General features: G+C 31.8%; 1 protein-coding gene and 1 long non-coding RNA gene across 2 annotated transcripts; both read right to left on the bottom strand.

The window, feature by feature from the left end:
• Positions 1-68,539: 68,539 nt before the first annotated feature.
• Positions 68,540-119,400, bottom strand: LOC127729547 (uncharacterized). The gene is made up of 3 exons (XR_007994694.1): positions 119,041-119,400; positions 118,528-118,601; positions 68,540-69,555 (listed from the first exon to the last, which is right to left on the bottom strand). It is a non-coding gene; the product is annotated as an uncharacterized LOC127729547 (long non-coding RNA).
• LOC127729523 (homeobox protein Hox-A7-like) lies at positions 81,799-98,698 on the bottom strand. The gene is made up of 2 exons (XM_052237360.1): positions 98,050-98,698; positions 81,799-84,648 (listed from the first exon to the last, which is right to left on the bottom strand). The coding sequence occupies exons 1-2, from the start codon at positions 98,573-98,575 to the stop codon at positions 84,359-84,361; spliced, it is 816 nt and encodes a 271-aa protein (XP_052093320.1). The 5' UTR covers positions 98,576-98,698; the 3' UTR covers positions 81,799-84,358.
• Positions 119,401-144,179: the final 24,779 nt, after the last annotated feature.

The raw sequence follows: 144,179 nt of genomic DNA, 5'->3' as shown, positions 1-144,179 counted from the left end.
GCCCCGACATAAAAAATATGAAACCATTCAATTTAGAAAAAAACTATGGTCATTTTTGGTCATCTAACAACGTGAAGAAAGGAGCAATATCTGCAAGATTATAGAGGCAATTCATTTCTTCTGATACATTCACAGGGCCACAAATCAAAAGTTCATACGAACAATACAAGATCAGGACCCCTGAAAACAAACAGACTGCAATGAAAGTAAAGCTCAGATCATAAAAAAATCAATAATAATTATATCTCTACCGGGAGCTGCTAAAGAGTAAAAATGTATGTACATCAGAATCAGAATGCACAGTATTGTATAACACTATTCTAAGACACCCACAATAAATCATATTTGCTTTTTATTACTACAATTATGCCAATACCATTATTGGTGTAATGTTCGTTCCTGATGGAAGCATTATTCCAGCATTCAAGCTGAATGATATTGCTGTGAAAACATACTTATAATTTATCCGTCTTATGCTGTTTATTAAATTGGTTTCAAGCAGTAAGTGTAAAGTACCTTGTTCGTTTAAACATTAAGAATAACGATAAAACAACTTCTAGGAATGAACAGATGCAATCGTATGAGCACCAAATGGAGTTGAGACACGGGATATAGAATGAACAGCAAACTCTTTTGGATAGACTTGAGTTTTACTTGTATCGCTTATCATTTATGGAACCATGATAACATAATGTAATATCAAAATGGTTGCCTTGGAGAGCATACAAATTTGTCTAAAAAGCTATAATGGTAACTATTTGTATTTGGTAAAAGTATGAGTTCTTTTAATCAAGTTAAGAGTGTTTTGTGGTAGACCTTTTGAATATTCTTAATATCATGCGTGTATCTATACATGTATATTGTGTGTGAAATTATCGAATGAAGTAGTTTAACATATCATTGACATTGTCTGGTTAAGAAGTAATTTATTGCAAATGACACAATTCATGTCATGTATAACCTTGCGTATATGATAAATAACAAATTTGATAAATTTTGACATTTATTGCACTACGCACTTTGCATATTAATTAGGAAAAAATATAAAACTTAAAAGGAGCTAAACATTCAACGATTTCAATCTACATATTTAAGCCAAATATAAACTAATTCATCATATTCTTTAAGACATCTGCTTATCACCGTTTGTCAAAATGTTTGATAGCTGTCAAAATATACATCATCTGCATATGTATATGAATCCACAAATTTGCATAATTTGTATTATGCAGCAGGAAATATGGAAAAAATCAAGTGTCCTTCACCTACTTAAAACTAATGAATCATCGTTTTTGGGTCAAAATCCGAAATTCCAATCGTCTTAATAGTTATAAGACATCTTATAATTATTTTGTTCTCGAAACGTTGCCCTTATTAATTGACATTTTACATATATGCTTGAAAATTGATTGTTTACTAATGTGTACTAGTTAATAGACATTGTATGTTCACTGCTTATGTAATGTAATAGAGAAAAATGAAAAAAAGTTTGATAGAAGACTAAAACATAAAAACATCAAAGTTACTACAAACTACTTTTTGTTTTGTTATGCCAAACATAGCATACACCAAAACAGAAATAAATAGGTGGTTAGACTGGGTAAACGGTTCTTGCGTCGTCTATATAAACCTTCATTTGATCTGAAAAGAACTGTCACAATGAAACTTAAAAAATATAAGTCTGAAATACGAATGCAACTCGTATAACCAACAATACAAAAGAGCAACAACAACAACAAATAACAAAACAAAAACATTTCATCACATACATTTATAACTAAAGATATAACATGCGTATAAAACGTTTACTTTTTTTCATAGTATCTTAGGAAGAGAAATCGATTGCAAATCCGTTTTCAAACGTTTTTATGATTTTAATCAAAATTTCCTATGCTGTCTATGAAACTGACGGCATTTAGTCTCAGTTTGAAAATGTATAAATCAAAATTAAAAAAAAACAATAATTCTTTAGATTTAAAGTGTTTTATCGGGTTCGTGTTCGTCTTAGTTTTGTTGACTGTTTTTAATCGAGTTCGTTTTGCCCAGTCTTAGTTTGTATAGTGTTTGTTTTTTCTTTTATCTCCTGGTAATGCTGCTGATATTTCGTCAACTTACATATTTGCCTTTAGCTATTTTTTTCATTAACATTTTCAAAGAACACCTACAACTAACATTTTCAAAAAGGTATGTAATCAATACGGAATGGAGTCCTTAAAGATTTAAATGCAATTTAAACATCGGATTGGTTTTTTATACCGTATATCAAAAAATAACGAACGACAGAAGAAACAAAAAATTAAGGAAATACTCAAATATGATCCTGAAGATGAAAACAATTAGAAAGAATACTATACATAATCCACGCCGATGACGTGGTAAAGTTCAATCTCATTAGTGCCTTGGTGAACAATACTACGTGCCTCGAATAAAAAGAAGGAAAACTCTGAAAAATTTCATATATATTGTGAATGCAAAAAAAAAATTTTCATACCACCGGTCATTCAAAAATAGTTTACCGATGTTCAAATCTCAATAATCCATAACATATATATCAAATAAAGATAGGGGAAAAAAGGAAAACAATAAAAAGAGCGATTCCGGGTGTGTAGACAGGGAAAACATCCCTTGTTATGCATGTATCATCCGTCATGCCAATCCACAATCAGTTAAAATACCACAAACATTAATATGACATAATCGGTTCGTTCAGATTAGACGACTACTCTGATATCTAAAAGTCTAAGACCACCAAATCATTAGTTTATTGATCGGAGACACACATACACATTGTACCAGTCTACCAATTCACGATGGTAACCGTAACAACTGTGTAGTGTCGATTTCGGTCGGTTTTATTCATAACTCTGTTAGAGCAGTTTTTGTGCCAGGAGCACACCACTGGTTTTAGAAGTACGTATAGTGTGGACATGTACGAGCGTAACTTATTAATCGAGACATATAAACGCCATACGATGAGACAGAAGGTAAATTATTACTGAAAACCCCTCTGTTAAAATCATGCAGTATTGTCATGGTGAATTTGAGTCAACATTGGCGTTTAGGTTAGAATGATATATACTTATAATGATAAAATATCCTTCTTATAGTTCAAACAAATGCTAAAACATTGATTAACAAACTAAATATATGTTACCCTATCATGTTGCAGTTCACATTAACCATTATTCGTAAATTTTCCTACAGCAAAAATACAGGGATCTTATATCGAATGATTTTCCTAATGTCAGCTGTTGCTATATAAAAAATAGCAAAATATCGAACTCCAAGGAAAATTCAAAACGGAAAGTCCTTTATCAAATGGCGAAATCAAAAGTTCAAACACATCAAACAAATGGAAAACAACTGTCATATTCCTGACTTGGTACAGTCATTTCCTTATGTAGAAAATTTTGGATTAAACCTGGTTTTATAGCTAGCTAAACTACTCACTTGTATGACAGTTGCATAGAATACCATTACATTGACAACAATGAGTGAGCAAAACAAACAGACATAATAGGTAAAAATGTCAAAAATTGGAGTACAGCAGTAAACATTGTGTTATAATTTCCACAAAGAAAATCAAAATGGCATATAGACACTCTATTGACAAAGTACATGAGCAAAAATGAAAGACAAGAATACAAAAATGACCATAGCACATAAAACACAATGGCGGGATGTATAAATACCGAGCCACGCCAAAAGTATATTACCACACATGGACTAAACAGTACAGGTTAAAAATATACATAGACAAATAAAAAGAACCCTATAACACGTAATTCAGATGATAAACAACATCATTACCTATAATCTATACTTCAAGACCATCATGTATTATTTGTGAATTTGATACGGAATATTTATCAACAGGTCTTGGTATCTTCAAGTCTCAGTCAAGTGGTTAAAATAATCTAAAACCAATCTGGGCTAAATATTCAGGCGCACCAAATAAAAATTTAAAGATCTGTGGTTGACAAAAACTCATTATGACCTCTTAGTGGTGGTAGCGTCGCTGGCAACAAAACCAATGTTGTCCTGTCAAAGGTTTAATACAAAAACAATAAAAAATGTGACAGAAACACATTCTACTTCTGCTTGCTTAAGCCCGTTGAAATTCTAAAATTTATCTATCTTATTTGCATTAATATCGTAACATAAACGAAACAGATGGAGAATATTTATCATACAATTATCAATTTACAAAAAAAAATATTTCAATTTTATATTGTGAACCCCATTTCTATGAAACACAATTCGAGCAGAACCTGAATATGGAGTTGATACGACATTCATAGGCTTACGATTCCTATTATACATTCTATTGAAACAGAAAGCTATTGAACAAATACATCTTAACAGTAACGTTTATGTTTATCTCTACGAAACTTTTTTAGATGTCACCATGATTTGGTTGACCGTTATAAAATAGCTGTATAATAGATGACTTAGGATATCGTTAAGTAGTCATAACCACAATCCCGTCAGTTTTTCCTCGATCGATACATCATCAAATGCGACTAATCACCAGAACTTTACTAGCCATGAGCAACACCACGGGTCCCACTAGTGGAGCAGGAAATGTTTCACCTCATAGGGCACACGAGTTAACTTCCGGGGTTTTGTTTGTTTCGTGTTTCAGCAAATGACAGAAGAGACGAAAGGGGTAGTAAAAATTAGAAGGAAAAGAAAAAGTAACAAAGCTATGGCCAAAAAAATCGAAACACTGTTTTTCATCCCAGATGCTACGGAAGGGTAACCAGGGAGTATATCCTGCTTAACATGTGGCACCCGTTGTGTTAAAATGGCAAATACATATTCAATGAAACGTCTTTCTTTCGGTGATGTCACATCGAGTAAAAGAGGACCGGCTAATGGCTATGTCAATGTTTGGCATATCCGTGGTCATCTGTGGCACAAATATTTTATAACAGTCAACCAAATTATCATGGCGTCCGTAAAACTTTCAAAGGGTAAACTTCAATTTGACCATTAGGACACTTAGGTCAATAAATAAAGGCAACAGTAGTATACCGGTGTTCAAAAGTCATAAATTGATTGAGAGAAAATAAATCCGGGTTACAAACTAAAACCGAGGGAAACACATATAATAGCTTCCATATCAGCAGCAACTCTAATTAAGGAATGCATGATATATAGAAAACGAAAGCTCTGGAATATTGTATCACCTGGGAAATAGGTACCCCATATGAAGATGGAATGTTTCTACATATAAATGGAAAGTTCACGATATAAGAAATCTGATATCATTCTTTTTTCCTCAAACGTCATTGTCAATTTCTAGCTGAAATCTAAGATATGAGAAGACTTAACTGTGTATCTTTTAATTTATGGGATGTATCAAACAACTTTGAATAATTTTGCAATAAGATATTATCCAATGTGAATGATAGCTTCTTTTAACTTTTCACGAGAAGCTCATAAAATTCATGTGTAGTTCATTCGAAATTACTATTGATTTACTTTAAAACGAAACGAACACTGAAAACATAATAGATTATGAATTAGCCAAAAGTTGAAAGTAAACTTACGTTTTACTCCTATCAAACCTATTCGACAAAACTACACCAAAGGACTTTAAAAAGCAACACTAGAATCTTTTTTTTTTATTTTCAATTATGCAGTACCAGTAAAATACATACATAAGTATACATTTCATTCAGTACTTCATCGTCTGAATAAAGTTTGCAGTTCGAAAGTTGAAGCGATAACATCCCGTTTAATGTTCAATTCATTTAGACGGAACTGAAAAGCTTATGTTTAACTTATTTATGGACGTGTCACCGTCGAAGGTAATGACTGCTTTTAAACAAAGTCTAAATGATTGACAAGAAGTCGACCAGTTCTGTCGGGGATTTGTTTTTAGTTCAGTCTTGTTCAAGCTGATAAGGTCAATAAGATCCGTTTTGGCAATTATACGGTTTAAATTGTAAACCATAAAATTGTTTTCTGCAGTGGATTCTATGGCATTCAGTATACAGGGGGAAACTTGGCGCGAATCTGTCTGCCACGACATCCAACGACTTGTTTGCAGTTGACGTTGCAGTCGTTAATCTGTCTCGCAAATGGCGTTGCGTTATGAACTTTTATTGACATGGCGTTGTCACTACATGATGACCTGGTCAGGGGTTGTCATTTACAAATTCCGTCTGCCTGTACTATTGTTGTTGGGACTGAAAAGGAAATTTCTGACGTGAAATTGTCTAGCAGTAATATATTGACTTAAGTCCGCCTGCAACATCCCTATCGTCTGAATCGTGGTTTTCATTGCTCAGTCACATCATTATGTAAATGCAATAATGTTTTCCTGATTTAAGTGTGGGAAGGGATTCAAAGAAATGTTTCACGAAAAAAAATTAAAAATGTTATGCGGTGCTATACATTGACAGTGAAGACGATTGTGAAATACAGAAATACAATTACAAATCTTGGATCGAAACAAACAATTGGAACCAAATGATTAGTGTATATTTGAAAGGGACTTCATAGATTTACATCTGATAGAATTTTAGTTTCGTATGAAACGTCTTTATGAATTTTTATCAATACACAAACTTGGCCAATTGCAATCAAAATTTTTCCTTTGAGACTATTCTAAGCATTTACAAATTGAACATATAAATATCGTATACCCATGTTCAGTTATTTAAACCAGGTTTAATCCACCATGTTCTACATTAGGAAATGCCTGTACCAAGTCATGAATATGACAGTTGTTTTCCATTCGTTTGATGTGTTTCAGCTTTTGATTTTGCCATTTGATAAAGGACTTTACGTTTTGAATTTCCCTTGAAGTTCGGTATTTTGTTGATTTTACTTTTTATTCGTATGTAAAAAATTAGATACAGAAACATAAACTGGAATGTAAACACTAAATATTGCTTATACTAATATGCTCTTTCATCCATCTGATATAATGCTGTTTCATTTAATTCATGTCCGTATTTTAGGTCGTACTGGATTGTCTGGAGAATCTCAAATGATCTCTTAATAACAAAAATAGATATCTACATACACAATTTCAACAAAAAAGCAATCAGATAAAGTAGGATTGAAAGTTCGTGCTGACTGGCCATGTGGTCAGTGAATGTCTACTCTTTTCAGTTTTCTCCGTGATCAAACTGGAAAAAAGCCAACAAAAATGAAACAGAGATTAATGGTTTCTTTGATCCATATCGAACTACGGACCAGCAAATGGCAAATCTTCAAGTTGAATAAAAAGAAGAATGTTCTAAAGAAGTCTGTTTCGACGGAAAGTATTCTCTCAGTCAGTTTGTTTAATGAGAATAACTGCGGCAACGTAATCCGACATAAGATAATGTAAATCTTGAATTATAAAGAAACATTTAAATATAATTAGTTGTCATCCAGCAAGACTTTTTGGTCATGTAGATCCTCGTGTGTTTCGATATTTATACAGTCAATTCAGAAAAACGTGTCGGAACACCAAATTATGAAGTTTCATTTTCGTTTTAATTAGATAAGTGTGGGTAAATTATATACAGCATCGAAATATTGTTTGCAATATTCCGTTCGAATGCACATTATACAATAGAAATTAACAATATAACTTTGAAAAGGATATCCGATATTCATTCTGATATAAAATATATATAGATAGATTAATAACGCTACGCGCAAACCTAAACGTGATATGAAGCAACTCTGTCTGGAATATCGTTCAATAAAACCTTGAAATTATGTTCTTCTCAAATTTTCTCTCAAATAGAAATGGCAAATTATTGTTATAATATCAATAACCTCAAAATAGATTTAACTAATATCAAATAATAACTAAACAATTGGACTTGTAACATACAAGGCAAATCTGTCCTATTCCCATGAACGCTGTTAAATTTTGCATTGCAACAAATTACTGCATGTAAAAATGACGAAGTCACTGTTATCCCGATGGTTCCATCTTATTTTCCTTCTGAACAAAACAAATTAAAAGTACATGACTTCATATATTGTGAAATAATATGACCAAAATCTTATAAAATCTTATGTTAACTGTAGGTTATTTCACGTTCACAAACATTTCAATTGTTCAAGACAGACAAACTATCGAACCTACCACATGTCAAAGCAGACAAACAGACGCTCGACGGATGTCAATGCAGATAAAAGATCGAACTGAGAGAATATATATATTGTTGAAATCCGGATATGGTGTACCAATTTTTGCACCTCATGTTTGCGGTATACCATCTTTTCCGCAAGTTTATTGTTTTCTGTTTGGTATTAAATAAATAATTAAGATCCATTTTGTTACATCTGGAAATCCGTTTATTTGGCAATCGCCATGGTAGTCAGCAGTGTTTAAGAACATCCGTTGTTCGACCAGCTAGTCAAATGCGTTTTGTTAAAATATACTTTTTCACTTTTTTGGTCTTTTGGAAATGTTGTTTGTGCTGTATTTAGACCCCTCTACCAAGTAATTTGTTTTGCATGCACACGTATAAAAATTGCGGTTTTAATCCAACGCAATCATAGGTTTGATCGTTGTTTTCAATTTAGACTTGTCTATCTATATATATATATATATAAGTACGTCTAACCAAGGGACAACTTTATGACAGACCCATCCATTGGATCACCAGTGAAGGTGATACACGACTGAAAACACATATTATATTCATAATTATTCTAAATATCAGCACAACAATGTTAAATCTGCAAATTTGAGGAAGCAAATTTTTGTTCTTCCCTCGCCGGGATTCGAACTCATGCTATTGGGATATCGAGACAACACCGCCTGCACTGTTTCTAGCGCTCTGGACCACTTGGCCACCTAGACTGAACTCAAAATTCAGCTTTTGGTGGCCTAGTGTTACCTTTTCTCGTCAGTAGAATCTAGAGTTGTAACACAGTACATGATATATTAGGCACAAAGATGGAATTGATTGAAGATTAGCTAAATTATCTGTTGTAAAGGATCGTAAGATGCAGGCACAGAAATAATTATTTGATAAGAACGTCTAAACAAGTGACAACTCTACGACAGATCCATCCATTAGATCACCAGTGAAGTTGATACACGGCTGAAAACACATATTATATTCCTAATTACTCTAAATATCAGCACAACAATGTTAAATCCGCAAATTTGCGGATGCAAATTTTTGTTCTTCCCTCGCCGGAATTCGAACTCATGCTATTGGGATATCGAGACAACACCGCTTGCACTATGTCCAGCGCTCTGCTTGCACTATGTCCAGCGCTCTAGACCACTCGGCCACCTAGAATGAACTAAAAATTCGGCTTTCGGTGGTCTAGAGCGCTGGACACAGTGCAGGCGGTGCTGTCTCGATATCCCAATAGCATTCCGAGAGTTCGAATCCCGGTGAGAGAGGAACAAAAATTTGCTTCCACAAATTTGCAGAATTATCATTGTTGTGTTGATATTTAGAGTAATTATATATATTTTATGGTGTTAAACCTGTATAACCACGGGTTATCCGATGGAAAATCTCTGTCATAAAGTATAGACTTATATACATAAATATTATGATTATAAAAATAAAATTATAATTTGATGTGACGGCATTGTAATTACATTATCATCCTTTTCATAAAAAGATATACCATCCTACTTGCCATTATACATCATGCACTGTGTTACAGCCCTAGATAAAGTCGACTAGGAAAGGCATTACTCGACTAACGAAAGCTATATTTTTATAGCCTAGTTGGTCGAATGGTGTAGGGCGATGGACACAGTACAGGCGGAGTTGCCATGATATCACAGAAGCAAGGATTCAAATCCAGCTGAGGGAAGAACAAAATATGCGAACGCAAATTTACAGATCTTACATTGTTGGAATAAATTCGAGACAAATTATATATGTATGTATTAGTACAATTGTTTTGACTTTTGTGGTGAAATACTTACAGAGGGAAGTCAATTCAGATTCCGGAAACATTCATTGTACATACCTTTCACTATTTTTTATGCAAATGGCACGGTAATAGGAACTACATATACTTGAATATTTTATACCACGTTATTTTCTGGAATTTTTGTTTAAGAGTCATTTACGATTTTGAAGATTAACGTAGAAATTACCGAAATTAACGCGAAAATTTCAAGTATATTTTGACTGATGTAGACATATGCGATAGTTCTGTTTTGAATTTTTTTAGACATAACAGTTTACCAGTAGAAAATTAAAGCTAAATTCTAAAAATTGTGAATATATTTCAATGCAACTGAACAAATAAATTACTTAAGGACAGAACAAAGACCGTCATTTCCCTTATTTCTAATGTTTTGGTAAGTTTGAGTTATTTGAGTATCCTAAACAATAACTCGAAAACGCTAGAAAGTTTAGTTTATTCATTGAAATGACTGCAAGACTTCTTATTTTGGTTTTGTTTTCTTAACATTTCGATCTGCTTTGAAAGTGTACTTACGTGACTTTTTAAAGCAAAAATACATTCATAGCACGGACCTGTCAGCCAAGACTTAATGTAGACACTAAAAGATCATAAAAACGTTATTGTAAATATTTTGTCTGTACTGTCTTCCTGGTCAACAGGTGTACATGGTACTGACCATTTGACCCTCAAATATATACTAGTCAACAAAAGAAACGATACAAGGCAATGTATTTCCATATATAATGAAATTGGATACACTGTACCAAGGTAAGTAATTGCCCAATTGGCCTAATATTTACAGAGTGTTGTATTGTTGTATACCATTGATTTAAGGCAAATACGTGTTTTTTTTGTTTTTTTTTTTTGCAATTTTTGTTATTTAAAAAAAACGTATTTTCACCCAAAAATTCAAAAATCGATATTAGAACTTAAAACTTTAAACCTAAGCACGGTCTGCTTAAAATTTTGAATGCCTTTGCAGATATAAAAATACTTGATTCTCATCTTCGAAATTAAGTGCCGACTTTCATCATCATTTTCCGCAAAATAAATTTGACCCCTATGTTCAATAATACGGTATTTTCTCACTTTTCAATTTAGTCAGATTCTTTTAATCATATGCATTTGCTTTGCAAATGAATGTTTTTCATTGGATAATTTAACAATTTTCCTATTTATTATATTGTATGATAAATTGGAGTTCAAACTTGTGTATCGTTATTTTTGTTGACTAGTATAGGTTCAAGTACTAGTTCGTCTCTTATTTTTTCTAAACGTATGATACGATTTTCAGAACGCGGGACAAGTGTTTCTTAAACAATTTTTTTTATTTGCAAGACAGCAGCCTTGAAAATCTTGACAGCAGACTTGTAGAACCAAGTACTTACAAGGTTGCAACCAAAATGACTATGAGTTACTGACAGTCGAATTTTCATACCTTTTTCTGCTGGATACTTCAAGTAATAAGGGCAATTCATCACGACTTTCATCGTCTGTTGTTTATTGTGTCTAAGAAGAGGCAGGAGATATCAAGGGACATTTAAGAGCCATTAGTCGAAGAAACACTGACAATCCCATGGCAAAGTACGAAAAGACGAACATGTTCACAAACACTACGTATAAAACTAAAGATTGAGCAACACAAACCCAACCAAAAACCTTCAATTTAACAAAAGTGATCAAGAAGTGTGAGGTCGATAGTGATTTATCCTTTTTACCTTTTCACTGTACTGACACTTTTATTCACACAGCACACACTAAAAAAAAAGGCGAAAGACACCAAGTGAAAACAAAATCTCATAAGTTGAAGAGAGGTCAAAGCAATCATGGCAAAAAGCGAAAAACCACGAAAAGGCAAACAAAACTCATCATAAAAAACCAGAGACTGAGCAACAGTTCTTTATAGCAGTTCCCGAAAGCAGGTGAACAATGTGTAAATCCCTTTCACTGATTACCCAATTAAAAATTCCAAACTGTTCAGATCACCATCAGCAGTTGGAAAAAATACATGAACAGACAATTGTCATTTTATTTGTAATCACCAGTAAAAGGACCTAACACAAGAGCAATAATACTTATTATATTCAGCAGTTTTTCAGAAGGTTAAGGGATTTGATTGTATTTGTTTGTTGTTGTTTTTGTTTTTGTTTTTGTTTTTGGAAAACCAGTTTATGCACAAAAGCCAAAGAAGTTAGAATATAACCATTTATTATAATCGAATTAATGCTCAAAGATACCGGTGTAATATTCCTTTGTCTGAATAAATAAACAAAAACATTGACTAGCGCATGGATTGGTGTCAAATGATCACACAGTTTTCACAGTCGAAATCAAATATATTGAAAATGCTTATTTTGAATTTATAAAGCAAATAAACATTGCTCTTACTATTTTTTAATGATTTTTATTCTTTGTTATTTTAATATTAGTATGGTTTTTAAGCCATTATTTGTGATATTTATGCTGTAATTGTATAAAGTGTTGAAATTGAAATAATATTTTATCCAAATAACTAGATGAGTGATTAATGAAAGGGGAAACAAACAAGCAACGTAAGTTCTATAGAAAATATCGAACTTCGAGGTAAATTCAAAAGGGAGAGTCTATAGAAACTGACAAAACCAAAAGCTCTACTTCATCAACCAACGGAAAACAACTGTCATATTCCTGACTTATTACAGGTATTTTGGGTAAATCCTGATTTTATAGCTAGCTAATAGATATAAGAAGATGTGGTATGAGTGCCAATGATACAACTCTCCATCCAAGTCAAAATTTATAAAAGTAAACCATTATAGGTCACAGTACGGTCTTCAACACGGAGCCTTGGCTCACACCGAACAGTAAGCTATAAAGGGTCCCAAAAAATTACTAGTGTAAAACCATTCAAACGGGAAAACCAACGGTCTATTCTATATAAAAAACGAGAAACGAGAAACACTTATGAACCACATCAACAAACGACAACTACTGAACATCAGATTCCTGACTTAGGACAGGTGCAAACAAATGCAGCGGGTTTAAACGTTTTAATGGTACCAAACCTTCACCCTTTTTTTGAAACAATAGTGTAACATCACAACATAGAAAGACACACTATAAAATATCAACTGAAATAGCTTAACTCAATCAAAGGACATATTAACACCATTGAACATACACTGAACAAATAAATTTGACCTATGACACAATGTAAATACAAAGTAAATAAACTAAGGGAAGAATAATAAAAGTAACATGTTATATCGGTAAGAAATGTTAAACAATTAAAGAAAAACAATATGCCCGAACAAAAATATCAGCCATTTGCAATAACTTTAAACACAGGTAAATGAAAATAATTTTGTTGTTAGGTATACGTGTACAGTACCAATAGAGAAAGGAAATATTTTTACAAAATAAATAATTTTGATGTTCATAGTACGAAGTGAAAATTTATAGTTATACCAAACACTTATCAAAACTGGTATATAGACCAGATATAACCCTGAAGTACATTAAATAACAAAAAAGCAATACAATTAGTATCAACAGGTCAAATAAACAAGAAAGTACGATTTGAGAGTACTCGCAGTTACTGACAGCTAGTTAAAAGCCAAAACAATTAATAATAAAAAATCATGCATCAGAGACTAAAATCAACTAAAACACATCCCAGGGATTTAGTATTTTAACGTCATGGACAGTCAAAGAAGACATGACTAGTGCAATGCCAAAAATAAATGTATCGACAGACAGTAGGATAGTTAGGAGTTTAACCTCTTTATAGATCTAAACGAACGTGGGTGTGTCTTTATACATCCCACTTAAAAAAAATACAAATTTAGTTATGTTTTAATTTGCTGATGACAAAATCGATATTAGTGCCAATGTAAACTATATTCAAAGATCTAATTACAACATTGGTAAGATAACCTTTACTAATAAGTTTGTTTAAAGGTTCGATGAGTTTACACGGATCACATAGTGATTTCCGCTCTTTAAGTACAATATTACCGTAAAATTTAGGATGTGAAATACCGTTTTCAATCAGTTTTCTACAAGTACAGCCAAATTTACTAATCAAATCTTTGTATCTATGAAAGAACTTAGCAAAAGTTTTACGTAATTTATGGTAACGAAATCCTTGATTTAATAATTTACCAGTGATGCATTGATTACGTTCGTTAAAATCTATGACATCACTACACACACGGGCATAACGAACGAGTTGGGATATATATATACACCGTATGATAGAGCCAAAGGAACATCGCCGTCTAAAAAAGGAAAATTAACAACAGGGAATGAAAAATCGTCTCTTTTGTCATAAATTTTCGTATGGAGTTTTCCTTTAGAGATTGAAATGTCCAAATCCAGAAAAGGACAACTACTGCTGTTTATGTTAGATTTAGTTAAAGTAAGTTCTATTGGGTAAATTTCGGTAGTATATTTAGAGAACTCTGGATTATTTAACGAAAAAATATCATCTAGATAACGGAAGGTATTGTTGAATGTATCAACCAAATGTAACAATGACGTGTCTTTACTGAGTTTGGTCATAAACTGAGATTCCTAGCAATACAGGAATAAATCTGCTATTAAAGGGGCGCAGTTAGTGCCCATAGGAATACCTACTACTTGTCGATACACTCTATCGCCGAAACGTACATATATGTTGTCCAGGAGAAAATTTAAAGCTTCAAACATATCTTTACATTTCCAGTAAGTGTATCTAGCATACTTTCCTTTTTCGTTACAGAAAAAGGCTTTAAACGAGTTACAGCAAATAAATTTGTAATGAGATTTTTCAAAAGACCATTTAATTAAATATGAAAACTTTTTCTTGATAAGATTGTGTGGAAGTGTAATATAGAGAGTAGAAAAAAACATAACTGTCAACAGAATTAAAAGGACCACCAAAAGCATGTATTTTATCTAAAACCTCTAAAGAGTTTTTAACACTCCAAAAATAATTAATACCATTATTTTCATACGCTTTATTACAAAAGTTAATAACAATTTCTTTGATAGTAGTAAGGGAGGTAGTTAGAAGCACTGATAGATTAGTAGTAGAACACTTACTAGATGCGGAGATGAAACGGAATTTAAATGTTTTTTTGTGCAATTTAGGTAACCAGTACATAGTAGGGACTTTCAAATGTTCGGAAGAGGCCTTAAGCTGGGTAGTGGCAGTGATATGCTTGTTTACAATTTGACTCTCTGTGGAGCGTACGGACCTGAATTAGATGAATTTGTAATTTCGTTTCGGAGAACTTCCGTGTAGTATATGCGTCACACCACCACTACATTATTGGCTGCTTTGTCTGCCGGTACGAACACAAACCGCTTTGCGAGTACTTGGAGTTTATTTTTTATTCTGGAAATGGGAATATCATGGACCCTATTACTAATTTCAGAATTGTTTTCAAAATGAGATATACGAATATTAACAGTATTCATAATTTTTTTCAAATAACTGTCTAGAGATTTTTTAATGATCTGACGACACTGTTTCCAATCTATTTTAGATGGAGGACGATATTTAAGAAAAGTTATGACCCCAAGGTCTTCAGACGATGTTGAGGTCTCCTGTAAGGACATGACCATAGGGAACATATCTAAAACTAGATGTTTCACAATCTCAAGTGGAAGGAACATTATTTTCTATATTGACGTCTGATGTAACTGACGTATAATTAAAAATCAAACTTCTGCTGGTTTTTTTTATAAGAATACGAAATAATAGGTGGTTCTATATAACTTTTCTTAAGAAAGGACCGAAATATCGTCCTCCATCTAAAATAGATTGGAAACAGTGTCGTCAGATCATTAAAGACGCTCTGTCTGTCTACTGTAAAAATTGGTGTAAACGTGAAAAATCTGATAAAAAATCTCTAGACAGTTATTTGAATAAAATTATGAATATATAAGCCTACCACTTGAACACATCAAATATTTTCTCAGACTTAAAAACAGTTTTTGAAATCATTCTTATTTAACAAGAAATTAAGTTTTTCATACAAATAATATGTGACAAATCGCTTTAACTATAAGATACTCAAACTTTCTTTTTTAATACATTCGGTCATTGTTACTAAAATTATCATAAAAACAAGTCAGTGTGATGTACAAACGGGCCTACAGACACACGAAAAAACATACAGGCGAAAGACATTGCTATATTTACTCACTATACTTTAATGTAGATTGACAAACATAAACTGCACTGAGCTCAGTTCATCCTAAAGGGGAAAACAGTGCCTCTATTCGATAAAGAATTAAAAAATAACGATTTATGAAAAAATCAGAAAGACTTCACTTATAGTTTAAACGTATGTCTCAAAAAGAGACAGAAACTGGACTTAAGTTTATCAAATGAGTTACTTTCATCGTTCCTGAACTTGTGCCGAAAAATCCGATTTCAACTATTTTTTCCGCTCCGTTTCGTTGGGGGCACTGTCTCTTGTGTATTGTCATCCTTTTCGTATATATTCATCGCCAAAGGCTCAGCTTATTAATTAAGGTCATTGGTTAAACGTTTCTTATTGTTTCATTTTATGGGAACTTTGTAAATGCAATTTAATTGGTTATTTTCTTGTTTTATTTGTTTATCATCTCTTTAATTGGAGAAAACATCGATTTAAAATTTGCACTTAGATAAAGGTTAATATATTTTGTTTTCATTGGACGCAAAAATCGATCACTCATTTTTGTAATTGGACAAAAAAGCTTTTACAACGTAAAGATCAAACGTGATATTCCGTTTTACGTTACTATTATATGTTAAGACAAACATTTCCCATTTTTCATTTTTCCTGATGCGTTTAAAAAGTATGCCTTACTACCAATAAACACGTCCACAATACAATAACAACATCAATATAACGCGTTTTTATAATGATAAAAATATAAAATAAATCATTTTTCTTTAATTTATGTTATGATATGATATGACAAGTAATATTTGTAAATTCGTGTATTTGTAATATATAAAAGCAATTTGTAAATATGTCAAAAGGTTGACAGGTTTAAATGGCGGTCACTTTGATCTGCCCCGTGATCCCCGTATCGCTTTGTGATTCAGCACAATATTGGACATTATGATGTGAAAATGTGATAAGCAGTATGTAAAAGTCAATGAGTACACAAATCTCTTTTCTTTCCACAAATATCTTTAAAGACCAAACTATGAACTTAGTATACATGTACCAGGCATTTTATACGTGTAATTTTTTTTGTAGGTACTAGTACATAGAACTTGTTTAAACTCTCCATATGTTGTGCCTGTCCTAAGTCAGCCTGTCTCGACCATAAACTCATCATATATACCAGGCGTAAAATTTGGTACGCCAGAGGCGCGTTTCGTCCACAAAAACTCATCATTGACGCTCGAATCAAAACGGTTTAAAAGCCCAAATAAAGTATGAAGTTTAAGAGCATTGCGGACCCAAAACTCCGAAAGGTTTTGACAAATATAGCTAAGGTAATCCATAATAAAAAAAATCGTAGTTTTTCGAAAAAAATCAAGTTTTATAAAGTGTCATGTTCGTTGTTCCTAAGCAGTCAGTTGTTGCGAGGTCTAATGTTTTGTCCAATATTGTTGATAGTTCTTGTTCCATCATGTATGACTTTTTCTTCGATGTTTAATTTCCTATTCGTAATTTAAACCATATTTAGATATAAAATGATCTCCTTTATAAAAGAAATATCTGACGTCACAGATTAAGATTATTTATCAACTGTGTTCATTAATTAAAAAAATGACTTTATGGTGCTGGATATATATCTTATTTGATGTATAAAAGTGTCGCTGGACTAGCATTATTTAACACGATGCACTTTGTCTCTTTAAATTTTAATTTCGTAAATTGTGTAGTTGTACATGAACTTAGACTGAAGCTCCCAGGCGAAATAACCTTAAACTGTTTTGCTGTTCTGTTTAAGCTCTCTTTGTTTTTCTTTATCTTTAAAAAAATTGTCTTTCAAAACTTTTAGTCTCGACCATATCTGGTGAAAGTTATTCCAGACAGACGTGCACAAGAAAATCGACCAATGTATATCGAATGGTTTTTCGTTTGTTTTTTTTTTTATGCATAAATCAGGCTGCTTGTTTTCTCGCTTAAACTTGTATACAATTTTCCATGCCTTCTATGGCTTGCTATGCAGTATGGGTTTTTTCTCAATGTTAAAATCCGTACGGTGACCTATAGTTGCTGACATCTACGTCGTTAGCTGTCCAGTGAATAGTTATCGCACTGGCAATCATACGACATCTCCTTATTTAAGATAAATTATATGTTTAACTACTTTTAAGTAGGTATCACTTCTAGTTAACTATCGTTCCTCTTTGGTACCATTCGCTCGGTATCATGTGCTTCAATACATGTATGTTTCCAGCTCAAAAATAAGTAATTGTATCAAAAGATAAGTTGCAACTCTTTTAATTTTTTTTTTATAAATATCTCATATAAGCAGAACTTGAATACATGATTGCTTTGATTTAAACTATTCCTTCGAGTTATAAAGCCATGAAATGAAGTTAATTCAGTAAAAACTTATAAAAGATACCCGGCTTAGAATGTTGGACATCAAACGCGTGTTTCATCTACATAAGACTAATCAGTGGCATTTCAAATCAAAAGAATTGGAAAATCAAACAAAAAGTATAGGTGAAGAGCATTGAAAATCATAAATTCTTAAATATTGTGCCAAATAAGGCCTTCTATGTCTGAGGGTAGAAAGATGCATTTCGAAATTTACATAGTTTGGCTCAAGCATGTGAAATCTTTTTTTTTAACTGTTTGTCAATAAGAAAGTGTTAAAAATTGCTTTGCATGTCATATCATGTAATATCATGTCATGTGTAAATTGATTTACATTGGTAGAAATTATTTATATGTGATGCACTACAAATAAAAAATTCTACTTTCAGTTGAGTTTTTGTCTGTGTATGAAAAGGAATAACTTTAGTAAACTCAGTTCATGCTTTCGTTTATTTCTAAATTAAGTTTCAAAGACAGAACGCAAAACCATATCATTTTAACAACTGCAAAATTCTTTTAATTTTTTTTTATAAAAATTTTAATTTGCTAGAATATCTGTACTATAAATTAGAAAAATGCTGTTCAAGTAGAGTGGAAAAAACATGACATGTATATTTTATGTTCATATTCAATTAAGCACCGATAGCTTTTTTCATTTTTATTATTGACAGTGATAAACGATGTTTCTGTGAAAATATTTGATTTTTTTAAATCACCGTTTCAGAATCAAAAGGAACTACAGTAATTTCATGATTCGGAACCAAAATTGGTTGAATTTGCATTGTTTACGACGTTGTAAGCCAATCACAACGATTTGATGTACGGATTCTAAAAAGACGAATTGTAAAGGGTCATATTATTTGAAGACTAGTATTGGCATGTCTTACCTAATTATTGGAAGCAGACCGTACCAGGTCCAGACGGTTACAGCGGTAAAAGTATTTGGGAAAGTCACCCTAAGAAATTAACTAATACAAATAAGATCATAATTCGCCAAGAGAAAACAAGATATTAGGAAACTTTGAAAGACTTATTTTGACCTTAGTATTACAGCAATTACGAATGAATAGCATCAATTTATGTTAACTAGCAATTTATAATTTTTCTTCAAATTTAAGTTACTAATTTTAAGTGTAAGGTAAAATAAGTCTCTATGTGCATTTATCTTTCCTGTAAACATAATATCGGTGAATAAATGGGAAGCAATATTGAAACAGTGTTGTGCAAAGTCACTCATTGTTATGTATAAATACAATCTGGGAACTATTGCAACATTACTAATGATAACCACCCAAAATACTAGGGAATGTCACTAACATCATCAAATCGGTTCCGTCAATTTAAAAGTGTAGGCAATAGAAAACTGAAATGCTGTATATTTTAGCACGTCAAATCGACTGATCAGGTCATAACATTCGAGACTAATGAAGACTGCTTACCTTTTATCATGTATATTATTGATAACTTTTAAAAAGTACCAATTTATGATAAAGTCGACTAATGTTTTGATGTATGGCGGAAATACTTTCAGAACTATGTTGCACACTAAAATTACAATGCAACGAACGTTTGCACCAAAACGAAAATGAGATATCTAGCACATAAAAATAGGTTTTTCTTCTGTTTTAGCCAAAAATTTAGCACATGTTTTTTCTTTTTCAATCGATTGTTTTCTGATTCAAGTATGTTTTATGAAAATAGCAAGAAAAAAAACATAAGCTTTTTATATACATTGGTAGAGGCATAACATTGTCTGCGTGTATGGTTTATTAAATTTTTTATCGCATCTAACCTTAATTATACGGAACTAATAACTAAAGAGAATTTCGCGAGAGAAGCAAGGAACATGAACCCAACAGGTAAAATGATCAGATTGGTTATAGTGCATACGAAGAATGTATGACTTATAGGACTTGTCCGTAGTGAGTTGAAACAGAAGATAATCATAAAGATTATCATCTTGAGAGATGAACTTAATTTTATATATACAACCCACAAAATGTGGCCAATAAGAAAGTGTTAAGAACATGCTTTATGTTTATTTCAAATAATATCATGTCATTGGTAAATTGAATCACATTGGTAGAACAAAATAAATATGTGATGCATAAACAAGAATTTTATATTTTAATTTTGTATTTGTATCAAAGGATTTTTTTTTCGAGTACACCAAGTATATTTCTTTTATTAATGTATGAAGTGTCATAAGCAGAGTGCATTGACATGACACATTATGATTTTAATCATTTTAGCAAATGCAAATTATGTGTCTCTTTTTTTCTCTTTAAATTTGAATATGCCAAAAATATATGTAGACTATCAATCATGCAAGATGCTTTTAAAGTAGATGGGAGAAGTTGACATGTATACTTTATGATCATATTCAATTAAGAATCGATAATTTCCTTACTTTTTTTGACAGAGATGAACGATATATCTCAGTGAATATATTTAATATTTTTTTTATTATTAAGTGTCCTACCTGTAATTTGAACACCAGTATGTCAATGCCTGACGCAATTATTGGAAGCCAGTCGTACTAGATCCTAGATAGTTATAGCGGAAACATATTAGGATAAGTCACCCTAAGAAATTAAGAAATAAAACAATAAGGATCAACATTTGTGAAGAAAAATTCAGATACCAGAACGCATAGGAAGACTGGTCTAAACCTTGGTTTTATGGGAATTACAAGTGAATAGCACATATTTACTAGTATGTTTACATGCAATTACTTACATCATTTCAAATTTAATATGCTGTTTAAGGTGTTTTTGTCAAATGAATTAAGTCTCTGTTTGAATTTCTTTTTTCAGTTAGCATACCATTGATGGATATCTTGTAAGAAAGCAGTATTGCAACAGCATTGTTTGAAGTAGCTCTTTTACAGAAATACATGGATAAAACTGAGAGCAAACAAGAATGGTGGGATTTAGAAAGCGCGTGTTTGTTTTTTGTTTTGTTTTTTTATTTGGGGGGGGGAGGGGTTGTTTTTGCTAGTTCTTTATTGACCTTACTCAAGTTAAATCAATAATAGTTAAAAATTAAAAGAGGTCAAACCATAGATATGTAAATTGGGATGTACGTTTCCAGGATAGTGAAGTAAGACTTCTTTCAAACATGGAAATGAGCTTTTTAACACTCATGTGTTCATGTATGTTTGTTTCCTATTTCATTATCGCATCGTGTCTCGTTCTTCCTATTCCAATAGAAAGATAGAGTACAAACAATAGTTGAAATATCGCTATTCCAGGTAAATACACAGGCAAGGATGAGAGAGAAATAAGAAGCAACAGTAATTTACCGATGACCGTTTGTCACATCTCATAAATTCATTGTGAATATACAAACAAGAAGTGAAATGTAAGGCAGTTGTATGATCTCCAAGCGGATTGACACCGAGTGTGTCGACAGGACAATTTCTTACTATGCATGCATCTTTCGCCGAAACAATCGGAACATTTACAGATAAGGCGAATTGTTGTTGTGACACATGCACGTCGTACTGGACAATCAATTCTTGATGGTGAAATAAAATAGCATAATGTCTGTAGAGTGTAGAGAGATAAACCAAATGCTTCGACAGGGTAAACTACGCTTGTTGTGCATGTTTAACTTGACAAGGCAATGAACATGAACATAAACTATAAATGTCCAATTGGTTCTAATTGGCGTGTATAATGTATGACTTTATGAGTTTACTTGCCTCTAGTAAGTTGAGAAAAGGAGACAAGCTAATTTATGATGTATCACGAAAAAACAAAATATCAGTTTAACAGCAAAATCCATCCCAATTATCATATTTTTTTTATTTCGTTTTATGGTTATTTTGAATTGAAGGAGATTTACTTTATACGTAAATGAGACCACCACCCAACGACACAAATAACCAAAGAATACATAAAGAGACCAGCATAAATATTTGAAAATCCAAAAGTTATTAAAAAAATAAATAGCTTATAAACCATAAAGGACAAAACGTATAGCGAAAGCCGTACAAAAAATGAGGGAGATATATTCCTCAATCTGAAATAATTTCCATATTCTTTTAACAGTGAATTGTAATAACATAAATTCCCTTAATTTGGAAAGACACGTGTACATGTGATGGGCTAATCTTTTCAGATCAAACCCCTCAACATTTTAATCACGACCAGTAGAATAACAAATGGTACATAATGAATATATTATCGTCGTTGTTTATCTTATTGCATATCAAATTTAACATAAAAATACAATTGAACCTCCTTGTTAAGTCCGTCAATAGGTTTGTAAAAAGGCAGAAAAAAAAATAAAAATATGTTTTATATGTGTTATCTCTGAAGTATCGCAAAAAAACATAAATTTATTTTTTATTGAATAAATATTCATACTTTAAATCGTACACCAATATGTTACGAAGGTTTGCTTGACTTATTCATTTATGGAGTTGATAGCATTTGATGGTAAACTTGACACATGGGATATTACCAATTTATAATTTCTAAAAAAAAACGTTTCGCTACTACTAAATTTAGGCAGCATAAGTTGACTGATTTTCAATTCTCGTAAATCGATTACGGAGAGACATTTCAAGGTAAACAAACAAAAACGTAGGGAATTGTATGAACCCAAAAAAGGAGCGAGACTGGGTACGTGGACAGGGTAATCGTCTCCTCGTATGCATGCGAATTCACACTCAATCAAAATGTCACTATCGGGAATTGGGCACAATCCGTAAAATTATAGATCAGACGACAAGAAAACATGTGGCTTATGAATTACGACACTGACACATCGTTAGAGACAACCAATTCGTGATGGTGACAGTAAAACTATTATAAAGTGTCGTTCTTCCTTATTACTCTATTGGAGTAGTACTAGTTTAAAGAGCACACCCCTGTTAATTTAGTCCGTATATTTTGAACACACACGAGCGTAACGTATTAACTTAAATATGTAAACGCTATACGATTGAGCAGAGATTGTGTTATTGCTGAGAAATTGTAACAAAAAGGGGAAAGTTGAAATCATCACGTTTGTCATAGATTCTAATTTGAAGTCGTCCATCTGTGTCCATATCGAGGAAAAGATGAGAATAAGAAGCAGACCTACATTCGGTAGTATCCATAATATCAGGTTGACTTTGTGATATATGAGATGTAACCTCTGATTGAAATGTGGGTTATTAAGTGACAGAACATCATCAATAAATCTGAAAGTACTAAAGTCTACAACATGTTACTACTGTTCCAACTCAGCATATATTGTTGCTGTTACAAACAAATACTTAAACAGTCACTAGCAGTTATTTACAGTTATTTACAGTTAAAATACTAGTTTGCCTGATACCGGTTGTGATTATACACTTACATTTTACATTCCAGGTTGGTATTTGGAGTTTGATGTGATCTGATTAGATGACCAATGTTTTGGTAATTGCTGTTATCCTCTTGATGTATTATATACTTATGTTTTGAAATGTTTTGAATAAATTATTTGATGCTTGATTTCAGATTACCTTCGATAGTAAGCACTTGACGTTATAATCCAAGGAGGAGTTTGAAGTATAGCGCATATCATGTGAAAGATTAAGGGTCTAATTTTTAGTATATTTTTGTTTGTTTTAAAACTTGTTACTTATTCTTTCCTATGTCATGAGTCAATTTAAAACAATTGTGTACTCCAATTCGTAAACAAGGATTCAATTACTGGCGTGTTTAAAGCGATGCACCGGAATTGACAACACTTAATTAGTGTAAACGAACTAAAAGATTTATTTATAATTTCAAGAAAGAAATTTCCAAGACACATGTAACTGTAAAAGAGAACCATATCTGTATCATATTTAGGGGCCTCGATAGCCGAGTTGTCCCAAAGGTGACTTGTGTGTATGAATATTGGTTACATTGGTCTTTCTCCGATTGGCAGTTACACTCTTGCCAATGTTGGGCAGCCGTTTTGGCTGTAGGAAATAAATTCTCACCTACGTCCGTCAGAATTGTGGACGTTAAAATCTATGCCTCGCTTCACGTTGAAGAACTCTTGCAACAACTCTTTGAGGGGTCCGTAGGTGGCCTATTACAAGGCAAACTTTTTGCCCCTATATGTTAATAATTTATCGTTATGATAATGCATGAAATAATTTTCATAGAACGTTAACCAAACAGCAATCAATCACCCAATATAGTAATCACTAGCCTGTCAACAGTGAATTGTAGAGTTTGAACCCCACTTGAAGCGAGGTGCATTCAACTCCCATCTTAATTCATAAGGATTGCCACTTTTCCTACCGAAGGTCGATGTCCTCTCCGGGTACACAGGGTTCCTCCACAAATAGAAATTGGGCCGCAATAATATAGTCGTAGTGTTTCTAAGCACAAACAAATAATCTAAGATGTCTTTGTAAATTAACCTGTTTATTTGAGACTTCAAATAATCTTGAAAACAGTTTATCATCTTAACAAACGGAATGCATTACAATATATTTTTTATTCAATATCTGATTCAAACCTAAAAACCATGATTTTTTGGTAGACGTTCAACAACTAAAATACTCGCTTTAATTCATGTCTTTGTTCTGAGAGTTGCTGAAGCAGGATCAGTGACACATTGATGTTAATTCTTGGTCTCGGTTTTTTTTTTTCGTTTTGTTTTGGATTAATGTGGTTGAAAGTAAAAAAGTATCATAATAACATCTTTAAGTAACGTAAAACTACCTACTTCACATGTTCTTTCTGTCATTACATTGTTTAATATTTGATTTTTTTTAAATTGATAATGTTATTTTATTTTCTCTATTTATTCTTATCTTTAATTTTGAAATTGAAAATTATATTGCATATTTTGTTTATTTCTGTCTAATACCTACACAAACCTGTACATTCGTATAAATGTTTGTGTTCACAGAATACCATTCGGCTCGAAAGTAATCAAACTCTTTTTTATATTTATTAGTATATAGTATTTTAATAGCATTCATAAATAATAAACTTATTTCATGTTTTTTTTTATTTAATCTTATTTATAGGTGTTATTAATTTTTTCAACTACGATAAGCATGCATTTATAAATCAATTATAAGGCATAATATATAATACATAACCAGTTCATATATATTAAAGCTATCATTTTCGTTTCATTTCTTTGTGCCATAGTTTCGTATCAATCCAATTCAGAACAAATTACAAGCTTATAGCTTTTATTTCAGTTTTCTACGAGCATTGCGTATTTTTTACATGCGTGAAAAAAGCGGGAAATTGCTTCAATCTCATTTCAAGGGATTTATATGTTTCTGTTGCAATAAAAATAAGATAAAACTACTTTTTATGACTTTTTTCACAGTCGACGTAATTTTAACAGTTGTAGCATAAAATTAAGATAAAATTAAGAAGTTCTTCAGTAATAACCATTAACACGCAATAATAATAATTCATATACAATCGCTTATCGTTATCATTTTGGAAAGAGAAGATGTCGTAAAATTCACATAAATGTGTAAAAATAAACTCTACTCACCTAAAGTCTGTCAGATCCGTTTTTCTTTAATGCTTAAATTTTAGTGGAAAAGAAATATTTTAAAAGCAGGATCAAATTATCAAAAACACTGACCCTTTTCATTAAAGAGTTGTGGGTCAATCCAGGTCAAGAAGCAGAAGAAACACGCATTTAACCAATCAAAATTATGGTTTCAAGTGACATAAAACGCCATCTGGCTTACTTTTTGTGAAAGTACAATTTATTTGACACTAATACTCTATTTTATTGAATATTAACGAAAAGATACAAATATTTCACAGCATGCATATGTAATAACATGGTCATTAAAAAGAGGTAAAAATATCGTATATTTCTGCATGTTAGAAAATAAATACAGGGTAAATTCTAGCATGTTTTTATATGATGTAGCAACTTCTGAAAATACTTTGTAACGTAAGCACCGGAAATCGTCAATCTTATCAAAATCAAAGAACACGAGGGAAGGCGAAATATAAATGGATGATTTTAGGCTTGTGGTTTTTCTTCTTCTGTTTAAAACAGATTTAAAAGAGTATTCAAAAAGATGATTCACTTTTACTGTCTTTAACACCTTCGTTATATACTTTGCACCTACTGTTTTTTTAAATAATCATCACGTGGTTCACGAAGGGAGAATTTCTTCTAAGTATCAGCTCCGCACCAGTTACTTATAATTTCATATTCTGTTTCTTATAATCATTTCCATTCCCTTTTTTAGTATCATCGAACAAATATAAAAAAACCATGTTAATCATTTGTACATTTGAACTGAGTGAATTGCGTACATTTACGTATTTCTCTGCATTAGGAACCTATCTTATATGTCCGCATTAGATCCTCTCTGGCAACTCTAAAACAAGCGTACAAAAGACAGATAGTGCAGAAATAATATCCCTGGTGGTTGATCCATAAATCCCGTCAGCCAGATTCAAACCTGCCATTCATAATCTATCTCATTTATATATCTGTCTCGAATGCTCACGTTTCTTACGCGTCGTGCCATATTTATTGCTTTGCAATATCAAATTCAACAGTGAAATAATTATTTCTTTTAAGCAAGATATAATAATGGAATTATTGTTGATGATGTTTTTCGTAATAATTGTTATATGATACACTGTTTTTTTAAACGATTTTCGATTAAATATTCGTCCAAGATCAGGATCGACTGTTATAGGACGACACATTTAATTAAAGAAAGACACACTTTGGTTTTTTTTTATATTATATTATATACTATAGTAACCGTCTTTATAACGTTGTCGAAAGTAAATAAAAGAATTTTTTTCTTACTCTAACAATTTGTGTTTCGTATTTGACTTTTATCTGGAACAAAAAAATATCCATGGGGCATTATTATTAAATTGGTATGTCACAGTCAACCAAATAATAATAACCCTTTATGGGCGGGCAAAAACTTAAGAAGACTAAACACTGCAAAATGCATTTACCTGACAATATTTTATGCAACTAGAAAATATTAAAACTCATCAGTATTCAAGGCTTTCTTTGAAGAGATATTTCAAGCGGCACATAAAAGGGCTATAGACATGCCATTACAGTCAATTTGCAAATTTAAATTGTAAATAATGGTCATTTATTTTCTCATTTATCTGATGAAAAGGGGAGGTAAATGAGAAAGTAAACGAAAGAAAGCCCCCTATATCATTATAAATTACATAATTTCACAAAGATACCCGTTTATATGGAGTTGTCGTTTTGTGTGCGGTATTGGAGATATTTAGTTTGTAGTATGATTGAATACAATGGCCGCTGCATCCTTTCTTCACAAGCTGTCGACGTTTGCACTTGAATAAATTGCGCTCTCGCTGGTGTGCAGCAAAATTATTAACACAGTAATTTACTGGCGAAAAAAACAAAGAAAAATTGTTCAGAATATACATAATGCAATTACTTTGATGCCTCTTGAGATGAGAAAAAAAACATCAAACTTTTTTCTCATGAAGAAAATTGAAAAGATGTTCAGCTGAAGATGAAAATTATATATTCATCATTTATCACTTGCAACTGTTGTGAGTGTAAGAACGTTGAAAAACGCATCTGGTTACAGCCCCATCACATAAATTGTCATAAACCTGTCTATTGCGACAGTTTTACTACCCGGACAATATAGCTTCCAATTTATGTAGGTTTCCTTTGAGAGGTAATTTTCCAGCATCTGATATTAATCTAAACCATACGTCATCCTCTGGTGCATATTTCATCTGATAACGATAAAATTTTGTACAATCTAATGAATGATACTTTTCATAAAGCATAGCGGAAAATACTTGTGCTTATTTTTAACATTGTTTTTTAGTAGAGGACCAATTTTTTTCAGACATTCAGATTAACCCTTGCTCATCTACAAACCTACAGTTGAATAAACCATAGATGTATAAACCCATTATACATCTTGGAATAAACTTAGTACTAAAGAGTCGTACAACTGAGGGGAAATGGAGAAAAACATCTATAAACACTTGTTTTCCCAAAAACCTAAATTTGAATATACTTAGTACTTAAAAAGAGTCATCAAAGTGGAAAACAAGTATTTAATGTACATATTGCGGTTACATTCTGTAGCTGTTTTGGAAAAGGAAAATAGAAGTTTCCATTGTTTACGAAACTGTCATGATTTTGAAAACAAAATCAAATTATCACTCGCTTCGATACATTTCGAGCTTAATTAATTTACCAATAGCCGAACACGAAGTTTCATTTTCAACCGGAACTAAAAGCTTCATTGAGAATATTTCAGAAACAAATTATTTTCGTGAAGAAACCTATTTATTTAACTTAAATGTCAAATTATAGGCACGTTGACACGTTATTTTAAATATCTAAACACAGAACAAAACAACTGTAACTTTTTGTTGTTAAAGGTCAATTTCAAATGCTTTAATTTTCTCTCATGTTTTAAGTGTAAAAGTGGTCAAATCACGACATTCAACGTGAAATTGATAACGCATGAATTGTTTTAATCCTGTTTAGGTGCATGTATTGTAATTTGATCATAATTGATACTAAGCAAAACTAATTGTTGAAGTTTACTCTTTATGATGTTATATGTTGTCGTATTTATTTAATAATAAGATTTATAATATTTTGTGTCAATCAAGGCGCTTTGTTTCTTGGTTTCTGTTTTCATCGTGACTTTTTATTCCCTTGTCATAATACCCGCCTCCAACCTTACGATTCACTATACCCAGAGTGATTTGCGACTTGCTCTTAACGGAAAAGTCAAATCTAATTACTTTTAACTTCAAAAATTGATAAATAGGACTTATAAATCGTCAAATTATATTTATAATATGGAGTCTTAATTTTGTTCGAATTTATTTTTGTTTGTATTTATATTTTTGGTGCTAACTCGCACTTCTTGTTTCTTTTTTTTATATATGCCTCTAACTTTTGGTTCAGTTCAAGACAACTGTAATAATTTATCTTTGAACTTTTTCCAAGCATTGTTTTCATTATAATTCTACTTTAAACAATTGAATAATTTAAAATCAAAATGTTTTCATTGATTGCATGTATTTTGTCTTTTTTTTTATATCAGAATTAAACTCTCGACGGAAAAATGAGTAAATATATATTCAACTTTAATTTCTTCCCCGATTTGACAAATTCTGCGTCCAACGTGAGGTGGAAATCGTCAAGTAAAGCTAGCATGAAAGTTGCGGCTTATAATATTGACGCATCTTCATAATCTTATTCTAGAGTGATTCTCTGATCAAGGGTGGTGAAGCAAACTGAAGCAGAAAACTACTTTCAATTGAAAGTGACTATACCTAGAAAGGATATGACAATGGATTACTAATAGATTTATCTATTGGTCATGGAGGTGGAAATCCTGAACAGTCCTGGGAAGTATCAGTAGATCTTCAAGAGGTTTTCTGTAGAAATTTCCATTGAGTTAAATGCAATTGTAGTTGCTATTTTCTGCTACGGATGACTCACAAGTCATGCACAAACATGGAAACTCGACCTATATTTTTTTCTGTGTTAGTTCAAGATACTGTCAGCAGATTTAAGTTGCCAGGTTCGGACTTCATTTAAAGACCGACAAATCATCGAAGTTCTTATCAAGTTTGTTCAAAGCTGAAAGCATAGACCAACTGTGGATAACGGTTAATAAAAAACAAGTGCAACAGCGCAAAACAGAAATATTTCATTAAGAATAGCATATGTAACACGTATTGACTGGCAATAAAATTGATATAGCCATTTGGTCCTGTTTTAATATCTGACGTTCTGATCTGATTTACGAGACCAGTTAGAGCCTGTAAGCTTGTGATCAAAGCAAACACTGCTGAGACGAAAAACGTTGAAAAACACCATTGCAATCTCTTTTTATCAGAAAAATACGCTCCAAAATACCTTTATACTTGATCAAATGATAACCAACTAGTTCTACGTAATTTCATTAAGTGTTTTGGTTTGTTTGTATACTCATAAATTAAACTGTGGTATTCTATTCTTGATTTACGTGGAAGTATATGTTGGCTATAAATAATACAATCAGTAAATTAAAGGTGTTCATAATGATTTGTGTTCTTGTTATATTGCGTTATATTTCAGCTATGTAAAGTACACAGACCATAAATTAATTAACAAGTCAAATATTCATAAGCGAATTTTTGATTGAAAAAAAATTCTCAAACGATATTTTTTAATTGATTTTTTTTTTAATACTTGAAAATTAAATTAGATGTTTATGTGTTCTGAAATTGTAGACTTTCACGCACAGGAACAATAAACAAAATTAAAACTAATGTTTGTCACAAATCCATAATTATTCCAACATATATGTATTTCCTTGAACTATGCATTTAATATGCTCTCGGACTCCAGCTTGTGGACCTCGGTGCTGTTTATACTGTACAATTCTGAGCTTAAAACAGCAACCTGTCGTTTAAAGATATAGTAACGCACTTTACATTCATTAAGTTATTAATAATTTATGCAAAATAGTCCCTATATTGAAAAACATGGTTCCGAACACAACAAAGATTACATCTTTTAAAATGATAGAATGCATGACATCATTTATCACGCATTCATTATGCAAACAGTTTTAAAATTTCTGTTGACCAGAAATTAACATGACAAGCTATTATGTTATATTACTGTTACGTGTGAAATTTTCGAGAGAGGGGTATTTTGCGATAAAGATAAAATCGGCAAAAATATTGCCTCGCGTTAATTTATTTTATAATGCGGGTAAGAAAAACCGCAAAAATATAACACCACGAAATTAAAACTCTGCGAAAATAAACCTGGCGACTTTACAGTAAATGTGTACTTCTGCTTCGTATGGCAATAATGAAGTAGTAAATATTTATGAAAAGCTTTTTTTTTGTCAAATTAATATAAAAAAAAACGGAATGAAAAACATATTCATATGTGCTGTTTCCATGCAATGATGATAAATTTTACAACATATTCCACAAGCGAAATTTTCAATGTTATTTCACAGTCTGGAAAGATGTCTTCTACACATTTACCATAAATTCTACAATTTTCAAAATTTCACAATAAATAAAAATATAAAAATGAGAAGATGCGGTATGATTGTAAATAAACATTTTTTCCACCAGAGACCAAATGACGTAAAAGGTAGAATAACAAAAATACCGAACTCCAAGGAAAATTTAAAACGGAAAGTTCTTTATCAAATGACAAATTCAAAAGCCCAAACACATCAAACGAATGTAAAAGTTAGCAACTAAAAAGCTGTTTTCTGCATTTAATGAGCTAAATCATAGACGTTCTTGGGACGTTGTAGTATTTGGGACAATATGTATTGCTTCTCGCCAACGTCTCGAGAATTATTGGAGAGACAAGTGGCATGCGCATTGAGAGAGTTATTTCACAAACAAGAATAGAAAGTATTGAAATTAATATTGTCAACAAATATTTTGTTCATCCTAACTTAAGTTCCTCTAAAAAATTGTTAAATGTATAAACATTAGTATAACAGTTCCTACTGGAACAAATATTCTATGCCCTTTATTCCGTAAAAACAAATACTGTAATATCTCTTCAAGCGAAAATAATATTCAAAAATATGTCTTCCATTTGTAATTGATATAATAAAGGAATTTCTATTCTATGATAGTGGATTCTTCGTTAGTTTTCAAGATTTGCATATACAGGGAGGTAACTCAAGCTTCTTTTCATCTTGACAGTTTTAGTTTTTGTTCAAGCAGAAAAATATTAATTAATCGCATAACTATGAACAATTGTAAACTGAATTTTCTGCACATGCTTTGAGGTATTTTTTGTCACATCAATTTTGTAAATGATACATTGAAAATTGAACTTTATAACCTAACTGCTAAGGCAATATTCTAACTTTATGTGAAATGTCCAGTTAACACTTGCTTATAAAGGACTAGAAAATAATAATGGTAGCAAATCAGACAATCCTGTAATTTTCAGTTCAAAGGTCGCCATCATCAATTAATTCACTTTGTCATATTGTACATGAAAATATTAATAATGATGTTGGTCACGGATAACACTTTTGCAGAATTTTCTTATTGTTTGAGAGAAGATACATTGAGTCAACAAAATAAAATAAATAGAGGGAAAACGGACAAGACCAGCAGATACCATATAAAAGACGCAGAGATTAACAGATGACAAACCCCAATACAATCCGGGGTATATACATGTCCAACAGAACGGTAAGCAGTTCTGGCTCCACCAGTTGCACCCGTCGTGTTGCCATGGATTAACTGAAGTAAAGCACAACTAAAACAGAACTTGTAATAGAAGCTACTGTAGATAAGCAATACACGTTTTTATTATTAGTAAGTTCTTAAAAATAAAAGTAACGTAAATTTCTATCAAACTTATATGGAAAGGTGATTAAAACAAATAATAGCAAGATCAACAAATAGCAGAAGACATTGATTGTATAATATGAACATACTCTGATCACAACAAATCAGCAAAAGCAACATGATTAACAACGGCAACATACAGACATTAAAATGATAAGAAAAGTTTTTACAAGTTAAGGTAATTAAAACATAACATAACTGGTTTTGAAAATGGCAAAAAAAAGCTTAAATTTTCTTCTCTGAGGCAAAGCAATTACTGTATTGACAATAATATGTGTTGCAGTAAACACGACTATGTTTGTTTGTTTGAATGAAAAAGTCGACCTCCTGCTATGCAGCTTCCATTGGAAGTTGATAAAAAGGTTTCGAACAGCTTACGTCAGGCGTTGATACCAAGTGCCATTTTACACATATTGGCAATATCGTAAAATGCTAAACGCGAATGTTTCATTGAAAGAACAACTTAAAGGAAAAAGAGGACACCCTAGTTGTCACCCTTTCCCGCCTTTCTTTCTTCCTTCATTATTTGTCATCGAACATGATTAATGACGTGATTTTATCATGAGTAACAGGGCGGGTGCCAGATCTATAAAGCATTAACCTTTTGCCCTATCAGCACTCTCTATAGAACTCGCGTTTGCTAAATCATTTATCAGGACATTTATTTAGGGTGCCAAACCTAGACCATGAACCCTTCCGAATTCACAGTGTTTCTCTCTGTGGGACACGAGTTGCTAAATCATTGGTCTGGGTAATATGTTTTTGTACGCGTGTTAAACTTACAGTCTATTAACCGTCTTCCCCTGTCGCACCATCTTTGGACTCGTCTTCCTTAATGTTTGGAACGGGCCTTCAGTTTCTGTGGCATATTGGTTTATTTTTATTTTTTTATTTTTTTATTTTTTTAGGGTGTATTCGGTATTGCCTCTCCGCTGATCTCCAACTTTTAGTTTACCCCATCTTTTCGTCATTCAATTATATCAAATACTCGATCGGTTTCAATTTGCTCTTAAACAAATTTTTCAACATTTGATACATCCTTAAAAGGTTCTATTGGAAACGATTGATTAAATCATCATTTCATATACTCTTATTGCAACAATGCATAATATTATTAATTCCGTAAACACGTTTTGAGCAAAGGCGGAATCAATGTTAACAAAAATCAAGCGGTACACATTGTTATAAAAATAGCCTTCAAATGTTGTAAAATTACACGGATTTTTCTCAAATAAAATCATCATATAGGAATAAAATTAAGATTTTTTTCTCAGATAGCCATTATTTTTATCGTTTTATTTACCGACGATCCTTGACCGCCTAAAGACTGTACTGAGTCCCCTCTCTGTGGTATTTATATTACATAGCCAGTCATAAATTTATGTATCCTAATATATCTTGCTTTGTAAAACTTATCTGATTTAACAGGTGTGAACAAACCTTGCGAAGTGTGGCCAGAATGATTAATTCGAAGTAAGTAAAGCTTGAACAATGATTGAATTGTTTTGTTTATATTTAAATCTCATTCTACGAAACTAAATACAAGGGAAATAATCGATCTTGGCATAGTCAACTTTTCAACATTATACAAAAGTGTTCGCCCTTAGGTCGTAAAATTTCTACTTAATAACACCAGAGTTCATTATAGCTTTAACATCAGTATAGATTTGTAACATTAATGTTGGTTTCTTTAATTTATTTTTTTTTTCATGTTCAAATACAGTAGATCTTCTCATTATCATCAGATTATTTTTTACTTAAGAAAAATTAATTGAAAATTTAAAAAAAAAATGATGCGAGAGTGAAATATTCCGTTTAATGCCAAGGTATTATCGGAAACCTTCAATCAAATACCTTAAAACCATGCAAATCACACGATTATACAGAAGAAAAAAATCCACAATTAAGCAAATTCTAAGAAATCTGCCGAAATGTTGAATATACCGAATGAACGGGTTGGAACATGATCTTTTCTTACGTCTTCACTGTGTCATTGCCCATCTTGCATCAACGTAAGGTTATCATCTGTCTACGCCTGATTTAATTTTGTGTCTAGTTTTTTTAAACTTGGATCACGTTTTATTCAAGAATTAATCCCATGCAGATGCTGCACCATAACCTATACCAACTCTACACTTGCAGATAGAGAGAGAGAGACTGGAATATTTGAGGCATTTTTTTTCAAATAGTTTTAGGAACTACGGCTGTTGAAATTTGACAAGACAAATTATGTGTTATTCTTTTATCAATTTTCAAACTTGACTATATCACAGTATTCAGTTTCATACATTTGATGTAGCATCTTAAAATAAAGCTATATTGAATCCTATCCCTCCCCCTCCCCCCCCCCCCCCCTCCCCCGAAAAAAAATGAACATCTACTTAAGTGGGTTTTTTATTTCTTTGTTTGAATATATGTGTTGTGTTCGCCTTTTCTGGTATATCAACGACATGGTCTATTTCTAAACCGAAACTTTTCAACACAATATTGTCAGAAAAAATGCATGTAAGTAAGTAAAAGTTATTATTTTGTTATTAGTGAAAATTCGACAAGAAGATGAAATGTCAACATCTAGATATCTGTTTATGTTTGTTGTTGGGCTGCTATTTCATTGATGTATAGCCCATATCTCATTTTCATAAGCAGTATAACCTGAATATTCTTGAAAAACTGCAGTTATTTTTATCATTTCAATTTACAGTCTAACATCGTAAATATACTTTCATACATACAATACATACATAATATTTAACCTTATGAAATGTGATTATTTTCTCGACCTTTAATTGGTACAATAAGCAATTGACAGGTTTCAAACCTATTTCTATTGGTTCAACATCGGGAAGTTCAATATTTTCATTTAATGTCAATTCAGTTTAAATTACATTTCTCGTAATTTGCAACATTCAGCCTTGATATTTCTCATAATTTTTATACTAATATCCCCCCATATAGAACCCTCCGGTAAATCAATAATAATCACTAAGCGAAATTACATAATTTTTGTATCAATAATAAGGTGCAATACTATATGACAACGTTCACTTGATTTTATGGGTTCGTTTTATTTCCAGCCTTCTATTATGATTCTGTTTTTGATTTATCGAATCCTCCCAGCATTTCAAATAATTGTGCTCCCCATATGGCCATAAAAACCACAACAACAATTTCATCATTTCGCTCGCTAGGATACCGTCTCCGAGAGCCTGTTCGTAAATCATTCCCCTTGACTTTTATGTTCTTCGGACAATGGCTTGCACGTGTGCTATACTTGAGAAAGCAGAAAATTAGCTTTCATCTCTTAAGACGGACGTGACTGAGGGTCAATTTGTACAGATTTGTCTTTCCCATGTGTAAAACTACTTACATTAAGAATTCAGCCTAGAACGAAGAATTCGTGTGTGAAACTAAATTTGTCGCTTATTTAGTTATATTTCTGTACCCATCATTTGATATAAATATCATTGTTTCCATTTAATTAGTCATCACTGCACATATTTCTGGCTTTTTGTACTTTTAAGTCATTACAAGTTTGCCGATGAAATTTGCAATTTTTTTTGTCTTAACTTATTGTGATTAGTAAGAACTTTTCCTGAACCGTTTGTGAGAATTTTTGGAAACTTTCCCCGAATCTTACTCAAATTATGTACGTTAAGACCTAATATTTCTTATCTTCACCCGAATGATATTTGGGATTTTCTTTAACATAACAGGAACTTTGTCATATCTACACTTGTATCCGTTTCTCCTCCTTAACCCCAGATCATGATTTTATTATCTTTTCTTGGAATCTTCATTGGATAGAGCCATTGTGCACCTCCTTTTTATGTTTTTTTTTATATCCGAATTGAATTTGGGGTTTCCCTCAGCAAATCATGAACTTTGCAATCTGGGTATACTTATTTTGTATCCGCAACTCCTGCTCCTATTTTGAAATGTTTATCAGAACTTTTTTTTTGGTATTCATAAGCAAGGTTATAGGTTTACCATCGCTTTATGTTGGCGAGGGAGTAACGATTTGTGATCTTCGCTTGCAGTACCCTAGTTTTGTTTTTGTGCTTTAACCTTACGATGGTAGTTTTCAATTAATAAATAAATACATAAAAATTATCAAAATAGCATTTCTTTCAAGCCCAACATATTCCTAGTACGAGAATGCACACTGTGCATCATTAATGGAATACATATTTGTTTTATATGTGAGATGATATTTTATTTAACGTTTCTGTTTTGTTTCTTTCTTAAATAGCACAATTTATACAGTACGCCGTAAAAATCAACAAATGTACCGCCAAATTCGATTTAATCGGAGATAAAATATAAGATAAAAGAAAAGAAAAGTCAAAAGTAATGTGTATTCACTTGTCAAACTATACCCTATTAAGATGATTAACAAAATATATTTCACTATAATAGTGTCACTTCTAATTGCTTGCTTTATCATGCATAATTTGAGAATTATTTATTTGCAACCATTAAAATCTATTTCATGTGTCGAAGTGTCAATTATGGCATATTTTAAGATTGCATAAATTGCAATTTACAAATTTGCCTGCATGCATAATAGTCGATTTTTATCATCGTTTATTTATTTAACGGTTAATAAAAATAGAACTAATAAACTAAATTGTTATAAAATGGAAATGGAGAATCTGTTTTAATTACAAAATATTACGTATTCTGTCTTGGCGTGTTTCATTGGTACCAGTAAGGCAAAGTATCAGAATTTGTATACAGTTAGCAATCCTTTTATTATTGCATGCTTGATAAAATATGTACCGAATCACCAAGGTCCACGTAAGAAATATAAAACACTTATAAGGAAGGTTACGATGAAAGGCAAAGGTGATGTTATCTTTCCCAAATTTCAATTCATCATGACTTAATTGTTTAATTTGTGTTTCATGAACCGATTTTATAACCATACTATGTATCTTTACCTGGCCAGGTGGGTTAAAAGATGAGAGGATCCGAACTACTACAAGGGTATATGATTAGATTTTAGGAAATTAAATATCAAACTTTTATGAAAGTGATTCCAATTCCTCCACTTTTTTTCACGAAAAAACAAGGTTATACATGTAATGTAAATAAATTGGAAGCTGAGAACACAGAATATTTTTACAAAACCGAAGCAACAACTTGTGACCCAAACAATGTGAACATCTGTTATATCGGCTATGTATGTACAACGTTAAAGAGAAATAATAGGTATGAATAAATCAATGCCTGATGGGAGTATATAAAAAAGACATTCAAAAGTCATATTTTGCACATAAAGATTGTACCGGGTCAAAATATTGACTCGACCTTACAGCTCATCTTAAGTTAGTGCATTATAACAGCATATCAAGACTTACTACACCCGTAGTAAGAAAGCATTTCCCATATGCAAACGGTACTAAAATGAACGTTGATGCAGTATCTTGGGTGTGATATAATGTAAAATAAAACACAAAAAAATCATATACTGTGATTTGAAAAATGATCGATTGATTTGTTAGTGTAGGGAGGAAGCCGGAGTGCTGAAGAGAACAACCGACCATCGGCCGTAAAACTGACAATCTTTAAAAAAAAAAAAGAAAAAAAAAGAAGAAACCATGAAGTCTTTCTCTCACTTTAAATAACCATCACAAACCCAAGCTCACCAATAAAAGGGTAAACGGACTTTCCCTTGTATCGACGACAAAAATAACAGCAATGTATTTGGTTCTCATTGCCATTTACAGGTACTACTTGTCACTTTGCAGTCATCACTCATAATTTATTTTTCTTATAAATAGCAATAACACGTGTTTTGACATTGGTGGAGAATGAAAATAACACTTTATTATTAATTTCGTGTGTCCGAAGCGATTTTTTTGGATTTACTTTCATCAGGAACACTCTAACCAAAACATTTAGAAAGTCATGAATGTATAAGACCAAAACACATAAAAATCTATATGCTCAAAGGGGATCTGGAAACTGTCATTAAAACTAACATTTATACATTTTTAGAAAATCAAACACGAACTAAAATTATTTCATTACCGTTTTCTTTATTTATGCCTGTCCCAAAGTCAGGAACCTCCGTTCGTGGTTGTTTTATGTACTATCTTAATGTTTTTCGTTCTTTTGAGAATTTGGAGTTGATGGTAGATCTTTGATAGTATCTGTTTAAATTTCCAACTTTTTTCATCCGGGGAGGGGGGAGGGGGATAGAGCCCGTCATGTTGCATTAGAGACTTTTGAAGACCTCTTGGTGTCTATTTGTTATTTGAGTCGGTTTTTTTCTCTCTGTCATTTAAGTATACCTTAATCTCTTATATTTTTGAAGATTTATGACGGGTACCAAATGTGGAGCAGGATCTATTAACCCTTTTGGTGCTTCTGAGATAACCCCGTTTTTTTGGTGGGGTTCGTGTTGCTCAGTCTTTAGTTTTCTATATAGTGTTTTGTGGACTTGTTTTTTTTTGTTTTTGTTTTTGTGTTTTTGCCATTGCGCTGTCAGATTTTCTTCGACTTGAATGTCCCTTGGTATCTTACACCTCTTGTTTTCAGTCATGTGGCTGCATTCATTCATTCATTGAACTTAAAAAATTGTTTTGATATAACATGAATAAAAAGAGTGATACAAATTTTATTACGACCACTTTTTTAATGGTCATCTACAGTGGCGTGTTACGATCTCCTTTATTTCTGTCCGGTCAGCTTATCTTAACTCGATCTAGCAATAATCTCCAAAATATATGTCTTAACAAGGATTAACTGTGGACAGGATTATGTGCGTCAGCATGAATTAAATCTTGTCACGAACATCTTTAGTATAATGGCACCTATTTTACTATTTTACTCAAAACAGAGATTCAGAAACAATTTCCCGGAAATGGAAAGATAATTCGTGCTGTTTATTTTAAAAATAAGTATAGGAAATTAGAAAAATAAGATATAGCAGCAGGCTTGCACATTAGTCCTAATTCAGAGTGTATTCATAAGTTCATCCAAATTGAATTTCAATATAAAATCCATTTCTCAACTTTAAATAAACAATTTGCACAAATTATGTTGAAAAAAACCCATTAATTGTGAAGATAAATTTAAAAGTAATTTGTATTTTATTCAACCAGTATTATTCAAGCAAACAAAAGATGAAATTTTTGTGGTGTTCTCAGAGTCCGTACCGCACACAAACGTGGAATACACATTATACAGTTCAAATAACGCAATATTGTATAGAATCAAGTACCAAACCGACACGAAACCAAGACAAATGTGTTTTGGTCTTTTGTAGAAATAATACGATCTTTCAAGAAACATATTAAGACAGCAGGGAATGGCACTTTTAATTTAGAGGTATAAAAAGGAAGTTATTTTATTGACATTCGCTAAATGACACGTTGAGGTTTAAAATAAATGTTTTATTTGTAATTGTTATAAATGCGATGAGAGAAATTTTATGAAGATAGTTAAAGCCAACTAATATGATGTCCTGCAAGTTTGCATACACGACATTATGTATGATAATTACTAATAATATACTCTATACGTATGATGCAATTTCAAGAAACAAAAACATCTTTGTTAATGAAATGAATTTTAGAAAAGTGTTAATATTTATTTAAACAAGAAGTGTTTTTTTTTCGCTCAGTTTTTTGTTATCAGCAGTGATAAAATTTACTCTCTCTTGCTTTTTGTTAATGCGGATAGAAGACGCTATTTTTACTGAGAGTAAATATAACAGCCAATGATTTGTTAAATGCAAAAGAATTTTTTTTTTTTAAATGTGGTTTTATTCTAAACAAGAAGTGGATTTTTGTTCGTTCAGTTTTGGTTATCAGCAGCACTGATAAAACTTACTCTCTCTTGTTTCTTGTTAATGCAGATAGCACATTTTTATTAGGAGCAAATAATAAAACAAACGTATTTGTGTGTGTACTTTATATATAAAGGTTCCCAAAGAAACAGAATAGTGGATGACCAGTTACATAAATAGGACTACATCTGATATTTCGCATATCATTAACTAACTTGAAAGAAAGTAGAAAAATAAAATATGTCTCATTACATATTTTAATGAAATATTCTAATTTGGCTATTTTTATGTCACTTTTTATTTTCTAGTAATCGTGGGTTTTTGGTCTTATATATACACGATTTAAAAATGTTTTTCTTTGAGCGATCCTGATGAGGGTAAATCAATAAATCGGCGATTCGGATGTGCGAAATTAATTAGGTGTTTTTGTGTCGGTTTTTATTTATTTACTAGCACTGGGTTGATACTGCTGCTGGTGGACTGTTAGTCCCCGAGGGTATCATTAGCTCAGTAGTCAATGTGTCGGTACTGGCATGATTATAACCAACTTTTCAAAAGTTCTCCGTTGATACATATTTTTTTTTAAAGAAACTAATGTTCCAACTCCCTCAGGCAAAGTTGACCTTAGATGAATTTAGCTTTTTATGTTCCTTTTGGTCATGTAGCTCGCAATGTGTGTTGGTTTCATACATCCATGGCTTTCAATGTTTCGGTTTCAGCAATCCTGGTGAAGGTAAATTCCAGAAAGGCGCATCTGACGCATAAACTTCAATAACGTGTTTATTTTCTATTCAAGTTGATATTATTGCCAATGCACTTGAAATATTGACCACGAATATGTTCCACTAATTGTTGTCACAATCCCGTTCTTTTTTTCCTCGATTGTGAAATCACCAATTTTTACTTGCCATGAGCAGAACGACTGGTGCCACAAGTGGAACAGGAGCTGATTACCTTCCAGGAACATTCTTGGTATAATCTTACTTTTACATGCTTCGAGTTTAGGTACATTCATTTATGGATCCTTCATTCGTTGTGTAGCTTCCATTGCAATGACCCTTTGACCTTAGCGTTTCATTTTTACTTTTGCAGCTTGCATTAAGAAAAGTTATCAAATAACAAAAAACAGCTCAGAAAACTCAATATTGAAAAACACGAGCTAAAGAAAAAATGTCTGCGTGTATTGCTTTTACTTTACAAATGAAAAGATACTTGTCAGGCTGACCTCAAGCATACGAAAGAAGATTACGAGCAGGGTAGGCATAACAAAAGATACTTGTCAGGCTGACATCAAGCATTCGAAAGAAGATTACGAGCAGGGTATGCATAACAAAAGATACTTGTCAGGCTGACATCAAGCATACGAAAGAAGATTACGAGCAGGGTAGGCATAACAAAAGATACTTGTCAGGCTAACATCAAGCATTCGAAAGAAGATTACGAGCAGGGTAGGACATAACAAAAGATATTTGTCAGGCTGACATCAAGCATACGAAAGAAGATTACGAGCAGGGTAGGCATAACAAAAGATACTTGTCAGGCTGACATCAAGCATTCGAAAGAAGATTACGAGCAGGGTATGCATAACAAAAGATACTTGTCAGGCTGACATCAAGCATACGAAAGAAGACTACGACCAGGGTAGGCATAACAAAAGATACTTGTCAGGCTAACATCAAGCATTCGAAAGAAGATTACGAGCAGGGTAGGACATAACAAAAGATATTTGTCAGGCTGACATCAAGCATACGAAAGAAGATTACGAGCAGGGTAGGCATAACAAAAGATACTTGTCAGGCTGACATCAAGCATACGAAAGAAGATTACGAGCAGGGTAGGCATAACAAAAGATACTTGTCAGGCTGAAATCAAGCATTCGAAAGAAGATTACGAGCAGGGTATGCATAACAAAAGACACTTGTCAGGCTGACATCAAGCATACGAAAGAAGATTACGAGCAGGGTAGAGCATAACAAAATATACTTGTCAGGCTGACATCAAGCATACGAAAGAAGATTACGAGCAGGGTAGGCATAACAAAAGATACTTGTCGGGCTGACCACAAGCATACGAAAGAAGACTACGAGCAGGGTAGGCATAACAAAAGATACTTGTCAGGCTGACATCAAGCATTCGAAAGAAGATTACGAGCAGGGTATGCATAACAAAAGAAACTTGTCAGGCTGACATCAAGCATACGAAAGAAGATTACGAGCAGGGTAGGCATAACAAAAGATACTTGTCGGGCTTTCTTTCTTTTTTTCTTTAAGTTTCTAGCGATCCTTCAATTATTGAAGATTATTCGCCAAGCATACGAAAGAAGACTACGAGCAGGGTAGGGCATAACAAAAGATGTTGAAGAACACTGACATCACCATGAAAAGGAAAAGAGACAAAAAATAGTAAAAAAAAAACACTTCTACATCTTTAAGTTTAACTTTTGATTTTGAGCGTTCCTTACTAAGTTAATTCAGACATGTGCATCGTAATCTGCAAATTCGATACGTGTTATTTTGATTTACGTTTACAAAAAAATCACAGGCGTTGCATCTAAATAGCACAGATAAAATCGCAATTATTGTTGGATTTAGTTCCAAATCGAAGACGTAATTGCTGACCTTTTCAGGTATCAAGAAATTTTGTCAGATTATAAAATACATAACTTGACATATTAATATTTTATTTTATGTTTTACTACTGAAAAAAAAGATATTGGGAGTACATTTATATTAGATTAAAAGCATTTTTATGCCTTTATTTACATACGTTTCGCATGCTGGTAGTTCATTTGCATAGACCATGATTTTTTTCTCAGTTGAACCAGTTCTATATGTCACAAACTCTTGTCTAATAATCAAACATTTCAGCGTCAATGAATATCCTGAATCATCATCTTTGGTTGTATGAAAAAATGTGAAACATCTGGCCTGGTGACCGTGTTTATGGGAGTTAATTGTTCGTATCTATTCGGTGATTATATACAAAAGATTTATTTTAAAAAGATAAACAATGGAATGTTACTTTATATGTATATATCACATTTTCAAACGATGACCAGAAGAAATCTAGCTTACCTTTAATTTCATATTCTAAAATTTTGTTGAAAACTCTGTTTAACCCAACCTTAATTTGACAAAAACCCTTGATAGAAAATTATTCAATGCAATTTTTAAAAATATGAACACAGAAATAAATTTTTACCGTAAACAAATTGGTAATACCTGATTGAGTAACAAACTGATTCAAATATTGACAATGTTTTTAACAGGGAACGATACTGTTTAGTCTTATTTAGACGAATCGCGCATCTGGCGCACCAAATTGAAGACCTGGTTTCTTTGATCTGTTTTACTATACCTCATTTATCCTTTACCTTTTATGAAGATAATCTAGAGATAAGCTAGAGACATTAATACAAGACAAAACGAAGATGAATCAAATCTTTATGTATCGATATACTTGTTTTTGAGGCAATAATTCTATCAAAATACACGAAAATGTTATTTGCCTTGCCAATCACGTTGAAGATATCGGTTTGGCTGCACGAATTAACCTACTGTGCTATAGAATAGTCATCATGGTCAACCAAAGCGGGTTTCTTTTATTCAAGGCAGTATCAAAGAAGTAAACGAAATTATTAGAAAAAAGTCTTTACAAATATGATATCGTTTGTAGATAGATTGTTAACATTATGGTCAAAGACAACTGAAAGTCGAAAATAAACTAACAACGACATGGCAAAAAAAGAAAAAGACCAAAAGACAAACAACAGTATACAAAACACAACATAGAAAACTAAAGACTGAGCAACACGAACCCCCACCAAAAACCTGAAACGTAGTTAAATAAAATAGCATCAAAAGAATATAGGACAAGATGAAATCATATAGGAACAGGTCAAGGGATGCCTTAGACGAACGTATCAATTTACACAAAGGAATAAGACAGTACCAAGACATAATGATGTTACAGACAAAACCAAACAGCTATACAGCTATGCAAAAAAGACTACTCAATCAAAATAATTTATCAATGAGATAAAAGCGGAAAGAACATTCAAAAATAAAGAAGAAGGCACCACGAAAGCAAAGGAAGAAGTAGACAACAAAGACAATAACACACAAAAATATTCACCACAAGCAAACCCAGATTGCAATAAACAAATGCATACATCAAAAGAACGAACTCATACTTTTGTTCATATAGATACAACAAAACTATAAAGAGTGCAGAATAATTTAGACAAAGAAGAAAAAATGCAAAGATGAAACAAACAACAAGCAAACCTATGTCGCTCTCGACACCACCAGATAAAAAAACAAAAAAGGGCAAAAACTCAAATGAATAATAGTAGCAGAAAAAAAACCAGTATCATTTCAAGATCACTCTAGCCGAAATACTAGCAAAGCAAGTTCATATCTACACTAGGACAAGGAATTACATCGGTGGAACAGTGTACCTACCTATTCAAGCATGGATGCTTAAATTATTGAACCATTTTAGGACTAACCTGCAGGAAAACGTTAGTTTTGTTTAGATCCTTCAATTGTGGCTAATCGAGATCAGTGTAATACATTATAAGCGACTTAAACAGCTGTTGGTTCCTTCAAACAATTAAAACTGGCTGAAGAAAATATATATTTATTGAATGCAAGCAGAATGTTTAAGCATGACTGAATTTACCGCAATGAAAATGAAAAAGCTACAAATCAAGATAGGATTAACAACATTTGTGTTACTTAATGTCAAGCTCAAATTAAAACTACTGAAATTTGATAAGGGTGGACGACTGTACTGTCTAGTTGTGTTTTTAAAAGCAAAATTATTTTTCATCCTTAGAAAAAATTGTTCTCCTATTGACAATGTCTTTTTGTGTAAGATCTAGGGCGTTTAAAACACCCTTTATCATTTTGTTAACACTGCAGTGACAAAAACAAATTAGAGTAACATAATGGGTGTCATTGATTAGCAGGATTTACTGAGCCCTTCAAATCACATTAGTTCACCTCAGGTTTTGGTTGGTCTTCAATTTTCTTTGCTTTGTTTTGTGTCTGTTTGTTGATTACTTTACTTAAATGTGTGATGCTTTGTTGGCTATGTTTTGTCTGATTGTTTTTACCTTTGACGATGTTATATATCCTCCTTGAATTTAAGCTTTATTACCTTATTGGTGGAGAGTCATCTCGTTAACAATCATACCACATCTCTTTATTGTTATGTGAACAATGACGTGATAAAAAGAAAAGAAAAACATAAAACAATTTAGTGATGACTTATAAATTCAATCACATTCCCTGCTAAGTCACAATAGTGTTAAAGAACATCAGAACCATCATCTAAGGGACAGACAAAAAAACAAATGTATAAGTCATTACAGAGGTAAGAAAATTATAAAATCAAAATGATTACTAAAACTAGCATCAATATACAGATAATAGAAAAGAAAGGAACATAAGGCTGTTCTTTGAGAGAAAAAAGGTAAAAAGTCGTGTAGGATTCAATGTACAAGATATATAAACGAATATGTTAACTTGTATTCATTTTCATATGTTTGAAGCAATTGTTTATATTTATTTTGCCCTTTATTCTGAAAATAAGAAGATGTATATAGGCAACAGTAGTTTATCGATGGTCAAATGAAGACATAGGGTAAACAGTCCTACATTTCAGATCTCACCCACCAACAGGTGTCCTAATGCCATTTGAATTATATGCTAAATACATGTTATGGCCTCTCTTTTACATCCATTGTAATACAAATTGCTTTACTGCCATTAATATGCATTTTTCTGGGTTTATTTTTACAAAAAGATCGAAAAATATGTCTCGTATTATCTCGTCATTGTCAACGACCCAATAAGTGTCACTTGATCTTGCACCTGTTAAGGTCCCAATGTCCTCCTCTTTTGTGTCATCATATTTCCTACAACATAAAAAAAAGAAAGATAAATAATATATATATTCAACTTCCGATTAATAAACATTGTCATAAACTAGGAATTTATTGCTTCATAAACATCCACAAAATATTTTCTCCTATACAATCTCTGATAACATAAAGAAACTGCCACTAGAAACAGTCAACGTAGATACTTTCGGAAATACCAAAATGTGAACTACATTGTCATGTACATATAAATGCCTTATCCCGGGTCATCATAATTTTAAGAGTAACATAACGGGTTTCACTAGTGAGTAGGAAATCGTGATTCTTTCGGAGCACAGTAATAACTACAAGTATTTGGTGTGATCTTATCGTTCAATCTGTAGTTACCATAATCATTGTCGTTTTTCGTGGACTACTGTTTGTCTCTTCGTCTCTACGAAGTTCTCTGTTTTTCTTTAGCGTTTTCTCCAACAACAATTTATTTTTCTCAATATGAACTGTGTCTTACTTTCTATTGAAGATGTAAATTAAAAGTACATAAAATGTCGTTGAATGCCAACATGCCATGAATGAATTGCAATAAACTGTATTTATGTCATTCTCTTACAAAGCAAGTCACGTGAAAGATAAATGTGATTGAATTCATTTACATTTCAATCTATCTGTTAAAAAATTGTTTAGAAAATACTTAATTCTAGCAGGAAATGAAAAAGAGGTGGAAGATACCAAGGATATCTTCAAAACTCGTTTAAAATCTGACAACGCAATGGTAAAATACGAAAAACAACGAAAAGATGGAGATTACTTTTATACCGTAATAATTTAATTTTGGATGTAACACGTCTTCTGATTGGCTGAAAGTATTTTGTGTATCAGCTCATAGACATAATTTTGTCATGTGACCGTGACGTCATCAACGTTTTTATCATGATTTACTCCTATTTAGAATTAAATTATAAGGAATGACTGTAAATTTTTTTCTATCTATTCGAAATAACATAAAACATGTGGTACACACTTTTAGATAATCCACTACGCGGGTTATTCAGTGTGCAACACATTTTTGATGTTATTTTTTCATAGACAGAAAAAATATTACAGTCATTCCTTAACTAGAATTTTACTTTTATAGTCAATTTTTAACAATTTTTCGTAAATTTTTGTAATCTTTTACCAAAATCTTCTCATCTGAAACTACTGAGACAAATTCAACCAAATTTGTCCGCAATCATCAAAAGGGTAATTATTTTTAAAAATGTGTCCGATGACCCCGCCAACCAACCAAGCTGGCCGCCATGGCTAAAAATAGAACATAGGGGTAAAATGTAAATTTTGGCTTATATCTCTGAAACCAAAGCATTTAGAGTAAATCTGACATTGGTAAAACTGATTATCAGGTCAAGATCTATCTGCTCTGAAATTTTCAGACAAATCTGACAACCTGTTGTTGGGTTGCTGCCCCTGAATTGGTAATTTTAAGGAAATTTTGCAGTTTTTGGTTATTATCTTGAATATTATTATAGATAGAGATAAACTGTAAACAGCAATGATGTTCAGCAAAGTAGGATCTACAAATAAGTCGTCATGACCAAAATTGTCAGTCAACCCCTTTAGGAGTTATTGCCTTTTATAGTCAATCTTTAACAATTTTTCGTAAATTTTTGTAATCTTTTACAAAAATCTTCTTCTCTGAAACTACTGAGACAAATTTAACCATACTTAGCCATAATCATTATTAGGGTATCTAGTTAAAAAAATTTGTCCGATGACCCCGCCTTCCAACCATTATAGCCGACATGGTTAAAAATAGAACATAGGGGTAAAATGCAGTTTTTGGTTTATATCTCTGAAACTAAAGCATTTAGAGCAAATCTGACAGGTGGCAAAAATGTTCATCAGGTTTAGATTTATCTGCCCTGAAATTTTCAGACGAACCCGACAACCTGTTGTTGGGTTGCTGCCCCTGAGTTAGTAATTTTACAGAAATATTGCAGTTTTTTGTTATTATCTTAGATATCATTATAATATCTAATATCTAATACTATTAATTATGATTTTAACCTTATTTTACATGATTTCCAAAGCATCAGTAAATACAGGTGAGCGACACAGGCTCTTGAGAGCCTCTAGTTTATGCTCCCAAACGTTTAATATGTTTGGCTCTCCAATGCCTTGTTTGACGTATTTTGACATACACGATGAAGGATGTTCCAATTCCGGCTTGTTATTTGTTTTTATTTTGTTTTATAGATGTGGTCTTTTTTTTTCCCTTCTTTTTAAGTGTGGTTTTCTACGCAATAAAGTAAGATAAACGTTTGCTACAAGAATAAAAAAGATAGCATTCGATAACACTCTACGGAAATACACCAATATGTTACATTTAAAAACAATCATTAAATGCAATTTTGTATACCAAAATTTCATTATAATGGCTTAATTTATTATTATTTAGCGCCGTTCCAACGAAGCCGTCCCGAAATTTGGTGTATGTCAAAAAAGGAATATATACTATCTTTTTTAGAAGCAGAGTGAATATATGTTGTATGTAAGATGATCTATTGGGTTATCATGCAATAATTACATGCAGTTAATTTATAGTTTCTTATCTAGTTTATACGCTATTTACATCAACTTGCCATAGATTATCTTCATAACTGAAACGTTGCAGAATAAAAGAGAAAACCTTTGTTCCTGTTTGTCAGACTTAGTTTTAATAAATAACTTATCTTTCGCGACGGCTGTAACTTCAAAAACCGCGCCTTCTTAAACGCAAGATAGCTGTGGATTTCATTCAGGAAACTCAAATCAATTGCTGGTTGAGCACGAAATGAACTTACATGGTGCGTCTGTGAAATATGAGCTCAAATTTATTTTCAAAAATCGCGCATTTTCATATTATTGATTTCTTAAATTGCAACCTTATCTTAAAATACGAATGCATACAAATAAAAGGGATCTAGACAAATCTAAAAACATGAGATGATACCATGGATGCAATCAAAAACCATAAGTACAAAAAAGACAAAAACACTAAAAAAGACCGTACAGACAAAAAGAGTTTTCGGGGCACTCTATTGAAATCTAAGGATTGATAAATTCATATCCTATCAAAAAACGGGGATGAACTCATGTTCACCGGAAGGTCAGAAGTTCCCACTTCACTTTTTACACCCGTTGTGTTCAGATTAACTTTCATACCCGATACCATCAAGCAAAGGTACAACCTTCTTGCATTTCTCTGAAATAAGACTGTATGTACGAAATATGATTCATGTACTCGATCTACATGAGGCTAAACAAAATTTTAAACATTTGCTGTTTTTTTCTAATTAATTTGTTGTTGTTTGCTTAACGCCCAATGACAAGTATGTCGTGCATATTCAGGACGTGAAACGATTAACAAATGATACAATATGTAGTTTCTGCAGCGTGGGTCGACTGGAATGAATTGCGGACATTTTTTGGACTGCCACTTGAAAAAGAGAAGATTGAAAGGGGCAAAAAGTTCTATTACAACAGGATAAATACTAGATCCTTAAAGAGTTGTGACAAAGGTTCCTCAACGTACAGGGAACGTGGTATTTCCCGTACCCGGAGGTGCCTGTTTATTTGTACATCCCGCACAGCCAAACGGAAGTCCTCATTAGTTTGGGTTTGCCTGATGTGATTAGTCCAGACAACCGCTATTAGTCATCTGTATCGATGCAATCAAACTAATCTGAATTTTGAAAATTTTGCTATTTTCTATTAATGGTTCAAAGAATATTTCTATAAGCTGAGATGAAGGTCTTACGGTAAATAAACTCATCATAGATACCAGGATTTTTGTATTTGAGCCAGACGCGCGTTTCGTCTACAAAAGACTCATCAGTGACGCTCGAATAAAAAAAAGTTAAAAAGGCCAAATAAAGTACGAAGTTGAAGAGCATTGAGGACCAAAAATTCCTAAATGTTTTGCCAAATACAGCTAAGGTAATCTATTCCTGAGGTAGAAAAGTCTTAGTATTTCAAAAATTCAAAGTTTTGTAAACAGTTAATTTATAATTATGACCATATCAATGATAATTCATGTCAACACAGAAGTGCTGACTACTGGGCTGGTGATACCCTCGGGGAATAAAAGCTCCACCAGCAGTGGTAACTGATAAGATAAAAAAAATCAGTCGAAAAAACAACCCCAAAGATCTGTTCCTTTGATTCAAGTATATCATTGGAATGGTGTTCGACAGTTATTCCCATTTCCTTCAATGTTGTTAGTTCTCAGCAAAAACATACAAGTATTTGATGGAATGGGGAAAAATTGTATTTTCGTGGATATTTGATTTCGTAGATTTACCAAAGTCTGCATACAAGCATATAGAAAATTTGTACTTCGTTGAACATTTAAATCTATGGTTCAGCTCTACACAAGAAATTAACGAAAGGAGAATGCCCGGTAAGACCCCTTTTTGGCCCCAAAATGTAGCATTTTTACAAATTTGTTAAAATGTAAACTTTTAGCTATTTATTGGAAAGAAGAATACTCCTGTTCCATTAATATGGGTTGATTTTGACAATACAATGCACATGCATCAGGTAATAGCATCATGAATCCATGCAATATTACTGAAATCTTCACAATTTTAGCATTTGTGCTAATTTTAAGGCGGTTTTTGTCTAAAATGGAAGTGGCCTCATTTGTGTTCCGTCTTAATATTTAAATATGTTGTATTTGATGATAATACATAACATATATTAAGGTTCAGACTGAACACGAATGCGGCCACTTTCATTTTAGACAAAAACCATCTGAAAAGCTACTTTTATGGCATATTTGAAAGATTTTCATATTTAAGCCTCTATTTGATCGTCTTGAATTACCAAGTCAGTCCAAATCTTTTACATACACTAATTGAATCGACTGAAGTAGACACTTACGTGTTTAAAAAATGTAAAAAAATCTTTCATTAGATGTACTTCGAATATTAGGACCATTCCATTGGTATCCTACGAATAATAATGGATCCACAGCAGAATACTCGTCGACATGAAAGGCAAAATCTTTCAGCTGAAATCGAATGTGTGTCTCCGTCCTTTGTTCTTTACACACGCCAATCACTACTAATCGTTACTACCACAGGGTCGATAACTCTGCTGGTGGATTGTTAGTTCCAGCTGGTATCACAAGCCTAGTAGCTAGTATTGGCAACAAAATACGGATTTTGTTCCATCTGAATATGCTGTTATAAAAATCATTTTGAAATAAGGAATGTATCTCCCGCGTGCGTAGATCTGATTTCTTATCCAGGTTTGGTTTTACTTTGGGTCCATTTTGATTTTATCAGCTTTTCAAGTATTTATATGGTTTTGAACTTTCAAAAATTCTGGCCTCGAGCATCACTGAAGAGACTAAAAGAGAGACGGAAGATACCAAAAGGGACAGTCAAACTGATAAGTCGAAAACGAACTGACGATCAGTGGGAAAATCAAAAAGCAACTAAACCGACAAACAACAGTCTACAAAACTCAACATAGAACACTTAAGACTTAGCAACACAAGCCCATCAAAAACCAGGGATGATATCAGGTGCACCAAATGAGACATCCGTCATGTTGCTGATATTAGCCTAAACCCATTGAAACAACTCTTTTCTTTTAGGGGTCCATTGGTGGATTATATTGCCAACATTGGATGAGCAACCAAAAACAGACATAATGGGAAATATGACAATAATTGAGATCCAGCAGACATAGTTGTGTAAACATACATCATAGATATACAACACAACTGACTAAATAATCTAAACAAACATATAACTAAATCGAACAAAGACGCCAACAAACAAGTTATTGTAGTTGATACGGTAAACCTGCCAAAGACGCCAACAAAATAAGTTTTTATGGTTGATAATACATACAGTATATTAAAACATAATGCCGCACTAGTATACACTTTGCGGATAGAGTACAAATCAAGTAACATATGAATACGAGGGTAAACAAAATGAAAACAGTACTGAAAAACCAATGTGTCCGAATCGCATCTCTGGACTCATATAAAGTCGACGGTCGGGCAATGAATGATACATTTTGTCGGAAAATATCACCAGCTTCGTGTACAATATATTGACTTATCTCGCATTGGTTCCTCGAATGAAATCCATATGTAACAGATATCATTAAATTCCAAAGAGTGACGCATAAGTAGACTCTAGTGGACATCTTGATCATCCTGCAAGGTGGGAGCTTCTAATTCGTCTATTATAAGACTATTCAGTTTTCTTCGATATATTCGTTATTTCCAACAAATTAAAGTGACGTTCTTTCCTTATATATTCAACCATATCCTTTAACGTGCATTCAAATGTTCAGACAGCTTTGCTCCGTTATTTCAACTAAGATTAGCGTTATAATAAAAACGATATGATTGCAATCAGGCATTCTCCACCAAAGACCAAGGATGTAAACAACTACTGGTCATCGTATGGTCAATGAACAAACCCCATATCGTATAGTAAGCTATTAAAGGCCAAAGGATAAAATTTAAAACAATTCAAAGTAAAAAAAAGCCCGATTGTTTGGACCTGTCCTAAGTCAGGAATCTGATGTTCTGTAGTTGTCGTTTGTTGATGTGGTTCTTAAGTGTTTCTCATTTCTCGTTTTTTATATAGATTAGACCGTTGGTTTTCCCGTTTGAATGGTTTTACACTAGTAATTTTTGGGGCCCTTTATAGCTTGCTGTTCGGTGTGAGCCAAGGCTCCGTGTTGAAGACCGTACTTTGACCTATAATGGTTTACTTTTATAAATTTTTACTTGGATGGAGAGTTGTCTCATTGGCACTCATACCACATCTTCTTATACCGATTTACGGGTAATAACATTAAACGGAAAACAATTATGACAGACAGCAACCAACGACAACCACTGGAACAAAGGCCCCTAAGCTCCTAATCTTAATTTTCAAATCCTCGACTTTTAGTAGATGCCTTGATAAACATGTTTTACAGCTTAAAGGCGTTACACTGCAAACAAGACTTTCCGGTGAGTTTAACAAATTAAAATGAGGAAAGCGTGTACAAAATAAAACCTGTTGTTCTTTAAAAAAAATACTGTTGAAATTTATTGATGTGAATTTACACTTTAGAAGTTAGATATAAAACAGAAGCTTTTGGCCATTTCTGATATAAGAATTTAAAAAAAAATATGTCTTTGTACCCAAATACATCCGTTAAGGTAGAAATTATGTTGCTTCCTTCGTGTCGAGATATATTTCTCTTTTAAGGTTCGTATTTACTGTAATGTCTTAGATTGTAATTAACATGCTTCTTAATTAAATAAACATAAGTTTAAATCAAAATTTCGATATCAAACTTTTACTAAATTTAAATTTCATCATGATTTCAGGATTTTTTTTTATTGAGGTACGAATCCGACTTCAGAATTGTTGTTAATATATTTGTTCTTTCTAACTTTTTTTAGCTATACTAATGTCACTTCAAATATCATTAGTCCAGACATCAGGCTATCATTTAAGTGAATCATTCAGAATTCCATTACCTTTGAACTCTTAACGGTGTCTTTATATGCGTCAAGAGGGTAAGTATCTCATGGATTCACCAGTACACTTATGTCATATGCAGTGGCAAGTGTCTGCGCAAATGGAAAAAAGTTTGAAATTTTCTGCATCTAGTATAACCGAAATTAAAATTGATTTGTTAATTAAAACATGTTTCTTTTCTTCATTTTATATTTCTGTACAAATAGAATGGGTATTGAACTGCATCGTGCTTCCCTTAGAGGAAATTAAAATATTTTTTTTTAAATAAATGAACAGTTATCGATATAACAGTATAGAAAGGTACAATATGTTGTTCATGATATAAGGTTAGGTCTTTACAGAAATACATATTATATTGTTTATGTCTTTGAAATGTCTGAAAGTCAATATTTAAAGTATCATTTTAGAAAAAAAAGAGTTCTTTAATGAGCTAGAATAGAAAGAAAGGGGTAACGAACACTTTATGGTTCGACGATATTTAATCTAAATGCAATGTAAAATCAGCAATAATGTTTGGCATTTCTCTGACCATTTTGACTTGTATCAAGTTTGCGTAAATGCTATTGAGCAATAAAACGCCACATTTTAATGGGATGGCTAAACTTGCTTTACCCTAAATGGACGGATTTCCTTCGAATTTCGTACGAGTGTTTAGACTTTCCCAGAGGTTTATTGGATGAAAGAGAACAAGATATTTACAACCAGTCAATCAAAGATAAAATAGCAACATAAAATTTGTCGTTTATCTGTTGATAAACAAATTAAGGAAGATAATTTCTAAATATGACGGAACAAATTTCCTGATCAAATGCAGTGTTTAAAAACCTTAAAAGATTATAGAATATCCAAACATTCACGAAAAGCACTTACGTTGTCTAGGCGGGATGCTGGGTTCCATTTAGCGCTTGACATAGGAAGTGTTTAACGAACCATTTTAAGCAACAAATTAGACGTACATTTGCCCCTTTTAATATACTTTTTAATACGTTTACAATATTTCCGGACAGTGAGACAGTGAAGTTTCCGTTCATGGAAGCAAGTTTTTATCTTAAGTAGTCCATTATGTCTTAAGATACTCTGAAAATATCTTTTTGACTGAGTTCCTGCATAAGTAGGACAACGATTTCTTCGTCATTATATATTCCTCTATTTTGACCGATCCTCCATTTCAAATTAATACAATTCTTATTTTACTTTTAAAAAAATTACGAATTTTGAATAATTAAATGAGTTAATATGTGTAAGGCATGTATATCTTATTCAAATAAATACATTAAAACACTTTATTTCACCTTTATGAAATTATTTACAATTAAAAAGTGTATAATTTAACAGAATATATTTCATCTAAGAATCAACCAATACTTTAAATAGTGATTACGTCGTTATGCTAGCTTTTTCGATCCAATTCTGCATGATATTAGTTTTAAGCCGTCTTAAAACGTTTCTGACTCACCATTCTTCAAATTCAATATTGAACATATAGAAAGAGGAATACAAAATCTGAAATTTTAAAGATAGCTACCTTAATAAAACTGTAGAAAATCTACAAACTATATCATTGTGAAAATGCTGAGATCGTTAAATAAGCTATGTATGCATAATATCAGTTATAATAGTAAAACATTGGGATATAACTTTTTCCATATTCAGTAGTAGAACGTAGTAAAAGAGGGAAACAAACTCTGAATACTTAAAGATAAACAGCGTTAACAAATCTACTGTCAATTGAAAAACAATTGAAGATTCAGAAAATTTGTGAAAGCATTCGAGGTATTCAAATCTTTTAAATCAATTATGTATACATTGTGCCTAGTTTCAGCATTGTTCTTATTCTATCGTAATAGTTATTATTACAATAATTTTAGTTGTTAATGTTGTTGTTTATTTTAGTAAGTAAACACGAATAAATAGCATAACATTACAGACACAGAGTTGTTAACTCATATTACTGAATTGTTGATAGGTTTAGATGAGTTGCTTTTGTATAATTTCGTAGTATATCATAATGATTTATCACCAGTTTGGTGGAGCCGTTGTACCATGTATTTCATAAATATTCTTATTTGAAAAGAATTCTTTTCATACTTTGGTATTGATGGACAAACCAAAACAGTCCACTGCTATATGCATAATGCTACAATAAGAATTTTAGTCATGAAACAAAGAAATCATATCTTATTTATTTAAGATAAACGAAAGCCTAACCTTGGGATAAATTTTTGATTTATATATATTTTAGTTGATTTATATACTTCTAAACTGATAGAGAATTCATTAGTTTAAGAATGTCAGTGTATTAATCAACACGTCATTTCTAAAGAATATTTTAGCAGAAAAGAATGAAATAAAATGTAAGCTGTAGCTAATGTTCTATAAGCTGTCTCCATTACGATCGGACGATATTTTTCATTGACGCTCACGCGCGCCGTCTGCAGCCTCGTGAATGTATATAACATATGTTTTAATACTAATCTCGTAGAGTTTGTCGACATCTCGTTTCACCTCGTAAAATAACGTTCCACGCCATAAACTATATTTTGGATTGTTTCCTGATAAAACCTATGTGGTCATGTTCTACAACCCAAGGGAGGTTTCTTATTAAATCAGAAGACTGGTGCTTCGGAAATTGACTGTCATATCGTAGATAAATTATGTAGTGCACTTCCGATTTTGATGTTGATAAACGTTATATGTTCTGGTATGAGATGTATGGGAATTTTTGGTATGGTGTTTTTACTCTAGTTATCACATGCAAGCATGCATACTTGGTGTACTTTAACGCAATCTGAATGTTCCTTCTATTCGTCCAGCGTCTGTTTTTTCGTGGTCTTATTTGATTTAAGTGTCGAAGTTATTGACATGTAAATCGTAGAGTTTTCTTAAATGTCTAAAATATTTCATACAACGGTTAATCAATTTATAGATAGTTGGTGGTTTTACTTTAGTTATCACATGGAAGCATGCATGTTATGGCGTACTTTAACATTATTTAACGGTTTATCGAAAATTATTGAAAGATTGTTGGCTGCTTTATATGAGAAGATTAGACGTATCACATGCTTGTACACAGCCAGATACGGGCAACGGTCTGGTCATACGGCATCAGTCAACCAAGATACCATATTCAGTATGATATACATTTGTAATATGAAAAGAGTAGTATTTCATTTTTCATTTTAAAAGCCCGTGAATAAGCGGAATTCTTTAGTCATTTTTGCTGCTGTACTAGTCTTTTCTGAGATACTGGAGAAGTAATCTTTTACATGACTCGAACTGATCAAAGATAAGCATATTAGTGTTTACTGTCTTCTAAAAAGAAGTAATTTTATAGGTAAAAACCAAAATCTTTGAGGTTTTGTTTCATTTTCCTGTCTTTTTTTTTTTTTGGGGGGGGGGGGGGGTATATTTTTATCATTTATGAGGAAATAATTGAATCAAAGACCACAGTGGATCCGTATTATTCACAAACTTCATCTAACAAACTTAAAAGATGTAATATAAGAAGTGAAGTTATTCGTATTGACATATATAGACAGACGCCTGAATGTTATATACGTGACATTTCGTTTTCGTCGACTTAATTGCCAAAATATCTTCAAAAGTTTTAAAATGAGTACATGATAGACTTTGAATTTAATTAAAGACCAATTATAGTACAGTATATAGTCACCCTCACTAAATATGAATACAAAACATGAGATAGCCATCTAAGAGATCTTTAACAACACAAATAAGGTCAAACTGTCAATATTGAAGACGAGAGAACTCCAAACGTCTAACGTAAAATATGGACAGATCTAACTGAATCAAAATAACACCCAAATAACCATTTATTAACTACTACTGACGGAATATACACACCAGCGGACTGATATTGAATTTTGTCAGGTAATCGGTCTATTTTCTTTTTCATCTCATGGATTTAAAACGTCTTTGCGATCAAGATAGCATTGAAACTTGTTCCTTTGATGTTTGAACCGTTGCTGGTTACAGAAACGAATAAGATCGTAGGAATGTAGATTCTACTTGAGATTTATTTGAACTGCTATTTTAAACCAATTTACTGGACGTTCAGACAGATATTACTATGTTGACTCGTGCTTTCTTTGGGCCGATGAAATTAAAACCTTGCTGATACGAAAGTAAACTTATAAAAGATAAAATTTTGGTTTAAACTTTTGTAATATGTTTCCGGTTCTTTTCGAAGATTTTTCGTGTCTGCCAATCTTTAATGTTTTATTGCGCTGTCTTCTAGTGTCTTATGACTTATATATCAGACATTTCGACTTATATATTCATTCTCTTTTTTTTCTGATAAATTTTGATTCAATTTATTTCAACCTTTGACAAGAATTTGATATTAAACAAACGTGTGGAATTACCTTCTAAAAAAGTATAACAAAAATACCGAACTCCAAGAAGGTAAATTCAAAAGGGAAAGTCCATTAAAAACTGACAAAATCGAACTTTGGGCTTTATCAACAAAATGAAACAAATGGAAAACAACTGTCGTATTTCTGACTTGGTACAGGCATTTCCCGAAGAAAATGGTTGGTTAAACCTAAGGTATGATTGGGATTAAGGATGTTCGCTCCTATTGTTTTTGGCTTTTTGTCAGATATTCGGAATCCTCTGGTTTTATCAATGAAGTCCCATTAAAAATATTGCCCACTAACCCCTACTTTTCTTTTCATAATTTTATTACATATAGTTTAAAAAGCCATATTTGAAAATACTATAAAATTCTTGTTATTTTTTCATAGTTTTTGAAAGACAAAAGGTGCCAATGTTTAATGTATGAAAAATCTAGAGAGAATCATTTCCCGCCAAATTTTCAATGGCTATTATCTCGAAAACGAGGACACGGACCCGTCAATTTTTTTCTGCTTTCCATTAATTACATGCAATCAATTTATAACAGTCTTTTAAAAAGCTTGTTATTTTGAAACAGAGAAGCGAACATCCTTAAACGTTTGATAAATGAACTACATAATATGTGTTTGCATCAAACTAAAATCAGAACAACCAAAATCGTCTAAAGTCAACATTGTCGGAGGATTTACACTCCTGGTCCTGTATATTTTCAGAATTTATTTACTTGCAATTTACGATAAAAATAAGTATTATTCAAATCTTGACAGTATTGTTGCTCTGATAGCTTGACGAATGTTACCGCACACAGGGATCAATGGTTCGCAATCAGCGGCATATTATTGTCGTTCTCTCTGATAGTTGGATGAATGTTACCACAGAGACCAATGGTTCGCCATCAGCGGCATAAACTGCATAGGAGCAATGTAGACGCTTACTGCAGATTCGTCATATATATTTTCTAAATCATGTACATCCATTTGAATTATCAATATTTGATTTTTTTTTTGTCCCTTAAGAGTATAGTTTTCTTTTTCATTTTCATTTCAATACTCTTCATCTTAATTTCAGAAACGATAAAAGGAAATGTACTTTATGAACTCCTTAAATGGTAATGCCAGCATCACGTGATTAATCATGCTTATTAATATCCCTACAACAAAGAGATGACGGATACAAAGAGTTTTAATGGACCTTTGACTTCTTCTTTTTTGTATGGTTTCATACAGCTAAAGAATACAAAATCAGTGTTGACATTCTAATGTTGTGTAAAACAACTTAAATGTTAAGATATTAATTGTTTTTCTGTGATATAAATTACCATGTACCAAATCACCTGTATTGCAGGTCATGGTTAATTATACGTTTTTGTTTATTTTATTTGATGCCATGTATGGACATGAATAACGTTTTATCAGTTTAGATCGTTGATGTGAATATAAAATAAAAAGAAAGAAAGAAAAAAGTAATGCTGAATATTGTTTTGTTGGTGTTCATTTTAATATAGATTTGGTCAATAGTAACACTCGATAGTTTTGTCTTATTCAAATCAAATAAAAAAACAAGATTTACTCAACGCTAATTCTTCTGTACAGTCAACAGTTATTAGAACAGCGAAGAATTTGTTTCTAAAATATTTAGTCGAAACACATTTCAGAAAGGTTTAGCTTAGTCAATGATTGTTTCTGTTTTGAAATTGTTATATGACTGCAGAGTTTCGAGAGTTGCAGGGAAATTTATAAGTATTTGCAACTGGATGTTAAACAACGTTACTTTGAATGAATGGTTAAAAATTTGAATAAAAAATATCACTGATCCATGATAATGTATACATATAGTATTGGTTCTATTATCTGGAATTATTTCACCAAAAACAACATTGAACAATTATTTATAGAGGGTTGCAACTCACAAGGAAGCTATTAAACCAAGAGTTCCACGTGGTGAAGTTGAAATCATCCCTTCGAAAACTTTACGGACGCCATCACTATAGTTGGTTGACCGTTATAGAATATCTGTATCACAGATGATGACGATATGTTCAAATTGTCGTAAACACAATCCCGTTCTCTTTTCCTCGAATGTGACTTACCGAATTAAGACTTATCACCAAATTTGTACTTATATGAGCAACACGACGGGTGGCACTTGTCGTGCAAGATCTGCATACCCTTTTGGAGCACTTGAGATCACCCCCGGTTTTTGGTGGGGTTCGTGTTGCTCAGTTTTTTGTTTTCTATGTTGTTTGTCATTAGGTCGTTTTTCGTTTTAAGCCATGGCGTTGTCAATTTGTTTTCTGCGTATGAGTTTGAATGTCCTTTTGGTATCTTTCGCCTCTTATTTAATATCATACAACCAATAAGGACATACAAATGCACATAATAGCGTTAACAAATATTCTAGGATCAACTTGTCTGATGGAGATGGATAGAAGATTGTATCAAACCAGCATGTTCTTCATTTTTGTGAAAATAAGCGTATATCATGACGTCATAACAATGCAATTTTCTAAATCATTTATATCTAATGATTATCAGCATTTCCCTATTTTATCAACAAATTTAAAGTACTTCTCAAACACTTCATTTTCATTGGGCCAAACACGGGCCTCAAAAACGAGGAGATGTGGTATTATTGCCTATGAGGTAACTATCCACCAGAGTACACATGACGTGGGTGTTAACAATTATAGGTTACCGGACGGCCTTCAACAATGAGCAAAACCCATAACGTATAGTTAGCTATAAAAGGCCCCAACATGACAAAACAATTTTAACGACAAAATCAACGGCCTGATTTATAACAAAACATTTAACGAAAAACAAATATGACAGACAGCAACACACGACAACTACTGAATTACAGGCTCCTACACTATACTGTCAACTTTTAGTCGGTTCTTCCAAGCTGTCCTTGTTTCTAAAAACTCACCCGAAAGGTTTTCAGTTGCTGCGATTCGATCGAGATTTTTCTCTTTTGAACCAAACTGCTTCTATCTTTTATTATATGCATCTAGCTGCTTCAGACTTTTTCCAGCTGTACATAGACTAAGCTGATCGCAAATACTCGCTTGTAGCATGCATTTGTAGCTTTTTTGCGCTCAGATGTTGGTTAGGGGTTTTCTACTGTTGCTTGAAAAATTCAGACAACGTTTATACAACCTCTTTATGAAAATAAGAAAATGTGGTATGATTGCCAGTCTTGTTCATTAACAGATGATAACGGATAGGTTTCGGTTGATGAGGTAAACATCCCGTGCTTCTTTCCTCTCGGCTGACTTTTAACGGATTGCGACTTATAACAGATTTTAATTTGTCATGCGCAACAAGATGGGTGCCACAAATGGAGTATGAACCGCTGTCCTTTCCGAAGCACATGAGTTCATGTTGTTTGTTTGTGTTTTTCTTAAACAGTTTTCTGTGTGGTATTTTGCGAACTGATTTGTTTTATCTTTTGTCTGTTTGTTTGGCTATGGTATTATTTTTTATTATTCTACTTTTGAAGTTTAATTGCCACTACTGGTGTCCTCATATTGTAAGTAAGAATCAATTTCCCTATGGGTACATTTGAGTCGTATTCGTCGTGTCACATTTCGTCGCAACAAACCACAATGCAATGGCATTTATGAATAAAGGGAGACTTTATTGCTTTAATATTATACTATATTCTCTATTGATTTTTGTCAGTGTTTCTTAATAATCTTGATATACGGTCTGAGAAATATAAGTTAATAAGTTTAGAAATAGGATAAAAATTCATTAAATCTTATCTTGCCTCAATTATTTGTTTCCTTTGGCGAAAAATATTAAAATTGATTTTCTTTGTTTTGTGGTTCTTTGCGCAGTAGGTCTTGCCAGTCTACCAATCCGACATACTGACACGAAATATCAAGGAAATAACTTGAAGGTCAAATGATATTTAGTCTGGTTTAATGTAATTTGAAATTAGTTGAAAATTAAAAGAAAAGACAATCCATTGTTTTTTTTTTTTTATTGTAAAAGTTTGTTTATAATGAGAAACAGTGTCAAATATTAACCTCAAGGTAATAGGTACGTAAATGGATAATCTCGCGGAATTTTATGAAATTTGGTATACATTTAGAGCATGAGGAACTGCAAGACGACCAAAAAGACAAACAAGTCTACAAAACATTGCATAGAAAACTAAAGACTAAGCAACTCGAACCCCACCAAAACTGGGTGTGATCTCATGTATTCCAGATTGGTAGGCAGATTCTTCTCCACTTGTGGCACCCGTCGTGTTACTTGTGCTAAGTACAAATTCGGTGTCACATTTGAGGAAAAGAGGACTGGATTGTGGTTATTGGAGTATAAACGTTGTCATATGTGACAAAGATACTCTATAACAGTCAACCAACTCGTAATAACGTCCGTTAAACTTTCGAAGACTTTCAGATTGCTTCCGATATTAGGATCATTTAATCTAGTTAATTTGTGAGATTTACAAAATATTTTCATTCGCATAATTTATTTCACTATATATCTTTAATAATATGACTTAGCAGTAACTGCTGTCAACTGATTATACACACATAAGAATTAAGAGATGTGGTTTGATTGCCAATGAAACAAATATCCACCAGTGAACACAGGAAGAGCATTTTAACAACAATAGGACATTGTACGGTCTTTAACATTAAGCAAAAAACCATACCGTATATGGTCAGATATAAAAACGTGATAAAAGGTGAATCAATCAAAAGAGAAATCCAACGGCATGATTTATGCTAAAACGAAAAACAAATACTAAGTAAGACACACAGTAACACACGACAATCACTGAATTACAGGCTCCTGGCTTTGGGATGGCAAATATAGAATAATGGTGTGGAACATGTTTTATGAGCGCTCAATCCTTCAAGCACCTTGGACAGTGGTGTAACAGAAAAACTAAATAACAAACTATAAAAATCACATGGAAAAGCTTAGCTCATCAGATCGGCACTGAGCACACAAAAACAAACTAACAAAAAGACATAAGCATAAGGTATCGATCTGAGCCACCTCGGAGTAACTGAAAGCTAGATCAAAGCCAAATTCAATTTAAAAATATATCACGTTTCCCAAACTAAAATTTAATCAGTTCACAACTAATGTGATACGAATTTAGTGTAAAAATGTCATCACCAGTCTGCAAAAAGCATGGGCATGTGCAATGCCAAATACAAGTATCGACAAGATCGACGAAGGAACAAAGGTTTTCATACCTGTATATAAAGTTATACATATCTAGTTATGTTTTTTTTAAACAAAATCAATGGTAGTCCCGATGAATACAAAGACCTTACTATAGTGTTATATTGATAACTTTTCAGAATATTCAAAGAATCAATAGATTAAATGGATGTCATCTATATTTATAGGCTCTATAAACAACATCACCGTAAAAATTAGGATGAGATTTCCCATTTGTGATAAGATTTTTAAAGTTACATCCCAACTTACAAACCAAATATCTGAATCTATGAAAAAGAAATAGTATAGGTTTAAAGTAGCGAAAACCCGGACTTTCAAATTTGTTAGTTTTACCAGATTGCGTTCGTTTAAATCTTAAACGTCACTACAAACACGGGATAACTAAAAAGTTGGGAAATATATAGACAAAAGAACATCGCCTTAAAAAAAAAGAGCGTGAAACTGAAATATCCAAATGTGGAAAAAGACAATTATAATTGTTTACATTAGATATATTTAAAATCAGTTCGCTTATGTAAATTTCCGAAGTATAATTTAAGAACTCTTTAAGCAAAAATATCATCCAGCTAACGGTAAGTGTTATTAATTTTTTTAAATGTGTAATTTTGACGGATATTTACTATATATATTTGGCTATACATGCACTGTAATTCATACCAACACAGGACTACGTCTGATATTAAAGGGACACATCTTTGTCTGAGATACATAATTTTTTTCTATTAGTTGTTATTGGCTTTGAACTAGATGTCAGTAACTGCGAGTACTCTCAGATTTGTACTTAGTGTCTTTTTTTGTTGTGGGGATGTATAAATACCCTGTTACGTCCGGTCTGTGTTTTTGTTAGATGCTTTTCTGCTTTGTATTGATCAGGTGAGTTAACCCCTTTTCAACTGATTTTAATAGTTTGTTCTTATGTTGTACTGTTATACCACTATCCCAGGTAAGTTGGAGGGTTTGGCGCCAACTAACTAGTTTTACTCCGCCACTTTCTATGTATGTGTCTGTCTCAAGTCAGGAGTGTTTTTCGTTCATTGTTTTGTACATAAATCAGGCTGTTTGTTTTCTCGTTTGAATTGTTTTACATTTCGATGCCTTTTATAGCTGACTATGCGGTATGGGTTTTGCTCAATGCGAAGGCCGTGCGATGACCTATAGTTTTAAACTGTCATTTTGTCTCTGGTTGAGAGTTGTTTCAATGACAATCATACCACATCTTCTTATTTTTACAGTCGGTGGCCATATATATGAATTCCATAATTCAAGTAAGTGTATTTAGCATATTTAAAATTGAGAATGGAAATGGGGAATGTGTCAGAGAGACAACAACCCGACCAAAGAGCAGAAAACAGCCGAAGGCCACCAATGGGTCTTCAACACAGCGAGAAAATCCCGCACCTGGAGGCGGGCTTCAGCTGGACCCTAAACAAAAATGTGTACTAGTTCAATGGAAATGGACGTCACACTAAACTCCAAAACATATAAATGTTTTGGGACAGGCGCAAAAATGCGGTGGGGTTAAACGTGTTTTTTTTTTTTTTTAGATCTGTTACCTTATTCATTACATAAAAAATCTTTCAAAGAGTTGCAGCAAATACATTTGCGATCATAATTTATTTTAAAGGACCATTATTAAATTAGATAACTTATTTTTGGTATGATTGTGTTGAAGTGTAGTGTAGAGACTCGAAAAGTCACAACTGTCAACCGAATTGAAAGAACCATCAAAAGCACATAATTTCTCAAAAACATCCAAAGAGATTTTTTACACTCAAAAATAATTATTTCCATCAATTTCATATGCTTTATTACAAAAAATAATAACGAGTTCATATTAATTGTAGTAAGGGAACTAGTTAAAAGGACGAATAGATTAGTGGTAGAACTCTTTCTAGATGCCAAGATAAAACAATATTTGATGCTTTTTTTCATAAAGGTTATGGTGTCAATACAGGACTCCCAAATATTCAGACGAAACTTTAACTTTTACTAGTTCACTATTAGTTGAGCCCATGTCCTTGAAAGTAAATATTTTCTAATGTAATCCTCTAGAACTTCGGTGTAGTCGTTTCGTCATTCGTTATCTTTGTCACGAATAAACATGGATGCGTTCCATGTGTTGTTGTCTCGATTTAAACAGCACTGAATGTTGGCATAAGCAACGCGACGGGTGCCACTAGGAGCAGAAACATATTACTTTTCCGAAACACCTGACCATCTCCCATGGTTTTTAGAGTGTTGCTCGATCTGTTTTCAGTGAAAGATTTTATAGACTGGTGTGTTGTCTGAAATACGTTTTTCTTGTCGTCACAATGTTGTACGATTTTATACGACTTAGGGATTTTGATTGTCCACTTGTTATCTGCCCCCCCCCTTTTTTTTTAATACCTTGTATTGCTTTGTGTATAAGAAATGTATTGATGTTATACTTTTTATATCAAAAAGGTGATTTATTGTGACGCATTTTCATTCTTGTTTTTTTTTATTCTTTCGTTTAATTTCATTTCATAAGTTCTAGCACTTTTAGAAATATTATTCAATATTATTCATGTCATGCCTTTTGACTGTGTTGCTGCGTTATTGTTGTTCATTTTTTGTTGTTGTTATTTTTGGGGTGTTTTGGGTGGGCTTTTTTGTGTGCGTTTTTTTTTTTTTTTTTTATTTATTGTTATACAAATTTCATTTCATTCATGTATGTTGTCGTGCGTTGTTTCTGTTGAACATTGGTTCCAGTCACCACGTAAATGGAAATTTATCTAGGTAAAATAATACTATAGTATTAACTTCCAAATCATAATTAAACCCTGACTGAAAAGAACAATGAAAATGTTCATTTTTTATGATAGCTTGATTTCAGAGAGCAAGTCGTATTTATAAATTTATAGTGGAAATCAGTGATCGTTTTCCTCTCATGGAATTGTAGATATTATATTTCTAATAACCAGAATGTCCCTACCTTTTGAGCCAAACTTTAGTGCCCTTCAAAATTTCTTCTGAAAATTGCTCGACTGTAAAACGACTGGATCCAATTAGGGAATTACGGAAAATCACTCCACGTTATCAGTATTGGTAGAGTAATTTTTAATGTGGTGACCAAAATATTTCCAACAACTCTATATTGTTCTTACAGGCCTTTGGTTTTTATGGGGGGATTGAAACGGTGTCATATATAATTTCAAAAACTGATGTTCAAGATCATGTACGATACACACTTGTATTTTGATTACAACGTTCTACGTGTGCTGCTTGATGGACAGAATATCTATAGAAATAAGAAGATGTGGTGTGATTGCCAACTCTACACCAGAGACCAAATGACATAGAAGTTAACAACTTTAGATCACCGTACGACTTCAACAATAAGCAAAACCCATACTACATAGTCAGCTATAAAAGGCCTCGAAATGACAAATGTAAAACAATTCAAACGAGAAAACTGACGACCTGATCCATGTACAAAACAATGACCGAAAAACAAATTTGATATACAGCAACAAACGACAATCACTTAATTACAGGCTCCTGGTTTGGGACAGGCACATACAGAATGTGGCGGCGTTAAACTAGTTTGCTGGCACCAAACCATCACCTTACCTTGGACAGTGGTCTTAATTATAGCCCTTCAGAAACATCTTATAACTCTGTCGGTTTTCATGAAAGTTCTTTACGGCTGTCAATTAGTTTTTGCAGGGCATACCATAATTTCTTAATTTACAGTAAACAATATGTACCAGAGGAGGCAGCAACAAACATATCGTGAACATAAATCTGAAAAAGATGCACAATCCTAACATTTCAGTTAGGAATTTTACATAAAACAAAGTCAATCAAATGAAAAAAAAAGCATTTCTATAATAAAAATGAAGAGATTTCATGAAATTTTCAAGCTTTTGCTATAACAACTGACGTAAAAAAAAAATAAAAGCAAAATTATGATAAAACCAAATATTTCTTTTCATAGCTGACAACAGTAACATATTCTTAATTATACGGAATGACCATCTGCTTAAAACTTTAAAAGCTAACTCTTTTAACCCTTTGGAATACGTTTCCCGAATGATGATCCTTTATTAGGAACAAAATCTAATTATACAGTATTCTTGGAGACCGTATGTTGACTTCTATACGTCTTTTTGTTTTATGTATTTGTTAGGTTGTTGTCTCATTGATGTACACCCAAACCTCGTTTAAATAAACATATCAGTTTAGAGATTTATATAAAACGATTTGAATCAGAAGTAAATGCCTTATTGAACGAGATGAGAAACACGAGGACGGTTAATGAACATCTGAGTCTTGCCTGAATCTTGGATTCATATGAGTCTTGCAGATAACAATGTTTTTGATTAATCATGCAATTTGATAACTTTGTTTTTAACCAAATCATTAAATTATCTTCACGACCACAAACAATCCAGATTTAATCCATTTCATACTCCATCGTATGTTGGTATTGCACAAAATTATTTTTCAGTATTTTCGACTGTTTTCGTGTGAATAAGTCTGTCTTAATAATATTTGCTGGTCATTGTTGTTTTCTAGTTGTTTTGGTAATTGAAGACCCTATAGAATCTTGACATCTTTATTAATGTAGCGTATTGGACATGAATCGTAATAAGAAGTACCGAGAGAAAAAAATATTAATTAAATTTCTATTCATCACAGTCAATCATGAAAAAAATCTCTTTAAAATTTGTATTGTTTGGTAAACATTGCCATATATGACCAATTATGACAAGAGCCAATTCTAGCCTACCCCGTAACTGATATTTCAGAGGAGCTTTTTTCATAAAACGTAAATGAAGTTGTCGCAAATAATACATTTTTTAAAAAGGGCTTAAAATTATAGTGGACACATGGTCAATAAAACATTTTAACGAAGTTTAAACGGTGTAATTTTGGTGGGAGCATGCCTGCTAACTTAAATAAACACACAAAGTTTCATAGTTTGGATACCGTTTAATAGCATTTTCTTTGTGTATACAGCTTTTGGTCACTTTGTTATATGTGTTTTGCTATAAAGAAAAAAAGTGTTTTGAAAACTGGTGGCTTGTTGAACAAAGAATGACCGTTCCGCTATTGAAATTGAAATGTGGTCGCTCGAAAACGGTATTTAAAACTAAGGACAACATCTTACTTGATTCTAACCTTTTCAATAGTGAAGAAAATATATAAACAGAACGAAGATGGATGCTCTAATGAATGATCTGCATTTCGTCAAGTTGCAATGTTTCGTGTTAAAGCATTATAATAAAATAAAAATATAGGAACTCTTGACCAAAACATGAATTAAAATCAGTAATTTTTAAACCACAATTGTGCAATACAATAGCGCCTAACTATTCTTTTTAGTCAATGCTGTCTGAAACCACCCTATAGCATTAACCTACAGTTTTTCACATGTAAAAAGCAGTCTGTTCTTTGATGACTTGTTTCGTCTTGAAGGAACACCCAAAGTCAGTCACATACCTTGTGCAAGAGTGCAATACTCTGAAAATAAATGTCAAAAGTGATTGGTATTTTTCGTTTCATTAAATGTTTTTGCCCATTTTATTACATAAGTCGATATATTTTTTTACAACCAGGAGGAAAATTTTATAAATGATTGATAAATGTTTGAATAAATCAGTCTATAAATATATAAATATTAAAAACATCATTTTAAATGTTTATCTCGTTAGGAAATAATGATAAAAATCAATATGACATCTATTTACAAGACCATTAATGTACCATTATCACTAACTTATGGCTATTGACAGATTTGAATTGCATTTTGGAAAAGTACACGACAGCAACGTAAAAATCTAGATGTGTTTTTTCTCCTAAACAGAAGATGCCAACGGCGATATCCTTGTCTGACACCATAATCCCTCAAGTTGGCTCTTTTGTCCAATTGAACGTAAATACAGTTGTATTTAGAAGGTCGAAAGTCTGTGTCACACAAGAGTGATTACGGCAACCTGAAAAAATCAAGACATTTTGTGTCGCATTGGACAAATTTACGACATGACTATATCATTAAATTATCCAATGGCATGTATGTTACAACTATATGTTCTATTTTTCTTTTGTTTCCCCCATTTTTTTTTCTATATTATTTTACCAAAAAAATAATAGTGTACTTGGTGTGTAGGCTTCTTTGGAACCAATTTTCTTTGTCTATTCACTTGTATCTTAATTTTTCGAAAAGCAGCACAAACCTTATTTAAGTGGTGAAACTTTGGTCATTATCATTACGTTAATAAACATCTTTTTCAACAAAGTAGGTCATGGTAATTGTTTTGTTTTGTGTCTGTTAGTTTTTGTTTTTATTTTTTGTTTTTATTTTTTGTTTTTTATTGGGGTCTTTTGAAATATGAAAATATATTTTTTTGTATCATTTCAAAATAAATTTCTTGGAAAATTGTAATTTTCATTTTAAACAAGTTTGTTTTATTCAAATCGTAATTGTCATTACTATTTTCATCAATATGGTGTGAGTTTTTAACAAGTGTTAATTTCATTATTTAGAATTGAAAATGATATATCAGATTTGATGATATATAGTATAAAAATTATCTATTGTTTTATTTTATAAGTTATGAACTTCATTTCATAAATTTATAATATACAGAATAAAATGTTGTATTTCTGTTTGTTTTATAATTTATGAACTTCATTTAATTTTTTTTTGTATAAATAAATCCGTTTCATGATCTTTCAATCCCATGAAAATAAACATTGATCACATGATAAATTTCAGTTAATTCAGAATTAGAAATACTTCAATCTTCTTGACAGTTCTTATGTGATAATTGAGGGGAGCAATGTGTTAAAAATCTTGCTAATTTTTCAAACCGTATTTACCTTTGGAGTATTGTGTTTTTAAATGGTTGTAAAATGCTCCGAGTCAGTGTTAATAGGTCGTACAGACCAATTACAATTTAAAAACTTTAATGATCAAAGTACAATACAATAATACGATCTGCATGACTATTTCGAAAACGCACATTAAATTATCTAAATGGCCATTTAGGACAAATGATAAATTTGTGAATTATTTGTGAAAACATAAAAAATGCTTCTGAATTTAATGTCATTTCCTTGGTTACATTTCGGTATCGGTTCAAAGGTTTGAAATTCAATTGTTTGCAAACATTAATGTATTACGGATTTATTTGATAATGTAAATGTTTGTCTTGATTAATTTATATTGGCAGATAAGTCTCACAATACCATCTCCTTAATGTGTAATTGTATCATTTAGTTTTTTTAACCCAGCAGGGAAATGCCTTAATTTCATAAGAGGTAGTTAGTTTGAATAATTTGTATCGGGTTATGTAACAGAAAGCAAGATTACCATAAAAATTGCAAACGATGTTTATTTATCTATTTTAATAAAACATTGTGAAAATAAACAGGAGTATTGAAAAAAATAAAAATTTCTTATTAAGTCTATTTTCTAAAATGTTGGTTTTTAGTTTTAATTCAAGAGGCTAGCAAGGTTTCAGTTTGAATACTTTCTATAAAATTAAATTATTTGTTTATATATTGAACCAAGAGATAAAACAGACTGTCTTGCGAATCGTTTTAAATTATTTCATTCCATTTTTCATTGTTTATTTTTATTAATATTATATACATTTTTATTTCGCGTGTACACAATTATAATGGTTATCATGGAATCTCTAGCTCTATCTTTAGTTGCAATTTGTAACCAAGCTTAAAGCTAAAAAATAAATGCACGTGTCTGTATTTACAACCCCTTAAACAAATTCCGTGAAAGGCATTTAAAATGAATTTGAACAAAATTCAGGATAAAATGATCTTTTTTGTTTTATTGCGATGTAAAAAGGTAAAAAAAATATAAAAATAAGAAGATGAGGTATATGATTGTCAATGGGACAACTCCCCATCAGAGACCAAATGACGTAAAATTATTTTTTTATATATTGAATCAAGAGATAAAACAGACTATCTTGATAATCGTTTTAAATTATTTCATTCCATTTTTCATTGTTTATTTTTATTAATATTATATACATTTTTATTTCGCGTGTACAAAATTATAATGGTTATCATGGAATCTCTAGCTCTATCTTTAGTTGCAATTTGCAAACAAGCTTAAAACTAAAAAATAAATGCACGTGTCTGTATTTACAACCTTTAAACAAATTCCGTGAAAGGCTTTTGAAATGAATTCGCACAAAATTCAGGATAAAATGATCTTTTTTGTTTTATTGCGATGTAAAAGGTAAAAAAATATAAAAATAAGAAGATGAGGTATATGATTGTCAATGGGACAACTCCCCATCAGAGACCAAATGACGTAAAATTATTTTTTTATATATTGAATCAAGAGATAAAACAGACTATCTTGATAATCGTTTTAAATTATTTCATTCCATTTTTCATTGTTTATTTTTATTAATATTATATACATTTTTATTTCGCGTGTACAAAATTATAATGGTTATCATGGAATCTCTAGCTCTATCTTTAGTTGCAATTTGCAAACAAGCTTAAAACTAAAAAATAAATGCACGTGTCTGTATTTACAACCTTTAAACAAATTCCGTGAAAGGCTTTTGAAATGAATTCGCACAAAATTCAGGATAAAATGATCTTTTTTGTTTTATTGCGATGTAAAAGGGTAAAAAAATATAAAAATAAGAAGATGAGGTATATGATTGTCAATGGGACAACTCCCCATCAGAGACCAAATGACGTAAAAGTTAGAAACTATAGGTCATCGCACGGCCTTCAAGCAACAATTAGCAAAACACAAACCGCAAAGCAAGCTATAAAAGGCCCCGACATGACAAATGTTCAACAACTTACGGCCTGGTTTATATACAAAACAATAACAGAAGAAAAATGTTTATTCAGGTTTAAAGAAATCACATTAGAAATCAAAGTACTGAAGTACTGAACATCGGATGACCGCAAGTTCTTGTGGATGGTCACAAGCACTTGTCTCAGATATCAGCCCGAGAGCCGACAGGCCCTAGGGATGATTTGACCATGGGTTGATAAGTGGTCTGATATGAAAAATGACATGTTATGTTCTTTTTATCATATACTTCAACAGAAGACATACAGACAAGAACTATTTTTAAAACTTTGAAAAATGCATTTATTGTATTATTTGTTTTGCATTTTTTAATAATATATTTTTCTGTTTCTTAATATTTTGGTTTTTTTTTTATCGTACTTTGTTAAGTTTTTCACTAAAAACGTACCATTGAGGTGTATTTTCCCGAATTTGCAGAGTGACGTCGAAATGCCATGCGATTACGTTACAGAAAGGCATGCGATAATAACCGGAAGCAGAAGATATAAACCGGAAGCAAAAGATATAAACCGGAAGCAGTTGATAACAAAAGTCATATCACACGGCTAAGACAATTCTTCAGATTTAATGAATAAATATATGTAAAAACTACAGTTTTATCAAGGGGTACAATTATACCATTATTTTCTATAAGTATATGATAAATGAAGATATAAAACTGGACTTAGACAAAAGTAATTTTATATCTAGTCTTGTCGTCATAAACAGTATACTGTTACTTTAATTATTCATCCCTTATTTTATTGATTTTGTATTTACATTGTATCATAGATCAAATTTATTCGTTCAGTGTATGTTCACTTGTGTTAATATGTCTTTTGATTGAGTTAAGCCATTTCAATTGATATTTTATAGTGTGTTTTTCTATTTTGTGATGTTACACTATTGTTTCGGATAAGGGTGAAGGTTTGGTACCATTAAAACGTTTAAACCCGCTGCAATTGTTTGCACCTGTCCTAAGTCTGAATCTGATGTTCAGTAGTTGTCGTTTGTTGATGTGGTTCATAAGTGTTTCTCGTTTCTCGTTTTTTATATAGAGTAGACCGTTGGTTTCCCGTTTGAATGGTTTTACACTAGTAATTTTTGGGGCCCTTTATAGCTTGCTGTGCGGTGAGAGCCAAGGCTCCGTGTTGAAGACCGTACTTTGACCTATAATGGTTAACTTTTATAAATTGTGACTTGGATGGAGAGTTGTCTCATTGGCACTCATACCACATCTTCTTATATCTATATTCTCAGGCACCGTTTTCAACCCCTCTGGGATACAGCTATCATTTTCCAGAAGTTTTCGTGCCTAAAAGAACCCAGGTTAAATGTATTTTAATTTTATGAGAAAAAAACTGCTTGTTATGTTCTTGGTCATTTACTTCTAATAATGCTTATTATAACTTACTCTAAAAATCCTTTCAAATTATAAAACTAACTTGTCATGTCGCTTAGTTATCCTTTTTATGTAGTACACATAAAGTCATAAATTTTGTACGCCAGACGCGCGTTTCATCTTCAAAGACTGATCAGTGACGATCGAATCAATTTAAAAAGGCCAAATCAAGTACGAAGTTAAAGACCATTGAGGACCAATAACTCCGAAAAGATAAACAACATTTTGTCTAGATCTACTTACTTGGTACAGTCACTAAATGTAGAGGGATTAAACCAGTTTTACATAAGGACAAACCTCCCCCTTTCTTGTGATCTTTTAAGACACATTGCATAAAGATGTTTTTACCATCAATTATTTTAATGAATTTTGTAGTGAGGGATGTGTGAAAAAAAAATTCAGACGAAAAATAGGGAATTTTTGCAAAATTGTTTCATGTTATTTAATCGGAAAAGCCAAAGGAGCTCAAATTATAGCTCATCTCGAAGTATAATTAAATAATTTGCTGTGTCTGCTGCATTTTCTGTTGACCTTTTTAACTTCGACCTTTAACCCATGCGCTTCTAATACACCAAATTACTATATTTGCAATGAACTGCTTGAACTGTGTCTGTCACATGGAATAGTCTAAATGGAAGCCGAGAGAAAAATCAAACCAAAACCCGAAAAACTAATCTTATATAATTTTGACAAAAACATATTTCAGAAGTTATAATATTAAAAGAATTTGAAACAATAGTGTGCACATTGTTACAAAAAAACAGCTATCATAAAGACAGAATTTAAAAGACAGATAATGTCTCATATCAAACGAACAGACGAACAAATGTTTGTTTATATCAACCTAGAAATTGTTCAAGACGTTCAAAAGCAGGTTATATGTCTGGTAACACATGACGGAGTACGACTTTCTGTTTAACCTTCGTATATAATTGTTTTTTGAAAGCACAAAGGTATATACTATACATTATTATTTATCACTAGGAAAATAAGAAATAAAATTGAGAATGGAAATGGGGAATGTGTCAAAGAGACAACAACCCGACCATGGAGCAGACAACAGCCGAAGGCCACCAATGGGTCTTCAATGCAGCAAGAAACTCCCGCACCCGGAGGCGTCCTTCAGCTGGCCCCTAAACAAATATGTATACTAAAATAGTTCAGTGATAATGGACGTCATACTAAACTCCAAATTATACACAAGAAACTAAAATTAAAAATGATACAAGACTAACAAAATTCATAGTTATGGAGCAGGATCTCGGACTATTATCTAATATTGGCTACTGGACGTACGATATCCGGATGTTTTTCGTGGAATTACGAAACCCTGAAATAGTCAAGAATGTTTTCATTTAACTATGTAGTAACTGCTTATATTATTTTTCGATTTTTTTTGAAAAAAATGTTACATCGGGAATATCTATCTATTTTTGGAAACATTGGAAGTTTCTGAAAAAAATTGGCATGGTATATATACTACTATACGTTGACATGAATTGAACAGGATAGACAAATAAATAATCAGAATAGTTCCTTTTGGCATTGACAAGATTAATAGTGTCTGGCAAGTCATCATGACCAAAAGCTTCTTCGATGTGGGGCAATGACTTCTCAGAACACAAACCTGTCGGCTATTATTTTAATTATCGTTTAAGTCTACGTCACACTGGTTATTTTTTATTCAAATGTAATGTCATTTATATCAGTAATTCATCATTTTATTATAAATATAAAAAACAAACGAAAAGTGGTATGATTGCCAATGAGTCAACTATCAAACCAAAGACCAAAGGACAAGGATGTAAACACATACAGGTCACCGTACGGCCTTCAACCATGAGCAACACCTTTATCGTATTAAACTATACAGGTTTCCGGAATGAGAAAATGTGAAACTATTCAAAAGAGAAAACAAACATTTTGATAAACGAAAAAAAAGATGATGGCAGACAGCAACCAACGAAAACTATTGGATGACTGGCACATAAAGAATTTGGCGAGGTTTAACATTGTCGTTAGCGCTCAATCCTCCCCTAGCCTGGCATAGTTGTGCAACAGCACAAAATAAGAACAAACTGTAAAATTATGTTATGACGGATTTGAATCACTAGTTCGGTACGAAGCACAACAACAAAAAAGACCAAAGACTTCATGAGAAATCTGCTATCCTATAGTAGTAAGCGGAGCTAAACCGGAATTTTTTTCGGTTACGAGTAAATGATTTCGAGTGTAAGGTTGATGTGAATACAGCCGAAATGCATTCATACTACTAGTACTTGAAACGCGTGCGCAGGAGCATGTGAAAGAGCTGTTGACGTTATTTCTGTAATATGAAACAAAGATATGTGAGATAAACGGCTATTTATACAATATATCAAGCTCCGAATCAACCAGAGTTATCAGTAAACTAAACCGAATACCATAGTTCTGCCATCAACAACAAATTCCACTTAAATATAAACATAGAGTCTTTGTTTCTCTTTTTAAACTACCCCGCGTTTTCGGGCATTTGATTTTTTTTTGTTATCTCATTTGCAAGTATGCATCATTTCGTTGTCTTTACATTTTGGGCAGCAACATTTACTCAGTTCACTTACCTATCTGTGTATTATATCATGACATTAAATTAGTTATTTTTTTATTCAAGGAAGGTAAACTTTTATTATTTCATCAATTCATTTTATGATATAATCAATCATTTAATGCCTTTATGTACGTGTACATAAATGAGAGCATAACTGGCTGACCTTGCATTTCCCGAGTTGCATTTCCAATTAATCCTTGCGTATTAGGTGGTTAATGCATTAAGCATTGCAATTTTAATTAAAACTTCTGTTTTATCACAGGAGCATGCTGAGTAAAAACGTATGCGAGGTATTCTTGGGGAGAAATACAGTTTTATGAATAAATGTTATATACAAAAAAATTGAAAAACATTAAGCTGTTGAATCACCAATAAAAAGAGAAATGAGATATTTTCTGGTAATTTGGTTTGAAACCGCAATAAGCATTTTTTTCATTATTTCGACAAGTTTATTTAAATTATAATTAAACAATGCCTTATCCTTTCCTACTCAGTAAGTATCTAACTACTGACGGCCATATCGTAGTACTATTGACGTCTACACCCTATTACTATTGACGGCCATATCGTAATACTATTGACGTCTTCACCCTATTACTATTGACGGCTATATCGTAATACTATTGACGTCTACACCCTATTACTATTGACGGCTATATCGTAATACTATTGACGTCTACACCCTATTACTATTGACGGCCATATCGTAATACTATTGACGTCTTCACCCTATTACTATTGACGGCCATATCGTAATACTATTGACGTCTACACCCTATTACTATTGACGGCTATATCGTAATACTATTGACGTCTACACCCTATTACTATTGACGGCCATATCGTAATACTATTGACGGCCATATCGTAATACTATTGACGGCCATATCGTAATACTATTGACGTCTACACCCTATTACTATTGACGGCCATATCGTAATACTATTGACGTCTTCACCCTATTACTATTGACGGCCATATCGTAATACTATTGACGTCTTCACCCTATTACTATTGACGGCCATATCGTAATACTATTGACGTCTTCACCCTATTACTATTACCGGCCATATCGTAATACTATTGACGTTTTCACCCTATTACTATTGACGGCTATATCGTAATACTATTGACGTCTTCACCCTATTACTATTGACGGCCATATCGTAATACTATTGACGTCTTCACCCTATTACTATTGACAGCATCGTAATACTATTGACGTCTATACTCTATTATAATTGACCGCCACATCGTAATATTATTGACGTAAACAGCTTAGTACTATTGACGTCTACATCTTCTAGCGATTTACGTCACATCCTATTACTATTAGTCACATTATATTTCTATTGACGTATACGTGGCATTCCTCTTTATATATATATACCCGATTACCATCGACGGATTAACCCATATCATATCACTATTGACGCCAACATACTATTTATATCGACGCATACTTCCTATATATATATTGACGTCTACAATCTAGTATTCCTACTATTAACGCCTACATTCTATTACTATTAACGCTTACATCCTATTACTATTAACGCCTACATATTATTACTATTGACGCCAACATACAATTAACATTGACGCTTACATCCTATTATTATTAACGCATCATTACTATTACTATTGACGCTTACATCCTACTATTATAGACGCCTACATACTATTATTATTGACGCCAACATACTATTACTTTTGACGCCTACATACTATTACTGTTGACGCTTACATCTTATTACTATTGACGCCTACATACTATTACTATTGACGCTTACATTCTATTATTATTGACGCCTACATCCTATTATTATTGACACCAACATACTATTACTATTGACGCTTACATACTATTACTATTGACGCTTACATCTTATTATTATTGACGCCTATATACTATTACTATTGACGTTTAAATCTTATTACTATTGACGATTACATCTTATTACTATTGACGTCTACATACTATTACTATTGAAGCTTACATCCGATTACTATTGACGTCTTCATCATATTACCCTAACTGTCACTCTACCACTGTCCATATTCGGGATTGTTTTCCGTCATTTTTATCGGTATTAATCCCATTTTTTAGTGACAACAATCCAAATAGATGGAGGTCTTCAATAATGAAACTTTAAAGCGAGATCTTAATTGTCTCGAGTATATAACTTATTATATTTGGATCATTTGACAATTTCCTTTTTAAGATTACACATTTTGAGCTGTTATTGTATTCGGCATCCATGTTAGAACATATTTAAGATCTACTATCATTGACATTAGTTCGTATAATGTGTTAATACTTTTTACGTTTAGGAAAACTTTACAGTTTAATGCTGCGCACACACGTAATTCGAATTCGATTCGCATTAACTAATTCGGATTAGTTTAATTCGCATTCGAAACGTTTATCGTCCAAACGTAAATTCTAATTCGAATTGCAATGCGCGTCAAATTCGCTTTACTGTCCTAACAACGTTAACTTTTAATTCGTATTACAAAAACGCATTTCTAATGTGAGTTGGATAATGCGATTTAGCCAATTCGAATCAATTCGAATTAAAAAAAGAAGAGTGTGTGAACGCGATTAGCGAATTCGATTCGCATTCGATTCGAATTCAATTCGAATTAAATGTACGTGTGAACGAGGCATGAATCGCATAAAGATATATAATTGTTTTAACATTTTGTATTACTGTGGATTCATTTATTTTCGTGGGTACCAACTTTTGTGGATTGAGTGAGGAAAACTAGCATTTTCGTGAATATTTGATTTCGTAGTTTTAACAAAGTCTGCGAACATTTCTTCAGAAAACTTGTAATTCGTTGAACATTTAAATTCGTGGTTCTCCTGTACCCATGAAATCAACGAAAATTGGTATCCAACGAATAATAATGAATCCACAGTATCTGCGTTTGATTAAAAAAACTGAATTTTCAAATATATGCAAAAAGTCTTTTGTGCAAATACTGATTTTTCGGACATTAAGCCTGAAATGCAAAGAGTTTATATTAATTTCAAACCTCATATCAAGTATAGTATTCTATTTTTTTTTAAATGTATATTGTAAAAAAAAGTACTTCGACGGGTGTATCTTTAGGGGCAGACACTACTTATTTTTCCTGTGCATCTCATTTCACCCCGGTTTGGCGGAGTTCTTGTTTCTCAAGTTAAAGTAAGTTATCTGTGCAGAATGATGTGAACTGGCGTTTGTCTTTTTATCATTTTCAAATTGCATACAAGTATTCGTCAAAAACGATAAATGAAAAATAACGTATGAACAATAGTTGCTTTAATCCACTTCATTCGGACTCTGTTAGATATGTTTGTCATTGGCAATCATACAAAATCTCCTTATTCTATACTGAGAAACTAATAATGCACCAACATGGTTTTTTAAAGAAGTGGTGATCTTTACTTATTTCTTTTCATGGTACCTGTGTCCATGAGAGTATATTGTATATCACATTTAAGATATTCGGAGAACTAGCTAGAAAATGCTAGTTCCAAATAAAAAAAATCTAAATCATCCAAATTCTTTTCGAAAATGGACAATAGATCGGACGACAGCACCGAATTCATGAATAAACAAATCAAAAAGATACAACGACAACCAAATTATTTGGCAGGACATAGTTATGCTTTATCGGTACATGTGCTGCTACTATTCAATCAATAAACTGTATCTTCCTAGACAGATGTCTAAAATGATGTTGAAAATTTCGAAACGTCTTTAATTTGTTCGCTTATGCTATTTTTTTTATGGTAATCATGTATATCTTTTTGTTTTGCCTTGACCCGTATATAGGTGTAATTTCTAAACATAAACAGTGAAATAAAAACCCGAATCTACTAATTACAAGCAGAAACGATAAACTGCTATCCATCCTAGTCCTTGGTTCGTGGGAAGTTTGAAATTTTCTATTTATGGAACACCTGCGAGGTTTTAGATCTAATCGGCGAACTTGGTCAAGTAATTAGGATATAAGCATGGGAAATGAGTTTCTCTTTCTCTCAATTTCATAAAGATATGCCCAAAAGACGGTTTCCTTAAGAATGGGGATAAAATGATGTCTGTTGAGTACAAAAAGGGCACTTAAGGTTTCCCCATTAGTCATTGTTTCATATGTCTATATAAACAGTAGGTGTTTAATTCATCCAAATGCTGTTCGTTTATTGGCTGAAAGCGAACCATTTGATTACGTCACTTGCATTCAATTCTTAGGAATGCAACCCAGGATTGTAGTATACACGTATAATAATTAGCTCTGAGTACCTGATTAATCATCACAATCTTCTCACATATTTTTTTTTTAATTGCAATCGATAAAGTAGTTGACCTATATTTTTAAAAATAGTCCCCTACCGGTTAAAAATTCATTGTACTGGAACAATATGCTAACTTGATCTATAACTTGTCATGGTGTAAACTATATAACAAATATCAAGTCAATATCTTCAAACATGACGAAAAAAGTGTGGAAAACTTATTATTTAAGTGAATTATCTAAGTCCAAGGACTATAGCTCTGCGCAAAATCATCAGAACGGAAATTCAAACTTGATCTGTAACTTGTCATGATAAACTGTATACCACTTATCAAATCCATATCATCAAGTGACGAAAAAAAGTGAGGAAAACTGATTATTTGAGTGAATTTTCTAAGTCCAAACACCATAACTCTGCACAAAATCATCAGACCGGAACAAAATTCGAACTTGATCTGTAACTTGTTGATAAAACTATATACGAATTATCAAATCAATATCTTCAAGCATGACAAAAAAAAGTGCGAAAACTAATTATATTTGAGTGAATTTTCTAAGTCTAAGGACCATCACTCTGCACAAAATCATCAGACCGGAACAAAATTTGAACTTGGTCTGTAACTTGTTATGATAAAACTATATACCAATTATCAAATCAATATCTTCAAGCATGACGAAAAAAGTGCGGAAAACTGATTTGCCGGACTGACGGATAGACAGACAGACAGACGGACGGAGTGCAAACCTAAAGTCCCCTTCAACTTCGTCGGTAGGAAACTAATTAAGGAAATTAGATAAATATTTAACGAGCTTTATATTTTTTTGAAATTGATATCTTAACAGCTTTCAATTCTATAATGAATTGAACAAGATAATCATTTATAGACTGCAACAGCATTTTCATAACAATGGCGAGAACAGGTCCTAAAATTAGGGTAGGAAATAATTATAAAAAAGGTAAATGTTCAGACTCGTCAAATATCTTCTTTTGTTACACGTTACAGTCAGGGTTATTTGAATCGATGAAATGAAACATAGGAAATGTATGGTACTTGCCTGTCCATTGTGTTACAAGCACATGTTGCATTTATATAAAACAAAACTAAAGCAAAAACTATAACTTCGGCATTTTTTTATTTTCGTTTTTTCAACTAACATGAAAAAATATTTCAACTACACTTGATAATTTTTATATAGCCATGCACAATGTTTTTGACAGTTCGCCATAACCGTCTGATATTTTCTGAAAAAAGATATGATGAAACGTACGAACAGACAAAACAACAAATTCATTGACATTGGTAACACTAGGAACTTATTTTTAGTTGTTACATATCTATGTTACATTCTTATTCCTCAACGGAAAACGGTAGACAGCTATCGTTTGAAATAACAGTGAAAACCATTTGACAATTCGGGGTGTTAACAGCTATCCTTGATAATAACAACGAAAAACATTCTGCAGCTTTGGTGTTAACAGCTATAGTTCAAAATAGGTGAAAATCAACAAATTATGTGTTAATAACTATAGTTTGAAATTACAGTAAAAAACTTTCTATAGCTTTGGTGTTAACAGATATCATTTGAAATAATGTCAAAGAACAAGGAAATGAATACAAAGTAAAACTAAAAGTTCTGTTATTGGTTTTATGCTCGGCTAATTTGTTTGCAAATGCTGTTACTTCTATTTTTATTTTCTATTCTGAAAAGAGAAAAGCTTGGACAGATTTGCTTTCATTTAAATAAAGCCAGATTATTCATTTTTGAAATAAGCATTTTTCACCTTCTGACCAAACAATCCTCCCTTTAAGATAAAAAATAATTAACTTTTTATATAAATTATATCTTTTATGTTAAGTCTGTTCATATATTTCACATATCGAAGTAAAATTATAATATACACTTTTTAATGGTACAATTATGTATAACAATCTCGTTATTTCAGTTCGTAAATTCACAAAATATAACAAATTGACTAAAAGATTACGACAGAGAAAATACAACACTAAATATGAATATAGCCTCTCTTTGGCTTCATCTTCTTTTTCAACTGCAAAATAAAACTATTCATTTTGCCCGAAAATTGAGGTAACGGAAACCGTTCTTTAAAAATCTTCATTTTTTTTTCAAAAACATATTTGTTGTTTTTACGTAAAAAAAACTTTACGAGAGTCAAAAAAATCGATTCAGCCTGCCCTACAGTAAAATAATTACAATATTATATCATATGAAAAAAGCTTAATTTGTCAAAACCCTGAGAAAAAGAACGGACATGCATATGAAAACATATCTATTGAAATGAACACTTTAAAAAAATATTTAAATATGGAACGTTGGAAGTAATTTTGACACATTTGGAAATTGGTATAAATAAGTAACCTTTGACCTAAATTCCTACTTCAAATGTTACTACCGATATTCAAGCGAAAGACTTGAAAAGCTTTAAGTACAAATGCACGTGCATTGTCGTTATTTTTACAATCCAATTATTTGCTTATGTAGACTATACCTAATGCCATTTGTCTATAATTCATTTACTAGTAGACAGTATTTTCTCTGTATTTCTATTCTAATATTTACCCTTCATATTCAATAAAATTTAACAACATAACAAACGTACATGGTATTTTTACCCTTTTGGAGAAATAAGGAGGCGATCCCGCCTTCAAAATACGAATATAAACACAAACATACAAAAGACAGCATGGGACAAACACGAACAATAACGTTGAGATAATTAAGAAATATTTATATCATATATTTTGTAAATAATTAATGTTGCAATAGGTATCGGTGTCAAAAGAATTGTTAAGTACACGTGCCTTTTGTGCTATTGATTATTTGGGATACGATTTCCTTTCATAAATAAATCTTGAAAATCAAATGTATGACTTCATTGAAAATGGTGTATAGTATTCTTATGAAAAAGCACGTTGTCAAATGTTTGTCCACATAAAAGTTTCAATATTGCAGTAGGAAAATTGCACCTTCCTGTACAAAATGTCTTTGAAATAAGAAGCACTAGTCATTTGACTTTATTTGGCATTAAAAATGGCACAGGTAGATTATGGTCGCGAAACATTGCACCGTCTTATCCGTCTTTTCGTAAATCTATATGATTGCACTTCATAAGTAAAATCCATAGCTGCACACCGCTGGAATGATAGCAGTTAATTGTAAGGTAAATATGATTTCCATACCTCATTGTGGGTATAAAATGATTGGACAGGTGTTGTCTATTATCTTCTGCTGTTAATTGATACGAAGAGGCGTTCCATACACTGAACCTTAAATTTCAAGATCAAAATATTACGCATAAAAAGCAGGATATACTGAATTTTTTTTGCCGTGACACTTTTACGACCTTCCGCCCGACTTCAAGAGTCAGTCAAGCAGATCTCGCACAAAGCAAGCATTTGTTAGGATCCATCATTGTTTTCCTTTAACGCCCCCTCTCGTCGTCTTGCAGATATTAAGATCAAACAAGTTTGAATTCTTTAACACAATGCAGCTTTGCTACAACATAAATAGAAACTTTTTTCGTGTACAGAGGAGCTGAAGATAGGCAAGATAAAAATCAACCCGTTTTTTAGAAACGCTTACAAACTGCATCACGTGTCATGCTTCTCGTTCAAACCACTTCCGAATGTACTTCAATAAAACTACGAAACTCCATCATGGTGAATCGTCACTTCCGGCCTCACTTTTTTCATCGTCTTTATCATCCATTTTAACTACTGACGTGTCATTAAGATCTTTTATAACCTGTCTCTCTTTCTTTAATTTCATTCTACGGTTTTGGAACCAAATTTTTATTTGTCTTTCAGTTAAACATAGATGATGTGCAACTTCTATCCGACGTTTTCTGGTGAGGTAATGGTTGAATTGAAATTCTTTTTCTAATTCTAACGTTTGGTATCTACTATAAGTTTGTCGCCCTCGTCGTCTGTGTGCTGAGTTTGGACCTGCAAAGATTAAACAGTGCTTTAGGTTTTTTTTAAATTAAGATTTCAAAAAAGAGGCGAATGATACCGAAGTGATATTCAAATTCATAAATCGAAAACAAGCAAACAACGCCATCTAAAAAAAAAACGAAAAACGACGAAAAGACAAACAACAGTACACAAAACACGAGCTATAAAGACTTAGCAACAGTAGCTCTAGCATGCATATGATTTATGAAAACGATGAACATATCCTAATGTTTTAAATGCCAAGAGTTAATGTTCATAATCTATAACTGTATTAAACCGGTCTGTATTAATGCAAATAAAATATATATAAACAAAAACGCGTGTTACATCAACATACAGAAATTTAGATTGTATGGGAGTTTTCTTTTTAAAGATCAAATGACTGATTGATGTGCACAAAGGTACAAAGACTGCTTTCAACTCAATATTGAATAGTATGATGATTTGTTGCCTCTTATCATTATATATATATAAAAACAGTTATCGCAATTTGATCTGCTTATATAGAGATTTCCTTATACCTGCACAATCTTTATAAAATGAAAAAAATAATGACTGGGATATTGCCATATGATTGCCCGGACTTCTCCTGTGAGGCAGAAAGATCCACGCTCAAATAATATAATGGAAGGCGTTCTTTTGACTTTGTGGGATGTGTAAATACGCAGCCACGTTCAGTGGCCAGAAATAAATATTGTGCCTCGTTTTGAAAGCACACACTCTGTACCGGCGAAAGATGAAAGTTGTGTCAAAAAAAAAACATATTCTCTCTGTTATCGCCCTCAATCCCGGTTGATACTATTTACATAAGTTTTTTTTGTATGTGTTGTTTAATTTGTTATGAATGAAATATTTGCCAGCGGAAGAAAAGATAACCAATACCCAATACAAAGAGATGTCTTTCCCGTGATCTAAAAATTTAAAATTCTACAAACTGAACTTATTCTGCCTTTCCTTAATATGTTAGTATAGTAATACATGTATCTGCTAATTTAAATTACTACTAAATGTCTAATACTGCAACCCAATAAATTATGTAATACACACAAACCTGCACACACACAACATTCAAAAGAACCATCAACCTAATCTACGAGAAAGAAATTTGAAGTTCTATCATAATTATTCCATCATTAAAATATTTTACAAAAAAAATAAAGGATGGAAATGCATCATATTTAGAATAATAACACTTTATACAACTCTTTGTTTAAATATCTTGATATAAATCGCTCGACTACACAATTCAGCGCATTATTAGCTAATGCACCAGCATCGGTTTTATCCACTGCCTAATTTTCCCATCTTAATTATTGATACAATTTTATTGATATTTTATGTTTCATGTAATTGATAATATCAGCAAGGCCAGAAATTGTAATTAACAAATTTTTGATGCAACATCGCTTGCATAGATGACACATAATCGGTTATTGTTCTATCATCTTTCTATTGATTACCTTCCCCGATCCATCTAAGGCTCGTGACACGAAACTATTCAGGTGAACACGGTACACCATCAATTAAACATTTGACGTTATCAATATTTAAGATACTCTATTCTTTAATTCGTATTGTTTCCTCACATTTTAACGCATGAAGTAGTGATGGTATTGAGATGTGATCAATTTGTTTGATTTCGATTCTCAAGGACAATAACAGTTATGTAAACATGTATTATGAGGATGTGGATGGGAGGTCCTTCAATTATGTGTTCTGTAATTTTTTAACCTATTTTTTTGTATATTTTTTGCCCATTTTTCCCTATTCTGTATATGTTAGCCCCCATTATACTGTATGGTTTATTTTTTTGACCGTTTTTCTCATTACTTCTTTATTTCTTTTTTTTGTCCTTTTTCTCTATTCTTTATATTGTGGTCCATTATTCTGTAGGTTTTGTCCATTATTCTCTTTTCTATAACCCCATCCAGACTCTCATGTATTATTGTATTTAGCAATGTAATATGCAACAAGGAGAAAAAAGACAAAGCAAACAAATTTGGACAGGTGTTTATCCTACACACTTTATTTCATTTTTTGGACCAACTCGTCTGGTATCTTAGACTGATTTTTGACTGCAGAATGAAATAGATTAAATCTTTAAAAGCTCTGATTTTTCGCTTTATGTATCCAATATGCTTTTGTTAAACAAAGAGGACTAACCATCTTCCATTACCGGTTTAACCAGTATGTATACATTGTTATTGCTGTTTACATTCAAACTCATCATACTCAATATGATATAAGTAATCCGATCTTATCAAAATTATTCAAATGCATATGATGAGTTATTCCTTTCTATACTGTCTTGGTTTATGGACATTTCTTACAATTTTGACAACTACATTATTTTAACGAATCAACTCTGCATAAGTTTAAACGATCCAATCACCCTGGTAAAGATGTTCTTAGTTGACATTTACAACTTTTAGTAGGCCATGTAGGTAATCGTATTCTAAATTTTAAATTTACAGGATTTACTTGTCGGAATTTCTAATGTGGAGCATAAATTGATTTTAAATTACCCAATGTTTAAGAAAACAAATGTCTGTTATATTATCTGAGTTAATTGTTGTCTTAATACTACATACATCTGTTCATTTGATATGTGTACTTCAATTGCTTAGAATATTAGGAACTTAATTCATCTACATCAACACAATATCAAAAGTTTTAAATGTCGAAGGTTTGAAAGGAATAGAAATAACCCTACATCCATGAATTTTTTTCTTTGGTCGGGACTATAAAAATATTATCAAAGAAAGTCTACTATGTTATGCATTAATTCCAAAGAATATTACACCTTTTAAAACTAGTTCCTTAAAGGCATATATCTATTAATCTAAACAGACGAATCATCAATCAACTGCTCAATGTCTGACAAAAAACAACCCACGATTCAGGTCGCAAAAATGGAACTATTAACCTTAGAAACAGACCACACGAGGAGAGATTATACCAAGAAGGCCCATAACAAAATTGAAATAGACATAAACATAGGATTTTTGGAACACATTAAAAAAATACATCCTGGAAAATAGAAAAGGACCGGACTGTTAATAATTACAGACGAAACCTTTTATAAGCATTCCCCTGTGTGTTTTCATGCGAGATTATATCAAATAATTCGAATGTCTTAAAAAAGGATGAACGTCAATTTCATCCGAGTAGAATTTCCATTCAGGTTTTAGAACTTTTTAAAACATGGTTCTCTAACCATAATTCGAATCAACCATTTTTAGTGTACAGACACAAGTCTACATTGTGAAAGAACAGATCTTGACGTCTCTTGTTTTATTTTTTTGTTTCGTAGAGTTGCACACCTCCTTCCATTCTTAGAGTGTTCAATGGTTATCATTTTCAATCCGTATATAATATTCAATGAATTAATCAACGTAAGAATGGCATCTATAGACTAAATACGGGTGTTAAGTATTTGAAACGAACTTCCCATAACAAAGTTTTATAAATCTTGACATATGTTTTGACCGTTTCATCTTGTGAGCAAGTACTAAATGTGCTGCCACTAATTTGAAATCTTTGTTTTCAAATTTTTTTCGCCTGTATAAAAGCTATGAAAACGGTAGATTCTATTGGCAAAAAATTACAGAATAGCTTGAGCTTGGATGAAATCTAGATGGAATGCCGTAACATCTATGTAATAGTACCTCTCGAAATCGGAGACAACTTGAACGAAGGTTTTTATGATTACCCGCCCCCTGAAAGTAGCTTGGCTCCCTAAACCGTACAGTAGTAAGGTCCCTACAAATTTGAGTCAGTTTGGCTTAGTCACTCTCGACCCAATTTGGGTATGAATTCAGATAGTGTTTTGGAAATACAAATGATTTACTCTGTACAAAAAAAAAAATCCTGCAACTACTCTTCGGGTCCGTAGGGGACACTAATAATCTTGTCCAGTCAAATGTAATCTGGTTTTTCAATGGCAGTTAAACTTTATACATCTCCTTTGCGGTTCAACCCGCAACTCAAATTGTGACAATCGAGATATTGGTGCTTTGTTTTCGTCTTAGATGAGTATGAAATATTTGCCACTTGACATCGATCAGTCAACAGTAAAATCCATATCGTATTGTTTTGCTGGACAAAATAAACCAATGTCTACCATTCAATGTAAATTATCATTGCATGCTATCATTTTTACAGACTTCGTATATCGATATTTTTAAATCTATTCATTGCTTCATTTCCTTTTTATGTTTTTTAAATGTTCAAAACGAATTTAAGTAGCTTCACTTTTATTATACTTAACCTACATATTGTTTTCCCTTTGAGTAATTTCAATAATCTCTTGGTTTCTTTTTTATAATTATTTTCTTTCAAATAAACATAAAATTTTAAAAAGGATGTTTTGTTATTGCTCTGTTGTCTATATAGGCAACAGATTCAAATATATATACGTGTTGAATGTCTAGTCCAATATGCCGTAACTTCAAATAAGGCTTCCAGTCTAATTTCGACTCCTTACGGAGCAATTTGTCGTGTCTGGTGTTTTTCAAACCCTCTATACTAATACCCCCGTAAGACCAAATGGTAAGTAGCCGAAGCACGCAATGGTATGCCTAAGCACCAGATAAAATATCAAGTGCCATATAGCCTTACAAATCAAACGGACAAGATATTACTCTACAAAACTTAGATAATTACCACTGTGTTGTAGAGGCTTTGAGTAAATGAAGTCGTAATTCATCTATGACAACTTCCATTCACAAATCGATAACGTCAATGGGATAATTACTTGTTGCAAAATGCTAGAATTATTATGTTCATATCACAATTTCAGAAATTAACGGGTAGTTTTTATAAATTGCGGAAATCTCATTTCAGCATCGAGTCTTTTTGTCTTTACCCAGAAAATGAATCAAAGACTACCAAGTGCGATGGCGTTTATAAAATAAATGCAAACATAACATTTAATTCCTATCATATACGTGGGTTTTGGTGGCATTGTTTTGTAAGAAAGTACTGACAATTCCTTGGCAACCTGTGATCGGTGCTGCGCACATTGTCAATACATTATACGTTGTTTGTGTAAATATGTTTTCATTTAATCAGTTATTTCTACCGAAAACTGCATGAATTTAATATTAAAGTAATACTATTGCATGGTATCATACGGGTTTGGTCATTTCACAATTCTTTTTTTTTAAAAGAAGGGTTATATAATATGATCACAAAATATTCATCACCATTGTTTCATATGTAAATACAACACGGTCGTAGGACGTTGATATATAACAAGTTATTTAATATTTTATCTTAAATTCGGAATGTTCTGTTAGAATCCTTTTCCAATATACTTAAACAATTCAAGTCAAATGTTTGAATTCGTATTTCTAAGCCTAAACGTACAGTGTCTACTATTAAATAAATGTTCAAGGCGATGGTTTTATCGAAAATGTCAATTTCCAGATCTCAGGCTATAAAAGTTAAGCAAACATACAGTGTATGTTACATATATAAAATAAGGCGATGTGGAATTATTGCCAGTAAGTCAACTATCAACCAGAGTCCGCTTGGCGTGGAAATAAGCAACTATGTCACCGTACGGCCTTCAACAGTGTGCCAAACCACATGTTTACTGGTGCATATCATGTGTGTTTGTTTGGTGCAAATACACTGCAGTATATCTGATAGTATGAGGATGCATAAGATCATTTTTAGTCCTGTGCAATTTTGTTTAGGTGATATTAAACAAATTGTTTGCTACCATAAGTCTTTTTCCATAGAGGAAGAGTTTACTATTTAAATAAGTCAAAAGAATATGTATATATAGTTTATAGTCGCCCTACAAATACACTATTACACATGTGTTAAACGAGGGTCTTCAACGAAAAAAGGTGGAACAATTTGATTCAGTTACAGTTGTATAATATTTTCACCTATTTTATTATGACTTATGATTGATAAATTTACATAAAACATGTAACTTTGATGTCTAACCTTGAACCAAAAATTTTGATTATAGAGATAAAGAGGGTTAGGTTTTTAGAAAAAGGATATTGGCGGTAATAGAAGATATGGAATTGTCTTTGGTTAACCGGGAAACATCAATTACCATCGTGATTTATTTTCATGGTCCAAATATTACAGTGAATACATATTACAATGAGCGTATAACTAAAAACACTGTCGCGTTTCCGTTTTCGTCTCTGTGTTTTAGAATAGTCTTTTTTTGGAGTATTTACTGTATTATTGAGAAGTTATTAGTTGACGACTTTTTAACTGAATACACCAGCACCTAGATGTTATTGTTTGTTGTTACAATGATTTTACAACGTACAGGACCCATTTTCGCAGTCGATAAACAAGATATTACAAAATAGGACAAAATGGAACATCAATGTTAAAGTCATCAATCAAATCTGACACATTGTCATAACCATGAGCTTCTTCTGTGTACCTTGTGGTTGGTCGCCATGTTTGAACAGAATGTTGGAGGTTGTCGGCAGACATGATTTAAGATGGCGGACAGTGTTTCCTTGATTTATACCAATTAGTCGCCCTAGTAGACTGTTGTTGGTTTCTGGGTTTATGTTTATGTGGTCTATGTTTTGAGTCACTTAAGGGGAAGGTCGGGTTTCAAAATTCAACATTCGTGGCAATACATTTCACGATATTATATGTGTGGAAAATAACTCTTGATGAGTTATACTACATATTTATTGACTACAATATTTATTTGATAACTTCAGCTAAATATGTATACAAACTGCCTATATGATCGTTTAACCTTTGTAGCAACACACGAAATCCGTTCGTTGTTCGGTATTTTAATAAGGATATAACTGGGATGATTTGTTTGCAAACTTTGATAAATATTTCTGTAAAACTTATTTATCTTTTTAAAAAAGATCTCCTAAGAAGTATATAAAGTGTATCATATTTACTTTTAGTTTGTTTTGCAAGTTTTATAAAGTAGAAAAATATCAATATAACAAATTATGACGTTTTTAGAAGACAGATGGAGTAAAAGAATTATGTAATACTTCATGAAAAAAAATCTGAAACAATTGTCTCAACTAATTAGTTGATCTAAAGACCAACATTGGTGGGTCTTTCGAATATAATTATTTATTAACTTATACCACAAAAAAATATAGTATCTATAACAAAGAACTCTGCAGAAGATAAAGTCCAACTTGTAAAGTAATAATGCGCTTTGTTCTATCATGTAAGTACGAAGTATCTAGTTAATGTAGACGTTTACTTATGAAAATGGTTGAGGTTTAGACTTTTGTTTCCCCAAAATTGAAAAAAAAAAAGGAATTTCTATTTGAGAGCAGTTTAGGTTTTGTCATGCCCTTTACTTAACCATTGCTAAAAATGTACAGATATAATAAAATTACCATGATTAAATAAAATAAAAATCAATTATTGAAGTGTACAAGGCTTTTTTTTAAACTCTCATGTTTGAATACATGTACCTAGTTCATATTCAAATTTTGATTTTTTTATATGTTGATGATTTTTTACCATCGTCATTCCCCTCTCCCCTGTGACAGATCTTTCCTAAGTGTGGCATATTTTCTTATCCTGTCTATAATGTTACAATCTTTGCCGTTGGTTTTCTCTTCGGCCGTCTCTATGGTGGACTCGTTAAAATCCGTCCGACGAGATTTGCTTGTTTGTTTAGGTTTGTTACTTTATGTTCGTCTTAACTTGAAGTGACATTTTTTTTTTAATTTCTTTAAATGTTTTACTGATTATTTCACTGACCATTATATATTAATTAGTTTTGGATCTATATAAGTTGGGGCTCTAGTTTTTTTAACCAAACCTTACGGTAGTGGTCATCAGCATTGCAGTTTTCATTGTGACCTTCCGTTAGCGATTTCATTGCAGTTTTCATTGTGACCTTCCGTTAGCGATTTCATTGCAGTTTTCATTGTGACCTTCCGTTAGCGATTTCATTGTAGTTTTAATAGTTGTTTTACTTGCAACATTCTTAGCAGCGAAAGGTGCCGTCATTCATGTGGCTATTTACTATATATAAAAAAGTAAAATAAAAAAAATACCGAACTCCAAGGAAATTTAAAATGGAAAGTCCTTTAACAAATGGCAAAATCAAAAGCTCAAACACATCAAACGAATGGAAAAGACCTGTCATATATACTCTACGACACCTCTTTTCTTTCGATATATATAGTCATTTCTTCCTGTTCATAATGTAAAACCGAAATAACCATACGGATGTAGATTGTACCTTAGATCACCATTGTTCTAAGTACTAAAGTATCGATTGTGGTAAATGATGCATAAGAGCATTCATCAGGCTTTGCTACCCATTAAACGGACACGTCTCTATCGTTTTGAATTAAAACATTCATTTCAACTTTTTATCTCTGAAATAAATATTTCGATTTAAGTCTAATTGGAAAATATCAAAGAGCCCAGAAGTTTACTTTTTGATACTGTGAACAAGGAAAGACCATTGGCTTGTCATACATTATCGGAATGAATTCTCAATGAATTTCTTCAAAGGTTTATGATCTTTTAATTCCAAACAAAAAATTGAATGGATGTGTCGACTTACTACGATAAAATTACGTATCAACTTCAATCGAATGTTACAATAGATTATTGCTGTTTATTTACTTCGGTTGTGTTAGTTTCTATTGATAAAGATATTTATGTGGGTATTTCTTTCCATTTTACATCCGATATTTATATCTAACCGGATATTCCGTACTTCATCCTGAATCATTTTTTTTTAAATTTAAAAAAAAAAAATTTAACTATTGACATATTAAAAAAAGTCTTGTTTTCGAAAAACGTTTGTTAAACGTTTCATACAACTTTTTATTTCTTAAAATCAAATTACATATTTAATTTTTATTTAATGAAACAGTAAGAAATGCCGAAACAATTTATCAATTTCCCATTTTATTATAACTAATTCTTTTTTCTTGGACAAAGTTTATTGCGCATTAAACTAAAACTTATTCGCCAACGAATCCTATCAATGATTGTTCAAAGAGATGAGATATATAGCAAGAAGAAAATCCCAAATAAAACAGTAAGAAATAATCACTAAATAAAAGAAAATAACGCAAACTGTTTGTTATTTTCCTCACAGTAATTGTCCAAATATTCAGTGGGGCAAGTGGTGCTCAATAAGTGTTTTCTGTTGAGGTGTTGGGCCCGATTGTTGGTGTATGGTCTAGCGTTTTCGTTGTTCGTATGTCCATGTCCGTCCTTGGTTTATGCATTATATAGCAAAATATGCACAAAATGTATCGTTTTTATTTATTAGATATTTAATGCGATTCACGTCAGTGGTGTACAAATTTTAATATGGTTTGATTTTAAGGTCTTTTTGCCATTGTTATGGTCATTGAACATCTAACGCTCGCCCTCTCTCTTTAGTATAACCATCTTGGCGTCTTGTAGTCCACTTGGAACTTTCGATCAGCTCAGAAACCCAACTAAATGAAGCCTTAAACCTCTTCAAAGTTTTGGGGAAGTTGGTCCCACCTCTTCGTACACATTTTTTTATAAACCGCCCTTGTGTTTAGTATGTATATATGCTGATGTTTACAGGTTATTTTAAATCGACCAAACAAGTATTTGTTGTTCTTCCCAGCACGGTATTGAGTGCAAATAACTTTTTAGTCAACAATTCCAGTAGATTGTCATGCAAGCCTCCTCAGTGTCCAGGCATTCATCCGATTCAAATAGGTTTGTAATGTATATTACTGACAAAAATGGGGGTTTAATTTTCATTAAATTACTGGCTTTAGTGTATGCTGTTATTCAACCCAGTGTTGAAGGCATAAATCAAAATAAAGAAATGTAAGAACATATATTTCATACTTGAGTGATTTTGCGTTTCATTTGCATGAAATAGTTATAATTATAGTATAATATTAATACATTTCGCAGGTGTGTTCTCGGAGGTAAACAATATTTTATTCCGAGAAGGAATTAACATGAAAATTAATGGATGTGTTGTGTATGGTGAGAGGAAACTTACAATTAAATGAAATTCTTGTGCGTTCTTGTTTTTTATTTGCTGGAGATATTATATAAAGTTGACTTTTTGCTCTTATATGAGGATGTTTTTAAACAGGAACCAGTGTAATTTCCTTGTTACATTTGTAAATTTATTTAATTCGCCCGAGATGACATATAGTTGACTTTTTGTTCTTATATAAGAGAGAGAAAAAAACGGGAACAAGTGTAATTTCCTTATTACATTTGTACAATTGTTTTTCAATAAGTTAATTTAAAATATTCAAACCTTGCACATATCATACATATATTAAAAATTTACATAACGGATAAAATTAAATTTTCGTCTTTTTTAAACACATTTTTTCTACATTATATGCATTTTATAGATATGTGTATTTTGTGTATTTGAAAAAAAAATGTATGAATATTCATTTTCTTTTTTCTATTATAAAAATAAGTAAGTTATAAAATTATATATATATATATTTACAATAACATATAAATACGAATAAATTTACAGATGCAAATGGAGTTTATTCGTTTTAACAGATCACGGTATTTAATTATCGTTTGGAAAGAATTGTCCGAATTTACATTGTTTTCAGTATGAAAGTCAATTTTTTGCCAATAAACTCAATTATGAAACAATAAAATTTACATATATTGTTGAAAATGTTTCAATAATTTGATAACATCGAAATATTTGTTGATTTATAACTGTTGTGATCTATCTAATTATAAAAGATTTACATTTGTCTGATGTTTTCTTTCAAAAAACAGAAAAACCTTGTCAAGTTTTTATTTGCCTTATTTTCCCTTAAGACTACTTCTTTACCCGTTAACAGTTTTATTCAAATAAAATCTTGTTTAATTTAATATCAAGTGAAATTTATATCTGATTATTTTTGTAAGTTGGCATTTTTATGGCTTTTATCGAACTAGCACTGCATTTAATCCTGAAGAATATGGCACAAGAATTCTGTCGTTAAGTGTCATTTTCTATCTGCTATTTTTAAAAGAATTAAATTTTTGTTGCATTTTTATTTCTATGGTCTGTCAATTCTTGGGCAATTTGGTTTTATTAATACACAAATAGGCAAATTAAATGCTAGTGTATTGACTTTTATATGTAGCACTTAAAATACCACAAACGCTCAAAAACAAGAGTAGGCACGATGTGTGTGCATTGAAATAGGTTGGTTTCTGGTAGATAAAAACATAATGAAATATTTTCCACAGCTTTTGGCCGATTTTTTTTCTTTCGAGCAGACGATTTTACCAAAATAACAGAAAACAATATCTCCTATAAAGTATCACTGTATGGAAAACTACATAGAAGGGCGACAACCATTATTCTCTAAATGAGTAAATATCTGAACATACTTTCATAATATTGTTTTGGTTGACTTTTTGTAACTATTTTTTCCGAGACACCAATGTTCGTCCTCAAAACAAATTGTAGACTTATATTTCTACAGTGAAATACTAAATCCGCTGCGGTAATGATATTTTCCTTACAATGGGTTTTCTCTTTATAGTTACAAAATCTAATTAATGCAAGAACATTCACATAAGCATGATAAAAATACAAACACTAGTGTCAATGAGAGCACATCTTGAATATTTTAAAACTAAACAGAAACTGAAACTATAATTATATATATTCACTCCAAGCTGTTTCGTGCAGACATTGAAGGTTTCTGTACGCAACTCCAGAGAAAGTATTGATTGATTTCGATACTTTAATTGTGAAAAAGTCAAGAATAATTAGACGTTCGATAAAACAACATCAACGCGCATATTTTTTTTCCATTTTCTCGATAATATTACAATCTGTCGGCTAAGAGTATGTCGCCATATTAATGCATATGTTGTAACCTTTCAAATTTTACGCTGCATTTCACGTGTTTATTTGTTAAATGGCTTGAAATTGATTTGTGTTTGTAAACATGTCAAGGAAAATAAAAGAATGTTAGTTTGAAAAATGAACTTTAATGGAAAAAAGGTTGGAATAATTCTCGATGACAAAATCGTATCTGATAGGGTTTTAATGGAAAGAAATGACATGACAAAAACATGTGTTGATTTCATTTGTTTACATTTAAAAAATATAAAGGAATTATAGTGATTAAATCATGCTGTTTCCATTTTTATACTATGATTATGATCTGTGGTTTAAAAATATGACTGATACACTTGTTTATTACTCAAGGTTTATAGTAGTTATCACAAGTATTTCTTTATTTTGAACAAGTATTTCCAATGTTTTGAAAAATAATACTTGTGCATATTCAATTCAGTATAATACGACTATAACCATAAATTTACAGAAAATATGTAAAAAAAGAAAGAAATAAAAATTGAGATAACATTTACACACTGTCTGCATACACCACGGGGCCTTCTAAACTCAATAAAATGTGGTTTTATGGGAAATAAAATATACACATCTCAATTGATAATACAAGAATAAAATAAATTGCAAGTAATTCAAGCAAAACGGTATTTCTTAAATTTATTACAACTCCAAAATGAAGTTAAATCTAATGCAATTTCCACGCCGTAATACATTATTTTGTATAATTAAAAGGTAATTCAACATAAATAAAATGTCTGCATCATCCTGGTTAATGTTCAGATAGCTGTAGTATTTATCTCCTAGTTTAATCTCATTTTATTGTCCTTTTACTGCCATCCTATCATTTTAAAGGGGGACCAAATGTCTTAAAAATTAGTGAAGATAAAATGGTTTTACTTAATTGACCCGATATAATGTCCTAATACCAAAAAATGTTAATACAACGATATATATACAATATTTATGTTCTTACAGAAATGAAAATGAATGTGTTTTCATTTGAAAATATTAGTGAAGATAAAATGGTTTTCACTCAACTGACCCCATATAATGTCCTTATACCAAAAAATGTAAATACAATGATATATATACAATGTTTATGTTCTTACAGAAATGAAAATGAATGTGTTTTCGTTTTTTTTTATGTCTCAGACACATACTTCAAGAACATTGTTATGATTTATTAATTGTAATAAATAATATTCAGGTGTTTACATTCTATTAAATAATATTTGAATAAGTCATTGTATATTTTTAATTCAAATTAATTCGTTGTAAATTGAATATTTAAGGTGGTATCAACGCTATATAAGATAAATTTTTGAGACCCATTTTTTTTAATTTTAAACGACTACCAACAACATTATTTCTGTGGCCATTAAACGATATTTTAAGAACATTATTTAATAAAATTATATGAATAACGAGAAACACATTGCACGGTAATTGTAAGCATGATTTTATGTGATTTTAACCCTTTCATAAATATGTCAGATCCGTTATTGATAAAACTATATAAATATTTATTAATATTTATTCTTTTTATTCTTGTTACTTACCAACTATTCCCATCCATGGATAAAAGGGCGTTGGCGGTTCATTCCCTGAATTCTGACTCTGGTCTGTTTTTAAGTTTTTCTGCAACATCAACGGACAAGGATCTGCATTTGTTGAATAGGGACTTGTGCTGTTATGAACCGAATCTGGTGAACTCGACTGTACCCCATGAGGTGGAGGGCTCCAATTTTCTGTACTGCAATTACTGAACGATCGCGGCACTAAATTGTCCTCTGATTGATGTGCAGGGGGAGGCTGAAAATTATGTCTCCCTCCATGTTCGCCACTATTTCCTGATGAGTTCTGCCTTGAATGAGCGTCATGGTTCTGATGATAAGATGAGTATCCGTTCGACGGCAAACGATGATGTTCAGAATTAAAATTATTATTATGATACGCGGATAACTGATCTGCAAATCTTGATGCTAAAAATCCAAAATTGTTCGAATTATAACCAACATTATGAGACATGTGTGGATTTTCTGATGAATATTGTGCGAAAAACGACGCTGGATAATACGAGTTCATTTTCCACTATTTCAGCTTATTTTTCTTATTTTACTCACTTCATGACCTTATACAATAAAATAACCTATGATTTGTGTTCGTCCATACTCAATGTCGGCCAAAATAAATCATTTGCATAGAAATCAGAGCACGAGACGATTAGCCAATCAAAACGAAGATAACAAATTTCGTTCAGTAAGTTGATCTGATGACCGAATCACACCCTCACTATGAAACAACGTGGAAATAAAATGACTATTTCAATTCCAATTCATTGTTATATGCTCCCAAGTTAACGAACAATTTTATTATTAACCTAAAACAGGTCTTAAATTGCCATAGTAATCAATTGACGGAAAATAAACAACCTAAAATTTGGTTTTTATTCATTATTTATCAGAAACGGATAAAATGGCTATCTCTTTTCAAGTAAAATGTGTAGATTTACTGTTGATATTTGATCTTCAAACAATCGTTTTATTTTTAACAAAGCAAAAATACAAAGGTTATATAAATTTCGCATTGTTTACTTATTATAATGAAGTGACTTAAATTACCAATCCTTGAGTCTAAAGAATAGAACATCAACGTTCAAGAGTATCATTTTACCGGAATCTAATGGGTAATTAAACCCAGTTGAATTTTATACCACACATATATTATTTTAACACTCGCAAATCTAATAAATATTTGAAATGGACGTGGAAACAAAAGAAAAAGACAATACGTATATAATGGATACTACTACACAAATAGAAAGTCAGGATAGATAGTTTATTCTTATTTATTTCATTATGAAAGGTTAATTAAAGTAAAGTAAATAAAATTTTATCTTTGAATACTACAAAGTAACCATGTTTACATACTGAAATCATACGAATTTCCAATATTAGATAAATTTATGGTCCCTTCGGATCGATTAGACGTTTTTATGACTGTTGGGTTGTTTATTGCTAAATACAGTCAGTAATATTGCATTGGGCTATACTGGCATGAATTTTCTGATGAACTTACAAGACATCGGAACCTTCTACCGCCGTATCTTATAAATTTGTAATAAGAGTGCAAGAATAAATCATAAAATTAATTTTCTTTTGAATGACGTTGGCGAGAAATTTCGCAGAATTAAAACTTTTTCGTCACCTGGGTCTCTGTAGCCATGGAAAATTTAAATAAACTCAATTTTGATTATTTTTCTGAGAAACATAAATCAAATTTGCAAATAAGAACCATTTCATAGAGTAACGGTTCCATTATACGATACTTTGCATTTTGTTTGCAAAACAAATCTTGGAAATAGGATGAATGCTCAAAAGTGACAGCTTATGGTGTAAAATGGGTTTTTCGCTTCATTATCAGAAATATTTGTAATCCATTTATTTTGTAAAATCGCCACATTCAGAAAATTTAATTAACCACAAAAATTGATAAATGTGATTTAAGACAAGTTGATTTTTCTGTTGTTCACAATCTTTTTAGAAGCATCCATGTCTATCATTTAATGTTATTTTACGGATTAAAAAATTAGCGAGAAAAGTTATCTCGGTTTATGATTTAGTGTTAACAAAATGTCTTTTTTGGAGTAGAATTATGTCAAGGTTTGGAAGCTTGCATGCTTGTTTGATAGAGGAAGAAAAAAAGGAACAAGTGAAGAAAGACACAAATTAAATACAAAATTATTTATTCCATATCTTTTTTAAAGATTATTTCGCTTTTGGAAAAAAAAGTAAAATGCCGATGGACTCTTTAAATTAATCTGAAGCAAACATAGAAAATGAATGATTTACAATGCACACAATGTGCATCATGTTCTGAAATAATAAAAATGTCTGATTGTGACATCTTTGTTGAAGTTGTCCTCGAGAAATTTAACCCACACATGGAAGTATACATCGTGTGAAGGCTTATTTTTGTATTAGTTCCTAATCAATATTGGGTCCTGAGGCTCTGTCGTAAATCAGCCATACAAAATTCCACTACTAGCTCTAATGCAATTCTGTCAAACATTGTCATCCCTTGTGAATTCTATCTTCCACGATTTTGGTATCCAATTTAGTCGGCGGTCAAATATGTTATTTTCACTGACCTCAGTCATATTACTACTTTGTCCTGATCAATGTCCAGTAATCTGAGACTTGGCGATGGTCACTATGTGGCCAGAATTTTTATTAACAAGATTGTTGGAGATTTATGGAGCTTTGTTTCAAAATCTGAATAATGATGAAGTCTATTTCAATCCTGATGGGGCAATCATAAGGATATAACTAAAACAATGACGATAAACAAACTAACAAGCAGACAAACAAACGAAGAGAAAAAGCCTAGTAAAATCGAACAATTGCTTGACAGTTTATTTATTTATAAACAAATTATAATGCAACACAATAGACACTTGAAGAGATATTCAATACACATGGTATAAAAATGTTAGTAATTTAACAGGTTGAAACATTTAATGGAATTATTCATATGAAGTTAAATTAAATTTTCATACGATGACAGTTCTCTTTCGCATTTCACAGCAAGTATACATACGAACAGTCTGAAGTAGACTGACTTAATCACACTTTTAAATGCAGTATCAATTACATTTAATATTTGTGGCAGGAGAAATATCATTAATTATAAAGAAAAAAAGTAAAATTTATTGAAATTTAAAGACCACAACATATGGTTAGGGCTCGTGTAATCCTATAGAACCCATTTGTCATTTATTGTACCCAAACCAACTTGTTGAAAGATTATTTCATTTTTTATTTTTTATGCGCCATAAGTGTGAAAAAATAAACAAATACATACTGTGTTCTCCATGGAATGACTATGTCATCTTAGTTGACTTTTCTCGACTCATTGGCGCTGTCTTTTTGTATACCTCTGTAGGTGCATAGCGCCACATTGTAAAATAATATTTATTTGCTTCATGCATAGCTTAAAAGATATAGTTAACAATTTGTTACAATTTTGGAAAATTGAATATAAATGATATTGTTTTTTTTCGAAATTGTCATAAGGAAAAATAACATATTCGTTTCTGTTTTAAACTGAATAAATTTTTAGTGACGATGATGATATCAGAGACAAATGTATTATATGTCTCTGATGATGTTAATAATTTTATTCACTTCATCCCATTGCATATATACAAAATAAACAAGCAAGCAAACCGACAAACAAACAAACAAACAAAACCATTAGGATATCAGAACAATAAACCGAAAAATAAATGAATCATAAAAAAGTCGAAATATTTTCACAATAGTATAGGAGCTTTTTTAAAGGCAAAAGGAATGCGTTAATCATGATTTATACAGACTTTGTTTGTTTGGTTTTTTTTTATAACGTTGAAATATACGTTGAGGACAATAAGATTGCTGTTTATGGAAATTATCTGTCAATATAAACATTCTCGTAGTTATGGAAAGTATGTTATTATCACGTGGGTAGTAATTCAAATAATTGCCTAAGCCATTTTGTTTCCATGGATATCGACAAGAAGGAATTAAAAAGAATAAAGTTTTAAGTTCAGAGAGTGTGCTTTGGAATTATTTTGAAATTTGATATTCACTTGGGAAATTTACAGAAATTTTCATTATGTAAATTATTGTAATATTATTTTCCAAGGCAATTACACATGTATTTTTCTTTCTCTTGAAATTTACAATTAATCACTTTCATACTAAATTGAAAATTCTGTTTTTTTTTTTCCTACCTGTAAAATTGAAATTTCTATATTTCTCTGTGCGTGAGTTATATACGAGACCTGTAATTTATTATAAAGAGAAAAAGGAAAAATGATTTCAAATAATTTGACTAAGAAATAGAGAAACGTAAAGGACATTTTGGCAAGGAAAATAGAAGAAAGAATAAAACAGAAAAATATTAAAAGCATTTGATGAAAATGACCCCGTCTTATTGACCCTCAGAATCGAACAGTGTTAAAGTTACACCACTCGCTCGGTTCTACAGGGTAAATATGACAGAGTGACGGCTCTTAGTTTGATGCTGAAAATATTAGAGTTTATATAAGAGGTGAAGCTGGAGGTATGAAAATAATATAGCTTAGAGGTTAAGATATATGTGTGGTAAAGAAAGAGAAAAAGAACTGAGTTTTGTTTAGTGAATAAACAGAGACAACAAAAACACACGAATATATAAAATTATGAAATTATGAAATATCAGATTTATGGTCGTCAAATAGCTGCTTTGATGTAGAACTAATACATTAATCTATTGGTCCCAGCTTTGATGAATAGCATTTTCTTTATTCACCTAAAAAAACTGGCAATGCAGATTTTAGAATAAATTGTACATTTCAGCAAAAAAGAGAAATAATTTAATACACTTTTTGTTCCCAGGTAAAATGAATAAATTAAAGGAAATTTGGGTCACATTACTTTAGTAAACCGCCATAAGACAAAAATTGTCAAATGACAAATCAGCTCGACTATTACTTTATATTTTGGTGTGTAGTTTATATGAACATGATGTGAGGTTTTTATAGGTTCTGGGGTGGCCAATGGGATTTTGACGTCGTTTTATAATTTATATTAATATGAATGTGTGTATACTGTCGACATTAGCGGCTGAATTACTGATTACCTAGCAGTTTAAATTTGACAGAAAAAATAACTTAATCTATGAAGAAAAAGATGGCCGTTTATTAAACGACTAGAATTATCTCAACGGTGTACCCTGCTGTTAAAATACCTGACCTTTTTAGTTGAGTGCAAACTTGGGCGTAGGTATATAGGTTTTTCGCTCTGTCGGCGGCCATGTTTACTTCGGAATCACAGCGATACCTTGCGGCGTGAAATGAACTGCCTTTTTCAGCGATAAGCTATAATGTCAGTGATATTTGTGTTCAATTATATTTTTCAAGTTTACAAATAATAAATGTTAAAATAATGCTTGTAAATTTCTTTAAATAACAGCTGTAAATCGTTCAAAAACAGCGAGTTTCGCTTTAGGATATTGTAGAAACGTCAAAATGTTAAAAATCAATTTTATTAACTTGTCCATCTGAAAGATTTGTTTCACCTTCTAGGTAAACAAATAAGGATAATTTAATTGATTTATTATTGTAGAAATGATAAAATTTATGTTAATTTACATACGTTTACATTCTATTTAATGTTCATATTATTATAAATTTGCAATAAAATCTCAAGAAAACAATTTAGTAATAAATAAATTTTAAAATCACAATGAAAAATAAATATAAATAAAAAAATACGCGTACCACAAAATTAAATGGTAAACAAATCAAGAGTTAATTTACAATATATATATATATATATATATCGATTTCTAATCTTCATTTGTTTTAAATTCTTTCGCTGCATTTAACAATCACCAATACACAAAAGTCAGTCTTATACGTACATTAAGTCATATTTTTAGAACATCTTTGTATAAAATTTATTATCGCATAATTAAATTTATCAACAAGTTGGTAATTGTATGATATATCATACAAAAATCGCCTTATACCTCGTAAAAAAGTCTTAACACTCATTAATGTTACTACTATAACACACAATGCACAATGGTGCATTCGATTATCAATATTAGAACGGTGTTGATTTCAAGCCTATTATACTACTGTCAACACATAAAATTAGATATATTTCAGATATAATTCACTCTGAAATATGCAATAATTTATACATTAATGATAAAATTAAAATCATCTTGTGTTAAAATACACCTCTTTGAACCAGCGACTTGTATTATACATACGGAATATATTTCGGTAAATTAAGATCAGATGATATCCTTAGCGATACTTTGAACTATATAACGATGATGGCTTTTTTATTGAACAGAGTGTTATTTTTATGGACATAATTATGAAAGTGGTGAACGAGTGCACTAAATCACTGAGAAAAAATATTCATAAAAACAAACCTTTAGTGTGATACAAATCTAGATCTATTTCTGCATTTTGCGTATCAAACTGACCTAGATGCATTGATGCACAAACCCAATGCATCAACCTTTATCTTTTTGTGTGAAATCTTTCAGTGTAATTACCTCTTTTGTTTTAAAAAGACCACAAGTGACAGACCCTCCGCTGAAAGATCAGCAAAGTAACGAATATGAATTCATCATTTTGATCGACCACATTCTAGGCGAGGGTCATGGACAAATTTTTTATCAACCTAAAATACATACATCAACAGACGACAGTAAATTCTAAAACTCTTTGCACGAGACCTTCAACTTTGGGTATTCCTTATTAGTATCTGTTATTAACGAGGTATTTTTCCAGGTTGGAACTTTTTTCTATCGGAGGCGTGTGTTATGTCTTCTTAACTTCTAAAAATATAGGGGTAAAGGCATTACTTCAACTATCCGATTTCCGGGATAAAAAGATTAATGTATTTTTTATCATAAGGTGTGTGAGGTATAAGATTTAAAAAAACTTACAAAACTCGTTAATATCATTTTCTTCGAAGTTGTACAAAGGTATGAGACGGTGCCCAGATTTCTCACTAAATAAATAGTATGTCTTGCTAACAGTTTAGAATTATTAATGTTTCTTGTGTTTAAACGCATCTGTTCTCAACTGAAGTTATATTTTCTCCATCCTTTTGATCTTTTATTACACAGATGAGTAGCAAGAAACAAAATAAGAGTTACAGTTTTTTCGCAGGTTTGTATCTTGGGGTTATTCAAAAGGCGAATTGAAAGGTCATCTGGTTGTAAAATCGGCGTGAAATAAATAAAATAGCTTTCAGTATGTGTTATTTATTCGTTTTAAGTAAAATGAAGTTTTTCATAGATACATTTCTGTTATTTGCAGGAAAAATGATAAATATATGTAATTTATCTGTTTTTATGGAATATCTGTTTCGTACAGACACGAATGAAAGGAGATGTTGGGTGAACTTCAATGTGACAGCAACCCAACGACAAAAAAATAACAGAAAGACACGTAGAGGGCAACATACAGTTTTCAACAATAGACAAGAGTTTAACTTTTACACTATGGCAAGCTCTATAAAAGTTGTGCTAAAATTTAACACAAACAATCAAAGGTCTACCAGATACACACAATTCTCCAAATACCAAAAACAAATTAAGATCAGACATAACACAACCTCGAGCACGCTTCCTGACTTGGGACAGGCACATGAATATGCGTAGGAGTTAAACTAGAACTATCAAGTTTTTTTAACGACATGTAAAAAACATCCCATGCATGGATTGGAATTCAAATATATTTGGGGTTTAGTGTGAAGCATTTTTAATATATCTTAAATTTCAGAATCATGTAAAGGAAAACGACTCTCAAATTTGTCAGTCTTCTTACAAGCTTGCAGAGCGATCTCAGCACGTGATAGAGACGAAATCTTATACTTTTTATGGTTTTCTTGACAGGAGAGTTCTAACATTTCCCGAAGTCTCAATGCTGACAATTCATTCTTGGCATTTTGATGTGTGCGTGGTTATTTATTAGGAACCAAGGATTTCCATCACTTCTGTAACAAATTTCGAGTATTTTCATGGCAATTTTATTACCCGATTTAAAGATTGTTTACATTATGGTAAAAGCATGCTTTAAAATATTATAGAGAGTTCATTATGGACGGAAAGCTTAAGATTGACTATTTTTTTTCTCTTGTGATTTGAAAAACTGACATTTTCTTGAACTTCATATCAATTTAATTAACAAAAACAAAAAATCTGGATATTGTATAACGTCAATTTGCAAATACATAACTGCTTGTCTCAATTAAATAGTGAATCAGAAAAGTAAAAAAAATTAACTGATTTTTATCTGTTTTAATTATAAATAACATAATATTTTTAAAGCAAAGAACCACAACGAAAAATAATTCTCTTAACTTTCAAATACATATAAAGTAAGATTATTTTCATCTTTAAATATAAGTAATCAACTACACTGTATAAACAGTAGTCTTACTGTGTATTGATAACAATAATATATTTGATCTTCCGTTTACTTTTATGTATCGATATCATAATTCTTGATCAGTATCAGGTATCAAATTTTCCCATAACTCTCTTTTATTACAAAATAAGGAGTTAATACAGGTGTTATTCCGCCGTACACATCATTTTAGATATGGATAGATTTACGGTGTGAAGACACGCCATATAATAAACGACTTTTCGCACTACTTTCAGAAATTATGCGGATGAATATATCTATGAACTAAACAGACCAATGAAAAAACTCGATACAAATGACAACAACAGTTCGGCAGATTTAGCCAAAGCGAATCTTCACAGATTATTTTCAACATAAAAATAACATAAAAACGATATTATCGGATATAAATGCCAGTATCGCTTACAAATTCAAATAAATGGAGAAAAAATAAAAAAAAGATTAGCTAATTCTAAACAATTCGCTTAAAACGAAGGCTAGTCATTCGTGTTATTTCTGATAACTTTATTTTTTGGACTTTCATCTCCCACATTATTTCTGTAAGTTTTTGTTTTCAATATTATCTTGTAATTTTATGTAAGAATATTTCCAATTAATTTATAAAATTAGTTTAATATTGTTTATTGGTAAAATAATAATAACAAAAACAAACCCGATGAAAATATTTTAATTTAAGTAATTTTAATAACTTTTCCTTTCAACGGAAAAAGAAGCGGTTGAACAAAACGAATAAGTAAATAAACAAATGAAAAAATAATTATGAAAATAAAGACTATTACTTAAGGAAGAATTCCCGTCTATATTCGATGAATCAATAACATGCACATTCACGAACAAAAACACAACTGTAATGTGCGTGCATCATTTCTAAAATTCATGTTACCATTTCAACAACGTTTAATCTTTAAATTGTCCAGGGAAATAGAGTTAAAAGTAGTTTATTTAGTATATTTGATTTTAGATTGTATAAGAAAGAACAAATATCTTTAAACCAGAAGGGAGTTTATAAAATGAGAGTAAACAATTTCTGAATTGATTTTATAATATCATCACTTTCACCTGATTAAAATGATCATGCAAGCGAATATTTATTAATGATAGAAACGTATATTTCTGCAATTTCTATGTATCCCTGGAGTTCTGAAATTATTTATTGAAATCGACATCACAACTGATGTAAATTTCAGAAAATTATATGCATACCGGTAGGAAGCACAAAAGAAATTATCCGCTTGTGTGGTCAGATGTAATAGTTACGAAATATTTAACCGTTCTGTTTTAACTGGGACTATTACATTAATATATAAGTCCTAGGTTTTAGCTGTTTCATCAAATAAATATGAAAAACAAACACTACTATATATGGCTTTTACATTTACATCATTTCATTCAATTCAATATCAAATATTCAAATAAAAGTCAACGTCAGATACTTGTACCATTTCAAAAAATGAATTTGAGTGTCTGTTTCAACACCTTTTTAAAATGACAATAATACTATTAATGTCAAATTAGTTTTGATTATCAAATGGAACTAAGAAATACAATGAAGCTGTTATCTATAAGAGAGATGTCATCATTAAGTATATTTGTTATTTTATTAATTATTTGAAAATTAAAGGGGGCGTATGTGAATAATACATTCGATGCCTTTACTGTCAATATTCCAAATTTTTCGCCCGAAACATAAGACAAGAAACTTTCACACTCGAGACGTGTAGAATACATAAGACAAGAAACTTTCACATTCGAGACATGTAGAATACATGTCTAAGAATAAATATGGATGTAACAAAACCATTTACAGGGAAAAATAACTTACTATTTTCCAGAAACAATAACATATTTTTGTGTTCAACTCACAACATTCTTACACTTTTAAGCAACGACCATTTTTCCGTCGGCTAATCGACATCTTCTTTGATGTCAAGAACATGGAAATATTTATAGTTTACAACTTAATTCAGCAATAGATATTATAGATAAACCAGACATTCTAGGTGTCAAACATCGGCCATCTTTATGTCCTAATTGACTATTAAAACTGACCACTAAACTTGAACGTATTGACCCTATGACCAACATAAAATACACCAGCCACGTGTTTATGTTTATATGGAAATTCATGCGTGGTAATTAGCATGAATAGATTTAAAACTACAATACAAAAAAATGTAAATAATTTAATATTTATGTTTCAATTTAATATACTTACAAAGATAAAATTTTCACTTTTCTTTATCTTTAAGCAAAATTGTATTTATTTATTTATTTATTTATTTATTTATTTATTTATTTATTTATTTATTTATTTGTTTGTTTATTTATGTATTCATCTATCTATTTATTTATTTATTTCCAACTTGTTCTCTAGAAGAAAATAGAACTCAAATCGAATTTTATCATTAAATGACAGAATAATACAAAATACTCGGCTGTGAATAACAAGTAACGTAGTGATGAAGCTTATGACACAAGCCAAAGAGTGAAGCTGATGATAAAAGACAAGCTATATCTTGTTCAATAATTAACACTCTTTATAAATATAAATTCATCCAGAATAAACAAAATGAAAGCAAAACCAATCTTTCAGTACAGAAAAGAGAAAAGAAAAGAATACTCGTATAATTGTTAGACACAACAACCAAAGCTGAACAATAAGGTATCGAATAATGGGATATACATTCAGATAAATTCAGTTTAGTACAGATAGTGTATATACTTAGCCATTTTTCAAGCAATTTCACATTCTAGAAATCTTTCGTTTTCTTACATCAAATCCTTAATATGTTGTTATTTGTATCTATAGTAAATGTTTCAATGCACGCAGGCATTTGTTTTATATAAACGTTTAAAAAACGAAATGAAAAGATATAATTAAGTAAAATAATATTTCTGAAATACTAGAATATGTTTATTCTTTTCTGAAACGGTCAGAGATAACCTGACCACACACAAATAAACTCATTAATGGGAATTATTTTTTATTTAGAACAAATAAAGGGCTGCCGTTTTGAGACATCAGATTTCAATAATGAGTAATGCAAAATTAGAAATAATATACCAGTTCTTAAAATGGAATTGGGACATATAAAACATGACAAGACAAAGTATGATGAATTGGATATCGAACGATTCTGACAAGACCGACCACAGTGCCCTCCCCTTAGCAACTTGTTCCATTAATGTCAGAATCAACTGTTCCGATTGGACGAGCAACGGTCGTTAATTTCAAAAATGTTGGATGAGTTCTAAATTAAAAGCTATTATGATGTAAGCAAATTAAGTATGATGTACACACATGTAAATGTCGTACAGTATTTTTGATTTACCTCCCTTGCAGCACGCAAAAATACGAAACTGTAAGTATACAAATTCTTCTTCGGAATAGCTTTGATATGTGCGCCTTTAAAACAATAAACGAAAAGATTTCTTCCCTGCAAAGGAGTAAACATTGAAAATTTGTAAACTCATGCATATTATAATAACTAGTAACTTAAGATTAAAAATCATGATTACCAAACCTCTTGAGTTAATTACAAGTATCCAAAGGGGACAGAACCCTGAAACACACATCAAGAGATAAGAAGGAAACAATTGTTTGAAAAGATCATAATCGTGTACACATTTTAGAGAATTTTTTCAGTGAATTACAAACTGTCAGTTTAATTTTTTTTCTTCATATTTTCGGAAAATTTTTCTGCGTTGAGAAATGTCACTTTCTTCTACTTTCATTGGTCTTTATTCAGACGACAGTAGTCCTAGTAACCGATGGCGAAGCATTATTTCTATGCAGTCCAGCAACATCCAATGGTGCTTACCAAACCTAAGTCACTTGTTTAAGAGTCTAAATTGCCATTGTTGCAATGAACGTCTGATTCACCGTTCTTTAGTTATATTGAGAAATTGTAGCTCGTTGAATAATAAAGAAATCAAAGCATAGTGAAATGAAATGCTTAGTTACATGGTATAATCAAATTCCACTAAAATGGGATACAAAAGTTACTCAAATGAGAAAATGCAAATATCTTTATAAAAAAGCACAAATTAACAACTTCAAAATAATAAAGACAGCAAATTAAGATTTGAAGAAAAGATCAATTGATACTTTAATAATCAAAGTCTGCCTGGAATGCTTCCGATAGTCCTTTATCTGATGATAATCTTTGTCTCCTTGCAATGGCGAGTGATTAGAGCAATATTTTCGTAGTAAGTATTTTAAAGTTTTAAGGTATAAATATTTTAGGACAGAATCAAACAAAAGTCTTTACTCTGGAGACCAGACCTAGAGCACAGGTGTATATTAGAACATTAATTGCAATTCTGTCCCGACAAAGATAGTCAGCAGGAATGAAATTAACAAGAGATATGACGACATCCTGCAGTTACTATGACTACTGTCGTCTGAATAATGACCAATGGAAGTAGTAGGGAATTACATTTGTGAATGTCTAAAAAAAATAATGTGTCAGGAGAAGAAAAAGAATGTAACTGACAAGTTATCAGCTGGGAAAAAGTCGTCGAAATCATTTTAATGCTACGTTCTTTTAAAACAACTAAAAAGGTATTAACAAAATTACCGAACTCATTGTAAATTCGACAAAGGGGAAGTCCATAATACCTGACAAAATCTAACGTTAGACTATATCAACCAACGGAACGAATGGAAAACAACTGTCATATTCCTGAGTAAGCACAGACGTTTTCCGTAGAAAATGGTGAGTTAAACCTGGTTTTATAGCCAGCTAAACCTAAGTCACCTGTTTTAGTGTCTTAATTTTCATTGTTGCAATAAACATCGTGTTCACCGTTGCTTAGTTATATTGAGAAATTGCATTTATGAACCCCGATTGTAATGAAAAGAGGTGAGTTCCAGGGAATCATGTTATAACAACACACCAACAATTGTTTTGTAAGATTCAGATCATACTCATTGTAATGGCCACAATTTGAAGGCACAGGTAATCGTGGATACGTCCATGTTATAACACAAGGAGATAACCAGAATAACTCAGTCTTTCCCCGTAATCGACCTCTCCTACTTGCGAGGACAATGTAGCCATCTTAGATCAGCAGAATATAACGACTGATTATTTGGGTTAACAAGGAGATGATTCAAGATCTCAATTAAGGCTGCGATAAAATGAAACCGAAAGTAACATTTGGACAAATGAAAATCCCTTTAAAACAAAACTATAACGATTGAGCTATACCTTTGAAATAATAAATGGGTGTGGTGAATCTAAGTTATCTTGCAGAAGGATGAATAATGTCTTCTCATATAAGAAAAAAATGGACAGACGATACCAATGGGACAACCAAAATTTGAAGGATAAACCGACCATTGCCAAAAGAAAAACGACAACAGTCTCCAAAACATTACACAGAAAACATATAATTCAGCAATAGAATCCAACCTCAAATCGGGGGGGAGGCAACATTATGACTCCCTAATCAAACAAAACACTTTGTTATGACCTATTACTCGTCAAGAAATTGCAAATCCCAAAAGTGTACCAAAGTTTGTAACCATTTTGAATGTTCAATTTTGGAAAGATTGGTTGCATAATTTGACTAAATATTCATATTTTATAATTATATATCCTAACTAGATATTTCTTTAGATCACATATTTGTTTTGTCATAAATTAGTGCACACATTTCCAAAAATATAACGGTATACATGCCATAAAACTATGAAAGTAGTATGCCGGACCGAGTCAATACGAAAAACTATACCAAAAATACATGTATGAAATGGAAAATAGATAAAATTAGAACGCATTCAGAAAATGTTGAACACTTTATAATTTGGGAGGCAAACATCTCTTTCAGCACTGATCTTTGCTATGACAGTTTAACTTACTAAATAAGAAATACCATTTTTTTGGCTATATTTTAGGTCGTATTTGTTTTGAACCGCTCTTCAACATTTGTATAAGATTTTAGATCAAATATTTTGGCCTCGAGCATTACTGAAAAGACATTAATTTTCAAATAGAACATCTGGTGCATACGAATTGGTACCATTTATGTTATTACTACTTATATACCATAATACTTCGATCATTCGTGGATCCTTCCTTTTTATCACAGTTCAGAGAACCTCACAAGTCCAAGTAGTCTGATAAAAACGAGAAATGCAAAAATGTATTATCAAAAGCAATTTGAAATTGACACACTATCATAATCTTGATGTGGTGCAGTATTTTTTCCGACGAAAACATAGTTTAAAATTACTAACAACACCTCATTTTCACTTATGTAGCAGCTGTTTTTGTTATCATTGAATTATTCGAAACACTCATGTTTTTCTACCCCAGGCAAAGATAGCCTTAGCCATATTTGGCACTTCTTTTTGGAACTTTTTGGTTTTCAATGTTCATCAACTCCGCAACTGTTTTGATTCAAGCGCCACTTCTGTAGATTAAACGCGTGTCTGGCGTAGTATGTATTTATAAGCCTAATATCTCTGATAATGTTTAGTTCCCGAAACTCTGAATAAAATTTGCAGGACATGACAATGAAGAGACCATCCGGGTACTATATCGTCATTGAAACATGTAGCAAAAAAGCCTCGAAACATACAAATGAAATGCTACAATAATATGCTAAAAATTAGAATATATACCCATGGCTACCTTATGTTATCTTCGAGTCGGTATATATCAGTTAAAACAAGGCACCCTCCTAATTATTCATTCTTGAAAAAGGACGACATTCTAGCATACATATTGGAAACAAACGAAAGAACATATAACAAACATACAAACAAACAAACAAACAAAAACAAAAACAAAATAAATAAAAACAAGAAATGTCTATATTTTCAGATGCGAGGTAAATGACATTTTGAAACGAAATAATTCAGTTAGATTTATGTTAAAGTGTTTTTCTAGTTTTTAAAAAATAGACTACATTTTCCGTACAGGTTTTCGTTGATGGATTTTAACAGAGTCAAATATTATAGATTATTTATATATGTCCGTTATACAACTTGCAAAGTTCAGCCCAAGTATGATCGTTTCTGCTGTATGCTAAAAGGAAGCTTCGGTATCTTTCGCCTCTCTTTTAAGATTACAGATGAATGTTTTCTAAATAACCATTCATGAAAAGTCCATTCAACCATATATTGAAATCTATTGAAGATTCCCTGTACACTTGAATAGGGATTTTAAGATGAAGCTCTGTCCATTTATTTTAATAGCTCAAATTGGCCCCTTTTTGCTGTAAAACACATTCTAATCTTTATATGTATAGCAGGTGAATACTTTTTTTTCGCATGCCATCTTGTTAAACAACTCTTAGTTTCATCTGTGACGTTTTTTTATATCCTATATCAAAGTTCCGGTACATCTTTAAAAGGAAATTGCATTGAGGTTTCAAAGGTACAACTAACATTAAATATGTATCAAAAAGTCTAAAACCACAAAGTGTTATGATCTATAGATAATCATCCTTTACATTTCGCTTGACAACAGTCTGCTAATTATAAACAATGACATTTCATTTTTTTCCGTCATGTATGTTATGAGGATAAGGATTTGATTACAATAAAACAAGCTAGACTGAAACCTTTTTTTAATTTGGACAATGTTAACTTCCGTATAAACAGGAAGTTAAATTAAAACCCCTTATATCACTGTTCTGCACCACCGGAAGTTAAATTAAGACCCCTTATATCACTGTTATGCACCACAGTCATATTAACCTGTTGTTATATTGAACTGTCTAGTGCAAAATGTGTTTCCTACAAGATGTCTTCTTTTCCAACTTATTCTATAAATTCAAATGCAAACCTTCTTCAAGTTTGATTTTATTGAACATTATTTAAGTGACTGTTTTGGTTTAAACTGTAAGATTACCTAATCGACTTTATTTCTTAATTTATTTTAATCATATATATTCATTCAAAATATGCACCATATATAAATGATCGATACTTTAAATGGATTTTTTGGCGAAATAATTGGTCTTATCGCACACCCTATGCTATTGTGGGTTTGGCCTTATATTCAAGACATCAATCAAATTATTTTTTTAGAGTGCCTTGATAACATAAGACAAGCACTGTGGGAGAAAAATAAAAACATTGTGTACTTTTGTCTTTTTTAATATTTCATTTTTATCGACAGACTTGGCATTACTGCAAACTCCAATCGTTTTGATGTCTGAAGTAACAATTTTAACAATTAAACCTGTGTTATTATCACCATTATATCTCACCATTAAAATCGCTGATGAGTTTTGACCTTTTTAATTTGGTCTCCAATGTCGCATAATAATATTTATTGGACCTTTGTTCATTGATAGCATTTATCTCTGTTTCTTTGACTTTTATAAATGTCTTTTCTCTCTTTTATTGTCGGGGGAAAAAGTCAATCAGCAGTGTTAGACTTTGCAATCTGATAGTACTTTGACCAATGTCGTTTGGTTACTATGATTGAATCTGAAAGTCTTCACCATAAGATACAAAAGCAATGACAGCATATCTCACAATCCAAACCTGATACTATAGAAAACAGATTACTAACATGACATTTGAAAAATGTCATCGACAATAATTGTTTATGACAAAAAATAACGAGGAAGACTTTAGTTAAATAAAATAACCCGGAAATGAAATGTACTACTTTTCATTGAAAGCATAATAAACCATGAAAAAATCCGTACAAACTGAAAGCAATGGATAATTTCTATATTTTTAAAAAAGTTATTCTTTACAGGAACATCGATTTTTTTTTATTATTGCTTAGAATGTTATTTATTTTACAGACAAGCGTAGAGACAGTGAATAAGTTTACAAGGACATATTGTGCATTTCATTTAATTTGAACAAACCAAAGCTGTCTTTCTTTTTTCCTCTAAAAAATATGGAATTGTTCAGAAGATATCTTAAATCTAATTCAAATAAAACATTCTGGCAATCAATAAAAACTCAGAATATGCAAAACGATAAAAACAAAACACTATCGAAAGTAAAATTTGGACAAAACAATAACCACTCATCAAACGGTGGCATTGTATACTTCTAAAAGCAAACAATTATTAGTAGCAATCTTACAATGAAGACATGAGACCAAAAGCGAAAAAGACGAAAGACTCATTTTAAAAAAAACGTGCACAGAAAACATTGAGATATAAAAATTGAGGAGGGGATAAGCTCGTTATCTAGAAGGGTAAACACTTCTCTTTTTCTGTTTGGGTTGGTCACCCAATTTTGTCAATAAAACGGACTTATACACAACTTTCATACAAGTAGGAGGTTTAACTCACTGTTTTCTTCGGAAAATGCCTGTACCAATTTAGGAATATGGCAGTTGTTTTTCACTTGTTACGTTGATTGATAGCGTTTTATTTTGTCAGTTTGTATGGACTTCCCCTTTTTGAATTTGTCTTGGAGTTCGGTATTTTAGTTATACTTTTTTTCATGGTGATAATTAGTAGACAAAAAACATAGAAGCTATGCGATAGAGTGACTGAGAAAAATGAAACACTGTTGATTATGTATGAAACAGATATTCCGTTTTTGCTATAAAAAAAAACCTAATGGTAACTACAAACGTAGACACTTCAAGTCTCTAATATGGAACATGTCTTCGTTGTTTGCATTTTCAAATAGTCGAAATAGTAACTCATTACTATATCCACATTGAATTTGCACATGAAATACTAGAATACATGCGTAGAATACAAAAGTCGTAAAGTCAATGACAAATCAGAGGTGTTACAATAACTAATTGAAACAAATGAGGGGAGAGATGAAAGTATAGGTAAGTTAAGATTTGGAAATAGATCAAATGGAATAGACAGTATGTGATCAGGTCATGACAGAGACAAACAACCCGTCTTCGCTCAAAATGATCACATAAAGACTAAGAAAGCAACATATAAACGGTTATACACGAAAATCAAATCACAACTCAAACTAGAAAACCAGTAAGTTTCACAATCAACTCCAAATTTAGTTGTCAAATGTGCGTCAACAAGTTGAGTATTTTATGACAGAGGACTACACATACCTGCAATTCAACCATGCAAACGAAACATTCCTGAAACAAGTGAACAAAATAGAACTACTTCACTGTAAGACCAAAAAGGTTTAGAAGCATCAACCAAAACCAACAATAAAGACTGATTTAATATTCAAAACGAGATATGCCAGTCAGGGTTCATTCTTATCCAGTAAAATATATCCAGAAGTCCGATAAGTGTGGAAATATGACACTAGTACAAGTTCATGATTACAGGGAGCGTTTCTTCTTTAAAACTAGCTAAAAATAGAAATTCGACCAAGGACAAAAAATGACTGCAAAACCCTAAACCAAACAATGGAATGCACATAAAAGTGTTTTTGACATATCAAGTTATGTTGGTCTTACATATAAAACTAAATATTAGGAATTCAATCCAATATGAATAAACTATGCGAACTCGATCCTCAGTCGATAATCATATCTTCTTAAAATGCTGTTGTCCAAAGTACAACTTTCGTGTGTTAAGTTTATTTACCTATAGTATGGGTCTTAAATTTATCATCTAATCCTCCCTCATTCGTCTAATAAAACCAACAGTACTTTGTAAATGTGATGAAGCAGATCTCAGTGTGTAATATTCATAAAAATGTGCAACAACTACAAAGCTTTAAAAAAGAATGCAAAATCTACCTGTAAAGATTGAAGTTAGTGAACAAACTCCAAATATATCAAATACTTTCGGAATTCATTAGTATACGCTTTAGGGAGCTACCATTTGATTTTTATGGGGGGCTAGGATGAAAAATTTTGTCCTGCATTTTTATTTTTAGTTGTAATCTCTGTCCTGCCTTTTTATTTTTCACTATAATCGGTTCTGCCTTTTTTTTTTATTAGTTTATCATGACTTTTTTTACATAAATTGTCATCCTGCCTTTTTTTTTGCCAAGTTGCTCATCCTGCCTTTTTTTCATATTTCATCCTAGCCCCCCCCCCCCCGCCATAAAAATCAAATGGTAGCTCCCTTAAAGATTATGTATATATCATGACTTGGAACAGGCATTTTCCGAAGAAAAACCACCCACTTGTATGACAATTGTTTATAGTTCCATTATATTGACCAAATTGGGTGAGCAACCCTAACAGACATAATAGGTGACAATAATTGGGATCCAGCAGCCAAAACTGTGTAAACATACATCACCGACATACAACACAACTGACTAAAAAATTAAAACAAACATACAAAAAAATCTGAGAAAGAAGCCAACAAAAAAGAATATCCAAGTCCTACTCCAGTACGATAAAGAAAAGTTACTTGAAGAATGACATTAGTTCAGGTTTTTATGAAATTAAGACTATCCATATCAATGAATGGGGGAAGACAGACAAAAAGACATTTAAATTATTGATGAATGCAAATCACAACTCATGCAATAATGTGAGCAGTTTCAAAAACTAAAGATACAAAAATAACAATCGCAAATTTTACAAGTGATTGTATGAAGAGATTTCGATAAGTTGAGATAATTTGAACTTCTTTCACGTTTCCTAACCCGACCTTAAATAGAATCAGGATAACATGGTATCAAAATGAACACTTTTCTGCAAACATTACATTTTCAAATACGAGATACTACAGCTCAGTTAAACTCGTCATTACAAAAAAATGTAGCATATTCAATTCCTACTCCATTTTGATAAAGAACAGTTAGCTGAAGTAAGACATTAGTTCAGGGTTTCATATAGTTAGACTATCAAAAACGATCAATGGCCGAAGACAGAAAAACACATTTGAATTATTGATATATACAAAGAAAATGAAAGGCGTAACCAATGCAATAATGTAAACAGTTTATAAAATTAAAGATACAAAGTTACCATCCGCCATTTTTGCTATTGATGGCACTACGAAAGTTCAATAAGTTGTGAAACGAAAGTGTGTTTTTTTTTTCTTCATTTTTTCTTATCCCAACTTTCAATCAAATCATGGTGGTAAATACTTATCTGCAAACATTACATTTTGACACGAGATACTACAGCTCAATTAAGCAAATATAACCATTATGCTTAATACTCACCTTATATTTAGAACAGTCTGTGCATGCTATTTCCATTGCAAGTTTACTTTCTCTGCAAATGCTATTTATCATGACTATAAAAACAATCTGTATGCGTTAATTCAAAGATTGTTTATGAAAAATATGAACTCAAGACTTCACAATAGATGTGGGTAATATTACAACTAGTTTTCTATTTTGATCAGCATGCTCCTTTCTGTTTTACAGACTGTTACGACAATTATTTCATTTTGACGAAAAAAAGTTCTTTTATCGCAAAAGACTTGTCTGATACCTATACGAATAAATGTCTCATAAGATACATTCGTAGATGTGTTAAAAATTAAAAACATTTTACTCCTGAAATTACTCTTAATGATGAAAAAGATGATCGCATTCGTAATGCACAAATTATAATGATATGCGTAAATAATTGCGTGGTAATAAGCAATATTCAGTTACAGTTTCAATATGAACAAAAATGGGTGTGATAAATCGTTTTTGAAACTGGTACCCTAACAAACTCATACTCACTGATGTACAAATTCTCCTGGTCTACTGTATTCGTTTAATCTGTCCGAAACCACTTTCCATAACTTTTAGCGGTAAACCACGATGAGAAAGGATATTTAACCGTTCAAAGAGAACTTGGTTGCCAAAAACATTGAACAATGTTCTACAATTTGGTCTAAACGGAAGTATAATTAATAAAATTCCTAGGCTAGTTATGTGAATGTTTGAAAATCAGTTAATCGCTGTTTCCGGTCTGTGAGTGGGGCTACTGAAGGTCCATATTAGACACAACACCACTAACTTTTAAGTAATAAATGTTTCTTTCGTGAGAAAAAAATTATACTGTTTTGAATGAAAACATAAGGAAATGTCCTTTTTCAAAATCATTCTGCAATTAAAGTTTGACAACAACGGTGAGTCACATCACTTGCATGAAAACAACGAACCTTCAATCAGAATTATTGTTCCCAAAGACAATTTCAGTCGTTTGAAAGTTATCAGAAACTGATCACATCGCAATAACAATACAACTGAAATTAATATTCAAATTTAGGTCATATTCAGTATAAAACATAAAGCGCTTTGTTATTGAAAACAAAAATGATATCTCGATAAGAAATGAAAAGGCCAAAGTAGATTTCAACATATTTCTACAGAGGACATCCAATAAATATTGGTTACATCCGCTAAAACAATTCGTTGAAGCATGCTTGAAACATTTATACCAAGGAATCGAATAAAAGAACTCCAATGGTATTTAACATTAAAAAAACAGCATATTGCAAACCCCTAACGAACCCCTTGAAATGTACACACAATACGAAACAAAAGACAGCTAATAATCGATAGGTGAGCCGGTCAAAAATAAAGCTGAAATATTACAGATTGTCACGAAAATTGCTATGCATCTTTTGTACAGGGAAAATAGGTTTTTGTTATGATCTTGAACAAAAGAAGTCGGTTTAAACTTCAATTAGCAGATGGTAAACACACAACGTCAGCTATTCTAATATGAATTATTTTAAATCATTTTCTAATTATCGCTAATTGTTACTTTTTAGTCACGTGATGTTGATTTAAAAAGACAGTTTCTCAATACCACTTTAAAGTTCAAGTGTTGCCCTTGGTATAGTTCGAATACTACAATATTATCAAGATTATAGAACAGTGGGTACATTTAGTACAACATAAAAACCAATTGTAAATATACTCAACGTTGGCACATACTAAATACGGAATCAGAACGCGTTTGGATTAATAAGAAATATTTAACTGACAATACAACTGCATGCATAATAATTCGGACTACAAGTGATTACAAAACCAACAGTATCAAACTAAAACAGATGAAAATGATGATGCTAGTTTTATTTCGCTGCTTCTTTTTGTGCTGGGATATTACTTTGTTAAAAACTTTCCGTCCTAGAATAAATATATTTTGGAACCTTAGTTCGTGTACAGAAATGATCATCAAAGTGCTAGATGGTTGAGAAGTAAAAACGATTTTTATGTTAATCAAAGCAGATTTTGAGTACGAATTAGGCATACAGCACCTTTAAACACAATAGAACCAGTAACAACATCTATAGATGTCACATGATCACATTGAAGTCGTGAACAAGAACATGCATATACCATTTGACCTTTGTCAATGTTGCCAGATTCGAGACGACAGCTTTTGAACAACCACAAATCTACCATCCAAACCAAATTCTTAAATAAACACAAAACTATAAACAAAGACAACCACTCACGAGAATTCCGATCCGATCCATAAAATGGTAGGATTAAAACTTTAACCACTAGTTTCAAAAGCACGAAACACCACCCCGTTTATCTCGATCAGTTGAATAGCAAACAGTGAATAAAAGAACGCAATCAAATAAAAAGAAAAAATGTATTAACGAGTCAACAACATTAAAGTATACCGTACCAAAGAATTAGCATAGCTTCTGTTCAAATTACTTATCTGTTGAAATAGAGGCGGAATAATACCAAGCGGACATTCAAACTCATAAGTAGAAAGGAAATTGATAACGCCATGGCGAAAAACGGAAAGTGACGAAAAGACAAACAGACACACAAAACACTATATAGAAAACATGAACCACCCTTCCCCCCAAAAAAAAAATCAAAACAAAAACAACCGGGAATTAGCGGAAAGGTAAACAGATCCTTCTCCACGTGTGTCACTCGTCATGTTGGATATGGTAAACAAATTCGGTGATAATTCTAATTCGGTGATTTCATTATATAGGAGAAAGGGACACAATTCTATAGTTACGAACATATCCGTAGTTACCTGTTACTTACGCAACTTTCCAAAAGCTTTCAACTAACTCGTGATTGCGTTCGTAAAACATTTGAATGGATGACTTCAATTTTACCACTCGGTTCAATTGCTGTTTTGTAAGCATCAACAATCTATCAACGAAATTATGATAGAAAACACAAACTCTAAAATATTGTATTAAGTGGTAGATATATACTCAATATACAGACGCTACTGGGATGTTGCTACATGGAAATGGAAAGTTCACAATATAAGAATATAATTTGTTAGTATAGAAATCAAGCATGCCTTCTTACACCTTAATATCGACAGTTATACTTCCAGGTTGATTCAATGTAATAAATAGTACAAAAATAAAAGATGATATTGTGCAATCGCCATAGTTCTCACTTATATATCTCTTATTTGTCAAGCTGACCCATTTCTCGGAATAGACTCATTCGTTCACAAAGATAGGTGCTGTTGTTATCTGTTACACTATGTTATTGTGAAAGTAGGCATTTTAAAGGTTACCTTTCACTGTTAATCATGCTACACATTCTTCAAATATACAGTACTATGAATAAAAGGAGATCGTTAGTATATGTCAAAGAGACAGCAACCGAACGGTAAAGAAGCATATATATTAACATAAGACAACCAACAATAGACGGGTGTCTACACAAAAATATGTGAAGCTCTAAAGTTCCAACGGATCAGTACTTTGAAAACGTGTAAAAGTTTTCGGGAAAGTCTAGTCCGCTCAATAAAACAATATCCAACAGAGAAAACAGTACAATGTGTGTGTTGACTTTAATACCTTAAGTAACATACTTTACAACAAAAGTAACAGACTTTTATAACAAAAGGGAGTATTGTAATGCATTGATTTTTTTAACCCATTCTTTGTAAAATAAATGTCTCCGCCCAGTGTCAAACATAATATTGATAAGAAAATAACGGCAAAATTTAAGAAAAACAGTACTGAAGACTAACAGAAAATACGATTTGCAGTAAGTATGTTTGTCTTATCAATACAAATAATAAAACTAGTACCTTGGATGGTAATACTATGGCAACAGTTGAGCAAAAATGCATCAAAGAGGACTAGATTTACAAGGAATAGATAAAACATGTCGCAACACTGCATTGTAAATATTTAAAAACTATCATTAGATAATAAATACTTGTCATATAAATATTCGAGTGGGACAACTGTCATGTTTACAACCGTTTTGAACTTTCCTGAAGAGGGCAAATATATTTTATGGTACTTTACTTTTACCAAGGAAGGCGACGTAGTCTTTGAAAGAAATTCGAGTTTGAACTTGATGTAACTAATTCCGCCATTTTTACAATGACTAGTTACGTTTTTTTGGGGGGATATTTGGTCTTTAAAATCACAAATTGAAATAGTAATTCTGAAATCGTTTTAAAAAGAATACCTTTATTGTCTACTGTACCTTTGGTCAGCTTTTTTTAACATTTGTCCATGTGAGAATTTAACTTTTATAACAAAAACAAAATTATGACAACTTTGACTATGTAATCGTACACTAATGTCTTACAATAAACTGAAGAATCATAATACTTTGTGTTTTCCAATTCAAGAGTTAACACAAAGTGAATCCTTCACACTTTTGCATATATAATAAATACCAACCGAATGATGCATCACAATGTCATAAACATGGAATATTTACAATTCAGGAAGTGGACACATTGTTTATCAAATTAAAGTTTATTAATCCCCTAAAGATAGTTAAACCCCTTTATTGTGATAATTCAGCTATATAGACAAATAGACAGGTTTAATATTCATACAACTTACCATGAAAGTATTATATTGACAATACTTCCATGATCTTACAAAGGAAAAATACAAAAACGGGAGGTGCAAGAATATCAAATTAGGGTACCTACATGAGTTCTTGTGTTTTAATTGCATTGTTGCTTTAAGCGTTACAATAACTTAAGTTCCTATGGCTTCACACACATTTTGAACAAACCGCTTGTTTTTTTTTTATTCATAATTAAGTTCTTTAAATATTAAAACATCTTAATCTTTGAAGACTGGACGTGAGTGAGAAAGGCGCTGCTAGCCAGCAGATGCCTATATCTTTGAAAGTTAAGATTCCTACTAAACTGGATAATTACTCTCTCGCTCACCTTTAGGTTTTAAATGAAATATGATTTATTGACCATTAAGGATGTGGACGCAATGTTTAACAAGAGAAAACTTCTTTCTGTGCACCATAATAGCTCTCAAGCCATCAAATTCGATAGGTCTTGAAAAAGTGTGATTCATTAACCGGATAATTTGGCTTACTATTTCTCTTTCTCTTTATCTCTCATTCTCTTGTACCTTTGAGTCTGTTTCTAACTTTCGAATATGTTTGCCTCGGTAAACACTAAAAGAGACATTTTGTCAAGTCAGTTGAATGTACTAGCATACTGCAAGAAGTTGAATAATAAATTTTGTCGAAAACTGTCTTTACTTTAATCGTTCCGACAGTAAAATCTATATTGACTGTCCATAAGAATACATCAACTATGCTTAAGCACTTATTAATGAAGATACAAGTATAAAATGAATAAACTGACAATGCCAAGATAAAGTCTGATATTCAGATTTCTAATTCAAATGTTAATTTTGCGATTAAAAAAATGAAACAAACTTACCGATTCGGTCGGGCTTGTTGCCTCTACCATATAAACCAGATCACTTGTTTATGAAGGATCGTTTATGGATCTGGTAGCTTATCAAGGTTTGCTAGTACTTTACGATCTCACATATCATTTTCAATATGAAAGTTTTATTACTACTTCAAGAAAATGAGATAAAATACGATTTTATTGTTCTTGACCTTATACGCTGTCATTTTAATATTTCGTCTGGGAAAATTCAAGATATGTATTTTCCATACGTGCCATCAATATTTTTTAATCAAATTTGAAAGTTTAATGACTAAAGAATATTTCCTCGCACTTATTATTTTAATCTTTGAATTTTTCAAACAGCTTATTTAAGTTTAATCATAGACTTTTTATATAAGTCTACTTTTAATGAATAAAACTGCCTCGGCACTTTCAGTTACCTTCAAATTACCATTATTGGCCTGTAATCCGTCGCATGTTGGCTAGTGGTAAAATGTGGATACAAATGACTGTGTATACTACATAATAATTGGTCAAGAAAATATGAGGATGAAAATTCGATGAGACGGTTATAAGACAGTAGACGTTTCAAGACATAGACATACCTGATACAAAAGGATCAGAAATGACCATTACCTAGTGTAATAATTTTGAAAAAAACCCAGATGAAAATGAAAAAAAAATTGCATTCTTTGAGCCTGGACCCCAACATTGTAATGTTAAAATTTTCTTACAAATGTACAATAGCCCAATATCGTACGTAGAATTCTGAGTATGCATTGTTTTTTTCCAAATGTACTGCTACTTCACTAGACGAATTCATTTGGCCTTAATAATAATCACATCGTTGTAACGAAAAAGAACGGCCTTGATGTAATAATTCATGTCATAAATTTCCACACGTACTTGGCAAACCATAGAGCAAGGGAATAGCACTTTAATTGCAGTATTTGAACTCATAGTAAGGCCACAAAGAACAAGGCCAAAAAAAGGGGGACTTTAACGGAATTGTTGTTGTCATGAAACTATAAAACATTTCAGTCTAAATAAATCTAAATGAAAACATCGCAACACAATTGTAGAGGTTTAGCGATTCTCTAATCTGAAAGCTATGGAACCAAGAAATTTATCGGGCTTTGGGAGGGGGGGGGGGGGGGGTGGAAGTGATTTTAGATCCTTGATTTTTACATGGTATAATTTAGGCTTTTCAAAATTTGTCTTGTGTTTGTATTACTTTAATTTGTTTTTTCTTGAGTTCATTTTTGTCGATTTTTGTTTTCGTGAAAATTCATTGTTAATCATGTTAACAATTCAAATCATGGATTTTTTTTCAAAATTCTTAATTATGCCCCCTTACCTCAAATCAAAGGGTTGTCTCCTAGCAGTGAAAACTAATATTAAAACTAATAAAAAAATGATAAAAAATAAAACTGTATTTATCTTTGTTATTTAACCAACCACTATTAAATGGTGGCTTTAGAGATGTATATATATATATATATATTCTTTAATGTTTAGAAAATGAATTATATATACCTATGTATATTACTACTTCCTCAACATGCGGTTAAACACCTGTGAACTATGTATCAATTAATACATTTGTTTACAACATTTTAGAATACAGGTACTACTTGTTTACGAAATGAAGTTATTTGTTTCAAGATGTAAAAGCCCAGACACTTGAAAATCATAAGAGCTTATTTAAAAGTATGTTCTGGCTAATGTCCCGTTTGTTTCAATTTCAACTCCCATCTGCTTAAATTTATATAAAATCAGCAAATAGTAAACAAACACTCACCACGTGTTCAACATTCGGGTATCCCCGTGTCTGTTCCAGAATCATTGCTATTATCCGTTCGATGAATAAACATAAAACATATGATACATAAAACAAACACTGGTGACTTTGCAAATAATAAAAATAAAATCCCGAAGATAATAAATGAATGGGAATTTCACCACCTTTGACGTCTTTTGGTATGTTTGAAAAAAAAATTGGAATCACGTGACCAGAAATTATATCCAATTGGTTTCCATTTGAAAAAAATCACCTGCTTAAGCACTAGCATGATTTACGAATAGTGTTAAAATTCCAAAGTCATATTTACGAGTTTCCGTCACACAGATAAAGTATGATGTTTCTCAGAAAAAAAGAGTTGAAGTAAAGTTGTATAAAACAAATAATGTGATTAAAAGTAATGAAATTATCCTCAGGGGCAGGGAAAACAATTTAAATGTGTGGTCACGGTTTTACCGCCTAGGAAGTACAGTTTACGAGAATAAAATACCCGAAATAAATTACCGAATTATTCCCGAGGCCAAGGCAATAAATATGTAGCCTTGCAACATGTTGCGATTTTACGATTTCTTCAAATGTTTTTAGATTGTTTATTACATGCACATCAAGATTTATAATTCTACTGTGACGGCAAACATCATGTAAATCATATCCAGAAACATACATATTTTATTTACGATTAGTAGAACATAATAATTTTTGATAACTGAAATGTTGGTCAACCGACGAACATTTCTTTAAAATAATTTACGATATACATGTATATACGAACTTCACTCGTAGTAAATTATTTTTTACTTGCAAGCAAAGTTTTTTTTTATCCACAACGCAATTTATTGAGAGAACGTATAATTTATTGAAATATTTTAGAAAAGTGAATGAAAAGAAGACATAACGGGTTCTCCCCCTATTTTTAAGTCTTTGGCAGTTGTATTGAGTTATTTGTTGAGTTTATTACTATCAGCGGTAAAAGAAGTTACGCTTATAATTTTATTACCTTTGTTGGAAAAAGTTTTATTATCTATGTTAATGAAAATGTGAAATGAGATACTACTTACAAGTTTAACCGAATTATCTGCCTAATGGCGGTATTGTGTAAAACGTGAACAGTGCACAAGGCAAAATAACGTTTAACGGCGAAGAAAACATATGTTTACACTAGGATATCCTGCATTTATGATGCTTAACACAAAATATGATCAAATTGCTGCTAAAATATTGAAATCTATCTTTTTGCATCAACCATAATATCTATGTGTAAATAGATACATTTAATCGCGCTAACACCCTCATGGGTGAATCTAAAACAAAGTTGAAATGTAAAAACCACTCTAATTATGAAAAATTTAGATGAACATAATATATACTTGTTATTAAAGAACAAGTTTCGATCAGTTGCATAAACAGTGAAACGTTTAAATAGAGCAATAAAAGTATCAAGTATAATCTTAAACCGTGTGTATATTACAACATAATAATTTATATTTAAGCTCAAGTTGCAGCTCTCACTGAAAAAGCTGATTTGGCTGTTTTGTTAAGGTTTGTTTGGTGACGTGCGCCATATAATTCTATTTTCTAGTAGCCTGCAATCAGTCTGCTACTGTACAAATAATAGGTACACTAATTAAACTGTATTTCCTGTTATCCTGCTTTTCTTTTGAGCGCACGGTAATACTAAAATTACTGTTTACGTCACAAATCATTTGGGACTTCAGTTTAAGCTATGTCAATTTCATTAAAAATCAGACACACCAATTTAGAATTAAAACACTGAGGTTTTATCGCAAGCATCAACTTAAAATTTCAGGATAAAAAAAATATACACTTACATTGACTGAAAAAAAAAAGTTTGACACTCTATCAAACAAGACAAAAGCTCCGAATAACCTCGTTATGTCTGTTTCTGACGTTATTTCAATATAATTTAATTTTGGATGTAACACGTCTTTTGATTGGCTGAAAGTGTTTTGTCTATCAGCTCATAGACATAATTTTGTCATTTGACCGCGACGTCATCAACGTTTTTATAATTATTTACTCCTCCTTTTTAGAATTAAATTATAAGGAATGACTTTAATATTTTTTCTGTCTATTCGAAATAACATAAAATATGTGGTGCCCACTTAAAAATAACCTGCTACATTTTTTATGTTATTTCTTCATAGACAGAAAAAAATTACAGTCATTCCTTAAATACTTTATGTTTTACAGACAATTTACCTATATCGTATATGTATTTGGCTGTCGAAACTTTCTGTCCCGAGCGCACATAATTATTTTTAATCTAAATATATGTGTCGTTATCATACGTGTATTGGTTCGGTACCACTTGTTGTGTATTGTCAGTTACTCATCCACCAAGCAGAAAAGCACTTCTTTAAAGGCCTAAGTTGGATAATATATTTCATCTGCCAAAATTCATACACTAAAAGGAAGGCAGAAATTACCATGGCAAAATAAAAACGATGAAAAGGCAAATATATAAGACGAACCACACAGAAACTAAAGGTTGAGCAACACGTGTCAACACCATATGTCAAGCTCTAAATCGCCTGGCTGAGTCTAGCCAAACGTCGAATAAAATACAGACGGCCATGATCAACCGTCAACAGCACAGTCGCTATAGGGAAACACATCAAGCTGAAACCATTGATGAGGTTTCAGACACATTAAGAGATGCAGAGGATACCAAAGGGATATTAAAACTCATTAGTCGATAACACACTGGCAACTTCATGACAAAAAACATAACACGACGAAAAGACAAACAGTCTACAAAGGAGAACACATAAAAAACTAAAGACTAAGCAACACGAACACCACCAAAAACTGAAGATGACCTCAGGTGCTCCGGACGGATTAGCAGTTCCTTTTCCACACGTGACACCCTTTGAGTAAGTTTCTTTGGTACTCAACTTCCCCCTTCTTATATATCAGTTGAATAACAAAAGGTACAAGGACAATGTTAATAAATTTACTCTATAATTCTATAATACTGGTACTGCAGATGACAAAAGCCTCAATACTGTTAACAATTTAAAAAAAAACAACCATATCAAATAATGCTTGCAGTCAATGAAAACAAGCTAAAACTACTGGAAATAATTAATTTTTAAAACGAACAGTGCAATATTCTAATATCGACCGCTATACATTCGACCAGATTTCACACAGTTGTCTCGTCAACAAAGCAGCGTAGTGTCCATAATAAGAACTAGGGGAAAAGGTTTGTACTTTATTTCCTTTTTTTATAGTCAAGTTACAATTTAATGTCATTAAAGTAATAAACGATTAAAGTTCATAGATAAACTTGTGTTTGTTTGTCGTAAGTACTATCAAATCGATGTTTAACACGAAGAAATTCAAAACTCAAAAACTTTAGTTTCGACCAATTTAATATCAGAAAGAGACGAAATAGAAAACCACTTAGTCCAAACTGAACATCATCAAACGACTAGTCAATACCACAGTGTCTCAATAATATACTGATTACATGAATTACACACAACTGTTTATAAATCCCGCTTTTTTCCAGCTTCTAGCAAGTGTACTTCTGCCATTAGTAATCTTTCTATTCAAGTCATTAGCAGAAAACAGGTGTAAATTATTTTTTTGATATAACAAATTCTGGTGAAAATCTATAAATTATATTGGTCATGTAGTTATGGACAGTTATGATCCACCCGCCTTATACACTAAATCATATATAGTCAAGTCATTGGAATGCATATGGGTACCAACTGCGCCAATCTAATCGCCTATCTTTTATTTCACTGAATCGTCTTTCATCAAAAAACTTCAGAAAGAGAGAGTAAAATATTCGGAAAAATTAATTTTCATTTGTAATGATAAAAGCAGATGTACTTGTTGATAATCCCGAGATTGATAAGCAAGTTAAATATACTAGTATTTAACCAAAAGAACTTCGGCTTATTAAAGCTCATTTAAACTTAAGGTACTGCAAGCAAAGCTCACAAAATGATACCCCCTGGGTATTCAAGATTTCTTTTCACGTTCAGTTAGTTTATTTCTATAAATTTTATTACTAAAGTCTGTGAAAAGATAGAATATGACATCTGAGCAATAAAAGCCCTTAATTTGAAAATAAAACAGACAACACCAACACGGCCAAAGGCAAAGAGAAAAAAGGCAAATGACTACACAGAAACACTGAAGATTGAGCAACTTGAACCCCAACATAAAAATCGGTATATACAAATCTATTGGTTTAGGTAAACAATTGTCATGCGTTGAAGAACTTTCGCCCAAAATTAATCAAATTAAAAGTAGAGCTGATTTGAATTCAATGAGCAGCTTTATTCCACGAAAATTACACCGGCTGCACATACAGCATAAGCATCTCACCGCTATGGGAATTTGAGGACACGTTTTGAATGTAAATACAAAAGGACAAGGAACTTTATTATTCGAATACTAAAAGTGTGTCGCAAAAAAATCAAGGGAGATAATTGAATATAAAAAGAAGGTCTTGAGTAAGAAGGAAAATTAGTCTGTTACGTACTTTTAATCCACTTTCTTTTGACATAACTTTATGAACCTTATGATTGAGTTACAAAAGAAAAGTAAAGCACCTTTGACTTTTTCTATTTTGGATAATTTTATCCATCATTGTACTTGCATTGCAAGAAGAGTTTATAATTACTGATTTTTTTTTTAGAAAATCACTAATCAAGCGATGTTTTATCCTCAAAATTTAAATGGTAAAAGATATCCAAATTTATTACTGTGAACGATATATATTGAAATTTATTATGTTAAAACGTACCTGCAATTACAAAAGAATTTGTAGTCTGCGAATTTTATATATTGTCCGTTTTACTTACGCATTTATATGTCTAGGAATCATCAACTGTTTCGGCTTGTAAGTGTTGACTTCGTCTTCACCAGGAACTCAATTCATAGTGTTAAGACTTGTACGTCATTGTACACGTGTCATAGTCCAGAATTATCCTGAAACTGACAGTTCTCATATCAGTAACTTCTGGAATGGAAATACGTGTCAAGTGTTATGTGTCGAGTGTTTGCATTCTGAACCATAAAGCTATATCTACGGACAATTGAATGAGATTAGAAATAAATCTTAAATGCCAAACGAGAATATTTTTTGGTTTATTTTGGCGTTTATTGTACCTGTAAATTTAACTGAAGTTATTCAATTTTACTTCGTCATATCTCATTAACATCGCATTACTTAAACGTCAAAACTTTGGAATTTTTCTGGCACCAAAGTACTTATATATCAATGCTCAATTACGCGGAAGTATGTCCATAACGTACATCACAAGGAGGTTTATTTTTCCAGACGATCGATAAAAGGAAATAAATCTTCGAGATATGCAGCTATGTTGATTATTTGAATGGGATGATGGAACATTGAGCTTGAGCACTGGCTTTCCCATAGAGAACATTTCTACTGATAAGTATAAACGTATTGAACATTCGAACAACATGGCGACACACTCTCTTCTGGTAAAATCCATTGTTCCAAACGAAAGTTTCATTTCCATCTCATGAGGGGAATAAAACGTTTCATCCTAATTTTTACGGTGTTGTTTACCGAGCCCGGAAACTTAGATACGACCCGGGTAAACTTAACAATCCTTATCTAAAAGGTTACAATTAAATCTTTGAATAATGGTTTTATTGGTATAAATATTGATTTTGTAATCAGTAAATTAAAACCATACTTAATATTATTATTATATATAAAGGCACATTCACGTTACTACAATCTGGCGATACCTATATTTTGGCATTGCACAAGGTCATGTTTTTCTCTGACTGTTAATGACGTCTTTACACTAAATTCATTGGATGTTGGATGTGTACTGATTGATATTTTAGTCTTTGATACATGATTTTTTATCAGTTGTTATTGGCTTTGAACTTGCAGTCAGTAATTGCGAGTACCCTCAGATTTGTATTTTGTGTCTTTGTGTCCTTTTTGTTTTTAGGGATGTATGAATATCCCGCCACGTCCAATTTGTGTTTTTGTTAGATGATTTTCTTCTTTGTATCGATCTGATGAGTTAAGCTCTGTTCAACTGATTTTTATAGTTTGTTCTGTGTTGTTCTGCTACACCACTGTTCCAGGTAAGAGGGAGTGTTTGGCACCAGCAAACATGCTTAACCCTGCCACATTCTTTATGTGCCTGTCCCAAGTCAGGAGCCTTTAGTGGTTGTCGTTGGTTCATGTCTGTCATATTTGTTTTTCATAAATTGTTTTGTTATAAATTAGTCCGTTAGTTTTCTCAATTGAGTTGTTTCGTGTTTTTCATGTTGGGACCTTTTATAGCCGACTATACGGTATGGGTTTTCCTCATTGTTGAAGGCCCTACGATTGCTTATAATTGCTTACATCCACGGCATTTGAAGTTTGGTGGATAGTTGTCTAATTGGCAATCATATCACATCTCATTTTTTATTCAAATCAAATTGGAAAACAAAAGTTATAGAGGGACTATCATATGATTTTCTGGAGAGGAGTAGTGGATGTTTTAAATGATTTTGCTTGCTTTGTAAGAGCTGAAAAAAAAAATCTCGCACAAAACAGGATGAAAATAAATATTCTGTCCACTAAATCAGTATATAATTGTGTACAAATTTGAAAGGCCGCGCAAAATGAATAAGTCTGCATACCAACATTAAAAAATAAATATTTTGTTCGATTTAAATCCACTTGGTCCCACAAAAATATCCAATGGCTGGCCCACGATAGCAATGAAAGGTGCAATACTGGTAAATGTAGATCAAATGGAAATGTTCAAATAACTGGTAAATGTTTAAAGCGTCCAGTCTTTAAAAAGTTAAAAAACCAAGGATTCTCCTGACGAAGTCAATGATAAGGACTACAAAAGTCATGTTAGTTTCGACACTTTGGTTATATATTTTTGTTTTTATCACTATTGGATTCCTGATGATTGCATTATTTGTTCTTTATCATCATTGTAATTCTTAAAAATAGTTGAATGTTTAGTTTGTGTATCCAGCCTTACTAAATTACCAAAATGTCGTAGCCCAAACCATGTATTTTTTTTTATTATAAGTAATTATGCTTTGACTCAACTTACATGATTATTTAGAGAGTGTCGAAACTCGTTGAACGGTGAGGATGAAATTTTGTATTGTTTTTTTAAACTGAAATCATGTAATACATAATATACATGCAAAGATAACAACACACATACAACTTTAGCAAGAAATATATGTCCACATCACCAACTCAGTTCAATGCTCGGTGAATCGTGACATCTGAGTCAACACTAATTTTTCATATATATTTCTAAAATTTCCAATCAAAGTAAATATTCAGACTTTTGTGTATGCTAAGTTCGATGAAGAATTCTAGATAAACCTTAATAGCAGGATCGATCAGAATGCCAAATGGAGAATAACCGCAATGGGTAGACTGTGATATGGAAGTATAGTAAATCGGACATTACCGAACCTAGAATAGGACCATGCTTCGGGTAGGCCGTTTGACAATGTGGGATGTATACATACACAGCCATACCCAGCTGAAATAGGGACGTTAAATTTGGAAGTTTAGTGCAGGATGAGGTGCGACATTATATGGGCGGTAAAAAACCCTTGCCAACAACTCTTTGGGGATCAATGGGCAGCTTGTGTCAAGCAACCAATTATAGTTGGATAAATGGACGCATTAAAACTTAAATATATGACTTCCCAATTTTTTTGGTCTAGATCTAGAATGTACGAGATGAGGGTAAATTTGGAATCACGATTTGCGCGATAAAATCAGCGTCATTTACGAAAATACATTCCAGTCTTCAGCTAATTAAGCAGATTTGTTATGTATATTCATTCGAATCTTTCTTTTCTATTGGATTTCAATTTCAATACTATCTAAGGAACTACAAGTATTATGTAATTGCATCTTATGTTTGACTCAAGATGTGTATTTGGTTTAGCCACGATAATGAATGTACACCATTAAAAAAGAGACATTCGATTCTTGCTCACAAATATTTTTGATGTACATATCCATCATGGTTGTTGTACAGTATACCCAGTAGTCATGGCTTCAGCTTTTGCTTAATTCATTACAAACTAGAATAAATTTTCACTGAAGTTGCGTGAGAGTTTGCTACTGTTCGGTACCGTTATTTACACATTAACACAATCGGCAATCCTCGGGTGAATCCGCTACTCTTCATGGATGAACGGAATCGGCCGAGTTTGGCGAGTGTTACCCAGACTTTTCAAACGTTTTGACTCTGGCAATTCATATGAATAAGAGGCAATAGCGGTTTACTCATTTTCAAATTTCGTAAATACGTTAAAGAAGATACAAATCAAGGTAAAAACAAAAATTGAGGAATTCACGAAACCAGATGTTTCGACAGGGTTAGCGTCTTCTGCTATAATGCATGCATCACCCATCATGGGAATCCACACTCACTAAAAATGATACAAACAGGAATAGCACACCATCGGTTAATTTATAGACAAAACAACCTTGCTGGTATCTATAAAAGATCTTAGCCCGCGAAAACATGTAACTAGTGAGTTGAGACATAGACACTGAATGATAGTCCACAAATGTTACGTTAATCAAAATTATACATTATTCTTGAATGTAGAATTCTGTTTTCAGTAATCAGTGTTTTGGCATCGCCATGTATTATTTCAAACATGAACTGAATTCCCAGTTGATATCATTACAAGCATGGGGAGACATATACATGTCTCCTCATGCAGCTTGTCTCCCCATGTCTCCTCATGCAGCTAAACTAGCCAAGCTTGCTTTTGAGCGTAGAAATTCCTTTCGTGTCCAAATGAAATAAGATCTGACGATGAATAAATAAAAAAAAAAAATGAGAAAAAATTATATGATATATAGTAAACAGTTCTTTAAATCTTTGAAAGATGTGCAGTATGTTCAATAGACTTATTGTTGACGAAAGTAACGAAATCGTAAATACCTCCCACGTTGAAATCTGCCTTTTGGCCAAATTCATCATGACTTAAATAAATTTTACATGAAAAGCCATAAAAAATATTTCTGTTGGCAAATGTTTTGAAAAACAACGACACGCACACTACTAAACAAAATCTAAAGTTATTCACATGATAATATTTGATGGGGAAATGGTAAATTGTCAATTTCGTGGTCAAAAATGTAAAATACACAAAACGGGATCTTTTTGGTAGTCCTCCACCATACAGCAAGCATGGGGAGAAATATAAATGTCTTTTCACGCCGCTAAACTAATATAGATTGAGAGCAACAAAACCACATCTGATATGCCATGGGACTTTAATTCAAACAGAGGCAGATTACATTACATGACGAAAGTACATAATTTAACAAATGATGACAACGCTCACGACTTTTGAGCTTTGATATGGATTAAAAAAAAAGATGTGAGTATACATCAGTGAGACAGCAACCCAACACTGATGAAAGGTATATCAGAAAAACAAGCATTTCGAATGCAGTATTTCTTTATAGGTCTTTTATTTTTTCGTCAAACAATATGAAGCATTCGTGGTAATATGTTCAAAAGCGTACACCAACGTTTGTTACAATAGAAAATCAACCAATGCCGTGACTTTATTTCATTTTTTGGTTCGAACAATGGAATAACCCAAACGAATCAAAACAGTCGGAAGGTACATGTAATAAAATAGAATTGGAGAAATCATAGTTTAAGGCGATGCATCAGGTACCTTCTCAGTTCAAGGTTTAGGTGATTGCAACTTTTTTCTCCTATGTTTGTCTTTTTATAATTGAACTTTTGTATTCTGGGATCATTGATTAAAGAGGAAAATTATTTCTATTGTGATGTTCGAAAGAGTGGATATGTAAATTCTGTAGTAGACTACCAGTCTGTAAGACAGTTGTTTTCTATTCTTTTGATGTGTTTGAGCGTTTGATTTTACCATTTGGTAAGGGACTTTCCGTTTTGAATTTTCCTTGGAGTTTGTATTTTTGTTATTTTACTTTTTACTCTCCAGCATTTCAAGTTGATTCAATATTAGTCAGTAACAGTAGTTAATACTTAAACAACATTCATGATTTACTTTATATCTTTGAATAAATTCCCTCGTGGTGAAATTTGTAATTTAAAAGTAATCTAAGTGTTATAGTTTCCCTATGCAAAGTTGACGTTACATGGTTTTTGCTAATCTGTACGCCAGTTTGGGTTTTATAACTTTCTGTATATTTATAAATCTTTAGCTTTTCAAATTTATGACACGGTCGTTTTTAATACATAAAAAGAATAACAGAACTTTCTCAATCTAAGTGGATAGTACAACAGACCTTTCAGACCCAGAACAACACACCACATCAACATTTATCACCCCGACTTATCCGAGAAAATAGACGTTCGAAACCAAGTTTCAACGTTCCGATAGGAACCAAATTCTTATATGGAAGACAATGTTCAACGTACAACACGTAGTCCAAATAACCTGATTTGGTACAGGCACAAAACGTGGATTATTTTAACTAGATTTATTGTTTATGCTTACACGTAAATCATAGTCTATTCGGGTTAGGTCCCTTAAATTTACCAACTATTGTACAATACCTTTGCCTCCACCCAATTATTAAGATTTCGGAAATTGTCAAGTATGAACAGTTCAATTGTAAAATATTTAAAAGATGAAAGGAAATGAAAAGCATTTGAAGAAATGATTTAATATGTAGTTATTTTTAAGTTTTTTAAAATGTCATTGCTCAGTAGTTTTATCTATTTTTTGCGATAAGTTGTTATCAAAACAGTTAATAATAAGTTTGGTATTGAAGATTGATTACCAAATATTTAGAACAAAAAATACCCATTAAAGAAAAGAAAATTTGTTCTAAAAAGAATGACACAGAATTTAGACGGATTCATAGTCTTTTATCAGGTACAGATGTAAACATAACTGATGGGAATATCATGGCTATATATGACGAAATGTCTTTTATGCATGTGTCCACTATTTAGGGGTAATATCTATAGTACTGTAAATTTCCTAAACGTTTTGAGGAGGGATTTGGTAAATATTATAGTCATTATTAAGTAAAGACGTTCTTTTTTTTAGTCGTTAAGTGACACATAGTTGATTGCATCCAAGTCCTAAACTTATAGTTTCTGTTGGATAGTTGTCTCATTGGCATTTGTACCACACCTCCTTTTTTCTGTGTAAATAAAAAAAAATCCATTTAAACATCTTTAATACACGTTTAGTATTTTAATTTATCCAGACTACAAGGACAGACTTAGTTATTTTCATTGAGAAGTGCAACGGAGTTACATCCCTTATATTTAATTACAGGAAAGAAATAGACACGCATTGTACATCTGATTTCGATATGAGTAATTATAAAATGCTACGGTTCCAATAATTACAAATTAGAATCCAAAACAGGGTAACGTACAATTATTGAAGATAATAAACAATGTCAATTTCTACCGCAAAATTCAATTTCAAGTCATAAACAAGGAATGGTGTTGAATTGTTTTCACGACAAATTATCGACTGGAACCGTGGACATTTGAGATACGAGATTTGCTGTCTTTTTACATCAACGCTATGTAGATTTACAACCTTGCAGTTGGACTTTTCTTCCAATAATCCTCTGCCACATGTCCATAATAAGGAAAACGAAAAGAAGTAAATCACTGTTAATAAGAAACCTGTCCGGAGTTCAAGTCTGCGATAACCCGGTCATGTCTGTCTTTTATCTTAATAAGTATGGATGGTTGAAGTGTGACAACGTCTTTTCTACGCTTGAAAGCTTGTGAACGATTTATGTTCTTACATTCTTTCAGATCTAATTGTCAAAGCCTTTTTAATTTACTTCTATAATTCATAGCACACACTCATATACTAAAGGTAGAGCACTTAATTGACGGTTTTGTATCAATTAAAGGTAATGTCATTACACTTTTTAATGTTATAAATAAACATTTAAAAAAGAGCAAGACAACTGAATAAAATGTTTGGTAACCAATTACATTAACAAATTTAACTGCACCAGATGCGCATTTAACCAATAAATGTATCTTCAGTGATGCTCGAAGCCAAAATAGTTGAAAATGCAAAACTTTTTAAAAAAATGAAGAGCTGTGGAAATTGTGCTATCTAACAATATTAAAATGAACTTTATTGAACACTGAAAGAAACACCTCGACAATTTACATCGTTCTTTTCTGTATTCAGATGTAATTTTTCTCCATATATACAAAGACTGATTGATTTGTAATGAAAATGCTTACAAGTTAATTGGTTTGGTGTTTGTATCACTGTGGAATCAATCCTTTGATGTAATAAGTAACTGACTGATTGATTGATGGTTGCATACTATTATATTTATATTTTTCTAGAATTAACTTTGTAAAGTAGTTTCAAATAAAATCTAACAGACAAACAACAGTCCACAAAACACTAGAAATAAAACCAAAGAGCGAACAACATCCGAATATATATTACTTTCATAGTGAGGACTGATATGAAGCAAAACATTTAGCTCTGTATAAACCTTTGGAAGTAATTTATTGACCTAAGATGGATTCATTTAAACTTATCGATCCTTTAAATAAACTTTTTTTAGAAGGTTACCAATTCAACACTGTAATTAGATTTTTGAATATTGTTTTATTGGTATTAATATAGATTTTTGTTGTCAGTAAATCAAAATCAACCTAAATATTATTTTTATATACATATGCACATTCATGGCTCTACAATCTGTCGATACCTGTATCTTGGCATTGCACAAGGTCATATTTTTCTCTGACTGTTTAGGACGTTTTTGCACTAAATCCATTGGATGTGGAATGTGTACTGATTGATATTTTAGTCTTAGATGCATGATTTTTTTTATTAGTTATTATTGGCTTTGAACTAGATGTCAGTTACTGCGAGGACTCGGTGTTTTTGTTAGATGTATTTCTATTTGTATCCATCTGATGAGTTAAGCCTTTTTCAACTGATAGTTTGTTCTTATGTTGACTGTTACACCACTGTCACAGGTTAGGGGAGGGTTGGCGCCTTCAAACGAGTTTAACCCCGCCATATTCTTTATGTGTCTGTCCCAAGTCAGGAGCCTGTATTTCAGTGGTTTTCGTTTGTTGCTGTGTGACATATTTGTTTTTCGTTCATTAATTTGTACATAAATTAGGCCGTTAGTTTTCTCGCTTGAATTGTTTTACATTTGTCATTTCGGGGCCTTTTATAGCTGACTATGCGGTATGGGTTTTGCTCATTGTTGAAGGCCGTACGGTGACCTATAGTTGTTAATTTCTGTGTCGTTTGGTCTCTTTTGGAGAGTTGTCTCATTGGCAATCATACCACATCTATTTTTATATTCGCTATTATTTTAAAGTTTATTTTGTCATATAACTCTTCAACGTTTTCGTTTTTTCGGCTTTGAGAGTTCCTGCTGAAGGTAAATCTAGAAAAGTGCTTCGGACGCATGGAATTTATAACGTGTTGTTTTCATTTTTATACATTGTTGGCTTCAAATATTTGGCTTTGAGCGTTCCTGATGAAGGTAAATCTAGAAAAACGATTCGGACGCATGCAACTTATAAAGTTTTCATTCTGTTGCAAGAAATGTTGTACAAGCATAATACATAGTATGTCATGCTCCAAACCAATTAAAATTCTACGATATACTTTTGAAGGTCCTTTAAACATTGTCTTAAAGAAAAACACAAAAAGTGCATCCCCCATAATAAAAGTAGACAGTTTAATTTGATAAAGTTACAGGGCCTAAGTTACTTGGTAGGAGGTTACATTAATGGCTAATGTTTCCAAAAGTTACCTAATGTCAATGTAATATATTAATAAAAACTAGTACTGTGACTTCTCAAGACTTCCCAATTACTGAATAAGTGTGACAACTAAAAGTGCATAGTTAAAAAACAAACACCACACGAAACAGTCCTGCGAATTCAATGATACAAATGTGAAATACTATAATAAACATAGCTACATAAGAAATTAAACTTGATAATACCAGATAAAAAAAAATCATATTAGATATACTTATGTTTAGATATTCCAAAGCGCATTGTCCCGTGAAAAAGAAATCATGCCTTTTGACCCTCGGTTTTTGTAGGGTTCTTGTTGCTCATCTTTAGTTTCCTGTGAGGTTCTTTATGGGTTGGTTGTTGTTTTCGTCGGTTTTTTAAATGGAATGTCTGTTTTTGTTCGACTAGTGGTTTTTCATTGAACCCTTGCTATTTTTGTTGTCAGCCTTTTCTTTTTTACACTCTTATATTTGTCACTGTACTTCTTCCTATAAATTATTTAACATTCAATATATATATACTGTCGTTTAACGGTGCAGATTAACACTAATTGCCTGAAGTAAATTTGTACATAGAAATCCAGTAGAGTAACTACAGTTTAGTTTGATTTATGATAGATATTCATCAGCATAATATTTGCAAGATAATTAATGTACTAATGAACAGACCAAAGCATTGGACCTCTGGTGTATACCTGCCATGCAATGCCTTGTGAACTCCATGTGGACATAACGGAAAAAAGTACTTGTATCTAGATTGCACTTTCTTTTTTATTTGACCGTAGAAACGGCATCATAATAAAAACAATGCATCTATATTCCAATCTGATTAAAATAAAGATCCTATTTTCAAGCTTTGCTTATAATTACACGGATCTGAAAACGCTCAATTCTACTTTCTGTTCTAGAGAACTTTCGAGATCCTCTAGTTTTGTCGGATTAATACACACCTTCACAATTTTGAAGGCTGAAACTTCATTGACTGATGTAAAAATTACCAGAACAGAACGTAAAACAGAGTGTTATCAGATAATTGTAATTAAAGCTTGGACACAGGATATGTATTTAATAAGATATCTTCCTTTCACACCCGTGATCTGCAAAGACAGGGCTTTAATAGAAAGTTATACGGATGTTACAAAAAATAAAACATACTTGTCTATACAATCAACAAATAATGTTAGTTCATTTAGATTACAAGTTGTTTATCATTTCATGCGAATATTTAAATAAAGTGTTTCAAATGGCAACGAGGATTCCGCAGTATCTCTTAAAAGTTTCTCAATATTCAGCTTTTCTTTTGCAGTGCTTTATTCTATTATCCTTTTCTCCTTTTTTGCCGAGGTGGTGTGTATATGTATTCGACCAATGTTTTTTATTGGTCCCTTGTTATCTTCCTTTCTTTAAAAGCTGTTTTTACAAAATACATTTAAATGACAGGCTGTAAAATTATTAATACTTTTCAGTTTGTTTCATGATATTTTAAATGCTGAATGGGTATTTTAAACATACAATGTATTCGAAAAGTTGCTGCTAAAAGCCGTCATGCTGTAAAGAAAAATCGACCCGGGCGATTTAGTACTACCGGTAAACGTATTGTACAGACGACTGTCTATGTTGACAACTGTATAGTTTGACCTATAGATACCGGTTAGGTTGCTGTCTTTTTGACGTATACACTAACATCTATTCTTTTATTCATATTTTTCAATCAACAGAATAATGACTGCCATTAATGAGTCCAATATATAAGATATAAATTATTCTTTTTTTCTTTTAAAAACATTTGTCATCACCTTCGTATTAAGAAAGATACAGTTATGTACTATTATATGTGGAGCAATTCAGCATTTTGTTGGCTTTAAAAGGTTTTCATCCAACCAATGCTAAATGGAAGCTATAACATGTTACAAAAGTGGGAGGTATGATTAGAGCCGACATCTTGTCCCTGGATTTCCCAAAAGTAGTAAAATATGTCGAGTTAAGCCACTGACAATTGATACTTATATATCTGTTCGTATATTGTGATGTTAGACCACTGTCCAAGATTAAGAGATTGGATGGATAGGACTCTTAAAATCATGTTTAATCCAATCACATTCTTCATGTCCCTGTCCCAAGTCAGGAGCCTGTAATTCAGTCGTCAGAAGCTGTCGGTCATATTTGTTTGTTAATCAGGCCTTTCTTGTTTCAATTGTTTCACATTTTGTCATGTTCGGGCCTTTTATAGCAGACTTTACGTTATGGATTTTGCTCATTGTTGAAGCCAATGCCTTACCTCAACAATAGATATTCTATACACATTAACATCTTGTAAAAATCATCTTGAGTAAAAATCAATATAATTTTGGGTAAGGCCACATATCATATCATATATATATATATTGAATACAATAAAGATAGCAAAATGACGCTATTTTTTGCAGTTTTACGTAAATTGCAAGTTTGAAGCCCTAAAAATAAAAAAAAATAAGAAAATTTGAAATTATATATATATATATATTGATATTTGACGGACCAATGTCTTATAAGCATCTGTAGGATATTATTTGATAGATCAATCATACTTTTTAATTTTTGAATTCAAGGGGATACAAGTTACCTTATCATACATTTTCCTTTCATAACGTTCGGAAAACAAAATGAAATTTTTAACCAATAAGCTACTTGGCTTGAAAAAATTCTACATCTCAGGCTAAGGTTTCCCAATGACGGTAAAACATTTATTTGTGTAGAATCAATAAAAGATGACGGTTTCAGTGGTTGGCATTATAATTGAAAAAAAATGGTCTTAATAAAAAAAAAGAAGGATAAATTAATAACGGTAGATTATGGCAGTTTTAAAAAGTATAAAATTGCATTAAAAAGGTTATAATTCGATTAAGTACTGCATGATTAAAAATAAATGCAAACAAAATGTTTTAACAAATAAATATAAAACATTGTGCATTTCTACAATAAAGTACTATCGAAAAAAGTTGAAACTTTGATAACTGGAGAAGGTTATAAATAATGTTATTTCATGTGGACTTTTTTTTAAACTGACCGTACGAACTTTAAGGGCAGCACTTAAAATTTTGAAGAGTTCCTCTTTTTTTAAATAAGCCGATAAATGTATTAAAAAGCTATTTTTACATAAAAACTAGGAAAAGCTCACCGATTCTAGTATTTTTTTAATATCTCATTATATATAGAGAGGTCTATAAAAAAGACCAACAAGCAAATGTAATATGTACACATGAAGTACCGGATCGTCTAGAATAGGCGATACTGTGCAGATGAGGAACTCACTCTAAAAGCCTTAAGATTTGAGCAACAATACTAATATAAGATGGTAATGTACGAAGAGGGTGTTATAAAATGTGTTTTTTTTTATCTTTATAAAATGTGTTGACAAATATTTCGACTGAACAAATAGCCTTCTTCAGTGTCAAATGTCTCTATTAATTTTTCTTTTTAAATTATCAAATGTCTGTATCAAATGTAATACAATATACAACTTGTTTATATATATATATATATATATGGACATGCACTTTATGATGTACTGCTACGAACTGGTTCTGAGAACGTAAAGTAATTGATGAATAGTTATGGCCATATTTACTTACAAATATAAAGTTCTGTTGCAATCTGATTGGCATATAAAACATAACGATGAAACGTAACTCAATATGCAAGAAATCGTCCAACCCTAAAATTGAAATTAAGATAAATAAAACTATAACATTAACTAGCTAAAGGGAAACAACTTCTATTTATATTAAATTAATGTTTTGCAAAAGCAATGATAAGTTCAAACTTCACACAACGTAATAACGAATCAAATAACTATATAACTATAATGAACCAAAAAGCCAGAACTTTCGAATAAAATGTGCACGCATATAAAATACTGATTTGTACTAAATTAATTAGGCGCCAAAGCAACGGTTTCACCTTACCGAAACTTTAAAATGAAATTAATTTTGATGACATTTTATTTTTGTGATAAATAGTAATAAAAAAAAATACAATGGTTTAATTTTTTTGTATGATGATAAGTTATTCTGCAGCAGTGTAAAGTTTAAAGTACGATTATAACATTTGGTAAATAAAACACATTTACAACTATTGATAGAAATTATAAATTAATCTATAAATACACAATATAGTAACATCCTAGATTGATTGTTGGTTGCTTAACGTCCTGTGACAAATATTTCATGCATGTTCAGGACGAAGTAACATCCTAGAGTATTGACAATTCCAACTTTTTAGTCTTCGAAATAATTTTGCAGCAAGTGTGTATCTGAGCATGGATGTATTATATTGAATATGATAATTCCATGATCTGAGCCATTAATAACCACAAGGGTTGACTCGGATAAGGAAATATGGTTATCCTCTGTTTTTCTCCCTGTCAGCAGTTAATTCCTTGCTGAAGAGGGGCGTCTCATTTAGCTGTGCGGGGTGTAGAAATATAAAGCAACGTCCGGAAAGAACGGGTCTTTAAATTCGATATGCCTTGTTTGCGCTCTCGGCAGCAGGTATTTGATGGACATGTTGCAAGGCAAAGTTAATGCCGTATCCAAATGCCTTCATTTTCCAGTTGCATTCGAAATTCTAAACCTTTTATCCCCGGTCGACCCACT

This window comes from Mytilus californianus, unplaced genomic scaffold (genome assembly GCF_021869535.1).
Source record: "Mytilus californianus isolate M0D057914Y unplaced genomic scaffold, xbMytCali1.0.p SCAF_2, whole genome shotgun sequence".
Lineage (NCBI taxonomy): Eukaryota > Metazoa > Mollusca > Bivalvia > Mytilida > Mytilidae > Mytilus > Mytilus californianus.
The sequence above is the reverse complement of the archived record's forward strand: the minus strand, read 5'-3'. Positions and strand labels throughout refer to the sequence as shown.

What these genes read in the sequence shown, in the direction of transcription:
- LOC127729523 (XM_052237360.1), bottom strand. Translation starts at nt 98,575, where the DNA reads ATGAACTCGTATTATCCAGCGTCGTTTTTCGCACAATATTCATCAGAA. An exon ending in TCCATGGATGGGAATAGTTG is followed by an intron (nt 84,649 to 98,049) that starts GTAAGTAACAAG and finishes TAATCTTTGCAG; the next exon opens with GTCCAAACTCAGCACACAGA.